This window comes from Carettochelys insculpta, chromosome 3 (genome assembly GCF_033958435.1).
Source record: "Carettochelys insculpta isolate YL-2023 chromosome 3, ASM3395843v1, whole genome shotgun sequence".
Taxonomy (NCBI): domain Eukaryota; kingdom Metazoa; phylum Chordata; order Testudines; family Carettochelyidae; genus Carettochelys; species Carettochelys insculpta.
In genome coordinates this window covers 133,394,816-133,538,994 of record NC_134139.1, presented here as the reverse complement: position 1 = coordinate 133,538,994, position 144,179 = coordinate 133,394,816, and the positions used below count along the sequence as shown (strand labels likewise).

The window sequence follows — 144,179 nt, the reverse complement described above, 5'->3', positions numbered from 1 at the left end:
CCCCTTACTTTGAAGTTAACTTCAAAATAAGGCACAATGCGTGTAGATGCTCCACGCTCTATTTCAAAATAAGCACTAACTTGAAAGTTAACTTCGAAGTTCATTGCTAGTGTCGACGCAGCCTTTCAATCACATTGTTAAACAGCAAATATTGATTTACGTTCAAAACGGAAGCATGTCCTCTGTAGTGGTGGTCGAAGCATGAAGGGACATATGAATGTTTAGCATATCTAAGAAGCAAATGAGTCAGCTAAAACAGTGTCACACAAACATGTTCTCACTTACAGGTGGCAGTGTAAATAAGAAGTGTGCAGCATTACCTACCAGAAATGTAAACAAACTTGTTTGTCTGAGGGATTGGCTGAGCAAGTAGGGCTGAGTGGACTTGTAGGTTCCAAAGTTTCACATTGTTTGTTTTCAATGCTGTTGTGCAAATGATAATTTTACGTTTGTAAATTGTGATTTCTCAATAAAGAGATTGCACTCCAGTATTTGTATGAGGTGAACTGAACAATGTTATTTCTTTACCTTTTTAGTGTGCAAATATTTGTGACCCAAAAGATCCGATGTAAAATGAGCACTGTACACTTTTTATTGTGTCGTAGTTGAAATCAAGGTGTGTGAAAATGTAGACAAAAATCCAAAAATATTTATAATAAATTTAGATTGATAGTCTTATTAATTAACAGGGGGATTAAAACTGTAGTTTATTGCAGCTCCTTTTAAGCTGGTCTGTTTTGTGTTCGTTGCTTCAGTTAACGGAAATTAATTGATTGCCCTAGTTAATACTTTAATCTATTTGGTCCATCTAAACTGATAAAGCATCTCTATGAGATAGGGAAATACTATTATCCCCAGCTTACAGATGAGAAACTGAGAGGCACAGAGAGGCTAAGTGACTTGCTTAAGGTTACACAGAAAATCTGTGATAGAGCTAGGAATTTGAACACAGGTCTTATAAGTCCCCAGTTAGCATCCTAACTACTGAATCATTCTGTTAGATAAGTGTTAAATGTGAAATTCTGGTCTGGGTTCACCTTCAGATTCCAAGCTCAGCATTAAATTATGCATTCATGTGTTGTCCTCCAATAACCAATTTTTTTTTATGTACATGTGGTAGAACACAGAGTGGAGCCTGCTGTCTGCAGCACGCTGCAATTCATTGTTCTTCCCCTTGTCCCCAGCACCACTTTTTAAGATGGAGGACGATCCTGTCCCGTCGCCACACCTCCCAATCTTACCTAGCAATAGCAGCTGCTCCACACAATTCAGATGTGGTTTTGTTCAGGCCTATCTTCTAACTTACTATACACCATCTCATTCGTTCCTCATTCCCATGCTGACTGTGAGGCAGAAGAAAGAAGCCTTGATCTATGTGGGGGATCTGAGGTGATGTACAAAGAAACAGGCAGCATCTCTCACATTCTGTACTGTTCCCCAAAATATCTGAATGATGAAAGCCCCCCACTGTATAGGTGCCACAGGCAGCATCCAGTCGCACTGAAGACTCATATTTCTTCTCCCTTATAATACATTCCAATGGCAGTGTGATGGGGTGGACTAAGCCCCAGTGCCCTCTGTAGGAGGCCAGAGGCCTTGCCACATTCCGTTCCAGCCAGAGGAGCAGACAAGAGGTCCTCCAGGGAGGATAGAGTGGCTGTCTCCTTGGCAGCCAATCAGGGCCCCTGATGGTATGGTTGATGTTAGGTCCTGTGATGATACCGCTGGTGTAGGTATGTGAGCAGAGTTGGCAGTGAGGTTTGTTGCAGCAATTGGTTTAGAGTTAGTGTGTTGTGATCTATAGTTGTTGGTGAGAATTTATTTAAGTTCAGCACGCTGTCTGTAGGCAAGGACAGGCCTGCCTCCCAAGCCTGCCAACCTTAAATTAACATCAACCATACCATCAGAGGCTCCTTTACCTGCACATCTATTAATATAATATATGCCATCATGTGCCAGCAATGCCCCACTACAATTTACATTGGCCAAACTGGACAGTCTCTACATAAAAGAATAAATGGACATAAATCAGGCATCAGGAACAGTAACACACAAAAACCTACAGAAGAACGCTTCAATAGCCCTGGGCACTCAGTAACAGATTTAAAAGTAGCAGTCCTACAACAAAACAATTTCAAAAATAAAATGGAGAGAGAAATCTCTGATCTGCAATTTATTTGCAAATTTGACTGCATCAACCAAGGATTAAACAGAGACTGGGAGTGGATGGCCCCTTACAAAAGCAGTTTCTCTGCTTTGGAAGTTCACACCTCCACATTAGAATACGACAATGGGCCACATCCCCCCGACTGATCTGACTTGTGTTTTTTCTCCTCTCTTGATTTATACTACTAATAATGGGCCTTTTCCACCCTGACTGAACAGATCTGGTCAGCTCTGGCTCTCCCTTTTACTGGAACCCCCCTTTTTAAATACTCCTCTGAAACCCCCTCCCCACATGCATCTGACAAAGTGGGTCTTTGCCCACGAAAGCTTATGCTCCAAAATATCTGTTAATCTGTAAGGTGCCACAGGACTTCTGGTTGTTCTCTAACATACTAGAGGAATGGACAACATCCTGGACAGCGTGAGTCAGATCCCACCCTCCCAACCTGGAAAACAACAGACAGACGGCTGCTCAGGAGTGGGTGGACCCTGTTAAAGGGAAGGAAAGGAGACTTCAGAATGAAAATTCTATGGAAGACGAACAGAAGCTGCCACTGGGGAGAGGGAAGGTTCTGTGCAAAAGTAAGAACAGACAGACTTTCCAACTTCCAACATTTTTACAGATCAGCCTAGTCCTTGTTCACACATGCAGTTTTTGGGAATTAGCACATCACCATTGCTAGATGCCCTCAGCTTAACTGCTATCATGAGACACACAAGCTTTACAAACAAGGTAGGTACTCAGTGTGCTCACATTTGTGGAGGCATGTGTGGTAACTGCATGTGCAAACAGCTGAATAAAACAAAGAGCAAAAATAGCCTCAAGTCTCCTATCCTTTTACTACCATTCCTGGCAGCTGTTGGGAGAGTGCTCTGCATGTGTGTATTTGTAAGTAGCAAAACACACCCCAAAACACACCCCACACCCCATCTACACACCTGTAGATAGTTCTGAGAAATCTGTACCCTATATCCTGGATTTGCAGAGCCAATAAACTTACTGCTCCATGTACAACCCCTTCCCCTACATTTAGTGTGGGACTGTCCCCAGCTAGTGGTGGCTGGGCCTCACAACTCATGATTGATGAGTCTGCTAGAGCCTTGTCTAACAGAGGTGGGTCTTATTTACCACAGGCAGTAGAGGCTCACACTTTTAGAACCAGAGGTCCTAGGTTTAATCCCCACTACTGACAACCCATCCATCAGTGTGGCTTCATGTGCACACTGCAAAGACCATCTTTTGCACTGTTGTTTTCATTGGCTGTTAACAGAAACAAGCCATCAGTTTGAATTTATTTTAAATCTCAGTTTTTAGAGGCATCAAGCCAGCTTTTGTGAGGTGCTCAGTATCCAGAGCTTGAGTTGTGAGCGCTCAGTCCTCCTGAAAAAATAGGCACTAGGATGTCTCAGTGTAAGGATCCAGAGTCAGTGATGACTTTGAAAACAGTGGGCCTTAGTTAGTAGATAAGAGCTATACTCCTACTATCAACACTGGGAGATGTGCTGAGGCTCGAGAGCAGTGCGTGGTTCAATTTTTGTAGCCCTGACTCACAACAATAATTGAAAATAGAAATCATTAGAGAGGAATAAATGAGTTCCACAGCTATGGTGTTGACCAAAGGTGCTTGGTTAAGCACTTGGACGTTGAATGCTTATCTGGAACTGAACTGATTTTTAAACTGATTATTGGCTCAACATTTCAGAAATAGAACAAAAGGAAACAATGGAAGAAAAAGAGTACATATGACAAGTATAGTGCCTTAGGATCTTACAGACAAAGTCATAGCCTCCTCATAACAAGGGAAAGAATCCAACACTACATTTCTTGAAGTACAAGAGCATACGCACAGTACCTGCAGGAAAAGAAACTATTATAAATGTACACATGCTTTTTAGCAATGTGGGCAACAAATGGCAATTTATTAATTCTCTTTGTTTTTGAAAAAAGTTCCTTGCAAGAACATACAACTATTGTAATTAAACAGTCAATTTAAGATTCCAGAAAATTGTTCATTAATAGATTCCAATTTTCTTGAATGTATTCATTTTACTCACTAAGTATGTTTTTAATTAATGCTGGTTCTGTAATGGACTCACAAGCAGTTTGTTCTCAGCATGCAATATGCAACTTTTCAGCTATTTTGTTTGGACACAAGTCTCGTGTTTGTGTTCTCTCTCTGGTGAATTTAACACTCAGGCTATGTCTAGACAACTAGAGAGGTCTGTTGGCAGAAGTTTGTGTCGGAAGATATATTGCAACTAAACTTCTGTTGACAGATTGCAGCCAGACTGCAGAGCAGATCAAAAGAGATCTGCTCCGTCAGAGAGCAGCCAGACTGCACAGCCACTCTACTGGCAAAACAGCCACCAAGAAGCACAGCAGACAGGGCTGTGTGGTGTCCCAGAAGCCTTTTTTGTTGACAGAAGCCCCCGAACATCCAGACTGGTATTTTGTCAATAGATCTTTGTTGACAGCAGCATTCTCCCTCATGTTGAGTAGGGTATGGCTGTTGACAAAACACAGCACTTTTGTGGACCTACGGTCAACAGAAAGCCCTCGGAAATCTGAACGCTTCATGGGTTTTGTCGACAAAACAGCCATTTTGCCAACAAATCCCTCTAATCTAGACATAGCCTCAGAGTAAAGTTGCCAGTGCAAATACAATGTTGATCTTAGACTCCATTTTCCATTAATAACCAACAAAAAAACTGCTTAAAATTCATTGTCAGCCAGTGAACTTATTTCCAACAATATGTGAAGAAACCAAACAAAAAAGGGACAATACAATAAAAATAATGGTTAAGCAAATATTTGTAGCCTTTGTGTGTGTGCCATATTTGCCCACATTTTAGTTGTTATATTCATTTTTGCAGTGCTTGGTATGATATAGATGTGTGTCTGAGGTAGTGCACATAACAGGAAAGTCTGTCCAGGTCAACACATCTGGGTCTAGGTTTGAATGTACTGTTATGCAAGATTAAAGTCTTCAAATGAGATAACCATGATATAAGGCTTTTCATGGAGTCAGTCAACAGTTCCATCCATGACATACTCAGGCATGTATCTTTGCTTTTGCAGTGCCACATAGTTGTCAGTTTAACAACAACGAAGACAGTATCATCCATTCTTTACTCTGTGTGTTAAAAACCTTACAGCAAGAATCAGTCATAAAATAAGCAGATATGAAATTATTGGTCGATTTATACTGTCACTGGCCAGCACATGTTATTGTCCTCTACTAGATGGAATTGGAACTGCTCTACTCTTGGCAATAGGTTCTACACTGCTAACAACTAAAGGACATTCTTTTCCTCATGCAATGGGGAGCTTTTATTTTTGGAGAATCTGAGTTCTACCTGTGCTTTTGCTGTCCAGTTTGAAAGGCAATGGTGTACAGGTCTAACTATATTTTTTTAAAACCCAGAGGAGAGTAATGTTTTTAAATAATAACACTGTTATAGCACCTTCTATCCCAAGAACTCAAAACTCTTATGAATTCAGCGTTAGAACAGCTCTTGTCAGGTAAAGTATTACTGATCGGGAATTTGAGGCACAGAGCACTTGGATGACTTATACAAGATCACAGAATGAGTGAGTGGACTACAGCCTACTTGACATGCAGGAGTCTAGACTAATTACAAGAACTACATTTGATACTTTGCCATACAGTAAAGTGCTTTACTTTTTCCTCAGTGCTCAGTGTTCCACAGAAACAGCCTTTCTTCTCTTCCACTCTATTACAAAAGTTTTAAAACTTCCTTTGCATTGGGGATTATATATATTTTTCTATTTCTAAAGATTGTTTTCCTTTTTTTATTATTCCTACTTATAGGAGCTTATGATGGTTATGTCCCTTTCTCTGAGCTTTTGAGGTTCACTGATTTTTTGTTACACATCTTCTAAGCAAGACTCAGGTTCAACCCAAACAGCTTGTCTGCTCCCTTTTGTATATTTTCTTATGTTATCTGGGAAAAAAAAACTCCTGAGCCTCACACAACAACAACAACAAAAAACAGGCTTTTGTTTTTCATATTTGCTCTTTTTTCCACCCTCAATTACAGCCATTACTGAAAGGGTCTGGATTTGAATGAGTATTGTACTGGTAAAAGCCAGGCAGCAGATCCAGCCATCCAGATTCCATATTACATAGGTTTCTTAGGAAATCAGTGGTTGACAGAAGTCTGACATGTGTACTAATCTGGAGGCATGTTTTAGACAGAGACGTCAAAATTCTCAATATACTGAGGCCAATCTATGAACCTTAGAACTAACCATTTTAAATGTCCTGGGTTTGACTTTTCATCCTAGGGAGGAAGTTCTGACCCTGAGAGTTGTGCAAGCATGGAAGCTGTGCAAATATTTTCCCCACAACCTCCCCTCGTGCCCCGAGTGCTATTCCAGGGATGGTGCTGCTCACTGTCCACACATTATAAGCCGAACTAACGAGAATATGAAGAAAAAGTACTAAACTCATACAGAGAAATGAAAATCAAATCCCCTCTCGCTTCAGCATCAAATTTATATTTCTTGACAAGATAGGAGTTCAGTAGAAGGAAAACGAAATGATTAAAATACAGAAAACAAAAATAGGACCATTTTACATGCCCAAATCATCTACTGCCCTCTCGTGGTAATAACTAAAAATAACTTCAAAAAACTGACTTGCAAAAAACATACTTAACATCACCTAATAAACTATAGAGAGCTGTGTAATATATTCATGTGCACAGTATAATGTCAATATAATAGACTTGTTAGCTGGAATTAAACTTGGATTCTTCCCTGATACAATACAAAAAACACTACAAAATGTTAGATTGGGATTAGTTAGAATACGCAAGCTATTTTTCTAGGCTTTTTTCCCAATGAAGTGGGATTTTACTGTTGAACAGGACTAATGATCTTTTTGTGACTTTTGATCCAATAATATTTTTGCACTTGATTTTTAAGAACATGTGGGAGCCAAGAACATTGGCAAGACATGTCTTCACCTGAAACCAAAGGATGAATATATTTTAAATAATTTCCATAAGCTTGTTTCTCATCAGTTTTATGCTTGTGTTATAAATGGAATTTCTGAGCCCAAACCACATTGCTAAATACTGTACTAGTGCATCCTGCATGGTAGAGATGGTGAGGAATTATCCTCCTAGACTTCAAGGTCCAAAGCGACTACCTAGTCTGAGCTCTTGCTTGTTGCCACAGAATTTCTAGCCCCTGCTGAAATAGACCCCTCGCCACTGGCTGAGTTACGGAAGTACTCAAGTCATGGTTTAAAGATGTCAAGTTACAGAGAATTCACATCTTACAGTAATTTAATCCTGTCAGTGACCATGCGCCATGCTGCACAGAAATGTGTAGCCCCCTCCTCCCCCATCCTGAAGGGTCTCCGCCAAACTGACCAGTGGGGAAATTCCTTTCCAACCCCAAATATGGTGATCAGATAATCCTGATGTGGTCAAGCCCCACCAGGCAGCTAGCTAGAAAAGAATTGTTTTACATCAATAAACTTGTATATAAAGATTTAGAGCTGTCCTCATCTAGTGTCCCATCTGCAACCATTTGGATTTTTACTACTGGCAGTCACCAGATGGGTCACATGACATTGTAGGCAGGCCAATTAAACTGTCTCTTCCTTCAACTTACCAAGCTCAGTCTTGAAGCCAGTTAGGGTTTTTGCTCCCCTTGGAAGGATAAACTATTAATTCACTCCTCTGATGATTAGAAATCCTATTACTTACCAGCTAGATACTGAAGGCCACACAATGGACACCCTAGTAATAGAAAAGGAGGCTTCCCAAATGTGAAAATTAAGTGTCAGATTCTCCAGCCCTGTTCCAGATGTTAAGAGTGCACAAAAAGGGATAGCAGCCATGTGGAATAACTGGGGATTCCTCTTACATCAGTTAAACTCATAATGCTGTAAGGCCGACACAGCCAGCTCTACACACCTTCTCTTCCTGCCCCATTGTACATGCGTTCTTGAGCCGTCCAAGACTTGTCTGGAGCATGCTGAGCTTTGGCACCGCTAGGCCAACAGAATGGTCTCAAAGCTCCTGTTCATGCCATTGCAGTTAAGAGCGGCCTTCAGGTTGCTTCAAACTACAATCAGAGGCTGAGAGACTCCCTCTAATCCATTCAGGTCTTCTTCCAGGTGCAGGACAGCTAGACTTGGGGATTAGGTCCACTTCAGTTTTACAATTCAAAGTAAAACCCTGATGATAATATTTGACTTTAGCAAGATTAGAGCTGGCCAATGTTTCTATCTGTTTTGTTGAAAAATGGCCTTTTACCTAAACTGGGTAATTTTGAGGGGGTGGAAAAGCGAAGGTTGTTTTATGAAATTGGAAAACAGCCAATTTGGGCTTTTCATTTCTTATTTGTTTATGCTTTAATCCTCTCCTTCCTTTTCAGTGGCAAAAAGAAAGGAAAAAGAAAAATGAGGGTGAAAAATTTTAAGACAGAAAAATTTCAAATTGAAAATTTCACATGTTCAAATAAGCCAAACACTGTTCCTTTTTGAAACGTGGTATGAAAGTCACTGCAACATACTGATTTCTGTGTGTGTGTGAATTGATTCTTCATTCAGGTCAAGCAAAATACAATATTGATAAAGGGAGGGCAGAAGAGGAAAGCTTGTTTGAAAGAATGGGACCACCCACATCTCATATCATTTGACCATTAAGACACTGTATCTTCTAGCTTGAGCCCTAGAAAGTGCACAGTCCTCTATTCTAATCCTTGCACTGCTACTGACTCCTTATATGGTATTATGAAAGTCACTAGGAAACAAATGCAATAGATATATCTATAAATGGAGACTATTTACCTGTATCACTGGGATCTTGCAAGGATTTAGTAGCTAATGTTCACAATGGCACTGTGTAGTGAGGAAGTGCACAGGTTTAGATTACAATTGAAAATGGAAGTTCCAAGTCTCAGAGAAGCACACACAAGGTCAGAACTAGAGACCAGCAGAACCAGAGGAGGTTTCGGTTACTCAAGCATTCCTTTCTTCTCATCTTGTGTTCTGTCCATTTGTGTATCGCCCATGTCCTCTAATGTTCATCATGCATGCAAATCTTTCAACAGGGCATTTCCCCTCTGAAGTGGCAAGCATACTGCTATAATCAGGGTTCTATATATACAATTACACTGCTGTAAGATTTGCTTCAGAATACATCTTGCTGCAAATTTATGCTACAGGGTCCCCAACAAGTGAACTTTCCTTTGCCACGATGCTACAGCTAACTTGACAATAACAAGGCTGTTGGTGTGTATATCACTGCCTGTATCTCCAGGTTTACCTATTTCCATATACCCTTGTCTTGTACTGAGATTTTAAGTGGCTTGGGCCAGACACTGTCTCTTTGTATTGTGTTTGTACAATACCTAGCACAATGTGATCCTGGTCTATTACTAGGGTTCCTAGGCACAGTAACAAAAATAGGAAATATAATGGGAGAATTCATCCATTCATATGGACAGAATGTTGCTGCTTTCCTCCATTCATGGGCTACGTCTTCACTACAACGATCCTTTGTAAGAAGTTCTTCTGTAGGAGATCTTCCAAAAAAATCTCCTTTTGCAAGATTGTATCCACATGGAAGAAAAATGGATCGAAAGACCAATCCACTCTTTTGATAGAGAGCACCTATACAGCCCCTGCTCTTTCAAAAGAATGGGCCTGGGATCAAAAAATCCAGTGCCATGAGGACTGCTCTTTCGAAAGAAGGACCCGGAGTGTCTACACATGCTTTTTTTCTAAAGAATCTTTTACAAAAAGATGCTGTTCCTCATCTGAGAGGAGAAGAGGGCCACCAGAAAAAGGGTCGTGTTCTTTTGACTTCAGATTGAAAGAGTATATTTTGCATGTAGACACTTTGTGGGTTTTTTTGAAAAAGGCCCAGTTTTCTGAAAAGACTTGTTAGTGTTGATGCAGCCATGCTGTGTTCCCTCTTCTTTTGACAAAGTTTTCCTTGTTTCAGACACAGATGCAATGCCTGAGAGTGAGAAAATACTATCTATTAATGGTGCCCCAGGAAACTTGGAGGAGGGGCGGGGAGGTGAACCAGGTGGTGGTAGTTAGTGTAGACGTAGCCTCTTAAAACTATAGTGATCTTTTAAAAGAAGTTCTTCTGGAAGATCTCTCCTTCTTTCAAAAGAGCATTTCACACACAAAAAAGTGGATCAAAATATCGATCCGCTCTTCCGATAGAGAGCACCTACACAGGCCCCGTCTTTCAAAAGAACGGGCTAGGGACTGAAAAATTCAGCACCCTGGGGACTGCAATTTCAAAAAATGGGCCCCCAAGGCAGCTAGACACCTTTTTTCCTCCCCAGACGACTCTTTCAGAGAAAGGCACTCTTCCTCATCTGGGAAAGGAAGAGGGCCACCATAAAAAGTGCAACAAGAAGTCTTGTGGTACCTTATAGACTTACAGATCATTTGGAGCATAAGCTTATGCTCCAAATGATCTGTTAGTCTATAAGGTGCCACAAGACTTCTTGTTGTTCTCAAAGCTACAGACTAACGTGGCTACCTCTCTGACACATAAAAAGTGCTGCACTCATTTGATTTCACATCAAAAGAGCACATTTTGTGTGTAGATGCTCCACAGTTTTTTTCAGAAAATGCCTGTTTTTTTGAAAAAAACATGGTCTCTCTGACTGCATCTACACTAACAAGCTATTGGAGCCTGGCCCTTGCTGCTTCTGACCACACCTGACAAAAGGATTACACTTAGCTTCTAAGCTCTGCATTAATGACAGTCATCTGCCACGTCAGCTCTGCATGTTACTGGAGAATTTTAGAGACACTGGGGTGGGTTCAGCTACAGAGCTTCTAAACTCAAACTCACTGCAGTGCTTCTAAACTCAGTGATGTGCCACATATAACTGGGAAATCTGCTTGATATTTATAGGGAAGGATTATGTTTTGTAACTCAACAAAGTGGCATTAGGTCACCAGTAAGAGTGAATGCTGAATATTTGTGGGAATAAGTTAGCTTCTTGTGAATTATCTCCACTAAAAATCAGATATGCCTATTTTCCACATAGCAATTAAGCATAGGGTATTTCATAAGCAAACATGATTCTGGAATTCATTAATGAGAGTATCATGAGAAAGACATGAGAAGTGATTTTTTCCACTCTACCTGCAGTAATTAGGCCTCAATTGGCACCACATTTCAGGAAAGATGTGGAGAAATTGGAGAAGATCCACAGAACAGCAACAAAAATGACTGCACATCCAGAAAGTATGGTCTTCCAAAGGAAGATTGAACAGGTTTGTTTAGTCTGGAAAAGAGAAAACTCAGAGGGGACATAACAGCTTTCAAGTACGTGAAAGAATATTACAAGGAGGAGGGAGAAAAATTATTCTCCCTTAACCTTTGAGGACAGGATACTTAAATTGCAGCAAGGGAGGTTGGACATTAGGGAAAACTCCCTAACTGTCAGGGTTGCTAAACACTGGAGGAAATTGCCTAGGAAGGTTGTGGAATCTCCATCTTTGGAGATATTCAAGAGTAGATTAGATAGACATCTGTCAGGGATGAACTAAATGGCACTTGCTCCTGCCATGAGGGCAGGGGACTGGACTTGGTGACCTCTCGAGGTCCCTTCCAGTTCTAATATTCTGTGATTCTATGATTTACCTCTGCATTTGTTCATAGCTATGTGCTTATGTGAAGGCCACCACCACAAAAGATGGAACCAGGGACCACCAGGGCTACGCGTTTTATGGTTTGAGCTAAACAGCCAAGTTCTTAAGGTCAGTGACAGAGACTCATTCTCTGTGGATCAAACACAGGGGAGTGCATAACACACACCAACTACACATTGTCAGACTAATTACTGATTCTTTCAGCTTTACAAATATGGCTGGCTATATATTTTTTTTGGATATCTTACAGAGGCACCACTCCGCTGGGCAGCCAGCTGAGCAAGTATACAAAAAACACCAAGAAAAAAAGAAAATGAACCAACAGAAGACTGTAAAAAAATGCATTTCACAGAGTGTTAGAATTTAAGGCCAGAAGGGAATGCTCTGATCTAGGCTGACCTGCACAACGTGGACCATAGAATTTCACTCACTAATTACACAATTGACTTAAGGCCAGCCTTGCAATCTGACTGCAAAATAAAATACAACTGTTGGGATTCAAATTCAGAATTGGCCCTTCAATTCTGTTCAGACAGTTCTGCACTGAATCAGTAGGATGCAGAGCTCCACTGGTGGAACATTTTTTTCTGACATAAAAAGCAAACAGTAGTGCTCAAAGACGGTCCCTGACTTTTCTAAAGATCACATGTTATCTACCGTCCCTGGGGGTATTCCTTGCATCAGAAGCTACAGCGTCATCCCACTTTTCCTGCTGTGTTCCAGCAAAGTAATGATGTACACCTTTCAGTAGCATGTGAAATGATCTCCATTATACATAACTTGTGCAGCACGCAGGAGATGCACCACACCTGTGTCCCTGAACAAAATATTAATTGCTAAATGGGGTGCCTCTTCATGCCCACTCCCTGCCTCTCTCATGGCCTGTCCCACACCCGTTCCTCTGCAGGCACCAGTCACTTTTGATCTCCATGTTTCATACATGTCCCTGCCCAATCCTATAGCAGTGCCAAAAGCCTCCTGTTCCTAATCTTTGCAAAGAACTTTGAGATAAAGTGCAAATTATTACAATGATTAATACTTTTCTGATCTGTATCCCTCTTCTCAGTCCACTCCAAAATTAAGGAAAGATTAACTAGTGATCACTTCGTTCATGGCTGAGGTTCTTCCTCTGTTAGTCACTTTTTCAAGCCCATTAGGGTAATACTGGCAGATTGACAATTTTATTCATGTTTTCAAAAAAGTATAAGTCTGCACAGCTTTCTTTAGTGATTTGTCTAAAGGGTTTGATGTTGAGAGCCATTTTTCACTAAATAGGCTTTCAGAGATTGCTGTTCATTCCAAGTGAGTTCCATAATTATTCATTGCTACATAAACCATGCCATCTGATTGTTTTATATCTCAACCAAGTTTTATGAGAGTGTCCCACTAGGGTTTGGTCCCCCCATGTTTTTCCCTCTATAGCCAGAAGCTCCTCACTCCAACCTTTGGCTGATACCACCATTTGGTATTCTGCAAGTTCTCATCTGTTACAAGCTTCAGATGAATTTTACCAACAAGCCAAATATTTCCTGTCTTGCACTTGTTACTCTATGTAGATTAAACAAAAATAGATGCTTGTTTTCAGCAGAAATAACACAGCTGACATTGACTTTCAGGGCTTATCTCGGATAACGACTATTAGTCAGATGGCACCAGAGGAAATCTGTGCATATAAATATTTGCATATCTATCAAAACGCCATGCTCTAACCTTTCAAACATGAATCAGCCTTGTGCAAATGAAAAATTACATCTAAACTGCTAAGGAGTGTCATAAGAGAAGACCCACTGGGTGGATGGGAGCATACGTAGTGGTACAAATTTAAAGATGAGCCAGGCACATTGAGGCCCTTATCTGATCACCAGAGCCACATGCACACTGGGAGCCAAAAATGTTTTGTAGTGAAGGCGACTTTTGTTCATAGGACATCTGACCCATTTGTTCCACAAGTTGGAAGGACTGCAAGTGAATGAGGCAGGCAGCTGGAGGAAGAAAAAGAATTGTCTCATGATTAAGGCAACTGGATTTTCTAGCCCTGCATCTGCTACGGAGTTCTTATGTGACACTGAGCAAGTCATTTAAACCTAATTGTTTACAGATAACTACTAACTGTGTTCCTTGTTGTTCTTGGTGCCTAACTGGATATCCTGGGATCTGATTTGCAGAAGTTCTGAGTGCTCACAGCTGCAGCTATGAAGTCACTACTTACATACTAAGTAGTCTGGAAAAAAAATTAGGTCTTAATCAATGTTCCCTATAAGCTGCATGCCTGCACCACCACACAACATTCTCACCAAATGCTGTGTACTTTATTATTACAGCCCATGCAGGAGGGCATGCACCTCCTCAGTGAGCGTGGGAGGGCAACACCTGGGAGCTGGGCAGGGCTGGAGAATAATGGTGGAGCAGCCTTGGAACAGAAGCGGGGGTGGCAGTCAGAAATGGACAGCTGGCAGTGAACCAGGCTGCCCCAGGCCTGGCCACCCCAGCTTGTGGAAGAGACAACTGTGGGGCACCTCTCCCCTCAGCAAGTAGGCTCAGCGTCAGGAAGCCCCCACCACTTTCCTGCCACGGGACTGGTAGGGCCACAACACAGCCTCCTGTCTCCAATTTTTGCATAACCCTCTCCCCATCCTCCTCCTGCATCTCCCCCAGATACCCTCCACACTTTTACTGGGAAGGAACCAGTGAAAGCAGAGGCTAGAGAATGGCTCCAAAGTGGCCCAGAGTTCAGGGTGGTACAAACAGACCAGAGGACAAGTGGCTGAGCTCCCCAGGTCATGCTTAGCACAGCTGGAACTTGAACCAAGCAGCACCAGCAGCTTCTGGGTCTGCATCAACACGAGGCAGTTGTTTGATTGGCACACATGTGGGAACCTGACCTGGGAACCCGGGGCTCAGGGATGGACCTGGGAAGAGAGTGGGTGACTTCTCTGGACCTAAAGGCCTCAGTCTGATAGTGAGCTACTGGTGCTGTTTACACTCTGCACTTAATTGCACTTCAACGCTGGGCACTGCATTGGTCCCCTTACCCTTCTTTCTTTTTTTTAAAAGCTTGTGTATTTCCTTTAGAGAGACAGCCTAGCTGTCACAAGTACTTTTTAAAAAATGCTGCTATTGTTCAATCAATCCAGGTTATCAAGCCTTCAGCTGCAACACAGTCTGAAAAGGAAATGACTAATCATCTGTTGCGTCTCAAAAAAAGCTGTTATTTTCTGTGTCGATTTTAATGACAACTGTTTTTTTTTAAATCATATAATTAGTTTTTTTTTTAAAGATTAAATTAAAGGGGAAAAAAGAAACTGAAGATGTCCTTTGCTGTATAGCTGGAAGTTTCTACTTGGAAACTAATTAAGGGCAACCTGTAGCAAATCTTTAAGGCTATGTCTACACTAGAAGCATCTCTCGACAGTAATGTCTGTCGAAAAAAACTCTGTCAACAGAGGGCATCTACACTCAAAAGCACATCGACAGAGCAATCCGCTACATCAACAGAGAGCAGCCGGACTGTCCTTCCCTCTCGACAGAATGACTGACTGGAAGCCCTGCAAACACGGCTGTGCAGTGAACCGGAAGCCCTCTCTGTCAACAGAAGTGACTGCCCTGCACTTCTGTGGACAGAACTCTGTTGACAGAAGTGTTATTACTCAAATTTTCAAGGGATTACACTGTCAAGACACATGCAGAGTTCTATCGACAGAAGGCTCTGTGTGTGTGTGTGTGTGTGTGTGGACACTCCGAGTTATGTCAATAGAAGGCCCCTTCTGTCAATAAAACTCTCTAGCGCAGACACAGCCTAAGCATCTAGATAAACAACCTGAACAGCCAAAAAAAGTGGTTTCTTATGAATTTTTGCAAGGAAAGCCTGATATTTTGGGGTTACATATGTTTGATTCTGAATCTTTAAACCTTGTTCAAAGCACTTCCTGAATAAAAGGGCTTGGTGTTAACCTATTTAGCATACAATGAAGGGGCCAACTCCTGCTCCTGTTGCAAAAATTCCATAAACTTTGATATTCGAATTAACTGGCAAATGTTGACCATCAGTTCAATATGTAAAAACAAGCAGTTCTGTGGTACCTAAAAGACAGAACTGCTTGATATTTTGTGAAGCTGCAGACTGACATGGCTACCCTCTGCGTTCAATACGTAGAAATAGCAAACCACTGAGATGATGTAATAATCAACACTGCTTTTCTATAAACTCAATGCAGTTTCACAGGACACTGTTAGAATCAGGTATTTTGCTCCTTTTGAATATAAATGTACTATATTTTTTTTAATATAAGAACACTTTAATAGGAGGCCTGCATGTACTGCTTTTAATACTGAGTAATTTCCTTGTAAACATCTTGTGGGTGACTCACTTTAAGAAAAACTCCAATAGGAATTCCAATTTTCAAAATGCCTACATTGCTCGCAGGTCTCAGGTCTGATGCTTGCACCTGAATATTTTGGTTTTATGTTCCAATTGATTTATTTTATAGTTATATGGTAAAATGAGAAAGAAAGCCATTTTTTATTTGCAGTGGGCTGTAACACTTCTGTACTTTTATGTCTGATTTTGTAAGCAAGTGGTTGTTAAGATCAGGTTCTGGAAATGGGTACAGTGTTCTTCAATGTTTGAGAGACACAGAACCAAAGCACCTGTGTTTCCAGGGTGGGGCAGATGAAATCACACTAAAATCATTTAAAACTATCTAAATCAGTAGTCCTGCAAACAGTTACACAAATGGTTAATATGGCACAGGAGTAACCCCGCAGACAGCAGTGGAATTAATAGCATGCTTAAAGTTAAGCAGATGTGTGCCTGCAGGTTTGGGCCACAAGCATTTTCATGTATTTTGTAAAGTACCCAGCACAAACAGCATGTTCCTGTATATAACCCAGGCCTCTGACAGGTGTGAATAATAAAAACATCCTATATTCACACCAATAAATCCTTATTACATATTATATCATCATACAGCTCCTACACAATAGTCTACCAGGACTGTTACAGTTGCCCGAGAATTTAGAGTGCCTTCTAACATTTCAAAGCACTCAAACTAAATGAAACGTGCTAGGGCTGAGCTTTTAAATCCAAGGGTGGGTGGGGGTGTGTTGCGGGGGCAGTTTAACCCAGAATAGTTCAGCACTTTTTGAAAGAGCAAGTTTGGAAAAAAATATTTTCCCAGTTATATAATGTTCTGTTTTGTGTTTTCTTATTTTTCCCCTCAGAAAGCTCTCTGGCTGTAGAATAAGTTAAAGGAAATGATCCAGGAACTCTGAAGTCTGAGGCCTTTTTCTGCTCCTAAAGCTATCTGGATTAGAAACTACTACAGAAACCAAGAAGGTGGATTTCAAGGGGTTCCAAACCACATTACCCACAGCAGTACATTTCCAGGGGGGGAATTGGAAGATTTCGCTAATCCTGGACTATAGAACACATTTCTGTGGAGAGCTCACCAGGTTCTATTTCCCATTTAATCGTATTACGTTGAAATCCCATTGGGTAACATGAGTATTTGAAAATTTTGTTCTTTTATGATTTAAGGCCTGATCCTGCAAACATTTAAGCATGTGCTTGATTGTAAGCAGATGAGTAATGCCACTGGGTGAAATCCTCGCCCCGCTGAAGTCAATGGCAAAATTCCCATTAACTTCAGCAGAGCCAGGATTTCACTCATTAACTTTAACAGGACTTTCTTGTGCTTCAATGTACAAACATGTTCAAGTATTTGCAGGATCAGGGCTTAAATTATTACTTTAAACTCAGACAGGCAACAACAAGTATCTATATATGGGTCTATAAGTGGATCATTTAAATGCATATCAACTATCAGCGCTTCAAAAGATTCCTCTAGAGCAGGGATTCCCAACCTATGGGTTGGGACCCAAACATGGGTCACCATTAGATTTTCTAACGGTCGCTGACTAAGTGGCTCTGAGCTGCATGTGGCTCTTAAGGAGTCATTTGTGGCTCCTGCTGCTGCTGCCACTCACTCCTCTGACTCCCAGTCCCTGTCCTGGCATGCTGAAATGGAATTCAATTTAATTGGTTTAATGGCTGGCAGGAGGGATCCAGCCATTAAATCAATTAAATTTAGTCCCATTTCAGCACGCCAGGGTAGGGAACTGCCCACACTTCAGGTGGGGGAAGGGAGTAGGAGAGCTGGGGGGAGCTGCATGGAGGAAGGGTGGTGGTGGCAGCTAAACAAAGGAGCAGCAGGGAACAGCAGCGGCACTCATGTGAGTAGATGCGGGGGCTGTGAGGGGTTTAAGTCTGGGGGCAGAAAGGCATTTTGGGGCTGTGAGGGATTTAAGCATGGGGGCAGGAGCGAATCAAGATTTATAAAAAAATATTTCCTGGGGGAGAACTTTCCCCCCACCTCCTCCACAGTTTTGAATTGCCTTGGGTCACAAAGTCTTACTGAATTGTCAAAATGGGTCACGATCTCAAAAAGGTTGGGAACTGTTGCTCTAGCATATATAGTTAGAGCAGGAAGATTTGCAAACTGCAGAGCTATTCTGAATAAAGACATCACAGCAAAGTATTTTATATGCTTTTGTTATCATTTACACATCAATTACATACAGCAGTAAGACCAAATATACAGATTTTCATAAGTATATACACTGATCAACATAGTGCACCATTTAAATTTATGTTACAGTTAAGTGTACAAGTTTATATATGGCTTTGTAAACTAGTAGTAATCACAATGCTAAAATAAATCATGTTTCATGTAGGTTCACTCACAAACAATGGAATGCAGCTGTAGCACTAGATTCCCCAGTTAGCAATGTTTTACTTCCTTACATTGGTAAGCTTTGTACAAGGAATAATCAGTTGTAACCTACTCTCACACCTCCTCCTCTATTTTGTCTGTTACATGGTCGGATCATATACTGTAATCACAAAAATTTGGGGTCCTGCAATTCTGAGTATTCTGAAAATATAAACCTGGGCATTCTAGGAAAGATTAATCAGAATAACAATTTATAAAGGGAGGTGGAGGAACACACACACACACACACACACACCCCTCTGTGAGACTATCACACTCAGTAAAACTGAAAAAGTAAAGGCCAAATCCTGCTTGATTTACTCTAGGGAGCAGTCTGGTGGAAGCAAATTGTTAACGGTGAGAGTTATTACCCATTGGAATAGAGTAAGGAGAGATATGACTTGAAACCATCACTTGAAAGTATTGGGTGAAATGCAGACCTTGGTAACGCTAATCGGACTTTTGTTATTTACTGCCATGAGCCCAGAATTTGACTCTAAGTTAAAATTAAATGGCTTTCTAAAGCATATGTGCTACTTCAACTATACATTGTTGGGCTTGATGTGGACATCATTGCGTGAAATTCTGTGCCTGTGTTACACTGAACAGACTAAATTACAAGCCGGACAAAAGTGGGTTTGACCCTAGAGGTTCAGCACTACAGACAGCACATGAAGCATTTGTCTGCAATAAGATTCCTGTGCTGTAAACACGTGCCTCACTTCTTTTCCCAACACTAACTTCTAAATCTCTACCAATAAGAAGCCCTTTACATTACTGACCACCAAGAAAGGAATGAAAGAGAGGCCCTCTGTGATGATCATAACAAAGAGTCTTCAAAACTGCCAATCCGCAACTGATTAGTTCTGTGCCTCTCTCTCCACTAAGGCAAAGAAATGAAGATGAGACTGAGCAGTCCCCACACATCTACCCACACACGGGTCTGTGAGGTACACAGGAGTAGTGAGTGCCATCAGTGCCTGCTAATTTCATCTGGAACAAAGGAGGATAGGAACTTAGTACATGTAGAACTGTAATGGATCCCTGGACCAGTGAGTCCAGCCCCTACTCTAACAGACAACCCTGTCCATACCCAGAATTGAAGGAACACAATATCTCACAGCATCAGGTTCACAGATAAGCCTACAACTAAACTCCATGTGAGGCGTCTCTACAAAAATCATTTCCAAAAGGCTCCTACCAGGACTAACATGCTTTGATAAACACACCAAACTATCTCCAGAACACACACAGATCTTTGTGAAAAGACAGACCAATAGCATCCTTACTTATCAGTTAACACCTACCAAAAGAAATATCTTCGTTGTCTATTTAACTCTAAAGAACATCTGAAATTTATGGCACTATGAAGCTACTGGAGACTATACACAATCTAACGGGGTCCTTCAAACATCTACAAAGTCAACTGTGTCTACAAGACGTTATGGATGATTAGAGAGTGCTACCTTGGCCTTGCTCAACACTGCAGTCACCAATGTACCCGTGTGTGACTCACTGCTGTAGTATGTACATCTGTTTCTGCCTCACAGACAACGGAGTATGCCACATAATTCCGCATTTAATGAGCATAATTTGATGAATACAAAGCATGTCCATGGGGTACTCATGCCAACTCCTTAGTGTTGTGTTGATCCCCAGCTATTTTTCTACTTACATTCAGAGCAAGTCCAGTATCAAAAAAATCAAAGGATTCAGATTATTTCAATACGTAAGGTCCAAGACCCACTTAAGTCCATCCCTTTCCACAGAATTTCATTTGCTGAGCACCCTGCATGAACCTTTCACATAACATGCTCCCCACTGCCCCCAGGCTACATTTTGTAAGGTTTATTACTTGACAAATAAAATCCTTTTGATGGAAAAGGCAGGAAACTGTCATGGTTACTTGTACACACACTGCTAACAAAAGTAAACTTTTGTCTGGAATGTTGCTATTAAATATTTCAAGCAATATTTTTCAAAGAAGAAATGGATTCAAAGGAGCACTGTCAAAGTTTTAAAGATCGATGTGCATGGCCTATTGTTTTATAATTGGACAGGGATGGTCCTCCAGTTTTTAAACATCACTTGGTTTGTTTTTTATATCTAGGACAACTTTCATGTGATTTTTGTAGGACCTCTATAAACAACAGTGTGTGATACCTTTACTAACTAGTCAGAAGCAGTGAGCTCTGCTGATGTTGTAGATGGTGCTAATGGTTATAAGCAAACCCACTTCAGCACGACAAAGTGCTATACAATGTGAAAGTGCAATTGTTGTTTTACAAGAAACAAGTAAAATATACGAAGCAAGTCACCATTTGTCAAATGGAAAAAGGACCTAAAAATATTTATTCATCGTCTTCAGATGGTTTTTATAAAAACAAACAACATAATTAACAATTGGCCAATGGTATTATTAAAAAACAAAACCAAGGTGGAAATGCTCTGACTTTTAACAAAATAAAAATAAAGAGCTAGATTCTGATTTTACTTAGACTGTATAAATCGGGAGTGACGCCAGAGACATAGTGGAGTTACACTCCCATAAACGAGTGAGAGATCAGAGGTTCAGATTGTCTCTTTCCATTGTAAAAGGTGGGGAAGGAAACACAACATCGTTCTACCCTCTCATTCTATGCAGACCCCATATTGCATAAAGAGCCTTCTACAGAAGCCAGGGAAGGGAGCGTTGGAGCAAAAGAGGCATATACCTGAGCCCTGTTTCTGTAAGAAAGGGGGATAATCCACGTATGGGTGATTCTTCTGTATATGGACTGAGAGGGGAGGGGATAATCTGGGCTACAATCTAATTCAGAGGAACTGATGCTGATAGATTAATGAATACATAATCCAAAATGCTATTCTATTATACTCCATTAGTAAAGAATACTCTGGCTGCCCCAGTTTCAGTGTCTTACATTATAGACATGGAGAGCCACACTTGGTTCCCAGTGCAAAATCTCTTGCACTGTGAGCCAGCCTGGACTGTGACTCCTATGCAGGCATTGCAAGATAGTGACGGTTTTTAGAGTGAGTTGAAGACCCCTAGGCCCACGCCTTGTGTCTCTCTGCAGGGAGTCTTTGGCCCATCCAGAATCCACAGAGATTTTCAGCGGACATCTTCAGCCAAAGAACAAGAGTCACTTGTAATAGTGAGAGAAAGGACATCAAGGGACAGAACAGAGATTAACTGTACAGAACATAGAAGGGGGTAGGGAATGCCCCTTGGGCAGTTTTCAATTCCATATATTTGAGAGCTTTCAATGTCATATATTTCATCAGTCAAAGAGATAAGAATTTTATGGAAGGAAATAGTGAGACAGGCATCAGACACCAATGGGCACTGAGCCCACAGTTATTGATGATGATGATGATGATGATGATGATGATGATGGTGAAGAATGTGAAGGAAATGAACAGAAGCACCGAGGGATCCTGTGGCCCCTCGTTGCTTTTGCAGATCCAGACTAACACGGCTACCTCTCTGATAAGGAAATGAACATTTTCCATTTCTGACAAAATTTTTCAGAATTTCCAAAAAAATTTCCTCAGGGCAGGGAAAGATGTTTTCTCTCACTTTTTAAAAAACCTTTTGCCATTACAAAAAGAAGCACAAATGTAATGTTTCTTTTCTAATTTAATCCCATCCCAAAAAAGATTTGACTCAAAACTATTTTATGTGTTTATTGTGAAAAAGGCATTTGTTTTGGCTAAAGAGGTATTTTCCACTGAAAAAAAGATGTGGACAAAATTTTTTGACCAACACTAGCAGGAAAAGTAGGTGATATGTGCTCTGAACAGGCTAAATTTAGGATAAAAATCTCCTGTCATGCCTCAAAACTATACGTATATTTAACAAACATACAGTTTCTGCAATTTCTTCTACAGTTTAAATCAAAATAATTCCATGAGCAACACAAAAATTACACACTTTTCCAGGGTACCTATGAGGAAGAAAATGTTGCTAACCTCATCCTTTAAAAAACCTGAGTTGCTCCTAAGAAACAAAAGGCATGGCACGTGTTGTAAATACATTCAAAACAACTGAACAACTCACACACAAATCCAAGCAGCAGGAAAATCTCAACTGATGCTGGCAATGGCGTCTGCATTTGCAGTCTCTTTGGGGTCTTACAACTTTTTAATGTTACTTTTCAAAACAAAATGTCTTACTGCACGTCAGTTTCAAGTTAAGCCTTCACTAAAAAATGCCTGATATTCAGAATAAAAACGCAAAAAGTGACTGTTGTGTACCCTTTTTCTTCCAACCTAAATCCCAGTGGGAGACACTTCTATCTTAAGTACACTTCCTCCTTCTCTAGGGACAAAATCTGCCAGTCTCAGAGTAGTAATTTTATGTGGCACTATTGATCTCACATGAACTTGTCGATACAGCAGTCAGACCCAATGATCCAAATATTACCCCGTATTATTAGACCACTTTCAAACCATGAAGGGATATGGGTGTTCTGGGTCTATACTGTTCAAACTGAGGGCACCACAACTGTGACTTAAGTGGGAAAACTTGCATAAATAAGTCTTATTCACATGCATAAGAGTTTTATGATCAGGCTTTTTCTCCCCACTTTGCTTGCCTGCCCTGTAATACAGAATTTTAAGTATACACGATACCCCAAGTATATCATCTAATTCAATCCCCTTCTCCATCCTGTTCCTGCTGTTTTGTGGGATTTCTAATACCTAAAGGCCACCTCCAGCAAGTGTTTATCACAAGACGTGACACAGATTTTTAAAGATTTTGCTTCAGACACCTCTCTCCAAGGTGGCTGTGCAGGGAACCCTGTTAGCATTCCAGTCGTTTGTACTGAAAGACTCCAGAGTGCTTGTATTTTTCACTCTCCCCAGAGATGGTCAAACACCAGTAATCACATCCTCCAACTAGGATTTCATTTGCCATTCTGAGTGTGAATGAGTCTACTGCTGTATCAAAGTATAGAATATTAATATAGGTATATGGGTGTGTTCAGCATGAGCAGTGGGTACAGTTGCTAGCTGGGGAGGCAACTTCCCCAGCCTGTGGTCCTGCCCATAACCCACCCTCCTCCACTCACTGCCCCACCCCTGTTGACTGACTCCCTCTTCTCTCTGCGCACCCTTTCCAGACAAATCCCTGAACCCAAATGTAGCAAATGACATTTGGGGGACAAAACCTCTTCTAAAATTTCTCTCTAAAGAAAATGGAGCCTGTTTTCTACTACATGCTAGATTGTGAAGACTGGCCATGCAGAAGGTACTTAGTTAAAAGTACTAAATTTGGGAATAAAAATGTCAATCACAGAATTTTGTCAGTGATTCATGTGCAAAGACTCCATAATAAGGGCATGTCAGTTGTCCAGCTGAATACAATATTAAATGGTATGGAATGCAAGGACTTTTTTAGACATATGATTTTATAATCTTCAGCCACAAACTAAGGAAATATTTAAAGCAAATTTTAAACTAAGTCTGCTTCTACGCTCGATCCCTCCCATCAGAGGTGGCATGGTTATGAGGAAATTCAAAGCAGGCTAATGAGGCACTAACGGGCATATTCAGTGCCTCACTAGCATAATGGTGGCTGTGTGACTTTCAAAGTGCAGACTTCAAATTGCAGATTGACAGTGAAGATGGGGGCAACTTCAAAATAAGCGTCCCACTTGGACATTCCCTTACTCCGATCTAGTTCTGTGGGAGTAAGGGAATGTCTAAGTGGGACATTTATTTCAAAGCTGCCCCCATCTGCACTGTCAATCTGCAATTCGAAGTTTGTTCCCATGGCTGCCATTATGCTAATGAGGTGCTGAATATGCAGGTTAGTACCTCATTAGCCTGCTTCGAATTGCCTGATTACCATTGCACCTCTGACGGGAGGGATCGAGTGTAGAAGCAGCCTAACGTCCTGTAGACATAGTAATGCACAACTGTTTTTTGTCAGTAAATTCAAGGTTGATGCACGCCTGATAAATAGCTTCATTACCTAGTCAATGGCTCTTTCACAGGTTCAGTGTTATGTTCATAGGACTGGCAAGCTGGAAGGCTTTTCACTTTAAAGTTAACAGATCCACTTCCAGGGAAAAGTCACCAGTCTGCATTGGGAGCCTTCAGGAATGCTCAGAATAGGGAAAGGAAGAGGGGTGTGGTGGCTTACTAAGAACCAGGGGAGTCAATGACTCCCTTTGTCTCTTTTACCTACCCTCCATGGCATGCAGGTAGGCTGGAAGTCAGGAACTGGAAAGAATTCAGACACCTCAGAACTTGATAGACAGGATGCTAATCTCTCAGTGGTCTCAGAGAGGTAGACATGTTAGTCTGCATCTTCGCAAAGAAAAGCAACAGTCCTGCAGCACCTTAAAGACCGGCATTATTATTCATTAGGGCATGATCTTTCATGGGAAAGACCCACTTCTTCAGATTCTGGAGCAGAACTGAGAGGAAAACCGTTTTCTCTCAGTTCTGCTCCAGAATCTGAAGAAGTGGGTCTTTCCCACAAAACCTCATGCCCCAATAAATAAAATTGCTAATCTTTATGGTGCTAGAGCACTGCTTGCTTTATTCTGTCAATGGTGTTACATCAGTCTAATTTCCTTCATTTCAGTGGTTCCTGAATGTGGGATCCAAATTGCACTCCATGAATGGAGAGAGGAAAAGTTAATCCTTTGACTTCTGGTTAGGTTGGGTCCTTTCCCTTTTGTGATGTGGCAGACAGACAGCATAGTCATAGGCAAATTTGCTAGCCTGTGCAACTGGGGAAGATAAAGGTGCCTTATAATTCAGTTAATCTTTTAGCTACGGTTGCTTATTAATGTGACATCTGTTTCCAGCAGAGAAGTCCAGATCTGAAACTCAAGCACCTGACATCAAAAAGTTGAAGAAAACACTGCCTTTGAAAAGCAAATCAACATATAAACAAAAACAAAACAGATATGAACCAATTTCCCCATCACATCAGACGTGTTTGAAGAATAAAGTTGCTTTGTCAAATGGAACTCTTTCAACCAGAAGTCAACTTCTGAATTTCACTTAGATTGAATGATCAGTCAGAGGTTCCAACGGCATCTCTGATCAACCAAGCACATCCACCTTTTTGGTCCCAAGGCTTTACCCCTTGCATCCTATTTTATGCTCAGTTTTCTGGCAAGATTCCTAAATGCTTGAACTGCAGCTTCCTCTTAGTCATCTGCAAGTCAACTATAGCTTACAGCTGTGGACCTTCTGGCTGCTCTCTCCCACACGTGCTTCATACAGTGGGGAGCCCTGCGCTTCCTACTCCTCCCTTTCCCTCCCAGAACTTTTGGAGAACCTGAGCCACCTGATTCACACTTCATCCCCACTCCTCCCCCTCCCTCCCAGAGCTGGAATGCTGCCAACAGCTGATTTATGGCATTCCAGCTCTGGGAGGGAAGGGGAGCAGGGACTGAGAGCGAATCAGGCAATTCATGGCACTCCGAAACTTCTAGGAGGGAGGAGAAGGAGAAGGTAAGTGTGGGGCTCTGGTGCCCCAGTGAGTGAGAGGTGCATAGGGGCAGGGGACGGGCAGAGGGGCCAAAGGCCATAGGTTGAGCCCCAATGACCCATGGGCTATTCCACTGAAGTCAAGGGAGGGTCATTCATTTGTCCTACTTACTATTGGTGGTTGCCTATCCCTGGCTTATATTCTTTTTAAGGATAGTACTCATCTATGAGATTGGAAATATTAGATAAAAGCCTCACTGCATAGGAATGCCGGGCCTATTTTAAGAAACAAATAGAAAACTATGCATCTCACTCTACGCAAGTCATCAGCTGTCTTTATAATAGCTCTTCCCACCTAAACACAAGGAGCAGTCACCATGCTGATTGTGGGTCTCTACATGTGCACTATGACTCTCCTGTTCCAGACTGACAGACAGCTTGGGATTCCTGTAACAGGCATCTTCCTAGCTAGAGGATGTCTTCACAATTAGTGAAAAGATCCCCAGAAAGATGGACTTCTTTTAAAGCTTTAGGAAACTCCTCCATTTATTTTGACTTCGCGGGATTAGGAGAAGTTATAACAAATAACTAACAGCATCCTTAACTGCTTCTTTTGCCCCTAATTGCCAATAATACAAACTACAGAAACAAGATAATTATCATCTGTAATAGTAATAATGTTGCAAAGTGATCCTGTTCATGGAACAACATTTTTCCTGCACCACCAAAGCCATACTTAAAACAGGTTGAGAGACACAGTCAAGGTTCACAGAGCCAAAAATCAGATTTTTTCAAAAATACATTCACAAACACCATGGCATCCTTTAATTCCACATATGCTTTTTCTCTGCAGGAACTCAGTCAGTCAGTCAGTGCCAGCTGTAGACACGTAACTTAAAATTTAAGTGACTCCACTGGGATTCCTCACGTGGGTAAAGAAAAGCAGGTCGACAAGGATTTTCATGATGAGGGTCTAAAACAAGCGTGTATGAGCACCTGTGGCATGAAGGGGGTAAAAAACAGTTCTGCAAAGAAACGTATGTGGATTTCTAGCTATTAATACTACAGGCTGAACCTCTCTAATCCAGCACCCTTGGGACCCGACCGGTGCCAAACAAGAGAATTTGCCATACCACAGGAGGTCAATATTGTCTAGCAGCACTAACAACATTTCCACTGCTTACCGGGCCCTTAGAAGACATTTAGGGGTAAATTACAGCTAAATAACAGCACAGAACCCTGAGAACCAGGCCTGGTGGTCATAAACAAACTTTACAGGACCACTGGAAACTTGGCCATACCCATGAAAAGTGCTAGTCTGGCTAACTAAAATCATGCCCAATTACAGATGTTGCTGGATGAGAAAGTGCTAGACTAGAGAGGTTCAGTCTGTACTTAAAATGGCCAGAGTCCCAGCCTCAGTAGGTTGAAGCAAAGGGGACTTAAATCTGCTTTAATCTGAATATTCATCTGGCATGGAGGAAACCACATGGGGGGACTGGAATAGTCAGTTAGTTCTATAATCCCACCTCCCACCCACCTGGCTTGAGGGAGTGTATACCAGCGCCCAGGGTTCAGCACAGTGTAGATAACATGGCTTGGGGAGAAGGCTGGGTGAGCTGAGTTCTACTCTGGTATTTACTGAGAGGATCTGGTATCTTGACTTTACTTAGCACTGCAATGCAGCTGATTTGGGGGCAGGGCACTCTAGCTGTTTAAGAGGGCCTGACAATACCACACAACAGTTTGCAGCAGGAAGTGGAAAAGAACATTTAACATAATCAAAACTCCCAGGGGAATTTGGATGAGTTGAGTAGATAAACCTGAGATGCGGTTTAGCCAAGAGTCCTTCTAAGCAATCATCTGTGGATTATTAAGTAATGAATACTTCAAAGTGTCCCTTTAACCTAAAAAAGTTATAAAACTGAAAGATTTCAAGTTATTGTACAATATAGGAATTATAAAATGGTGCTTTTTTCATTACTGTATTTTCTTCTCGCCTTTAATAACTGGCCATCAGTGAAAGCACTGGAGACCAGATACCTGCTCCTCTCCTGCACACATTCACACACAGCATACACAACCAGAGTTCAAGAAGCTGTTGAATAAAGCACCCCTGGGCACCTGGTGCAACCATGTAAAAGTATCTGATTAGTTTTGCATGTAACCACAGTGCAACCGCTGCTTACCAAGGAGCGAGAGGGGAAATCCAGTCAAACCTTTTCCCTTTCTGTCAACCTGCTGCTGTCTTCTATGAGAACCTCATCAAAAACCAGCTCCTGTGACCTCTCTGTTGCATCTGTGGTAGGTTTGCATTTATGATTTTGGAATCTGCTTTCATTAGGAGCAATATGAAGGTCTAAAGATCCTGCCAGCCTCTGAACCTCTTGTTTGCCTATTTGTGTTCTAATTGTTTAACCTAGACTCCATCTGAATGGATTTACAAAATGAAATAAGGCTGAAATAGTCCAAATCGGATGTGAAATGCATCAAGCACTGATCTCTTCCACACCGGCAGGAACGTGGGAAAGCTGCACTGGTCCCAAGAAGTGGCATTTCTGACACAAAAGGAAGGTGCTTGGATGCATTACTTGCATTGTGCATGATCTGGGTAGTCGTCCATTTCCACATCAGAATCAAAGAGAGAGTGTCCAGTGTAATCTGTGTCAGGGGTTTGGGAAATACTGTTCTCTGTCCCCTCCTCATCAAATGTTTCTGTCCTTGAATAAAAGCTGAAGTCCTGCAATGGCGTGTGAATCTTGCTAGCTTCACTACTACTGCCTTCAGATTCGTACAAGGTGTTATCATCATCGTGGTGCCACTCTGGCCAGAATTTCCTCCTTATCCTTTCACAGTACATAGCAAGGTTAATCAGCTCACCTGCAACACAGTAAAATAAGCCAGTGTAAATACTCCTAATCATTAATCCTGTGACTATGTTGAGTGTGAAGAAAATTCACAGGAGCTGTCTTAAATGAAATTTTCCTGGCTTGTTTCCAGGGAAGCATTAGAGATCTCTTTCCAAAAGGCAAAGAAACAATCAAACATGGTAATCATACTGTTTACAAGTTCAGTCAAATGTAAAATGGGAAGGGCTGTGACTTAATTAACGTACCTGTGGCTAGCAGAGTCAACATGAAAGGATTAAGTAAGAACATAGCTAAAGAGTTAAGTAATTAGAATTAAATCTTCATGAAGTGGCTCAAAGGAAAAAGATGACTGATTTTATAAATCTGTCACAATAAAACTGTTATGCAATTTGTACAAATCTGACAGACAAAAAGAGAATTAGGCCGTACATAGTCAACGTCCTAATGAAAAAAAATGTAGTGCAGCTTGGAGGAAAATTTTGGTTTAGGACCACAAGATGGCAGTGCTGTTTGCAAGATAAATTTGGCATTCATCACGGTCACACGGGATTTTTAGCACAAGCTTAGGTACTAGGGATGGAAGTGTGGAATGGAAGTATTTTTCTTATGCATGTATGAAGATATTATAAAAACCTCAGTGAAGGACAAAACACAGCAGTGCATCCAGGAAAAACAATTGTGTGCTGTATTTCATAGCATGCAAGAGCTGTCTGGTTGGGGCAGAGGCTGGCAACCAAAACAGCAAGAACCACCAATTTTTTTCAAAACAAAAAGCAGTCAAGTAGCACTTTAAAGACTAGCAAAATGGTTTATTAGGTGAGCTTTCGTGGGACAGACCCACTTCTTCAGACCATAGCCAGACCAGAACAGACTCAATATTTAAGGCACAGAGAACCAAAAACAGTAAGCAAACTTTTGATAGTGTATAGACTAGCACGGCTTCCTCTTTGTTACAATTTTTTTCAATTCAGTAACAAGCTCAATAATTCAAGATCCAAAGCGGATGTGAATATAAGATGGTCCTTTATAAATAACATCAAACCATACTTTTTGTATCTCCTATTTTAAGAACAACACACACACAATGATTTTTAGGCAATACATGTTACTGCAGGACATGCACAAACTTTTTACATATTCTATTTCCTCACTCTTTATGTCTGCGTTTATACCACTGTCTTCCTGACTCTCACTCCCAAACCTTCTCTCTCTCTCTGGAGCATGCTAGGGGGAGTTATCCAACATTTCAAGATCGCGTATTATTTGATATTTAGATATGAGTTGTTCGCTTTTGGATGTTCACTGTTTATTGAAAATAATCTGGATGTGGGTTTTTTTGTGTTTGTTTGTTTGTTTGTTTTTACTCTGCAATTATAGCATCAGGAAACACAAAGAAGTCCTTAAAGATCCGTATGTGACTCCAGAGCCGCGAGTTGCAGACCCCTGGATAAGGGAGAATCAGGTAGAAGAGTATTGTAGGTGACAGGAGTATCCATGTAATTATTTTGGTCGGGGAGCTGAAGTTTCGATCAACATAAGACTAATTCTTGAAATTCATAGGTCCTCCAAAATTTTACCTGAAGTCTTTCAGTCATAGAGGAGAAACTTATACACTCATTCCTTGTTGAATGAGTACTTCATTTACGAGTAGTCGCTTAAACGAGGGACACGCTCATCTTAGTTCACTTTACGAGTGAACTTCCCCCACTCATACGAGCCTTACCCCCACCCCCGTGGATCCAACCCCCTTAGTCTGCCCACCCCACCAGCCCTGCAGCCCCAACCCGCTGCAGCCTGACCCCCTGCTGGCCCCGCAGCCTGACACCCCACTGCTGCCTGCACTCTCTGCGGCCTCACAGCCCCAAACCGCAGCAGCCTAAAGCGCCTTCCGGCCCTGTGGCTAGACCCCCCAGCCACCGCCTGACGCCCCCGCATACGCACAGCCCTAAACTGTGGCATCCAGACCACCTTATCGGCCCCACAGCCTGAACCCCCCTGCCACCTGTGCGCCCTGCAGCCTGAGACCCCTGCTGGCCCCGTGGCTAGACCCCCCCTCCCCCCCCCGCCGTATGTACCCCCTGCGGCCAGACTCTTCTGCAGCTGCCTGTACCCCCCGCGGCTGCCTGTACCCACCTGCAGCCAGACCACTCCATGGCCACCTGTACCCCCCACAGCTCTGCGACAGATCCCCCCACCACCTGTATCTCCCCCGCGGCCAGACCCCCGCTTTGCCTGTGACCCCTGCAGCCAGACCTCCCCCCCCGATGGTCCCACACCACACCAGCCAGACCCCCTTATTGGCCTGCAGCCAGACAGCCAGACCCACCCCCCCACCACCTGACCCCTGCGGCCCCACAGCCCGACCCCACCCCGGCTGGCCGCAAACCACGGCAGCCTGAACCTCCCCGCCTGCCCCGCAACCTGCCACCAGATTTTAACCCTCCCTCCTACTCACAGCCCCAAACTACCCCCAGCCTTTAACCCTCCCCGACCCAAGGTTGACTTACCTTTCAAAAGCAGCACCACCTGCTGCCACTCCTTCCCCCAGTTGGGAGCCCTAGGAACCAATCAGAGACTTTTACATGTAGTTTAATAGGAATTTAGTGTCCCTCTTACAAGTTTCTGCCTATGAGCAGAAAGTTGGGAACCAACTGTGCTTGTAAAGCGAGGGATGAGTGTACCAACGATAATAAATAATACTTCTGACCTCTTATATATAGTGTTTTCCATCAGTAAATCTCAAAGTGCTTCACAAATGCATTTAACATTGAGTTTGATTCTGTTCCTCCAAATGCTATTAAAATATTTAGCCCTTATATAGAACCAGTTTTTTTCCTTTTCTATTAAAAACACCTTCATGCCATGCCCCACCATATGCTGTGCTACTTTTTAAGTACAGTAAACTCTTTCATATCTGGCAGCCCCAGGACTGGAAGGCTGCCAGATATTTAAATATACCAGATAACAAAGTTCATCTCCCCACCCCCCAAGTGCCGGCTCCTGCTCAGCCACTGCCCAGTTACCCTGTTGGTAGGCACGGCGGGGAGCAGCTTGTGGGGGTTGGGCATGGCTGTTTAACCACGCGGGGAGCCACTGCCAGCAGTAAGCTCTGGGTGAGGAGCCACTCTGGGGGCAGCTGCCGCGCGGCTGCTCAGGGAACTGCTGCTGGGTGGCCACTAAGGCAGCCACTTCCAGCAGTGGGCACCGGGCAGGGAGCTGCTCTGGGGCTGCTTCTGCACTGCTCTGAGGGCCACAACTGCTCTGGGAGCCACTGTGGCTGGTAAGCACTGGGTGAGAGAGTGGAGGAGCCAGAGGCCCCCAGGGTAAGACGGGGATGTCTGGGGCTGGCCAGACTGCCAGTTCATTGAGAGTTCCAGTTTATCAAATACCAGACAAAGAACAGTTTACGGTATGCAGTTTTGCTCTGAAAATTGATGATGTTAAATGGTTTGGGGGGTCGGAGGCCTTCATATTTATCAGGTGACTCCAGATCAAATGTGCTCAGCTTACCAATAAAAACGTAGGGAGTTTTTTTTTCTAATTGTTAGTTCTCCAAACTTACCCTGGGATCCAAAAAGGCAAGTTCTTCCTCTTCCTGTATCTGCAGCAGTCATTAAGGGTCTGATTTCAGTGGGACTACTTGCAGAGCATGGTACCATCCAGTATAAACAAGAAAGGCAGAATCTGATTCACAATGATTTCAGCAGTGAACACCTTCCAAGCTTTAATTCATTAATAGAGCAAAGGCCAGATTTATTTAAAACAGAGCGGTGTAGTAAGCTACCAATTACAGCAGTAGGAGCAACTAGTGTGAAGAATTTTACAGGGGAAAATTAGGGTAACTTTGGACAGAAAGACAATGTTACAAAATACATCAAAGGACAAGACACTCTAGCTAAACTTCTAGGCTCATTCTGTCTTTAAATGTCATATGAGCCTGCATGTGTTCTCCTGCATATTATAAGACACCCCTGAAACCTGCCCTATGCCTCTAAGCAGAGAATGCTACCAAAAAGAGATGTACAAATCTCTAAGATTGTCTTACCTTTAATTAGTCTCTCAGGTCTAGTCCCCGGTAATGTCCACATTGCTTGAGCCAGGTGCCCAAAGACAGTGGCATCAAGAGTGGAAAGCTTTGGTCCCATGATGTATTTCTTGTCACCTGTAAATGGTAAAATGGTGAATAGTTATAGACCAGCAGGTGTCTCCCCCAACTATAAATATGGATTGCATCTTTTAACATGTGTCTCACTGAAACAATTTCACTGGCACTCTGTATGCTCCCCAAAAATACCCAGTTATGGAGTCTATGCTTTAGCAACCGCATGTGGGCCAAATTCTGGCTTGGGCCCAGAGAAAGTTCCCAGGGATGCATGCCATTACTGCACTAACAACAAGAAGTCCTGTGGTACCTTACAGACTAACAGATATTTTGGAGCATAAGCTTTCATCAGAAGAGTCTTTGCCCACTAAAGCTTATGCTCCAAAATATGTTAGTCTATAAGTTGCCACAAGACTTCTTGTTGTTTTTGCAGATACAGATGACACTGGCTACCCCTCTGATACTTGTCATTACTGCACTGTAACCCTGTGCAAGCATAGCCACCCACAGGCAGACTCGTCCCTGGGTCCTCTAGAGCTTAGTGCATGTGTCGCTACAGTTTGAGATTAAAAACTACCTCCTCCTCAGTTAAGGCAGTAGAGGAGACTTATTCTTTCTCTCTGAAAGTGGTGTAGGTACCACTACAAGGGACAGTGAACCCACACCTGTGGGTTACACAGGTCAACTGGCTAACTGAGCAATAATATTATAGAACAACCAGCCCTTCCTGCTCCCCTTCTTTCTGCCATCTCTTAATGCACTGAGCAGCAGGATCACAGAAAGCTAGAAATGGAAGGAATCCTAAGAGGTCATCCAGTCCAGTCCCCTGTCCTCATGGCATTCAGAGAATATACACTGAGTCAGTTTTATTGCATTTAGTGATTGAATGTATGACTTCCTCCTTTCAAGAAAAAAAACATCAAAGCTGACCCATGTTGCTGAAGTCCTAATACAGCTTTTTACAACAGTAGCCTCTTCTGCAGGTTCTTTGTTTGAATTTATTCAGCTAGTTCAGTTCGATGACTAAATCAAATGTAAGAAAATAATAGGGAGCTTGAAAATGAGGATTGTTTTCTTCTTCCAATCTGTGAATAAAAACTAGAAGTGAGAGAGCGAGATCTACTAATTCTAAGGCTACATCTATACTACAGACCTTAAGTGTACATGGCACAGCAACACTCCTTCAGCTTCACCCCACAAGGTCTCTTGTGTAGATGCTCTATTCTGATGAGAGTGACTGAGAGCTCTCTTTCTGACACAGTGGGGGAAGGGGCTAATAGCTTCTGCAGGCCCCTGGGCAACGTGGGGTGGGGGCAGCTCCATGTCCTTGGAAGAGGGGAGGCCTCAACCAGAAGTGTAGGGTGGGCCAGCCAGTCCTCACTGCTGCTCAGACTGTGGTGCTGGACCCCTTCCAGCCCTCAGAGCCAGTGGAGTGGTGCTCTGGTGATTATTTAAAGGGCCCAGGGCTACTGCAGGAGCAGGGGTGGCAGCCAGAAACCTGGGGCCCCTTTGAATCATCAGGTCCTGAGGCAACTGCTCTCCTTGATCCCCTTTCGTCATTGGCAGAGGACTGGGCATAATTAAACCACCCCTAAAAAGGTGTTTTTTCACTCCCCTGATGGACAAAAATTTTACCAACAAAAGTGCTGGTGTAGACAAAGCCTAAAGCCTTGAAACAATTAGTTCAATTCAATAACTACAGATAATACTTGCTTTGCACAATTTGATGTACTTGTTTTTTTACATATCCAGCACATTTCAGACTGTACTATTTAACAAATGAAAACTGTTAAATGCTGTTTTTGCACATTGTTAATTTAATACCAATTTCTATTCAAATGCAGCTTGATGCAAGTCATGAGTAGAAATTTCATCATCATCCAGTAAATAAGAAATGCTCCAGTCATCATTTTCTCATATGATAAAGATGCAGAAAATAAGAAACTGCATAAACGTATGTTAAATTATACTATGTCTACACTAGAATATAAAGTCAATTTTAAGGGAGTTAGGCTGATTTTATAATGTACCTGTCTTCACTACAGATTGACTTTTCTACTCCAGCTTTTTCATGAGGAGTACACCAAATCTGAATTTGCAAGGTTGACTGAATGCTAGTGTAGACACAGTGTTATTTAGTTTAATTTTATTGGCCTCCAGAAGTATCCCACAATACCCTCAATCTGTCCATTCTGACCATTGCTTTCACCTCCCCTGTTCTCCAGGTGGGCAGGAAGTTGGAAACAGGAAGCAGGAATTAGCCCAGTCTTTCCAGCTGCCCCCCATGCCACATGGCTGCGGGGTCAAAATGACATGAATCAAATGAACACTGTTAAAGTGAAGCATTTCAACAATACCAAAAGACAACATCTCAATAGCTCCAAATTGAAACTTTTCAGATTTTTATTTCTGCATTTTACATTTATCTGACTTGTGCCAGGCAGGCAATAGAAAGTGGCGCAAAAATGCATTTGGCGGTTTGTTTTCAATGGGAACAGGGAGTAAGGGCAATGTACTCTGGGATGATGACATCAGACACCCACAACCACTTGTGATGCACTTTTCCCCCATAACACACTGGCATAGAACCTCAGAATGCAATAGGTGCATAGGAACTGGGGGATAGGTACCCACAATACACTACTGGCACAGTTAAGCTTAACAAAGGTAATGGGGACACACTATGTCAACTGTCTAAACGTGTGGACACTAACCGCTGACTTTATAAAATCTAGTGGTATAAAGTCAACTTTAATAAATTCAACTTTATTTCTGAGTGTGGACATAGCTTATATAACTGATTAAGTAAATATGCACAGATATACTGCATCCTAATGGTTAACAAAGGAGTACTAAATTTAGTCTAAAGGCTCTATTTAGTTGCAAATTAACATGTTTTAATGGTTAGGGACCAATGAGAATCAACCTTTCTTCAGAAACATAACAAAAATACAAATGTAAAACAAGATTACAGAATAAGCTTTATAAAAATAAAATGTGCCAGTTATTTGAGCTGGGGCTGGCAGCCAGCCCCGCTCCGCCCCCTTCCCCCTCAGCCAGGCAGCAGGCCCTGTGGCAATGGGTCACTGGCCCAGGAGCAGCTGGTTCTGCGGCAGCCTGCCCCAGCTGGAACTCCAGCCCCATGGCAACTGGCCCTGGCCAGACATGTTGGTTAACTAAATGTCCCAGTTAGCCGAGTGCTAGACAACTGGGCTTTTACTGTATTTAAATCAACATTCTCTGGCTACGGGCTAGCATCATCCTTTAAATCAGTTGGTACGTCCAGGGAAGGTTAAAAACTGTTATATTTGCCCATTATCTTGCCAATGGCCTCCTCTCACACAGCTAGCAGTCCTAGTTGGTGGGGTGGGGGAGAGAGACAAATCTCAGATGATCTCTTCAGACATTTAAGGCACAATACCAGACAAGCAAGATGAGAAATGGGGTTCCCAACCTCATACTTCTGACATTTTGTTTTCAGGTCTCTAAAAACAAATGCAAACAAGATGATGGCTATGCCTACAGGCCTGAGGAACGGAGTAATGGGAAATAAGAATATATCCCGTTACACTTCTGCATGAGCTGCTTGGACTCTGGACTGAGGTGTAAGCAGGCACCCCCCGACATGCCATCGTTACAGCACAGCCATGAGGGAAGTCATCACAGAGGCTATAACAACACTGCAAGCTAGAGGGCTATTCGCAATGCGCATACCCATACTCAGACTAGTTCACTGAGATCTAGCGAGGGTGCAAACAGTAGCGCAGCCACAGTAGCAAAAACAGCTGCAGCACACCACAACCATGCCAAGTCCAAACCTGCCTGAACCTGAGGGGAACACATCTGGCATGGCTGCGCCAGGACAATGGGGCCTATTCTACTACAGCTACACTGCAATTTATACTCATTCTGGCTTTCATCCAACTAGCCTAAGTATGCATAAGCAAGCTGGGCATCACACCCCTGGCTGGCCATCTAGATGTGGATTTACTAAGGTTGAACTTCTCTAATCCGGCACTTTCTCATCCAGCAACAACAGTAATCCAGTATGATCTTAATTAGCCAGACGAGCACTTATCCTGGGGGTGACCAAGTTTCCCGTGGTCCCATAAAGTTTGTTTACAGCCACCAGTCCTAGCTGTCAGGGTTCTGTGCTGTTATTCAGCTGTAATTTACCCCTAAATGTCTTCTCATAGCCCAGTATACAGTGGAAGTGTTGGTCACGTGCTAGAAAATACTGACCTCCCACCATCTGGCAAATTCATCCAGCACCAGTCAGGTCTCAAGGGTGCTGCACAAGAGAGATTCAACCTGTCCTGATATAGGACAGCATCAAATTACATTGCAGGCATAACTTCTAGGGCCCTCTGTGGGGTTTAACACTTTTTCAGGACTCCTTGCACTGAGCTGTACCTAACTTCATAATCCCCAAGAGATGGCAAGAAACCTGATTCCTGGTCATCAGACTTTTCTTGAGAAAAACTTTCCTTTTCACTCTTAGATATTCAACAAGAAAAAGAAGCAGGATACTCCACAGGAATTAGAACAAGTGCAGTGACACACCTGCCCCACAAAGGTAATTTAAACTGCAGCTCTCAGAGTGGGCACCTCCCACAATCGCCAATGCACTTTACGGTTGCCCCTGTGCCGACAAGCATGAAGTGTGCTACCTGAGCTGGCCCAAAGCCAGAGCCCCATCTCCCCTCAAATCCCTACTCAAATCCCTACTTGCCAGGATGCCTGTGGTAAACTGTTAGCTTAGAACAACTGGGTGGCCAGTTCCGGTGAATTAAAATCTCCTGTTCATTTGTGACTATAAAAGCAATCGCAGAACCCTACTGAAGTCCCTTTGCCCACCATTGATCTCTCTGTGCTTCAGCGCCACATCTGTAAAAGGGGACTAATGTTATTTCTGTATTTTTCCTGGGGTTTTCTGAGGGTATTTTCACTAGAGACCAGTGCTCAAGAAGTATGATAATGCACCCGTACTAGCTACCCAAGATAAACAGACACTGTAAGAGTATTCGTTACACCCATCCTTCTGATGAAGGGGGCATCTCTGGAGTACTCTGTGTAGAAGCACAACATGTTACTAGTACTGTCTGAAGACTGCAACAGAAAATTCTGATGAGAAAAAATAACTGAAAAAGCTCCTAGCCCACATCTTCATAAACAGATCTCTCTCCGATGCCTTATACCTGTTGAAAATCCAGTCCAGGGGTCAACAACCCCTGGCACGTGTGCCACGAGGGACCCAAGAGCCAATTTTCATTGGCACGTGAGGCACAAGCTCAGCCCAGTCCCCTCGTCGCCCCCTGCAGCCGGGAGCTTGCTCAAAAACATGTTGCCTGCGGATTAACAAAAGACCAGCTAAGGCTATCAACCATCACCTAAATGGTAAAGCTCTGCGTCTTTATTTGTTAATAAGGCTGTTGTCAGTAGGACTATTAAGCCGTGTCTACACGTGCACACTACTTCGAAGTAGCAGCACTAACTTCGAAATAGCGCCCGTCACAGCTACACATGTTGGGCGCTATTTCGATGTTAACATCGACGTTAGGCGGTGAGACGTCGAAGCCGCTAACCCCATGAGGGGATGGGAATAGCACCCTACTTCAAAGTTGAACATCAAAGTAGGGCACGTGTAGCCGATCCGCGTCCCGCAACATCGAAATAGCGGGGTCCGCCATGGCGGCCATCAGCTGAGGGGTTGAGAGACGCTCTCTCTCCAGCCCCTGCGGGGCTCTATGGTCACTGTGTGCAGCAGCCTTAAGCCCAGGGCTTCTGGCTGCTTCTGCGGCAGCTGGGGATCTATGCTGCATGCACAGGGTCTGCAACCAGTTGTCGGCTCTGTGGATCTTGTGCTGTTTAGTGCAACTGTGTCTGGGAGGGGACCTTTAAGGGAGTGGCTTGCTGTTGAGTCTGCCCTGTGACCCTGTCTGCAGCTGTGCCTGGCACCCTTATTTCGATGTGTGCTCCTTTGGCGTGTAGACGTTCCCTCACACCGCTTATTTCGACGTGGTGCTGCGCAACATTGATGTTGAACGTCGACATTGCCAGCCCTGGAGGACGTGTAGACGTTATTCATCGAAATAAGCTACTTCGATGTAGGCTTCACGTGTAGACGTAGCCTTAGTGATTTTAAAAAGCACCACTGGCACTTGGACTGTACATAGAGATTCAAAGGTGAAATTTCAGCATTCTGCCTTGCTGACCCCTGATCTAGTCCTTGGTGTCCAAACTCAAGCATAAACTGCTAGGTTTGCTACTCTGCTGTTTTGCCAGGCCTTCTGGGATATCTTGAAGAAAAAAGGGGCTACATAAATTCCTAGTTCTGCCCTGTTCTATACACTTCCTGACTCTATACTGTTCTGGTCCATTTCAGAATGTGTTGCAATAGGTGAGGAGTAAAACTCAGCTTCAGACCCAGCAAGATAAATATTTCCATCCCTTCAACTCAGAGACTGGGCAGCTGCAAAGTTATTTTTTCATAGAAACTATGTTTGGAGCTAAAACTAAACACTGTTGCTCCTGTGTGAACTGGGCATGGTGCAAAATGGGCTTCAAATTAATGTGATCTGTCACAGTCAAAGTCAACTCAAGATAAGCAACCACTTTGCATTAGGATTTAGGCAGCACTTCAACCCTCATACTACAGCCCTGGGTTTTTCTAATTAAGAACCAAGAACCAACTGTTTCCTCCTGTTGGAAAACCTCACAGGAGGGAGAAGATGGGTGGAGAATCTAGTAGAACTTTTTCTTGAGTTGTTCTGAAAGGGTCAGGCAATTGCATCCCCATGGAACATGCCATAGTGTTAGACTGCACACTTCAGACTTGCCCTCCCCCACCCCCGTTCACACCTCCTAAGGCAGTGGTTCCCAAACTTTTTGGCATCACGCCCCCCTTTTGCTTTTTGAGAAACCCTCTTTTATTTACCGCGGGCCAGCCATCCCAGCCACCTGCCTGAGCCCCTCCCCTCTCCCAAAGCCATGCACGGCCAGCCCCTTATCTAAACACATCCTCCTCCTCCCCTTGTAACCCACACTCACTCACCTTTGCAGGAGACAGCTAGCTCCACATGGGAAGCCATGTCCTAAGGCACCAGCTGGAGACCAGGACCATTTGCATGAGTCCCTATGAATCCACATGGCCAGGAACTCTGGATCCTCAGCACTGCCATCCAACCCCTGCAGTTTCTCCCCCACAATATCCCTTAAAGGGGGATCTCCAGTACAGAATGGACCAAGAGAATGTGAATGCTTTCTACTAGGTGGGATTGGGGGTGGTTGCTGAACCTCCTTTCACGTGGGAGTGTTATAAGCCAAATGTGGGGAGTCTCCTCTGTATTCAAATGCACACACAATCAGAATTTTCCAAAGGAGCCTAAGGGAATCAGGTACCTGCATTTGCCATTGGATTTCCTGGGAGCTTGACACCCACCTCCAATATGCACCTTTAAAAGTCCCAGACCATGTGATTCTGTCAACATATCCACACACTAAGGAACACTCCTGAAGCCCTGCCATTTATCTACCTAGGATCCCATATAGCTCCCAGTGCTATAGCGACTGAATGACACGTGTACCAGCTGAAAAAAATAAGGCCAGATAAGGGCTTGTCTATTGTGACGAGAATCCTTTTGTAAAGACAATGGCCCAGATACAGCCACTCTAGCATTAACTTAGGCACACAAATAAATTGCATTAAAATTGGTGGGAAGCAAGGGACTATTCAACAAGACAAAGAGGGTGGGGCAAATTTGGCCCAGTTATCATAGAATCATAGAATACTAGGACTGGAAGGGACCTCGAGAGGCCATCGAATACAGCCCCCTGCCCCAATGGAAGGGCCAAGTACTGTCTAAACCATCTCTGATAGACATCTATCTAACCTGTTCTTAAATATCTCCAGCGATGGAGATTCCACAACCTCCCTAGGCAATTTATTACACTGTTTGACCACCCTGACAGTTAGGAACTTTTTCCTAAAGTCCAGCCTAAACCTCCCTTGCTGCAGTTTAAGTCCATTGCCTCTTCTTTTATCCTCAGAGGCCAAGGAGAACAAGTTTTCTCCCTCCTCCTTATGACGCCCTTTTAGATACCTGAAAACCGCTATCATGTCTCCCCTCAGTCTTCTCTTTTCCAAACTAAACAAGGCCAATTCCTTCAGCCTTTCTTCATAGGTTACATCTTCTCGACCTTTAATCATTCTTGTCACTCTTTTCTGGATGCTCTCTAATATCTCCACATCTTTCTTGAACTGTGGTGCCCAGAACTGGACAGAATACTTCAGCTGAGGCCTAACAAGCGCAGAGTAGAGCGGAAGAATGACTTCTCATGTCTTGTTCACAACACACCTGTTAATGCATCCAAGAATCATGTTTGCTTTTTTTCCCCAACAGCATCACACTGTTGACTCATATTTAGCTTGTGGTCCACTATAACCCCTAGATCCCTTTCTGCTGTAGTCATTCCTAGACGGTCTCTTCCCATTCTGTATGTGTGAAATTGACTGTTCCTTCCCAAGTGGAGCACTTTGCATTTGTCCTTATTAAACTTCATTCCAGGATGTCAATCATGTATTTTATGTTGCACTTTAAAAACTATATAAATTCGTGTGATGCTGTATGGAATATGAGAGACATTCTGACACCGGGATTATAAAAGTGCAAGGAATCTTAGCAGATATGCCATTGTGCCATATTTCTGGGTGACGCTCCCAGACAGATTGGCATCAACACTGCCTAGCTTCTTCAATGGCCCATCAAGGATCAAGAGCTGTGAAATGAACCCACTGACAGGGGACAAGGACTAAACATTGAGTCACTTTTTTTTTTTGCTCCTTGATAACCATCATCACCATCAACAACAACAACCATGGGCTCAGTGCTCGTTTGTATCTGGTGCCTCTTTCACTATTTCCTTCCATCTTTCACTGTCCAGTGCGGAGTGGCTTAGTTTCCATATATTAGCTCCGTACCAATCTATCCATTCTCTTTGGGGTCTGCCACTCCTATTCAAACAGTCTATTTTGCTGAATACCAGGGTCTTGATTTTTCATTTGTCGTTCATTTTGCAAATTTGCCCAAATAGCTGTAGCTTCCATTGTATAAACTTTTGCAGTAGATTCTTTTTCGGCTGTATCTTCCTATATAATTCCTTGTTGGTGACCTTCTGCATCTGTCCTATTCTCAGAATCTTTCTATAACAACTCCTCTCGAATGCTAATATTCTTCTCTTCGAATCTTTTGTTATCACCCATGTCTCACATCTGTGCAATATGCTGCTCTATATACACGTTTCAAGACGCTCAGCTTTGTTCCTAAGCTAATCACTTTGCTTTTCCAGATCTTATGCACCGCCTTCAAACTTGCTCTTACTTTCACTATTCTAGTTGCTATTTCCTTCTTACAGTCTAGATCATATGTTATGTTGCTTCCTAGATACGTAAACTTCTCTACGTTCTCCAGTTCAATCCCATTTACACTGATCTTCCTTCCTATTTCCTTATCTCCAAATACCATTGTTTTGTTTTAGCTATGTTCATAATCAGCCCATACCATTTCTCTTCCTCGTTTAGCACCTGCACCTTTTTCACTAGCTTCTCCTCGTCTTCCTAATGATAACTATATCATCCACAAACCTCAAGTTGTTAATTCTTATGCCATGCACAGATATCTCTTCTACCTCTTCCTTGATCTTGTCCATTGCTCTGTCGAGATGTGTGATGAAGATACTTGGCGATATTGGATCTCCTTGTCTCATACCTCTACTTGTTCTAAACCAACTTCCCAACTCTCCGTACATTCTTACTGCTGCCTCCACCTTGTCATTGATATCCTTCAACCACCTTATCAGTCTGCTATCCACTCTGTATGACTGACACCACAGAAGTCACTTTCTGATCTATACTATCAAATGCCTGCTGAAAATTGACAAAGCAAGTGTATACATTTGTTCATCAAGCTTTCTCTATCAAGCTAAGTGCCAATATCTGCTGTATGGTACTTCTACGTTTCCCCGCTTGCTCATCTGCTAGATGTTCTTCTATCTGCGATTTTAGTCCCTCCGTCAGTATCACCATCAGCACCTTGCCTAGATGACTCATTAGGGAAATCGTTCTGTAGTTCTTGCACTCCAATGCACTTCCTTTCTTGAATATTGTCACTAGCATGGATCTTTTCATTCCTTAGGTGCCTTCCCTTCTTTTCATGCTATATTACATAGTCGGTGTATTTCCTGAATCATACTTGCTCTGCCATATTTAATCATCTCTCCCATGTTCTTATCATTTCCAGATCTTTTGTTGTTCTTTAGTCATTTCACTGATCTTTCTACTTTCTCCTTTGAAATATCAGTCTCACTCGATGCTCAGCACAGAGATCTCTTTCAGTTCTTCAACCAGTCTCTCTGAGACACTCAGGTCCAATTGTGCTTTGTATAGGTTGGTGCAATATCTCATCCATTGCTGCATAATCTTATCCTTGTTCAGGAACATCTCTTCATTCTCATCTTTGATCACCATCTGCTTCAGCTGCCACTTTCTAGTAATATTTCTGATCATCTTATACACCTCTCTGGTCTTACATTCACCATAATACCTCTCTATATCTTCACACTGCTCCTCTAACCTTTTCACCTTATCCTTTCTGGCCACTTTCCTTATCTCACTGCATTTCATCCTATATTGCTGTTCCACCCTCTCCGAAACATCCCTTCTGATTTTCAACACTCTCTTCTCTTGGACCAACTTCCAGGTCTCTTGTGTAATCCACTTCTTCTTCCACAACAGTCTATTCAATTGCCTCTTCTATCACCATGGCTATCCATTCTCCTGTCTTATCTAGGTCTTTCTCTGTGGCTACTTTCCTAATCTTCTCTTCGAGCACTGGTCTGTATGCATCACTAGACTGTGGTTTGAATCTATATCTGCTCCTTGGAAACTTTGACACTGCTGCACTAAGGTTACCCATCTTTTTCTTATCAAGATTATATCTACCATGTTCTTGGACTTCCCATCACTTGATGATCATATCTACTTCTTACAGTCCTTTTGTTGGAATTTTTTTTAAATAATTGGAGATATGCATCTTGTAGAACTGGAAGGGACCTCTGGAGGTCCTCTCATCCAGTCCAGTCCCCTGCCCTCCTGGCAGGGACAAGCACCATCCCTGATATCTATATGCCCCAATCCCTAAATGGCCTCCTCAAGGATTGAGCTCACAACGCTGGGTTTAGCAGGCTAATGCTCAAACCACTGAACTATCCCTCCCCCACATTGCCGATCACCATCTCATGCTCGGTAGCAAACTCTGGTAGTTTCTCGCCTCATTCGTTTCTTTCTCCATATCCAAACCTTCCCATAACACTCTCCCAACCTTCATTATCTGTTCGAACCTTCACAATCCAATCTCCTCCAATGATCAACATATCTCTCTTTGGTATCTCTTCCAGAGTCTTTGTCAAGTCTTTAAAGAATAGCTCAATCTCTTCCTCCTTACTGTCCAACATGGGTGCATACACCTGAATGACTGAGATGTTGAACAGTTTTTGCTTCGGATCTCGCTACCATCATTCTTGCACTCATTGGTTTGTATCCTAACAATGCGCCTCTAGCTCTTTTGCTAAGAAGGAATCCGACACCTGCCTCATGCTTTGTTTTGTTCCCAGACCAAATGACTTCACAACTGCACATCTCTCCTGATGCCGTCCAACGTATCTCCGCCAGTCCAACTATACTGCATCTGTATCTCTCCATCTCCTTCTGAAGCAGCCCTAATTTTCCAGTTTCCCACAACATTTGGACGTTTCATGTTCCAATGGATTGCATATGTGTTAGCTGTAATATTCTTTCGGCAACCAACTTATCTACCCAACCCCAATCACTTGATTGGTGTTGTGGACCTTGTTTATCCAGGTGACATCCAAGCCAGCATCTTTTGCCAGTTGGTCGTACTGGCATCAGATTTCATTCGTATTGTTGTTTCATGGTCAGAGCATCGTCACTCATCTGACCAACCCTCCTTCTTTATCCAGGCTTGGGACTGACATGGAACCCCCAGAGCCGTCATGAAGGAGTTATAACCAGCATGGGAGATCAGAAACACAGTCTGTGACTGGCTCACGAGCTTAACTTCAGTGTTAACTACCAGTTTGGGGAGTATCCGCTCCCCCTCCTATTGTAGCCTGCCCTGACCTTGGCATTTTCAGTGAGCTCTACCATAGGCATAACGGGTCACACCCTGTTCCTTATTAAATATAGGAATTTCATGCAAACTGACAGAACTGTGTCTCCATGGCACCTTAATGTCAAAATATGCTACACAATTTCCACTACACAAACTCCATAGCTTACTTTAAGTAGATTTCAAAATAGGCTATTTTGGCAGGTGGCACTGTCTAAATGCCACCACATGCTGAAATAACATGCTATTTTGAGGCTTTCCTGTACTCCACATGTGATGGAGGTTTACAGGTATGCCAGAACAGCGTAACCATTAATCTCCAAAACTTTTTCGCAACAACAGGCTCATTGCACAGATACAGGCAGCTATTTTGCAATACGGCAGTATCCCAAAATAGCTTCTGCCATGTAGACATCGCCATATAGTGTCCTAAAAACACTGTGGGCTCTGCTAGCATGCTGTTAAATGGATACTTCAATTAAACAAACAAACAAAAAGTCAATTACCTAGTTTTATGGTCGATTAGATCAAAAATAGAGTTTTCTGACTGGCTCTCCAGATGTCATAATAATGCTAAGCTCTGACTAGCTTTTATTTATAAATTCATTTTGCCTCATTTTTATGTATAAATAAACTTTTACAACAAGATGTTTGACACAGAACTTCCAAGGATTATTGTGCTTCCCAAACAGCTATTCACATTGCTTCTATCTGATGCCTTGTTTATTATTCGACTCAAGATCTGCAATAATAACCTAAGAGAAGTGTCTATAAAGCCTTATTGTTTGATTATGGGTCTGATTTTAATCTTTCTACACTAATATGGACTAGCTCTTAATTAAGCACACTGTGACTATGCATTTGTAAAATGTCTCATTCTCAGCTATATGACAAAGCTGATCACAAAAAGTAAAGCCGTTCCATAACAGAGAACAGCCCAACAGTATTTTGAAACCAGGGGAGGTGAAGTTGGGACACTGCTTTATTTTATTAAACCACAAAAACTGCTAAACAAATTAAAGTAATATTAGGAAAAATAAATCAACCCTAGCAACTTGTTCACAAGCAAAGAATCCAATGATACTCTCCCAAGTCCTCAGCTAGCCACTGAATAGTTCTTTCTCTACTTTCGAATAACTAATTCATTCCCTGAAAGTTTACAGCGTATTAGCTAACCAAAAAAGAGCTGGATTCAAAATGGATAATTCAATCAATTCTAACATATATAATTTACATGTGGCCTGATTTTCAGAAGTGCAGCTGTCTTCAATGACAGTTGCTGGGGTTACACATCTCTGCAAATAAGGCTGAATGGACCTTTACACAGTGGTCCAGCTGCTGGAAGGAATTCAGAATAAGGTAGGTTAGAGATCTCTGTTGACCACTTCATTTTCCAATTACTTGCCAATCTCACAGAAGCCCTAAATGCACATCTACCTAGCTCTCCTCTAAACAGACTCTTTGGAAAGATGTAATATTGCCACTATGACACCTGAGAAGCACCTTTTCCAACTCTGAAGCTGATACAATGTACAATTTAGGCAAATTCCTGAAAGAAAACTGGATCCCTGTTACAGATCACCAAATCAAAGTGGAGAGCAGAATGAATTATTCCTCAGGCGTCTGTGTGTGAAAACACAAACTGTTGTTATGAGGGACTTCAGTTTGGGAGACATATGGTGGCGGGGGGGGGGGGGTCTAACACAACCAGTAGTAAAATATCATTAGTTTCTAAAAGCTATAGAGGATAGTTTTGTTTTTTTTGGGGGGGGGGTAGTTTTAGTTTGTTTGTTGTTTTTTTTTAAATCAAAAGTATTGCATCCTGCACAAGATAACTATTTTGAACTTCTGTATGATAAGTTAATTACTAAAGTTGATAGTTGCCCTAGAAACTAGTGAGGGTAGCCTCATTGCATTCACTATGTGCAAACAGAGGACAGTTCCAATCAGAAATGCACACACAGATGGGAAAGCAGGGGAAAATTATGAGCAAATTAACTGGGGAGCAAATTTAGACTGAAATGTGAATGAACATTGAGAACTCTTTAAGACGGAGTTTAACTGAAGGCCAAAAGCCATACTTTCCAATTAAAGAAAGGACAACTTTGGCTACAAGCTCACCCTAGTTTAGCGGCAAAGTGAAGTCTGCAATTAGAAAAAAAAATAAAAATAAAAATAAAAACAATATACAGTATAACAAATGGGAAAGGGGAAGATAGCATCAATATAAATCAGAAGTTATGAGGTGGCAAAACATTGATCAGGGAAGCTACAAATGACAGAAAATACAGGGCTCGCTAGAAAAATAAAATGGAGGTTAATTATATTAGGAAGAAAAGAAATCCTAGCATTGCTATATGGAAAGGGTAAGATTGTTAATAATGATGCAGAAAGGACAGAAGTGCTTCATAAATATTTTTGTTCTATATTTGTGAAGAAGAATGATATCCTGATATCATATAAAAATAATGAAGGACCATACAGGCCCTTATCAGCTAAGGAGTGGAGCTAGTCAGAAACTCTAACAAAATAACCCTCTTTCAGAATTCGCTTACGCAACAAAATTGAAACTTTTCCACAGACAGTCTAATTTTGCCAGAGTTGAGAATTTGAAAATAGAAGGTAGAAAAAGTGGGAGAAAGTGACCATGAAATCACAGAGTTCATGATTCTAAGAAAGAGTGAAAGGGAGAACAGCAAAATAGGGACAACAGATTTCAGAAAAGCAAATGTTGGTAAAATCGGAGAGCTGGTCCAATGGGAAGCAAAATTAAGAGAAAAAAACTGAAGACAGCTGGCAACTTTTTCAAAAGGGACATTATTAAGCAAGCTATACTGCTGCATAGGAAAGATACAAAATATCGTAAAAGACCAGCTTGGCTTAGCCAGGAGATCTTTCAGGATCTCAAAATCAACAAGGAGTCATATGAAAAGTGGAAATCTGGAGAAATTACAAAAAAGATGAATGTAAGCAAAACAATACATGTAAGCAAAGGCAAGATTAGAAAGGCCAAGGCACAGAAAAAGCTCAAACCAGCTAGGAGACCTAAAGGGTAACATAAAGTCATTCTATAAATATATTAGAAGCAAGAGGAAGACCAAGGACAGGGTAGGCCCACTACTCAGTTAGGAGGGAGAAACATCATCAGGAAATTTGGAAATAGCAGAAATGCTTAATGATGTCTTTGCTTTGGTCTTCACCAAGAAGGCAGATGCAGAAATGCTTAACATGATACATGCTAATGAGAAAGAGGTAGGTTTGGAGGATAAAATACATAAAGGTCAAGTTAAAAAATACTTAGAAAAATTAAATGATGTCTGCAAGTCACCAGGGCCTGAGGAAGTGCATCCTAGAATACCAAAGGAGCTGACAGAGGATGTTTCTGAGCCTTTAGCTATCACCTTTGAAAAGTCCTGGAAGTCAGGAGAGATTCCAGAAGACTGCAAAAGGGCAAACATAGTGCCCATCCATAAAAAGGGATAAAAGAACAACCCAGGAAACTACAAATCAGTCAGTTTTAAACTTCTGTGCTGGGAAAGATAATGGAGCAAACAATTAAGGAGTTAATCTGAAAACATCTGGAAGAAAATAAGGTAACAGCCAGCATGGATTTGTAACAAACAAATCACTCCAGACCAATCTGACAGCTCCTTTTGACAGGATAACAAGTTTTGTGGATAAGGGAGAGGCAGTGGATGTGGTATACCTAGACTTTAGTAAGGCATTTGACAGTCTCGCATGATCTTCTTATCAATAAACTAATTAGATAGGGCCACTATAAGGTGGGTGCATAACTGGTTGGATGAACATTCTCAGAGAGTAGTTATTAATGGTTCACAGTCATGCTGGAAGGTCATAACAACTGTGGTTACGCATGGATCTGTATCTTCCTCAACTATTTAGATATTGGCATAGAGAGTATGTTTATTAAATTTACAGATAATACCAGCTGGTCGGGGTTGCAACTGCTTTGAAGGATAAGCTCATAATTCAAAATGATCTGGACAAACTGAAGAAATGGTCTGAGGTAAACAGGATGAGGACAAATGCAAAGTACTCCACCTAGGAAGAAACAGGTCAGCTTCATACATATAGAAAGGGAAGCAACTGTTTAGTAATGGGTACTGTGGAAAGGGAGTTAGGGGTCATAGTGGACCACAAGCTAAATATGAGTCAACAGTGGGATGCTATTGCAAAAAAAAGAAAACATGATTCTGGGATGCATTAACATGAGTGTTGAGAGCAAGACACGAGAAGTCATTCTTCTGCTCTCTTCAGCACTCATTAGGCCTCAATTAGAGATAACATGACCTATGAGAGAAGGCTGAAAAGAACTGGGTTTGTTCAGTTTAGAAAAGAGAAGACTTAGAGGGGACATGATAGCGGTTTTCAAGTACCTCAAAGAGGGTTACAAGGAGGAGGGAGAAAAATTTTCTCCTTGGCCTCCAAGGATAGGATAAGGAGCAATAGGCTTAAACTACAGCAAGGGAGGTTTAGACATTAGGAAAAGCTTCCTAACTCTCAGGGTGGTTAAACACTGGAATAAGTTACCTAAGGAGGTCGTGGAATCTCCATCACTAGAGATATTTAAGAGCAGGTTAGATAGACACCTACTGGGGATGGTCTAGGTGGTGTTTGATCCTGCCAAGAGGGCAGGGACCTGGACTCGATGATTTCTTGAGGTCCCTTCTAGCTCTAGTGTTCTATGATTCTATGAACTCAGCAGGGAATGAAAACTAAATTTTCCAGTCAGAACTAAACCAAAATGTCACACTGCTTGTCTACACTGGCACAAATCTTTGCCATAGCCATGCTAATGGCCATTTCAAAAATTACTAATGAGGCGCTGAATTGAATATTCAGCGCCTCATTAGCATGTTTCCGGCCCTGGCACTTCAAAAGTGCCACTTTTGAACGCATGCAGCTTGGCGCGGCTACAGGGTGGTGCTTTTGGAAAGGACCCTGCATGTTTCGAAATCCCCTTATTCCCCTCAGCTGAGAGGAATATGGGGATTTTGAACGGTGAGGGGTCCTTTTGAAAAGAACTGCTGTGTAGCCACGCCGAGCCATGCGTGTTCAAAAGTGGCACTTTCAAAGCACCACAGCCGGAAGCGTGCTTATGCTAATGAGGTGCAGAACATTCAATTCAGCGCCTCATTAGTAATCTTCAAAATGGCCACTAGCATGGCTATTTCAAAGATTTGTATCAGTGTAGACATGGCAACAATGTTGCAAAACAGAACTCCTTTAATAAACTCTTCATATGTCAACATTGCTCCAGCAAGATTTCATCCAATACTGCTAGGCGTGAGCTAACTCTGAATCAAGCTTTACCCCTTTAACTTTACCACACAAGTATGAAATGGAGGAAAAATCAAAGCACAGTGGAAAATGATAAAATTATGGAACTGAAATTCTTCTTTTCTGCTATAGAATATATCTCTCCTGTGCTATCAAGCAGTAAGCTGAACAGTATTTTTCAGGGCTGGGGAAGGGAGCACCAATGAGTGGAGTAAACTAATTCTTCTGAAAGAAAAAAAGATGACTAACTTTTAAGGTGGTCTCTAATTTGGTTCAGTGTTGTCTCTAAGGGTGCACCTGCTGCAATGAACAAGTCTTACACTGTCACTGCTCACAATACAAACCCACCTCCCACCAGCAGCTCTACCAGCTCGAATGCCAAGCAAATAATTGCAAACTGTTACTGAACAGCTCGCACAAAGAGTGTAAATGTTAATCAAATTCTCAACTCATCAAAACAACTATAATATCGTCACATAATTTTCAAATAACAGCTTTACAAATATTTGCTGTTAAAATCCCTCGCTAAAATACTGTCCTCAAACACACAAACACGATTCCCAGCAAACGCAACAGGAGATGAATACATGCCCCGGGGGGGGCAGCATTTGACATTATACATGTACCATGGCAGCAAGGAAAAGCGACATCCCCTGGACTCAGATGACAGACATGGAACAATAGTGCCACAATACGCTGTATATAAAGTTTTGAAACTCAATGTAATGTTTTAACAGCTTGGCACAGAGCATTGCCAATAAATCTAATCATGCAAAAAGTGACTTTGCAGAACATACAAGATAATGTGGTGTACATTACCCAAGAGGCCTGCTAGAGACCGCATGTCTTTCTCCATCAGCTTGTATATCTCTTCCTCTGAGAAGCGGCCAATACCATGGCCATACATTTCTCGTTTCACAATTCCTTTGGTTAGGTGGCACAGAATCCACTTCAGCAGGTCACTAAAGGGGCCACTACACGAAAGCATCTTCTGGGTCTCGTGGAGATTGTCCACCCACTGGCAATAAGCTAATGTCCTGGAATGTGGTGGAAACAGGTTACAACTGTGCAGCATGTTGACCCCAAAACACCTCAACAAAGTAGCCCGCAGAAGGGTTTGATGAAGCACTAGCATAACTCCTGAGGCCCTAAGGATTATTGGCCTTATGGAAAACTAACTCTATGATAAAATACACATCTTCTTGTGCATGGGGACTATCTGCCAGAATACTAAATATTGGCCCTTGTTCACAAAGCAGAGCAGTTAGTCATGCAAGTAGTCCTACTGAGATCAGCGAAATACATTGGAGTTAAGTACTGCTTAACAGAAATAAGGGTTACAGATTTGGGCCCTAGATTAGTACAGCAGACAGTTGCTCAAACTGGATCTGGTATAGGTAAAAGACTATGATACATATTTGACAAACCTTTCCTATCTATCTATTCCCTTTGCCTTATGCTCTATTTTTACATTGTCTAAGTGGTGACTTCACGCACTACTGAAGCCTGCCAAATGAATCGCTGTGCTACAATAACATAATTTCTGTAATAGATATTTGGTTCAGAGCCCACCCACCCCCCCAAATTTTATTATGGTTTAAACAGAAAATTAATTAATTTAAGAGATTTATGGTTTCTTGGGTTTGGGGTGTGGTCCCTCTGTTTTACTTTGTGCACTTTTTCCCTCTTATGAAGTAAAGGGTTACAATGAATGAGACATGGTTTCAAATGGGCTTTATTGTATTTCAATCTATATATTTGGTTGAAGGCAAAATGCATTCTCTTAGGAGGAGTCTTTATTCAATTTGCTTTGCTAGACTAAATCTCTGAGTTATCACTTGAATTGGTTAAAGAGGTTAAGGAAAATTGCAATTTTGTGGCTGAAGAAGCTTGTGAGAAAAGGAATAATAAATTTGGAAAATAACAATTATTGTAAATAAAGACTGAACAGCCAAGAACTCCCATTGAATGCAATAGGTGATTATTATCACCACCAACTTCAGTGGGACCAGGGTGTTTTAACAGTTATCCATTGGAGGAGGAGGTAGGAAGAGCATATGCAGCTAGCATGTCTGAGAAATGTAGGCTATTTATGATAATATGTGCTGGATATTCCAAGTAATATCCAGACTGGAAAATATAAAATCAGTTTAAACATTTGTGGATATTTTGGAAGCTGATTGATGGAGATACAACAACCTAGTGGAGTTACTTAGAAAAGTTGAACTAAACACACAATGTAGAAACTATACTAGGATTTCCCAATGAAAGTCACCAGAACTCAGTTACTTCCAGTTCTGAACATATCTTCAATTTATCATTGCACATGGATGAATGGATGACAGTGGATGGGCCATTTGATGATTACCTGTTCTGTTCACTCCCTCTGAGGCATCTGTCACTGGCAACTGTTGGAAGACAGGATACTGAGCTAGATGGACCTTTGGTCTGACACAGTATGGCCGTTCTTACGTACATAGTTCTAAATCTCTGTGATTTCTTTTTTGTACATACTGATCAACTAATGCAAGAAAGAGAACCAGCAAAATCCTTCTGGGCATTCCTATACATTTTCTTTTATATCGTCACAAATTTCTGCCCCTACAGGCAGAAGCAGAGCTCAATATTCCCATGACATTACACCTACATTCTCACTAAGACCAATTTCTACTCTCTTTAGGAAACAGCTCACAGATTCTTCGTTTTACTGACTCTGTAAGGTAAAAGGTCACCAAGCATACATCTTGCTAAGAGTAAAAGGAGGCTATATGTCTTAATAGCCAAGCAAGTTGCAATAAAAGCTCAAGACATACAGTAGTCTCAAAACTGAGCATCCAGGGGCATTTTCAATTAGTCAAATTAAAATTAATTAAATGAATTAGTATCTATATTTAAGTATTCTGAGACCTAATCTACTAAAGCAAGTCAAGTTTTGTAATTTGATATTGATTTAAGTCAATTTTAAAGAAACAAGGTGGGTGCGGTAATATATTTTATGTTTTATTGGGCCAGTTTCTGTTGGCAAAAGAGACAAGTTTCTGAACCATCCAGAACTCTTCTTCAGGTCTGGGAAACATTCTAAGAGTGTCACAGCTAAATACAAGATTGAATACATAACTTAGCATCAGTAATTAGTAAATGTTTTAAAGAACTGTTCAAGATGACCCATTAACACCCTCTACTCATAGGACAAAAAGGGATATTAGTGGGTTATAGATTGTTGCCATGGGCCCTAAATCCAGTGTCTTTATTAAGACCCATGATTTTAAGTATCAAGCAAAGTTATGAACTGCAGCTCCCAGCTTGTCTTGTGAATGCATTGTGCAGGTTTCCTTTGAGGATGAGGACTGAAATGTCAGATACAGAGTGATCACGCCATGAAAAGCATTCAACAACATGGTGCTTTCAGCATTTGCCTGCATGAGTTCATCTGAAAATATTGTGATTGTCTGGTTTCACACATATAGCTGTTATTGGGATACTTAGTGCACTGGATGAGGTACACTATGTGTTGTGATAGGCATGTGCATAGACCTTAAAAGATAGACTGGACAAGGAAGTGATCATTGTAGTAATGGAGCTCTGTCTTCTGGCTTTGCATGTGGTCTTCCAGCAGGATCTGGTGCCACTTTGAGTTGGCATGTCCTGGTCAGTGGGTAGCTTGTTTCTGATTATGAATTAGGAGATCTTGTGGGAGAGGGCTGTTCCAAGGCTGGAAGAGGGGGTTTACGAATGATCTCTTTCAAGGTGGATTCTTATCAAGTATGGGTTGCAGTTGTTTTATGCAGGCCCACCAATGTAGGAGGGGCGGGCAAAGGGGTCTCCCCAGGCCTGTCACTTCAAAGGGGCCTAGAGCTCCAGCTACTGCCGAAGTAGTGGTGGTGTCAGTCAGAGCTCCAGGCCCCTAGGAAACACTACAGAGCGCTGTGTCGCTGCTCTGCACGTAACAATGAGAGAGCATGCAGAGGGGCAGGGCTGACTGCCCTAAGCCCCGCCCCTTCCACCCCTGGACCCATCCCTTCCAGGAACTGAGAGTTGGGCGCCCCCTGACCACCTGGCCCCCAGCCCTGCAGTGGCTGCTGGCTCTGCTGGTTTTACGATACCCCACATGGGTTCCAGTGTGACGTGGTATATGACAGTTTGGGCTGTGTGGTCAACAGAAGCCTTATTTCTATAGTGAAACAGTTTGTTTCAGGGTGTTTGGGTGACCTGTTCCATGATGTGATCTACTTTTCTGGTGGAGCATCATCGTTTGCTCAACGCAGTTTTGCATGTGTTAAAGTATAGCCCAGACTTTCTCTCCAGAGCATACTCAGGGGGCTGACAGACTTTCCAGGCTCTTGGACAAAGTAGAGGGGAACCAGCTCAATGCTTCCAGAAGGGGCAGGACCTCAGGCAGAAGAGGCAAAACTGGGGCAGCCAGCCCACTGCACCGCAGCATAACAGCCCTGCCCCCCCAAACACACACACCCACGTCAGCCCTCAGAGGCACCCAAAGCACTTTGGGCAGCACTCCGGCAGCAATTTAAAGGGCCCGCCACAATAAGAGTGGTGGTGGCCAGGTGCCCTGGGCCATTCTGAATCTTCGAGCCCTAGAGCAGTTGCACCCTTCCTCCCTCTCTACCCCCATCCTGCAACACACACACACTGAGTGGGTGCAGATAAGTGTTCTTGGTCTGTTTGGGATGGTCACTGGATCTATGAAGTTAGATGTGGGAATCCATGAGATTCTTGTATATAGCTGTTCATAAGATTATATTGTTGAAGCTGATCATCATGACCAGGAAGTTGATGCATGCATGGGTGTGTTCCCAAGAGAGCTTAATGGATGGCTGGTGGCTGTTGAAGTGGTTGTATAAGCCTATGAGGAGATTTGTTGTCTGTCCAGAGACTGAAAAATTTAACCATACAGTGATCAAACCAGCAAACAAGGAGTGTGTCATAACAGTCCTCGACCATGATGATTCTGTTAACAAGGCCAATTAACAAACCTCTGCCACCACCTATTACAAGAACTCAAAGACCCCCTCCTCCCACACTCAACACAATTTACCCAGGAATTTATGGATATAATTGAATCCTTCTCAAAAGAAATCCAAGAGAAACTCTACAAAAGGATTCTTTGCAAAACCACCCCAGCACCTTCTTCCTGCTTCCAAAGATACACAAACAAGGGAGCCCAGACAGGCCCTTCATATCTGGCTACAGCACTCTTACTGAAGGAATACTGGGACCCACAGAACCTATCCTCAAACCAATCACCACACAAAGAGCCAGCTACCTCCAGGACACAACCAAATTCCCCCACAACATTAACAACCTCTCTCAGCACACAATATTTGCCACCATGGATGTCATCTCCCTACATACCAAAATCCCGCAAAATGATGGCAAAGCTGCCTGCCTCAAATATTTACAAAATGTTAGATAACCCTCAGATCGCCACCCCAATAACATTGCCAGACCCATCCATTTCATCCTCACTGCTAACAATTTTACAATCAAACAACAAACACTTCATCCAAACCATAAGGATAGCCATGGGTACTAAGACGGCTCTCAGGGGCCACCTGAAGAAGAATTTTGGGACAAGTGCAGCAATGATATGCTTGAGATACTTCAGTGATATTTTTTGGACATGTTACTCAAACTCCCTCATAGCTTTCCACCACTACTTCAACAGCCATGACCCAGTTACTGACTTTCATGTACTGGTTGTAGAGCAGTGCAAAGAACTGGTTGGTCCAGGAAAGGACAAACATGAAATGCATATGGCAGTGTGAATATTAATCCAGTGAAAGAATAGTAGAGGTGGATCCAGATGATCCATTAAGTGTTTAATTTTCATTAATAGCCTCAGATTTGTGCCCAACACTTTCTATGAGTTATTTGGGAGATCAGATGCCCTAAAACTCAAATTTGGGCCTACAAGGAAGATAACTAAAGAGCCAACTATTGCATTTCTTCACACAAGTCCATGATTTTGAGCAGCCAGAAATGTGTATGCCAACAAAATTACAGGCACAAATTTAGAGCCTGGGTTAGGCAACTGAAAATTGGCCCTACTCTTATTACAGTATACTATTGTTACACAAATTGATAAGCTGATGTATCTGTACTTACTACAAATGAGTATTTCATTTATGTCTGCAGTATTATAATAGTGAGCCTTAAAATTAAGCATAATTTCACACTCTTTGTTAGCAAACCCACCTGTTCCACTAAGAAAGACCTCAGCTCACACTGTTGCTCAGGCTTACTATTTCATTGACTCCTAACAGCCTTTTGGGCCAACCATAAGAACTGCCAGAGATAAACAGTGGATGTCCAGAAGACTCATAACAGAGTCATTCAGGAAAATACTCGCAACAACATGTCACTGTGGCTTAAGGCCAGTTCCCCTTCCCCTCCTCCACTCTTCCACTGGGGCATGAATTCCTTTTAAAATTGTCTCTCTGAGCTCCAGCCCTTTAGCACATGCTGAAAGACCATGTATTTCCTCAGGCATTGGGAAAGGGGTGAGTAGGGTCATTAGCCAGTTGTTTATTTGGTTATATGGGTTTGGCATTGTGGGGGTTTTTTTAAGTATTTGTGTGTTCTGTGTACTTTTGAAACCTTACCAGTGCCTCAGATAGACATTCCTTGTACAAATTTTAGGACATAAATGAAATAATCATCTATTGAATAGTAACGGTCCCAGGAAGTAGCATATCTAAACCAAAGACAAAGGTAATTTCTTTAGTCTCAATACATAAATCAGGAGTGAGAGCAGGCAGAGTCAACAGAAGTGGCTAACCAGCAGCACCTCCCTGTCAGAAACTAATTAAGAACTTATGCAAAGCGCAAGGGTGAAAAGGCAGGAAGCAGCGATGGCTCCTTAGCATGTAGAAAGTAGAAAAAACATTAGGGACAGATTCCCCAGCTGGTGTGCATCACTAGTTCTCAATATTCTTCAGTGGAGCTACAACAATAGATGAGGATCAGATCCTTAGCTTTTGTCAAGGTTAAGAAAATAGCTTGAGGTAAAACAAGCACATTCCTGGCATATGTTAACCAACTCCAACCTCAACCCCCTTTCCTAACAGATTATCCCACAGAAAGCAGCTAGGTGACAAACTCCATTCTGAAGAGACAAAAAAGACTTCTCCTGTTTCTTAAAGGTCGCTTGATAATGAGTAGGATATCATATGTCACCCTCCTATTTCTTCGCACTGTGGTGGGATCTCTCAAATTGCACCACTCCTTCATGAATTACTATTCTCCACTGGGGACATTCTCGGGCAAGGTTCTCCCAAGCTTCAACACTGACACTGCACTTTTTCACGTGTGCTTTCAGCATGTCCTTATATTGCTTCTGCTGGCCCCCAATGCACCTCTGTACTTCCTCCAACTCAGAAAACAGAATCTGTTTTGGGAAGCACTGATCAGACATCCAAACTGTGTACCCAGTCCAACAAAGTTGTTGATGAATGATAATGGCTTCAATGCTGGTCACATTTGACTTTTCCAGGATACTTGGGTTCATGCGCCTATCTTCCTAAGAGATATTTAAGATTTTCCTGAGGCAGTGTTGATGATGTGTTCAAGTGCCTTTAAATGATGCTTGTATGTTGTCCAAGTCTCACAAGTGTGACAGCAGCGTTGGGACAAACTGCACAGTATACAAGGAGCTTTTTCTTGGGATAGATGTCCTGGTTCTCAAAGACCCTTTATCTCAGGTGGGCAAAAGCAGAGCTCACATGGCTCAGACAATGCTGGATTTCTGCATCAATGTTGACTTCAGTGAAAAAATGACTTCCAAGGTCTGGGAAGTGCTCTACATTTTCCAGCAGTTCTCTATTGACTTCAGTAGAAGGTACATGAGATTGTCTCATTGGTGTGGGTTGGTGGAGCACCTTGGCATTGTTGGTGTTCAGTGTGAAGCTGAGATTCTTGTATGCTTCAGTGAAGGCACTTAAGATGGTCTGAAGGGCTGCGGGAGAAAGACCAGCAACCATGTTGTCATCTGCATACTGGAGCTTCATGATCGAGGTCGTGGAAGTCTTGCTTTTAGCTGTCAGTCTCCTGAGACGGAAAAGTTCCCTTTCATCGTGCAGACAATCTTCATGCCATCTGGAAGCTGGGCATCAATGAGGTGAAGAGTCATGGAAATGAAGATGCAGAACAGGGATAGGGCAATATTTGACTCCAATTTTGACATGAAAAAGGTCACTTTGGGATCTGTTCGTGCTCAATGCTGTGGCAGTCATGTTGTCATCAAGGATCCTCGAGATGCTAACGAATTTTTTGAGACAGCCGATCTTTGAGAGGATGGTCCACAGGGCACTACAACTGACTGAGTAGAATGCTTTGGTCAGGTTGATGAAACTCATGTATAAGGCCTGGTTTTGTTCATGACTTCTTTTTGCAGTTGCCGGGTGGTGGAGATCATGTCTGTTCTTCCTTGGAATGGTCAGAAGCCACACTAGGATTCTGGGAGAATTTCTTCTCCTGTAGCCCCAACAGCAACCACATGGTCTATGTAGATAACTCAAGCCTAAAATTTCTGAATGCCATGAGAACCTTTGCATGATCCCAGGAGAGCAGACCATATATGTAAAGAAACTAACATATAAATTCTTAGTTTTTGGCTGTTTTCTCTACTGCACCAGAATTTTAAAGGTAACTTTTGTTTCATTTAATTTGAATTAACACTGACTATTTTGGCAAGGCACATATAAACTGAAAGCGTTTTTAAGACAGTTTTAAATCTGACCTCAGCCTAGAAGGTGGATGGCATATCCCTGTTATCATGTAAAGGTGGGACTTGAACCAGGGATTTTCCACATCCTAGGTGAGTACTCTATCCACTAGAATAAAAGTTACAAGAGGCAGCTTCTTCCTTCCCTTGACTTTTTGAGAAGGGATTGCATTTAATAACAAACAGGACTCCCTGATATGAGTCACTAATAGCGATACACACCTCCATACAGCCTAGACTTGGGCACCTATCTCAATGAGGAGAGTGGGGCTTAACACCCATCAGCATCTCCTAGTGGATAACCCACACCTAGTGTGCTGGCTTTTGTGAATCACAGTGTGAAGTGCCTCTCTCTCTTCTCATCCTGTGTCTTAGAGCCTAGGCACCTAACTCAAGTTTAGTGATTCACAGTGTGTTCCTGTGATTTTCTAAGCCCCTAAAAAGGTACGCATCTTAACACCCAGTGTCACAACACCTATGTACTTTCGTGAACCTCAGTGCAACTGCCTTCCACTGCCACTGAAGTCAACAGTTCAGACCCTGAGAAGTGTCAGGCATATGCAACACTCATCGAAGACCACTGGAGTTCCAGGTGCTCAACATCTTTTCTCAGTATTTGGCACAGTGGGAGAAGAACACCACCGCATGGGGCACTCAGCAACACGCAGACTAGGGCCCATATTTTTTTTAAAGAAAGCAAGAATCAGACCTCACACAATGCACTCCATTCATTTATTTGACAAATGTAGCTTAGTTTTCATTATCGATAATACGTTGGCCATATTTTTAATGCAATGAAATCATAATGGGAACCCTCACTCTGCTTTTAAGCACCTTACGGAACCAGCAGTCCCTCTGATGCCACAAGCTGCATCCTACATGAGTCAGGGTTGCTACGCCCACTCTTAAATCTTTGCTGGTGAGTGAGCAGAATCATTTGTGTGTGAGCATAAGCATTAGCAACAAGAGAGCTAGTGAGGATCTGTCACACAGGCTGTCCACATTTGCCCCGAACGTCAAAGGGGGAACAGTAATCAGGCTGATGGGAGATAACTAATAAAGTGCTTCAATGAATATGCAGCACTTCATTAGGCTAATTCTCCCCTGTGGCAACTTCAAAGCATCAAATTTCAAAGCGCCGGCATGACGTACAGCTACAGGCACTTCGAAGTGCCCATGCCACTTCGAAGCACCTTTACTCCTCAAAATGATTCTGCCCGCTCACCAACAAAGATACAAGGAGTTTTGGAGGAGTAAAGGCACTTTGAAATAGCACAGGCACTTCGAAGTGCCTGCAGCTACGCGCATACTGGCACTTCAAAGTTTGACACTTGGAAGTGGCCGCGCGGGAGAATTAGCCTAATGAAGTGCTGCGTATTCACCACAGCACTTCATTAGTAGTCTCCCATCAGCCTGATTGCCATACCCCCTTCAAAGTTCGGGGCAAGTGCAGATATAGCCATAGAGTGGTTTATGAGCTTTTAAATGACATCAAGTCACTTTATAACTAGACAACAAAGAAAGAAATCCTTTGAATTGAACATTAGACCTTACTTCACTCATCCAACAATACTGCAACCCATTATTTATAGTGGAAAAACAAAAATATTCTATTAAATGAAGATGATTGTGCAAAGATAGATAGTTTTTCCAATTAGTTCAAAATATTGCATTCCTGTTACCTATTAATCCTCAAAACTGGATTTTTTTCTCTCTTCCTTTTGACAATCACACATTTATCCAGAGTCCAAACCTCAAATTCAACCTATCATTAACCAGCTCATACCTTCAGTTATTTCTCCTGTGCCACTAAAGTGACAGATATAAAGGACTGCAGTTTTAAACTAGTTTTGGTCCCTTTTCAAAACTTGCAGGAGAACAAAGGGCCTGATTCTGAAATTCGTTTGCGAAGGTTTTACACCTTCCAGTGGTGTTCACTCCTGGTTCACACTGGCACAAGTAAGAACGGAAATGAACACCAATCTTCAAAGGCTGAAAAGGACTGTGGAGTTGACAGCTCGGTTGTGAGTTGTTTGAAAGACACAGCAAGCATTCATTTCCAAACAAAATATGCAGCAGCAGGTTTGATAAGGTCAGAACAGGACTAGATTTAACATGCATGCTTACCAATATAAGTGTTCCTCCACCATTTTTGTCACTGCCCTGGAAACAGCTCTTTCCCGTGGACCAAGGTTTTTATTTAAGTTCACGCCGAGTTTCTCTTCCAAAAAGTCAATAATGAACTCAGTGCCAGATACTTTTTTGTGATTGTATTCAATCCAGGGCATTTTCCCTTGAGGGGAAAGTTTTCCATCAAAATAGTTCTAAGAAAAGAAGCAAGTAAACAAAAACAAATACACACACACAAAAAACACCCTTCAGCTTCAGTTTGATCACATAAAGTTTTCGTTAAAAGGTATCAATACCCAAAGCTTAAAATCAATGCCTTCCATAAAATAACTATCAAACTAGAGAGAGACAACCTTACTCTAAACAGAAATTGAAAATCTATTTCCATCATAAGTAATTCCTAGCCAAAAGAATGTACTCATCATTGGTTTAGAGTTTTTTTTTAAATGCCAGACAACGGGAACAGTTCCTGAAAGGTGTCATGGGAAGCCTTCTATAGCGCAATTCAGTATTTATTTAAGTACAGGCTGCAGGGATAGAAGCACTGGAGCAGAAGAACTGTATAGGGGTAGGTTCAATATTCTGGACAATTTTGCCTCTCAGACAAAACAATAATATTTGGTACTTACACACAGTATAGTGTTGCCAGGCATCTGGTTTTCAACCAGGTTACCCAGTCAAAAAGGGACATCTAGTGACTCTGGTCAGCATCAATGACCAGGTTTTAAAAGTCTGGTCTGGAGTACAGTGTGGCTAAAGCAGGCTCCCTGCCTGACCTGGTTCTGCACAGCTCCTGGAAGCTGTCTCTGAAGCCTCTAGGCACAGGGGTGACCAGGGAGGTTCCACGCACTGCCCCTGCCCTGAGAGCCAGCTCCACAGCTCCCACTGGCTGGGAACCATGGCTATTGGGAGCTGTGAAGAGCAGCGCCTGAGGGCAAGTGCAGTGCACAGAGGCCCCAGGCCACTATTACACCTAGGGGGAGCAGAGACATGCCAGCCACTTCCAGGAGCTGCCTGAGGTAAGCATTACCTGGAGTCTGCCCTCTCACCTTTCCACACCCCAACCCTCTACCCCAGGTCAGAACCCCCAAACCCTAACTTCCTCCCAGAGCCTGCATCCTTCCCCTTCCCATACCCTGCATCTTGCCCCCTCCCATACCCCAACCCTGTATCCAAGCCTTGAACTGCCTCCAACACCTGGACTGCTTCCCAGAACCCAAAGCTCTTGGCCCCCTGCATGGAGCCCCTCTGGCACCCCAAACCCCTCATCATCAGCACCACATTAGATCCTGTGCCCCCAGCCACAGCCATCACCCCTTAGCACCCCCACTCCCTGCCACAGCCCAATGAAAATGAGCTAGTGAGGGTGGTGGATAACTAGTGAGAGAGGGAAGGAGAATGGAGTGAGGCAAAGGTGGAGCTCGGATAATGGGTGGGGTCAGGTTGGGCCTCAGAAAAGGGCCAGGGCAGGGGTGTTCATTTTTCTGCAAACAGAAGGTTGGCAGCCTTCACATGGTAGCATGCTTCATCTTGAAAGCACCTTACAAATCCTAACTAATGGTGTATTTCAGTAGGAGGCAAATGTGGATAATTTGCACACCCACTAATCCCCCTGGAAAGGGGGTGCAATGGGAACAGTAAGGACCTAGATTTAACATCACAATCAGCAGGAGAAGACCCCAATGGCAAGTAGTCCTGCCTTATTCCAGGCCTCCAGTGAGTGTCTGAACCTGTCAACGGAGAGATGGAAAGCATATCTTTGCCTATGAGCCTGACATTTCCTGATTCGAAAACCTCACTTATCTGAAGCCAAGGTCCCTGCAGTCAGACCCACAAGAGCATCTGTGGGAGACTGATTAAAATTAGCAAGGATCTACATGGAAGTATTTATCCCCATTTTACAGACAGGGAAGCCAAAGCAGAGAGATCGAATAGAGAATCAGTCAGGAATAAAATGAAAGAATTCCTGGCTTCCAATCATAGACCACAAGCCTCTTCAGTTGCAAGTTTTCTTGTTCCTAAAAGCACAGGTTTGAACTGCTAAATTCTTGGTTTTTTATTTCCTTTATTTAAAAATAAACTGCCAACAATGTGACCATTTATTGCAATTATGTAGCAAGACTCATAATAACTGGTGTTCTTCTAAGATCCATCTCCCAGAGTTATAGTACAGGTTGAATCTCTCTAATCCAGCACCCTTGGGATATGACCAGTGCCAGACAAGAGAATTTGCCGGACCACGGGAAGTCAATATTGTCTAACAGCATTCCAAGTACTTACACTATTTACTGGGCTCTTAAAAGACATTTAGGGGTAAATTACAGCTAAGTAACAGCACAGAACACTGAAAGCCGGGATTGTTGGCTGGAAAGAAACTTTATAAGAGCATGGGAAACTTGGCCACACCCATGATAAGTAGTCATTCACCTCACTGAAATCATGCCAGATTACAGATGTAGACAGATGAGAGTTCTGAATTAGAGAGATTCAACGTGTCTTACACACTAATCTCATCTTCTATTAAAAACAAAAAAAAGAGTAAATGACTAGCTTTCATGTCTGTGGTGAAAAGCTCAAACATGTGACCCCTAAAAGCTCAAAACAAGTAGCCAAATAAAAAAATTGTCTGTTTGTTTTACTTTATTTTAAAACAGTTACTGGGGGAGGAGCTGTGTCAAACTGTTTAGGCCTCAAAATTTAGCTTCCATAAATTCATTAAGGTATGAGATAAGCAAATCACAACACACTGTGTGGCAAATAACGCTAGTGCCCTCAGCTCAATGGAGAGTCAGCAGGAGATTCTCTTTAGATGGCATTTCACCCTGGCTATGTTCAAAATATGGATGTGATACATCACAAATATGGGTGTCCTTCCCAATCACACCTTCCTTCTGGATCAAACTGGAAGAAATACTGGGGAACATTGCTGGGAACAATGTCTTCTGGTTCTAGCCACTCTTGGATTTCTGTCCAAACACAGATATACTGATAGAGGAATAAACTGATCAGATGTGTCACAACTTGTCTCTAGAAATGCAAGAGTAAGAGAGTGAAGAGCATGTGTCTAGTTGAGTGGTTATCAACTTATTTACCATTGTGGACCACAACCAATACTATGTGTATGGGCCTAGGGATGTCACATGGGCCACAGCTCTGTGCTGATTGGCACACAGGCCTCAAGCTGAGACACCCTGGAACTAGAGTACGAGTGAGGAGAAAAGATGAAAAGTGTTCTGACTCATAGCAGAATAGCTTCAAGTCATCTATTTTTGTAGCCTAAAATATGAACCTTTCCAGTGTCTTTAGTCCAGGCTCTTCCCTTACCAAAAAAGCCTGATAGAATTTAAAAGAAACCGATCAATTCTATAGAACTGTTTTTTTTTCAAAAAACTATTGAAAGATTAATAGACAATCTTATTCCTTCTTTACAATGGTTAAAAAAAACCCTATAGAAAGAATCTCATTCTTATTAAATTAGGATAGGATTTTAAAACTGTTTCCATAGAAACTTACTAAATAGCTATACAGTACTTGTTTAATTGCTATTGAACACTATACAGACTGTTCCATTAGAGGTTTTTCTCCCTTATTGCCAAGAACACTGATACGTTGGGTATTTGTTAGCTTTCATAAATTATATTTTCATGATTTTCTTTATGGCAATAGTTAAAATCAATGTAGCTTGCATTCAGAAAAAGTATGTCTATTTTATATAATATGCATAGGTGTGTAAAGAATTATGTTAACCCAACATTAAGATTATACATTTTAAACTTAGGAAATGCAGAAGTTAAGGTTCCAGAATCAAAACTGACAGACATATTGCATGGGTAAAATCTACTGAATGTAGTTTTAGGGGGCTTTTTTAGGTTTCCTTAGAATTTGATTAAGCAAGAAAATGAATATAAGGCTTCTCTTTGTTATCCTGTGATAGTTAAAGATGCCCTCCATCCCTTAACAAAATCCTACATTGTACAAAATTGAAACAGATATTTTTAGGCCAAAATTCCTTGATATCTTTAAAGCTCCTTCTAATTGTCCTCAAACATTTGTCAAACTCTAACTTAAGAGCCAGTCCAGCTGTAAACAATGGCACATGGTACATTAAAATAATCTTCCCTTTTATACTAACTTTAATTGTAATGTACAATGCAATTTAAAAACCCCATTAAAAGCTCATTTTGTGTACATGGAATTTAAAACCTGAAAGACAAGAAATTCTGGTGTCCCTTTAGAGTGATAGCCAGGAAGAATTAAGCCTATTGTTTGCCATTGCAGCAGTTAGTGTTATGTATCTATTTTTAAGATAAACACTATTTCTTAACAGATCTTACACAAATATACCATTTTGGTTGACTTAATACTTTGTCAAATGTAAAAAATCCATATATTTTGAATATTCTATTTTACCGAAAACCAGTTTTTTCAAAACAACCTTACAGAGAGTAACATCGAAGTTCAATGTCTGGCATAAAAAACAGGCTACATTGTAACTTTGCAAGTTGGAGGGGGTCAGAGTTCAGCTTTATGCAGCTGCACTGTCACTGGAGAAGGTAGAGAATGAACTGCCAATCTGAGGGTCACAATCCCTCCGCTACCACTCCCACCTGAATAAGGGGGAACACATTCCCTTATTCCATTTTTTGAGACAAGCTTACTCCCTTCTCTGCACCCAGAGAGCTCCTGCAGAGGGGTACCAGAGCTCCACCTCATCTACCCACCTCCCTGGCCACTATCTGACACAGGGAGTATAAGACAAACAGTTCCTGCTGTCCCTTCTTCCACCTACTAAGGCCACAGTCACAATCGGAGAAGGACAGAGCTGGAAGTAAGGATGAATTTCATTCTCCCCTCTTCCCTTAAGCAGGCTAACTGAAGGTGAAGAAAGTCTCTTAGTGATTTCTTTACAGGGGTCTGATTTCACACAAGTGCTCTTGTGATGGTACTATAACAGTACCACCAGCAGAGTCATATCAGCCATCTCCAAGAAGGAAAGAGGAACAATATTTACAGACATCAACAGAACAATCAGGACAGCTCAGGATGTCTTAGGAAGAGTACACAATCCATGGCAGGACAGAAGGACTGACAAAGCAGTTATATTCAACAAGCAAACATATCTGATTAACACAGCATGGTGACTTATTGGCAGTGATCAGTAAAAATGGATAAGGAATTCAAGCACCACGGGAATGCTTCAGAAGTCAGGCAGGCCAAGAAACGTCTTCACCACCTCTAGTGGAATTAAAGGAACCACAATCCCGATGGAAGAGAAAGGAAGGGTAGAAATGGGAGATACATTTTGCTTTAAAGATCTATACACTCACAAGGCACAGACATTACATGGGCAGTACCAGCTGCCAATATATATTAAATGCAAGAAATGCTACCAGAATTAATATGTACATGTCACCTTCTGCTTCCCTAGTATATTTATTTGTTGGAGGAGGAGACTGGATAAATTCACCAGATAATTACTCTCCAGTGACCATTAAGATTTGTGCTGCAGGGAGCTGCAAATGAGCCCATTCAAAACTGTACTGTGTACCATAGCCCAGCACACAGGCATTTCTAAGAAGTTCTAAATGTTCCCTGGCAGTTTAATTCCATTTTCTGTAACCAATTTTTCTCTGGGAGTGTGTCTACAATTGGAGCTGAGGGTGTGATTCTCAGCTTGGGAAGACAATCACTAGCACTGTTCCAAAGAGTGGAGTAGAGTGTAGCTGTGGCGGTACAAGCCATGGGAAGGGCAAGCTGCCCTGCCATCTGAGATGGGTATGTGCTCAGACAGCTAATCTCTCCATATGTTCATGATCCCACAGCTACAGTCTATTTTTAGCACTCTGGTTTGATCAGAGCTACCACAGGTATGTCTCCTCCAGGTGAGAATTATGACCCAGCTCAAAGTGTAGCCATATTATTAGGTGCTATCCACAGATGCACTCTAGCACCAAATGCCTTGCAGGATGGTAGAAAGAAAGTCTCTGTTGCTTCCATACAGAACTAATTCTTCAGCTCAAAGGTACAGTGTCAGCCTAGGAGAGAAAAAGAGATCTTCAAAAACACCCAATGCAGGCCTCATTTTCCTCCCACTCAAGTCAGCAGCAAAAATCCTATTATCTCCTACCATGCTTAAAAGAAGGTTCCATCTCACAGGGTCTCCAGAGTGTTAGCGTGATTAATCAATGCAGCTGAAACGTGGTTACGTGGGGCTCATCAGCAAGGGGAGAAAGGGGGTGAAAAAAGAAAAACTGAGAAACAGCTGTGTTATTTTTATGAGTATAATATGTGCCTCTCTGTGCTTGTCAATGATGGGCTGCTTGACAGTGGAGTTTGACTAAAAATGTTGTTCAGGGAACCAAGAAGGAAAAGGTAAAACAGTGACAAGACAGGAGACCTAGAGGAAGCAATGGGAAAGCTGTTTATTGGAGAATACCTCCTACCATATGGGCTGAAAATGTCTTTTTTCTTCCCAAGGCTAAATCTAGGATCAGATGGAGGGTACCAAATATTAGAAAACCCTGGGCCAGTCAGTGGCCAGATACTGCCCAGGAAGTGTCAGTGAGAGCTAGCAAGGAGAAAGAGAGAGTGTGTGTCTGCTGTTCCTTCCAACCAGAGTTGGGGAGTTGTTGGGCTAAGGGGAGCTTACAAAAGTTGGCAAGAAAAGACTAAGAAGCAGGCATAAAGGCCTTTTGTTGTTTGCACCTTTGCTCTAAATTTTTTCTACTTTTGGGAGAAAGCATGAACACAGCTTTGTTTTGAAGATGTGTCTGAGTCACTTTCAGCAACTTGCTGGGCATGAGTCCCCAGAAAGACACATCTGGCCAGGTGCCAATGCAGTTGGGCCTGATGGATTAGTGGTACGGTGGGGAAATGGGGGCCACAGCCAGAGACCCTATTTAGAGTGGTTGAACTACCTGTTTCTACCCAGAATAAGGGGCAGAGAGCCAGGCCTGGCACTTACTGGGTGCATGCAAGAGGTACTAGAAGGGGTCTAAGGCACAGTTTTCCCTGTATCTATGACAAACCACGTCAGGAGATAGCCATGGTTTAACTGGGTCCCTCCAGCACTGCTGATTTTGCAATACTTATGGGGCCAAAAAGAGTACAGTGTTTTAATGCACACTGAAAAACGGAGGCTCTGAAACAAGAAACTTCCTTTTGTTGTGAATAAAAGATTACCTGGGGGGATGGGAAGACAAAAAAAAATCTCTTAATCCTCAAACCCCACAGAACTGTGTACACCTGCAGTCAGATTTCTCTCGTTTCAGCCAAGGGGATTGCTGGACAGCTCCCTGAAGCTACATTTACACAGAACCTGACCCAAGCAGCCTATTCTGAAACACAAGGCAGGTGCCTCTGGGGCCCAATCAATGTTTATTTTAGCAACAAGATCCATCCTTGCCCCCTTCTTGTCAACAGTCTGCCTATGATAAGTTTCTGCCTTTAAACACCGTGCAGTCCCATAGACTTCTACCCCACTGATTAAACGTTAAGCAATTTGGGGTTCACTGTAGCAACTGATTAAAGTTTTAAAAAGTTTATTATGGTTTTCAAGTACCCTCTAGCCCCTCCAGTAACATCTATTCCAGCAGGATCCAGATATACAATCCACAGGAGAGATTCAGGGTATGTTTACACAGCAGTTAAACACCCACAGCTGGTCCAGGTCTGCTGACTTGGGTTTGCAGGGCTCAGACTGCAGAGATATAAAACTGTGATGCAGAGGTTAGGGCTCAGGCTGATATGACCTGGGACCCTGCAAAGAGGAATGGTCTCAGAGCCTGGGCTCCAGCCCACACCCAAATGCCTACAATACAATTTGCCATCCCTACAAGCCCAAGTCAGTTCACATGGGGCAGCCCATGGATGTTTAACGGCTGTGTAGACATACCCTCAAAATGCATGGTGCAACCAACTGAGCGGAATGGAGAAGACTAAGCTGAGACAAGCACAGCATTATGCGTACTTCACATGCCAAGTGGTGGTAGGCAAATAGATATGATCATGCAAAGTCTCTGTGTGGTCGAAGGAAAGAGGATTGTAACACATGCTTCCTTCCAATTGCACGCAAAAATCTGAGTAAGGAGAGGGCAACCTACAGCTGGTTGAGGGTACTGGAGACAACTCTGGCAGATCTGGGGAAGAGGGCAGCACAACATAGTTTCCTGCCAAAAAGGCACCTAGAAGCATGTGTGTGGTTGTCCTCTGAGGATGGACAGTTGTAATAATACCTGTGCTCAGTGCGTGCATGGTGAACTCCCACTGGGTAAGGATTCACTGCCAGGGTACCATAGGTACTGGGATCTACTCTCACGCTATGCAGATGGCAAGTCTGCCAGTTCCCATTCTGAACCACCCCACTTGGTAGTTCCACAGTAAGTGGTCACCACCGGCATTCATTGCACACTGCTGCCAGGACCACTGATGCCTCCTGCCAGACAGACACCTCCGAAGACTGAGAGAGCCCCAATACATACATTCCTAAAAGGGATGTACCTGTGTACATATGTTACTAAATACACCATCTATCATCCAAAATATCATCGACATGCTGGGGATGGGGGGGTGTATCAGATACATGATAAGTAATATGCCTTTAGCCATAGAGTACCAAGACAGTGCACTGGTTTGAGCACTGGCCTTATAAACCCAGCTCTGTAACTTCAACCTTCAGGAGGTGATTTAGGAGTCTGGGGCAAGTTTTTTTTTAAAAAAAAAAGTCTGTCAGGGACGGTGGTTGGTCCTGCCAAGAGGGCCGGGGACTGGATTCAATGATGTCTTGAGGTCTCTTCCAGTTCTATGGGATATGTATGGCATAAGCTGCTTTAATGTTACAATTTTGTCAGCCTCACCTTCCTTCTGCCCCATATTCTGCCTTCCCTGGAGCTATTTTAATCATTCCAAACCTGCTTAACCACCCAATGGCAGAAGCATATATGTTTGTCCCTGCAAACAGCAATTTCATCCCCAAATTGATGAGATGTCCTGTGTGTGCAAAAGCTGCTCCTGCACCTGTGACATGTTAAAAGTGCTCTACCTTGTGAGCTGTGCCAGCTGGAATTAGGAGGTGTATGTCATTGGGCAGCCTGGAAATTCCTCTCTCCTATACAATACTTGTGCTTACTTCTAGTGCTTGGAAATCGTAAAATTATGGACCAGATGTGACTTTCAGAAAAATTCTTTTAAATGCTCTTAAAGGGCAATGTGGTATCTGTGTTATCACTTTTCTTTCCCTCACGTGTCCATACACATGGATTCACAGCAGTAAAGCAGCTTAGTTTTATTGAGGGTGGGCATTTGCAACAATAAAAGTAAAAACACTCTCAGAAACTTTTCCAAAAAAAAATTCTTGTAAGCCACACAGCATAAGCAAAATACTTCCTATAACAGTATTACAGCATAACATAAAAGTGTTACTGGAACCCATCTAAGATGACCACACAAGTTACTCATGCCTCCCCGGCTTGTGAATAATGTAGTCATCCCAAATGTGTGCCAATGAAACAACCATTTATACCACATTGGATCATCATGTCTTCTCCTCATATCTATTAAGCATTCACACAGCTCACTTTAAATTTACACAGTGCATTAAAAACACAGAGTCCCCTGACTCACAGAGAGCTACATGTTATAATATACACGTTTGTCAAACAGGTCTGTTAAAACTGTGACATTGGAGCACGAGCTTACCCAATTGCCTAGTGGCTGGCTCTTGATTCTTCCAGATGGGAGAATCAGAACACATTTTCCAGCCTCCTGTCTCTCAATCCCTGGTCTACTTTGGGATTCTTTCCCTGAAGAAAGACAGCGTCTCAACAGCAACCCATTCCCAATTAAGAAAGGGCTCTGCAAGCAACTCTGTCCTCCTCAGCTAGAAGGGCAGTGTCTGCAATGAAAGGCCAACTCAGAGATTTGTCACTATTCGGCAGGGAGAGAGTAAAACAGATGGTTTCAAAAGGAAAGAAAAAGATTGCAACAATTTTGATCTATTTAACATAGCAGACTTTGGTAGGCCAAATAAAACTAACCAATATTGAATTTTAGAGAAACCCCAGAACATATGGCATTGTATGAACCCCAAACTACTTCAAAAAGTTCAACCTTCCCCACAAATTAAATTTTCAATTGCCACCAAGCAAGGAACTCTGGAATAAAACATGAATGTTTAGACCATCCAGTTTATGCTAGGCCTACCTTAGAAATCATAAACCTAAACTTCACCACAGCAATAAGGGTGTTGCTAGCTATCTACTTAGATGTAGAATTCTCTTCAATAAGATAGATACTTCCATTGCAAAGTTCATGCGGGGCTACAGGTTACCACAGTGTAACGGGAAACAGTACAGTCAAGTTACCTGGTAGGGTAAATCAGCCATCCTTAAATAAGTTTCCATTTTCAAACAAAAAGGAGATAAACTGGGAACGCCATTGTTAGGTCTTGAAAATTGATGCAGTATAATAGCATCTTTGGAATCAACCTCTTGTTCTTTCCTGCCAAAGACAAAACAGAATTAAAAGAAACCCAGACTACAGCATGTGCCATACATCAATATATTAAATGCATCACAGAGAGAGAATGGCTGAGGCAAAATATTTTGTCCTACCTTTAATGGGTTATTGTAATTTTTTATTCATCAAGTTTGAAATCACTAAAAAGCACTCACATTGCAGGGGCAGAGTTCAGGCAGGAAGCTTAGTTAATTCTGTGTTGGCAAGATCTGAAAAAATCTTGCAAACCCGAACTAACAAGGCTAGGCACATACATTAAATAAATAAGCTATGACACCTGAATTTCTCCTGCTTTGTGCCTCCTGTAGTCACCTAAGGCCTGTCTACATGAGGCCTTAGTCCACCACAACTAGTGTGTGAACTTTAATATGAACCATTGTGTTGCATACTAACTGGTATGCACCAAAAGTTCCCTTGTTCATGGTAATACACTTTTTCTGTTTGAAAAGGGACTACATTAACATGCACTAGAGAACTTTTAGTGCATGTCAGGAGGGTCCACACAAGTCAGTTCATATGCAGAACGCTAGTATGCACTAAAGTAACACCCAAGGCAGTGTGGACTAAGGCAGTGGTTCACCACCTTTTTCATTTGTGATTCCCCCCCTAAAAAAAAAAATCACAGGGAGGTAGGGAGGTGCAGGCCCCTTAGATATTTCAAATGGAGGTGCAGACACTTTTGGAAATCTATTGTCTGTTATACGGTTGAATTCTGTTTTCAGTCTAAACTTCACAGACCCACTAGACAAAGTAAATGTAAAATGCCCTGACTTGGCTGTGGTAGGGTTGTGCAGCCACTCTTCAGTTATAAATGACAACACAAGGTACAAGGCAATGGAAAAATCAGGACCTGCAACTCTACTTCCTCCAGTTAAGGGCCTTAAAAACACAGAGGTTGATCCTCTTGAGGAACACAAGCAACTCAAGCCTAATAACACCTCTCTGATCTCCACGTCCAAACTCAGAAATGCCATTCACCTCCACAGTCTGTAAACTTTTCATTGCTCTTGGCCTTCTTCTCCATTCCTGGTTTCACTTCCTGTTGTACACGTGCACTCGCCTCTGCACTTGATTGCCCAAATACATCAGTGCCTTAAGTCCACTCTCCTCAAGTCTTCGTTCCCTCTTGCCTCAGTTATTTCAACTCTCATCTCTATGGTCTCTCAAAATCCTTATTCTGCAAGTTCCCGCATATGCAGAAGATTGCTGCCTCTTTTCTCCCACATACAAATGGCAACGTCACACTTGTCAAACAACTCCACAGCTCTTTGTTCATTTTAGGATCCAGTTCAAAATGCCCCACTCATTATTCTCAGAGCTCACCCTGGACCTGCTCCGATCTACCTCCTGCACTTGCGGGGACAAACTCCTGTTTTAAGTTACACTGTGGTAAACCAAGAGGATTCCAAAGGATTTACACCAGTGTAACCCAGAGCAGAATTTAACCCACGCTCCAGGAGATCGATCAAAGTCATTGAAATAGCATTCCAGTTTTATAACTGTGCAAAACCAAAAGAGTAAGAAGGCCCAATGCCTCTTACCACACACTCCTGTACTTCTGGCACTTGTCTCGGAGTGGCCTCTTGTCTGTGCCTTCACACAAATTCGCAACCGATAGTGTCAGGAGTCTTCTCCTCTAATGCTCCTGCTGTCTCAAGCACTGTTTAATACCCATCCCTCTCATCCGCTCTTCATCTCTGTTGACATCTCACAACATAACTGTTATTTTTTTGCCCAAGCCAACAAATTTCTCTTATCGTAACTGCTTTTGGTTACTGACATTAAGGGAGATTTTCATATGTTAAAGAGAGTGAAGTGCCTAGTAGTTCTTTAAGACTTTAGAAATAACCATCTTCATGAATCCAGGTCATAACTGACTCATGACATGCTATCTTGATACAATTCATTGTGTTGAATAGTTTCAGTCTGAAGCATTTGGAATATATTGTCTATGAAAGATGAAGAGTAAATATAATCTTTATAGCATATCACAGACAGCAGACTGTGCAGTTTTGGTTAGCATGACGCTGATGATTTTAAGCTCTCAAAAACAAGTTCTGAACTGACAACAGAGATGGTGTAGACTGGCCTAAAAGAGCATTAGTTTGTTAACTTTTAAAATTTGGCCAGTAGCAATCGCAATTTGACTGCCAAATTTGACACTTTTTAAAATATCTTATTTTAGATTACTGAATGCATTATAACCTCCCTTTATGTATAGTACATATTGAAACATTAAAATACAGATTAAATATTACTAGTAGCCTGTGCACATGGCACGTAAGAACTGCACTCATAAATCACACCTACATATTTCTCTGGAAATACTTACTTCAAAATATGGCTACATGAAGTAAATTCAGTCTGTAAATCTCCTCTCAGGCTAGAGGCAAGATAATCTATGAAATTTAAATTATAAAAACTCCCCTGAATTCAAGTATGTTCCAAGAACTATGCTGCTGAATGAAAATAAGTGCATGAAGTACATAAGGCAAGCATTTCTCTCAGTGCTACAGTTATAAAAAAGGTTATCAGTGGCAATGTCATCTTTGTTTACCTTATGTTGTGCATGGCAGACCATTTTGCACAGGACCACTTTGATCCTTTATTCCTCTGTAAATGTTGCATCCAGAAATAACTTCTGTATTTTGCCATTGTTTATATTACACAAATGGCTGTCTTGTGCAAGGAATCTCATAGTCATCATCTATGGCCCAATTATGCAGTCCTCACTGAAATCAGTGAGAGGCTTATCTGTGTAAGATATGCAGGCTACAGCCCAGAGTGGTCTGAAATTCATCTATATTCAATTTTTGTGCTGTCTCCACCATACTTCTATGTTATAGGTATATAAAATATCCTGAGATTGAAATAATCAGTGAGAACAAGAGCATACTAGTTATATAGCATCTCAGTTGTGAATATTATATTTCCAAGTACAACCTTGGGAAATCGGTAGTTAAAGCCACCATTTTCTGAAATGACTTACCATCCCTGTAAACAAACTGCAGCACCATATGCAACTGTTTACCTCAGATCTCAGTCTATGACAAACACATCCCTGTATCTACTCCTGCTCTCATGCTCCCAACTGCTCACACCATTTTGAAGCTAGGTATCACAACCAGACACAGTATTACATTGAAAACAACCGCAGCTCCTTCTTATTTTCAAAAGATCTTGCGTAACTGGTCTATGCTGAATCATTTTAAATGTTCATTTTCATATTTGATTTCTGAGCAAAGCAAGAAAAGCACTGACCAGTAGATTTAACTTGGTGCTGTTTTATTCTGCAGAATGGTCTTATTTAAGCATACAGGCATTCGGGGTGAAGATGGTTTAATGCATGAAACTTTATTAAAATGTTTTTGCAAAGTAGCTAGAATGGCAATGTCTAAAACTAACGTGGGCCCAGGGTAAGGTAGTTCTTGTATTAAAGCCCCTTCTGAATCCCTGTCCTTAAAACACAGGCCAGAAGAGTCAGATGATTATAGAAAAGGCCAAAACCATCTTTGAAAAGAGCCCTGTGACTGTGTCCCTGAGTACCTATGATGCCTGGGTTATAAGAATTCTGGATCTACTGGTGTGACACTAATCCCTGCAGATGTGAAGCTCTGAAACGCCCCTTAAACAATCACAGAGAGACTCCCGATTTCTGCCTGGCTCATGGTCATTAGGTCGGTTTCTCAAGGGGTGAAGGTCGAGCCCGAGGCATTTCCACCAGGGTAGCATTGGCTTATCCTTCCTAGTCCCCTTCCAGCTGCTAGTCCAACCCTCCCCGCGCTCGCTCCCGGCCTCTCACCTAATTGCCAGGAGCTCATGGAGCAGATACGCAGCTGCAGCGAGCAGGGCTCCCCCGGTCAGATAAAGGGTTTTCTTCCACCACGACACAGTGCCCAGCCCTGACATGATCCCACCGTACTCCTGCACCGGGAACGCGATGATGTCCCCATAAAAGGCAAAGGGCTCCTCGGATGCCGTGCCCCAGCCGAGGGGGAGGCTCTGATTCCGGCTCAGCTCAACCACGCACGACCTGGACGAGGCAAACCCGAGCCCCCAGTGCATGCTGCGCGCTACCCGCCGCCCCCTTGCCCGCGCCGCCAGCGGGAGCCGGCCACATGGACGGGCGCGGCTCGGGCAGCGGGCTCGGCTCAGCGACAATGGAGCAGCGGCGCTGGGGCCCCCCGGTGAGCGCTGCTGCCGCAGCCGCAGCCGCAGCCTTCTGCAGCTGCCTCTCGCCTTTGTCTCTTCGGCCCGAGGAGGCGGGGTGATGTCATTGCTCCCAGGACAGGCCGATCCCCGGCCCGAAATTCACCCCCACGCCTGTCCCCGGCCTCTCTCTGCCCCTCCTCCGGAAGGCAGCCCGGGTCCCCAGCAGCGATGGCTGGTGAAGGGCAAGGCGCAGCCCGAGCTAAAGGGAGGTGCCGGCATTGGGGGCGGAGCCCGGTTAATGGCGGGGGTGGAAAGAGATTTCCTCTCCCAAGGGAAGCGGCAGTTTTTATTCTGAGCTAATTTCCCTGCCTCCCCCACCCCCCAGGTGGTACACAGTCGTATTACACAGATAGCCCCAGCCACGTCACGGGGCTGGGCTTCAGCTTGAGAAGACAGACATCAACCATTGTGTGTTGCCTTATATCTGGTAAACAAGCCGGCCTGCCCGCTACCCTGCCTTGGGTTGGACGAAAACAGCTGGAAAGACCTTCCAGTTGCGTCCGCCCGCTATAACCGGCAGCAAGGCGAGGAGTTCTTTGTTTGTTTCTGTGGGGGTGTTTAAATTCTTCCCAAGGGGTGTGCTAGACGGGCCTCTACCCTGATGGCATCTCCTGCCGTGGATGAAGAAATGTGTCATTTATAAACATAAAACCCCAGTGGCACCTGGAAGGGAGAGTAAAGTCTCTGCTCTACTGAGGGCCTGCTAGATTTTAGCTCGTGTGGTAGAGCATATGGCTTTAGTCCTTCTGAGGTCACAGGTTCATTCCCTCCTGCTGATGGACCCACCCTTACTCCAAGCTAATTCTGAATGAGATGTGCCAGTGTGCAGTCATAGGAATGACTTCTTTTGTAGGTTCACCTATGTAAGTTCACAGCAAGAGTACATGAAGATTTTGCAGATTCTTTTCAGACAATCATTTTTGTGGTGAAATCCTGGCCCCACTGAATGTTACATATCTTGTGTTTCATGGCTATGGAAGTCCCTAATTTAAAATGTCAGTGGTTACACAACAGCCACAGACTTTTTTGAGGTCTATACAAGCAGTGCTGTTCCTGAATAAGCTACTCCAGAACCGTTTATTCTGAAAAAGTGGAGCTACACACAAAATGCATTTCAAAATAGCGCTCAGCTATTTCAAAGTAGGGTATCCACACACAGTACAGCATATTTCAAAACAGAGCCATAGGATGCTCTATAGCTTATTTCACAATAGGCGCTATTCCCTGTCTATACATTTGATTTTGGGAAGAAGGGGTTTTCGAAATCAGGGTCATTTTGAAAGGCCCCCAGCTACAGGGGCACCGTGGGTTTTGAAAGCAGCAATTTTGAAGCGCACATGGCCATCATTATGCTAATGAGGCACTGTATATCCATGGAGTGCCTCATTAGCATCTGCCAAGTGCCTCATTACCATGCTCCCTCTGAAAGGAGGGGGCAAGTGTGGCCACAGCCTAGAGGTGAGAGAAAAATGAAGAAAAGTGTAAGTCCTGTTCCTAGCAGAGAAAGAGAACTAATATCCAGTTAACATAAAGAAAGCTGAGATGTTTAATGCCTATTTTGCTTCAATCACTGAAAAAGTTCAGAGTGTCCAGATACCCAACACAATTAATGTTATTTTGCTAGAATGCTGTAGGCCAGTGCCTGCACTGTAGCAGATTCTACAGTGTTGAGTACTGCACACAAACATGTATATAAAAATTAAAAGAATAGTATTGCTGCGGGTCCATGCTTAGCACATGGGTTTGAGGTACATTATTTCAGCACTGGAAGTTTTTCACTGGCTGGCAGCCTACTAGAAGACAGATCAATAGTAATGAATAAAGTATGTTTTCCACTAAAATGAAATACAGCAGATCCTACCTTTTGCTGTGGATGTACAAGCACTGTCCTTGCCGCTATGAATTCCCTTCATTGGGTACAATGATATTTAATAAATTTACCGCAATCTATCACTGGCTCAATGTCATTGCTCATATTTGATTAGCAATACAGATTCATGGACTAGTTTGCGTGGGGGGTTTTTTGTTTGTTTGTTTTCTTTTTATTATTTTAAAATGAGGTACACAAAACTTAGGGGCAATCACAATGCCTGGTGAGTGCACATCTTTGTGGACAAATAGGTTACTACACGCATTTGTCTCAGATTAGTAAATGACCAGCCCAAAGCTGTAGTAACAAACAGGGCACTACCAGCCAGCCCTGCAGGTAGAACTTCTAATCTAAACCATGCCCATACAGCATAATCAGATTAAGAAAAAAAGTGATCAAGAAGAAATGTTGATCATCTACATGCATCATGTTCATTCACCATCAAATTAAAGCTGAGGATAGTAGCAAAAGAATAAAAAGAGATAGGTATAGGAGAAGACAAGGATCCCATTTCAGTATATATGTCCCCAGGGCGAGAGTGTTCTTTCAGATTCAGAGAACTTCCAGAAATGGAGGGACAAGAGCAATTGTGCACTGCACCTTCCTGGCAGCCTGAATTCTCAGAGAAATGAAACAGAAGGGCATTGCAGCAGAAGGGCAGGTATTTTTGTGTGGAGCTAGTAAAAGGTGCTTGGACGACAGTTGTCGAAACAGAAACCTTTGCCTTATTTAGGGTTTACATATAGCACAGGCAGTGACAGTGCAGATATTCCCATTCTGATCACATACCAACCTCCACCCCGACCTAGAGGAACCAACTCCAGCTTCAGCCTATATAACTACTTCTCTTCCTGATCCCTTGCGTATATTTCTCTTTAGCAATCAGGCTATTTCGTCCCCAGAATGCTGCTATGGTATTATAGTGGTCAGCTCCCTCTATATATAAAAGTAAAGATCTCCCCTCATTGTCACTGAGTTCATATGGTAGAAACTTCAGAAGTAACATACACCATCCCACAGTGGTGAGGAGACAATTTAGAGCTTCTGAAAAGTGCCAGGCTGACCCTGGAAAATAAGGCCTTCTGGGGACATGAACAGGTACAGCACAGACCCAGCAGTGCACGTTTTCCTATTTATTTATCAGTGGTCATGTCTACACTTACAAAACACTTTGAAATGGCCATGCTAATGGCCAGATGGAATAATACTAATGAGGCGCTGAAATGAGTATTCAGTGCCTCATTAGCATGCCGCCTTCCACAGAACTTCAAAAGTGCCCTGTTTCACTCGCCCACAGCTCATCTACCCAGGGGTCCTTTTGGAAAGGACCCCACAGACTTCAGATGACAAGAATAAGGGGATTTCAAAGTCTGTGGGGTCCCTTCCAAAAGAACTTGCCTATTGACGAGCCGCGCAAGGGAAATGCGGCACTTTCAAAGAGCCCCCACTGGCGGCATGCTAATGAGGCACTGAATATTCATTTCAGCACCTCATTAGTATTCTTCCATTTGGCCATTAGCATGGCCATTTCAAAGCTTTTCGTAAGTGTAGATGTAGCCAGTATGTCTCTACCCCGCCCTGGAAGGACTACCCTTGGCAAGGAGAAAAGAGTTCAGCCATCATACCTATTTGATCCTTGGCTTCTCTGATGAGATTACCAACCACAGTGATGATCAGTGCCAGATGGTGGGTTTTGTGGATTGAACATGATTCCACTGAGGAATGGACTGAGACTACCAAACACGTTTCAAAGAAATACACTGCGTCAGTGAGCAGAGCCCTAGCTTGGAACTTGGCAGAAAGTTCTTGTGTGACTTTGGGCAAGTTATTCAGTCTCTTTGTGCCACTTCCATCTCCCAAAAGAGTGTTGTGAGGAAAAATACATTAAATAGTATGAGATTCTCAATCACTACGGCGATGGGAGCCATCTAATTTCTCACAATAAATCAATGTGGCCACATGCAAACATTTCTTTTAATACCTGTTAACTAGTCTTTCAGAGATTTTTAAAATATACATACATACTCAGATAACTTTGATACCTTCATATACATTGATATTTCTGATGCATGAATCTAAACTTTCTCAGAGCCTTTGTTATTAAGGAAAATTACCAACACTCTTTCCCATACCAGCACACAGCTTAACCCAGAAGTCTGCAACCTGTGGCTCTTTAAGAACTTCTTTGGGGCTCCCAGCACTACAATAGCAAAGTAAATAAAAAACACTCCTGATTGTTTTCAAAAAACAGCAAAGGTCTAAAAGCCCAACAATGAACAACTCATATCTAAATAACAAATGATACATGATCTCAAAACTTTGGACAGCTCCCCCATTAATATGTGCAGTGGGATATATTACTGTACCTGTGTATTGATTGTGTTGCTAATAAAATCTTGCTTTTGAAAAGGAAAAGGAAGCTTGTGGCAAAGGAAGTTGTGCAGGGCGACACAAGAAGAAAACAAATTAAACATGAAGTAAAATTGGCTTAATTACAGTGGGTTCGGGAATGAAGTCAGGAGGATAGTAGTACAAACACACATGTAAAGTGTGAGGAAATAGAATATGTAAAAAGTTTTCGAACATCCTGCAGTGAACACGTATTGCATTCTAAATCATGGTGTGTTTGCTGTTCTTAAAATGGGGGTTACAAAAAGTATGGTTTGACCTTATTTATTAAGGACCATTTTGTATTTACATGCATTGCAGCTCTTAAATTATTGAGCTTTAACCACATTTTTTTTTTAAAAAATGGCTCTTCTTGCTATTTTGGTTGCTGACCCCAGCTTAGCCAGATCTATAGTTGAGAAACTGTTTTTGGTGTTTCACCTTCTAGAGGTCCAAGAAATGTCTTGAGAAATTCAATTCTTCTAAAGCACACACAGGCGCTGTGATTACTTCTACTATCTGAAGCATCTTCCTTCCATTGAAAGGGAACTTGAAACAGAAAAAGGAGGGTGCATTTCATTCAGACCAAAAACTTCTAAAAGAATCGCTATGTCCAATATGGTGCAGTTTAACCAGTATTTTGGAGGGTTTTAGTCACTACACTGATGAACTATATATATTTATTATTTTTATTATTAATTGTACGTGTTAGATGACTTTATGTGACCATTTCTAAGTTGTTGGTTTCAGTACTACATAATCTAAAATGTTTTAGTTAAATAGTATCACTCTGAATTGCATGTAAGATGGTCACTGCAAGAAGTGGTCTGGAAAGTTTCTTGCACAGTTGAACACAAACAACATGGAGTCAAGATCGGCAATAACATTTACTACACAGAGCTTCACATGTTCAAGGCACTTAATAACAAATTAAGCACTCTTCACAGCAGTGTTCTGAGGTGTTATCTGTCCTGCTTTGGAGATGGGGAACCTAAATTAGTATGATGGACATGACTTGACAAAGGCCATAAAGCGAGCCAGTGACAGAGGCAGGATTAGCATTCATGGCCATCTGACTGCCAAACACTGTCCTTCAGCAGAGCAAAAAGCTGTAGTTAAGGCACTGGACTAAGACTCAAGAGATGTGAACTATATTCTTGGATCAGCTACAGGTGAAAAGGCACTTGACTATGCCTCAGGTCCTTATCTGTAAAATGGGAATGAAAATGATAGTGGATATTACATAAACTCATGAATTTATGTCAATGGCTAAGACGCTGTGGGTAATAAGGTCACAGAAATGCCAACACATTTTTACAACATTTTTTTCTGTCACTACGAAACCCTCCGGTACTTTTTAGCTTACCCAAGCCTTTCTAGCTTGGCCCCAATGCCTCACTCTGAGACAGCACTGGGACTAGAAAAGTCAGCCAGAGCTAGGAAACCTCCGATAACATAAAATAATCTTAGAATGCCTTTTCCAAACCAGGATATTCAAAAAGATCTCACAAAATGGGAAAGTCAACTCTGAAAGCTGGCAGTTAGGAAAACAAACCTCTCTCTATGTGTAAACTGAACACATTTTATAAAAAGAAAAGTGGGGACACATGATCATGGACACATGCAACAGTATTTTAGTTACAGACTCACATTTAGTTACAGACTCACATTTCACAGCAGAAAAGCATCTTATCAAGTAATCCTCCATCAGGCCTGTGGAGTAGGTGAAGGATTGTCCCACTCCACAGAATGTAGGTTCTATGAGAGATTGCAAACTAACTGCCAGCCTGATAACTATGGTTTCATGCTAGAGAAGAGACTGTTTAAACTCTGACAATTTTACTTAAATATGGAGGACCTGATAACAGATTCCATTTCTAGAGGGCGTGGAAGATGAACATTGAGGGATGAGATTCTCAAGTGTAGTGCCACAGCTGAACCAGGCTGCAGCTAATGTAACTAGCTGCGTAAGGCAAATAGCAGCGGCACAGAGGCAAAGCAGGAGCTGCTATGTCACTACCCTTCCCTTCCCTGAGTTGGTGCATCTGGAACAGAAGGTGGGAAAGAAGATTTTGGCGTTTTATAAATTATTTAAAACAAAGACACAAGTTTCTGAACAGCGCACTTGGGTAGTTTTAAATTAAAAGTGGTTTAAACTCTTCTACTTACACACAGTACATTACATTTTTAAAAGTGACTGCAAACTGAACTCAGCAGCAAACCATTACTTGCCAAAGTCCTGCTGAATCCTGTGTTTTCTTAGTAGGACTGTAAAAAGCCATCATACATAACATCCCCTTCACAAATATGGATAGAATAATCTGAAGGTTTGAAATTATTTTCTCATGAAATCTTGTCTCCAAAAGCTTTGTCTATCTTCATGATACATGATTCCCGAGGGGAAAAAAGCAATTATTCTCCCGATAGTCCACACTGAAACCCACTGGCAAAATACCTTAACTACCATCTACATGAACAGCGGACTTGTTGTAAACAATTTTATTACACCCAGGTATGCAAATCTTCTTTCAACTTCCTGCTGCTTCCCTACCACCATGCCTCAGACAGTTGTACTGCCACTAGCTTCACCCCGGTGCTGCTCCTTATCTGATTCCAAGGGTGACTCATTTGAGCTTGACTGTTCTTGTACCGTAGATTTTATGGCATGCACTGCATAGTTAATGTTTTTGCTTTCAGTCCAACTCCAGGACCCCAACAAGGGGTTGTACAACATTCCATTCACTGTCTTGACTAAAAAGCCATCTATAAAAGAAGGAGGAAAAAGATGGTGATCCTCAGACATTCTAAGTCAATGAAACATCAAGCTGTAAAAATTAGCAAGTTCTAAATATGCATTCTTCCACTGGGTTCTACAGCAACAGTACCAAGACATCAGAAGCATATTTGTAGTTGGTCAAGCTTTGCAGATTCAGGTCATCCCACTTCAAAACGGATAAAAGATGCTGGAAACATGAATGAAGAGGCAGGAAGAATATGGATCAAGAAATTAGTGTAAATAAAGAGCAATTTTACGCTCCCTTCTTAATATTGCTTGCGTTCACCATACAATGCTGCATTATTCCACAAAGATATAAGCTAAAAGACTGAATTTTGTTACTACAGTATGTTGCTTACCAAAGATCTCAAAAACCATGAGGTGCTTGGTGGCACAAGTTTTTCTGTCCCACGCCCCCCTCCTTTTTTTTTTTTTTAATTGTGTGTGGAGAAGGAATGGCTCAGGGAAAAACCCAACACCTCTGAAATCATTCTTTTAGGAAAGCAATCAAACTGGGATCAGTGGTGTGACTATCATGGTGGCTTGTTCAAAATACTCTGCCTCTCCCTCCCTCTCTCAGGTTGTATTGGAATGTCTGTGGTCAGCTCTCAACTTCAGACAGTTTTGAAATGAAATGCTTTAATAAATGCAATGCTAATGAAAGATACTGACTGACAGCCAGGGAGGCAAGAGTCCTGGGTTCATACTGCAGCAGCAGTGCTGCTTATGGACAATGGCTCATCAAGTGTCTCCACTTTGACTGTGGGGACTCACTATAAGAAATGAGACACTATTCTCTATAAGAAGAGCTCAAGAATGTGTAGTGTGAAGCTTGGCTATCCAAAAGGGGGGCAGCTGTGACAGTGGTTCTGTTTTGGTAATCTCAGTATGCTGCAAGTCAAACTGAGACCGTCAACTCTCCACACTCAGTGGAAAAGCCAGTATGTGGTAATGATTTTTAGCCACACTTGACCTACACCATGTCTGTGCTGATAAGAGGAGAACAGAGCTCTTCACTTCAAGGTTACCAATTATCTTAGCTATCTACTCCTGCCTGTTCCCATTATAACCAGTCAGACCTGAGTCACCCCCATCATTCTGTTTGACACTTACTTGATTCTAGCAGGCACTCTAGCTCTTCAGGGGAAACAAACTTCTCCCAGTCATGAGTACCTTCTGGTACAATGCCCATTATTCTCTCTGCAACTAAAATCCCCAAGATGTAGGATAACTGTGTTTTGTTGATTGTAGTAATGAATAATGAGCCTTCAGGCTAATAAAAATATTAAAATAATACTCAAATATCAGTATATTTAATGGACAATCTTCAAATGAAAACATCAACAATTAATCAATTTTGAATTTTAGGTACAAAAGTGGTCCATTCAGAAGCCATGGGCTGCTACATTAAAGCTACCTTCACTGGCTACATCTACATGGCCCTGGTCTTCAGCCTCACTGCCGGCAGAGCTATGCTAATCAGGTTTCTGGAAACTGCAAATCATGTGGCTAATTAGCACAGCTGCACAATACCTTGCTCTCAACAGAGGGTGGTGCTGGCAGTAAACGTTGTGTGGATGTGCCTCTGCCAGCTAACCACCCTGTGTCACCAGTCTCTTATCCCCAACTTCTTTCGGGAATAACGAACTGGCGACAGAGGGAGTTTAGCCGGCAGAAGCACATCCACATGGCATGTAGACTAAGGTGGAGATGGACGTAGGAGATACATGTGTTGAGAGTCTCTGAGTTAGACTAAGAGGGGTAAAAAGCAAAGGTGATGTCCTGCTAGGCGTCTACTACAGGCCGCCTAGCCAGGTGGAAGAGGTGGATGAGGCTTTTTTTAAACAACTAACAAAATCAAGCAGGGCCCCAGATTTGGTGGTGATGGGGGACTTCAACTATCCAGATATACGTTGGGAAACTAATACAGCGGGGCACAGACTATCCAGTAAGTTCTTGGATTGTAATGGAGACAATTTTTAATTCCAAAAGGTTAAAAAAGCTAAGGGGGAGAAGCTGTTTTAGATTTGATTTTAACAAATAGGGAGGAATTGGTAGAGAACTTGAAGGTGAAAGGCAGCTTGGGTGAAAGTGATCATGAAATCATAGAGTTCACAATTCTAAGGAAGGGTAGAACAGAAAACAGCAAAATAGAGATAATGGATTTCAGGAGTGCAGATTTTGGTAACTCAGAGAGCTGGTAGGTAAGGTCCCATGGGAAGCAAAACTGAGGGGAAAAACGCCTGAGGAGAGTTGGCAGTTTTTCAAAGGGACATTATTACGGGCCCAAAAGCAAGCTATCCCACTGTGTAGAAAAGATAGAAAATATGGAAAAAGACCACCTTGGCTTGACCAGGAGATCTTGCATGATCTCAAAATAAAAAAGGAATTGTATAAAAATGGAAACAAGGAAAAATTACAAAGGATGAATATAGGCAAACAACACAAGAATGCAGGAGAAAGATTAGAAAGGCTAAGGCACAAAATGAGCTCAAACTATCTACAGGCATAAAGGGAAACAAGAAGGCTTTTTATAAATACATTAGAAACAAGAGGAAGACCAGGGACAGGGTAGGGCCATTGCTCAGTGAGGAGGGAGAAACAGTAACAGGGAACTTGGAAATGGCATAGATGCTTAATGACTTCTTTGTTTCGGTCTTCACTGAGAAGTCTGATGAAGGAATGCCCAACATAGTGAATGCTAGTGGGAAAGGGGTAGGGTTAGAAGCTGAAATAAAAAAAAAGAACAAGTTAAAAATTACTTAGGAAAATTACATGTCTGCAGGTCACCAGGGCCTGATGAAATGCACCCTAGAATACTCCAGGAGCTGATAGAGGAGGTATCTGAGCCTTTATCTATCATCTTTGGAAAATCATGGGAGACAGGAGAGATTCCAGAAGACTGGAAAAGGGCAAATATAGTGCCCATCTATAAAAAGGGGAATAAGAATAACCTAGGAAACTACAGGCCAGTCAGCTTAACTTCAGTGCCAGGAAAGATAATGGAGCAGGTAATTAAAGAAATCATCTGCAAGCACTTGGAAGGTGGTAAGGTAATAGGAAACAGCCAGCATGGGTTTGTAAAGAATAAATCTTGTCAAACTAATCTGATAGCTTTCTTTAATAGGATAACAAGCCTTGTGGATAGGGGAGAAGCGGTAGATGTGGTCTACCTAGACTTCAGTAAAGCATTTGATACGGTCTCTCATGATATTCTTATCACAAAACTAGGCAAATACAATTTAGATGAGGCTATTATAAGGTGGGTGCATAACTGGCTGGATAACCATACCCAGAGGGTAGTTCTTAATGGTTCTCAATCCTGCTGGGAAAGTATAATGAGTGGGGTTCCGCAGGGGTCTATGTTAGGACCGGTTCTGTTCAATGTCTTCATCAATGATTTAGATATTGGCATAGAAAGTACGCTTATTAAGTTTGCAGATGATACCAAGCTGGGAGAAGCTGCAACTGCTTTGAAGGATAGGGTCATAATTCAAAATGATCTGGATAAATGGTCTAAAGTAAACAGGATGAAGTTTAATAAGGACAAATGCAAAGTGCTCCACTTGGGAAGGAACAATCAATCAGTTTCACACATACAGAATGGGGAGAGACTGTCTAGGAACGACTACAGCAGAAAGGGATCTAGGGATTATAGTGGACCACAAGATAAATATGAGTCAACAGATGCTGTTGCAAAAAAAGCAAACATGATTCTGGGATGCATTAACAGGTGTGTTGTGAACAAGACACGAGAAGTCATTCTTCTGCTCTGCTCTGCGCTTGTTAGGCCTCAGCTGAAGTATTCTGTCCAGTTCTGGGCACCACAGTTCAAAAAAGATGTGGAGAAACTAAAGAGGGTCCAGAAAAGAGCAACAAGAATGATTAAAGGTCTAGAGAATGTGACCTATGAAAAAAGGTTGAAAGAATGGGGCTTGTTTAGTTTGGAAAAGAGAAGATTGAGGGGAGACATGATAGTGGTTTTCAGGTATCTAAAAGGGCGTCATAAGGAGGAAGGAGAGAACTTCTTCTTCTTGGCCTCTGAGGATAGAATAAGAAGCAATGGGCTTAAACTGCAGCAAGGGAGGTTTAGGTTGGACATCAGGAAAAAGTTCCTAACTGTCAGGGCGGTCAAACAGTGGAATAAATTGCCAAGGGAGGTTGTGGAATCTCCATCGCTGGAGATATTTAAGAACAGGTTAGATAGATGTCTATCAAGGATGGTTTAGATAGTACTTGGTCCTGCCATTGGGGGAGGGGGCTGACTCGATGGCCTCTCGAGGTCCCTTTCAGTCCTAGTGTTCTATGATTCTATGTTTATCGCCAGCACCACCCTCTGCCAACAGTGAGGTCTCAAGCAGCAATGCTAATTAGCCACCCAATTACACAAACTGGAAGCCGGCAGTAGGGCTGAAGACCACGGCCATGTAGACGTAGCCTCTGTAACACATACTAATGTTTCAAGGCAAGTGCAGGTGACAGAAAAATCAGGATGTGATGTTCTTGGAGAGACAACTTTTTCAGTGGTGCAACTCAACATTTAACCAACAGTCCATATCTTCAAGATTTTGGCTTATGAAAAAAGAACAATCTGCACTAATGGAAGATAATGCCTAATTAAATTATATAATACAACATGCAAATAATGCCCAAGCAGATGAATTACAAGTTGAGGAATATGCATAGTAAACACAAGAAAGCAGACATAATTTTTAAACTTAATCTTTAAATTAAACATACACACTTATCAATGGCAAAAGCAAGCAGATTAACACGGCCTATTTCTAGCTTTGACTGCTCACAACACCACACACAAAAATCCATAGGAGCAAAAAAAGCCTATGGACATTTCTCCTATAGCCAATAGGATCAGTGGGGCACTTGCTAACAGAAGTGCTTTTTTCCTTAGGGGACTTTTCTGGGCAGTCAAACAGATAGTGTGAGTCAATCAGGGCTCACTTTTTGAGGGGGAGGGGGCTGTCTTTTGGGCCACCATGAAGTGATCTATGTCATGACTAGGCACCTTCCTATTTCAAACAGTACATATTCCATATCACTGTAAAAATTAGCATATTACTAAACTTACATTGAAAGGTTCATCCTTAAAGACCTAAAGAAAGTTTACAAACTGTAGAGAAAGACTACTTTACCCACAGAAACAAGCCATCTCCGAAGCAGAACACAGCAGCTGTTTAACCACTGCAACACTGTTACTCTACACAGCAGTTTTGTACAAGAAGTGAAGACTTAACTTATCCCCTTGAAACTACAAGAGTTATTTAGGTAGGTAGACTAATTCCCCATGCTGGAATTAGGCCACAGCACAAAGTCCATCAGCACATCTTCAAAATGTACAGCAGTATAAACTGCAAAATATGAGACACTATTGCACAATTAATATACTTGTGGATAAAATTTTGTTCTTCTCCCTATGTCCTAATGTAAACATTTTCAAGAAACAGCAGAGCTCCTGTGCATTGTTAGAAAAAGAATAATTTCTCATATCCCTATAAGACAGAACAGAGTGATGATTCCTACTTATATAAACTATGCCCCCTGTGCAACTAGTTGGAAAAGGAAGTGATTAATGAAGAGTCCCAGTTTACACGCTGGAGCTACTGTCACCCTCTACTAACCGGAATTAAGAGCAGTAGACGAAATAAAACAAATCCTGGGAGCATCTAAATGTAAACATGGCACTCTGGGAATACATCTGACTTTTAATGCTGAGTTGGACTGAGATGCCGTGAGTCAGACATTAAACTGCAGACAGTCAGTGAACAGTTAATTTGCATTTGTAGACATCAACACAGCTATTCAAACTTCCTCCATAAGTGGAAAATCAGGCTACAAAAACTCTCCATTAGGTTTTGACATTGTATTTCCTTATACATGATCTAATGGGAATCATGGCACTCCTGCAATGTTAGGTGATAATATCACTGAGGCCTCTGGGTGTGTGCTGACTAACTTTTTAGCTAAAGTTTTATTAAAGAAGACACAAACATTGTTACAATTAAACACTTACTTTTACCACTTGATAGCAGTACTTGATAAATGTTTCTAGGTCAGCCACATGCTCCACTACTTCAGAAGCAACAAGTACATCAAAGGTTTCTGTAGTATCTTCTGAGATTTCTTCCAGTGAGCAGGATTTGTACTGTATTCTCTTGGCTAGAACAGGATCAAATGACTTGTGGTGTTCTGCTGTTTTAATGTTGTCCTCAAGAGGATCAATTCCAGTAACTGAAGCTCCTAGTCTACCTAGAGGCTAATAATACACATCTTTATTTTTAGGCAGCATATAAACAATCTGTGCATTAAACTCTATGTAAACCAACAATTTAATGTCAAAATTACTGAAAAATCCTGCAGTGGGCATAGAACAGTGAGACAAATAACTCAGAAGAGTGGCCTTTGATTCTGCAGCATGTTTTTAAGTTTACTAAAAAGTACAAAATAATTTTTAAACAATGTAAAAGGCAATATCTTCAAAAAGAAGAGAGTGATTATTTTACACATATGTTTTTAAAATAATTGCTCCTTCCTCACTTTGCCCTGAGTACAGATTTTCTCCACTGCAATGATTGTACAGACACCCAATTTCCCTCTTGGATGTTTAACCTACACTTACGATTTATCCTTTCCTCCAGAACTAGCTGAATGCTGAATCCAAATCTTTATAATGGCTCTTCTATACAATAATCTATGATACCTGCTCAATGCTAAAAACTGAACACTCATGTTGACGTCTCTTGAAACTGGATCACTTCATGCAACACAACCAACTTCATGTTACTGGAACCCTAAAAGTTATTAAGCTTGTGAAAATTACAAGCCCCACAGGGTTTGTCAGCAGAATGAGAGAGCTTTGTCCATAGTTATTCAACCTGAGGAACTTGAATTTGAACCAGTCAGTAAAAACTTAACTAGATGGACACATACACTCAATAAATGTACCCTTAAGCACCCACCTGCAAATTTTCTAATGCTTGTGTATAATTTTAAACCATTCAAAAATTTTATTAAATAGAAACCATTTGTTTTATTTTTTAAAAAATCTAAAGATATGACTTTTCAATGCAGACTAAGTGCATACCAAGTAGCTTTCACTGTAGCTGATTTGTATACATCTTTCCTTTGGTGGATGGGGATGGGAGAGAGGCAAAGCACGAATTGCTTTGTAAGAGGATAAAGATATACCTTTTTTCACTCTCTCAATGCTAAAAAGGATTTACCTATCAGCTACCAAAAACAAGGGGGGGTAAACCTCCCTTGTGCAGAGACCCAAGGTGAGTGTCTGTGCCACATCTCTGAGCATAAAAGCTTCAAAAGCCACCTTTGTATTTTCCTGATCTTCAGCTGCTCTGGAACTGGAAGGGTCCCCAGTGTCACTTAGACACCATGGGGGGCAGCCTAGGGCAGCCTTATACGTCACATCTCCAACAAAAAACATCATCTGTGTGTTACACTCTCACCCTCAACACAGCCTCAAGCTTGCGAGGTGGTTCTCATGAACACCCCTTACAGCTTCCCCTGCTCCAAGGCAATCCTTCTCCTTCCAGTTACAGGCTTTTAGGGCCCCTTTCCACTGCCCCAGTACTATCAGGTGGTGTCAAGAGACATGACAGAGGTAAGCAATTTGCCCAATATGGAAAAGCTAAGCCCAAATATGACTATTTCAGAAGCAACAAGCATGTGAAAACAGATTATAATGAAAAACACTCTTCTTCATTAACAAGAGAGGTCATGACAAAAAGTGATCTTCTACCAACCCCAGCACTCCCTAAAAAAGTTATTTCACAATGACTTTCCAAAGGAATGCTAGCAAAGATCCGACACTATTTTGCTCTTTGTGACGTTTGAATAATCTGTTGGTTAACCTTAAGGTTTTAGCATCTCTCCCTCTTTTCTTGATGAAGCACAGTTGTTTTCAACAAAGCATTACATTTTTAGACCAAATACTGAATGTGGTTTGTTGAAGGCACTGCACACCAAAACATACATTCATTAATGCGCCAATACCGCAGAAAATGGCCAGGAGCTCCTCCTCATTTGAGATTTTAGAATTAAATGAATAGATCACGTTTCAAAATCTACATAAGATCCTTAGCTAGGGAGACAGGAATAATAAATGGGTTTTCTTACTTCACTTAGCAATCCACCACCACAGCCAACATCTAGAATCTTTATACCAGACAGAGGGCTTCCCAGCTGATGATCACTACTCATATTCAATAGAGTATCTCTGAAACAAAGTGTACATAAATAAGCACAAAGATACAAAATGGTTTAACTGAAAGATTTCTTTAAAATTTGTCCTAAATATCTATAATGGTTCAACATGTTGTTTTATATTTTTAGATGTGTGCTTAGAAATAACATTAAACAGCAATAGTATTTCCAAAACTGTACCTAATAAATGGCACTCTAATATCATTCAAAGAATGAAGGACAGAATATTCTCCTTGTTCATCCCACCACCTATGTGCCAACAACTGGAATTTTTTCATCTCTTCTGAATCCACTGTTGTACGTGAAGTGCTGTACAGCCTCTTCATAGTACTCCTACACAATGAAAGTCAAAACAGCACATCATAAACATGTATACCTGGCACCAAAACATGTGACTGAGACAATAAGTTGGGTTAAGAAGAGAAAAAAATATTTCCTTTGGTGGGAGGAGGGACAAATCCAGAGAAAGCACTTTTTATTCATGTTATTGTCAAGAAATCCTGTCAGAAAAGCCTCTGACAGGGTTTTGACACGCCCCCAGCCTCTGGTGTATTGCAGGGTCTCCTTGGTGACAGGTCATGCTTGATACATCAACAAAGCACAAAGTTTTACCTCGGAAATGTCTTCAGAAAGTGATTTTAACTTAAAATCAATACATAGCCATCCATTTAATCAGAGGGGGTAACTTTAGGCGGTAAAGCAACAGCCTATGAATATTAATGAACTGTAACTGCCACCTATGACCATAAAAGGAAAACTTCTGAAAAGGTCTGAAGTCTCTGGACCTGTTGGGGTAGTTCTCTATCAAGTCCACACCTAGCCCCCAGACTCATGAATAATTCATGAGCTGGGTGTATAAAAGAAGGCTGCTCACCACAGAAGGGGCCCTTCGGGAAGGTCCTGTCTTTTGACCTGGACCAGTCCCTTTCGGTAGCCCTTTGGGTGAAGCAGCTGAACATCACTGGACAGACAAGCGGCACTGAGGGGACCTGAATTGTCACACCAGGTGTCATCTGCAGCTTGCAGCCATACCATCACAGCGAAGTCCAGCAGTGGCGGCGGCAGACTACATCACCTGACACCGCTCCCCGGCAGGGGCCGACCAGGCCAGGGCTGGCCCTCGCTCCAAAGAGACCTTTTGAACGGACTGGACAACTCATCAACTAAGCAGCTGTGAGCTGAGGCTACAAAAGAAAGGCTGCTCCACCTGCTGTATCCTTCTAATATTGACTCTTTTCTTTCCCTTTACTCCTATTCAGTTGCTGATATTATTGTTAACTATTGTTAATTGTTATTGTTGTTATTGTTAAGTATTAGGTATAGCATTATTAGTAGAAGCTTATTGTTTAGTGTCTCTTGAAGACTTTTTATTGCTGTTAACTTAGTGCAGTTATATATACTTACATATTCGTTATAAGTCACTATTGATGTCAGGGATTAGCAACCCCTGGGCCGAACACTTATAAATAAGAGGTGTTAGGAAGCACCAGCTTTGCCCCCCTTTTGGTAAAAGCAGGGGATAGCAGGGCCCCCAAGCATATCATACTTGAATACAGTATTATATCTCATTTTTGGGTCCCTGGGGAGTAGCGCCCCCAGTGGACTTAATTGACAGCAGGGATTGTTTAGTTTAACTACACCCTGATGGTCTTCAATACCTCTGTAAATAAGACATGGGAATGGCAATCGGATTCATCTTTTGTGTAAGTAAATGTAAATAACTGGATTAAATGTGATCAAAAGGTTTCTTTGGTGAACACACAATAAACTTCCACTTTGTTTTTGTAACAGTTAATTACTCTCAGCCTCCATTTTCTCTGGGCCATACGGGGAACTGCAGGGACCTAACACCAGGGGATGCCCTCTAAGGAACTTTACTAGCTACTGCTGACACCGGTGTTTCTTTTAATCTGACCATCGTGCTAAATTGCCTTTGAGTCTTTCTAATTCAATTAGACATTGTGTTTTATTTTTAAAGCAAATTGTTGTTTATTAAAAGAGGGAAACCCACAAGCGGTCGTTACACCACAGACCTAGAGCCATTGTTAGGGCCTAGGTCTGAGAGAGTTTGGCATTTTTGGTCGGCTCTCGCTGCTCACGCAGCACCCTCGTCTTGCGGTTGCTTGCCATATTGGGCATCTCGGCAGCGGCTGAGACAGTTATCTCACTTCCTAGACTCTAAACTCTCTCTTTTTGACTTAATTAATAGCATTTAACTTAACAATGTATTACTAATAATTCTGAGCTTCAAATTATTGAATTAGAGGAGTGGCAGTGTTAGTCTATATCAGCAAAAACAATGCAAAGGCCTGTGGCACCTTACAGACCAGCAGATTTTTGGAGCATAAGGTTTCATGGGCAAAGACCCACTTCGTCAGATGCATGTACACAATTGAATGTACATAAAGTTGGTGATTTTTAACTCACCAACTTTTTCTGTACAGTAACAATAAAAAAAACAAAAGTTATCTGAAAGATCAAAATTGATTTTTTCAGATCATGATCCAGTTGTCATCACACATCATTATGCTCATTTTTATATTGTAAAAGATAATGTAATGAAAAATTGTATTAGCTACTGTACTTACATGTGGCTTTTCCTTTCAGTAAGACAGATCAACCTTGTACTGCTGGATGTCAACTTCATTTTCCAACTGTAATCTTCTCTGAAACCAGTGGGGCTTCCCTGAAAAGCCTGACCATAGTGCTCACCTGCATATATAACACAAGCAGTGCAATGGAAATCAATCAGCTTTATGGTCATCCAGAGATAACAAATCTGCTCATCAAAATGGTTTAAAATGCTATGCAATGGTAATAGGCTTTTAATGAAGAAATTAAAGTTAGACTGCAGGAGCTAATCAATGTATTTACCTTTTCCCTGCATAAGTTGTTTTCTCACAAAGAAGTTTTGAGACAGAAGCCAGTTCAGTGTTTTCTTTTTGTTTTTTTTTACAGAGACTTATTAAAAGAATATGCGAACAAACAAAAAGCTAAGTAAACGTGTCACTAATTTACTTCTGATTTCCCTACAGTAATCAAATATGCTATAATCCAACAATCAAATTAAGTTCTGCAGGCTCCATGGGGCAAATGGCAGACACCAAAAAAGCTGAGGCGCTATGGGAATTTTTGGGGAAAAAATGTGCAGAAATAATGCGATGTAGAAAGTAGCATGGTTGGAACTTGACCCCTCATTCCCTGGACAATTTGCTACTGTCCCACAAAGCACTGCAAAAGTGTCCTCAACAAGCATGGTACCAGACTACAAAGCACAGTGGGATACTTACCAAGGATACACTGCATTTCACACTATTATATCTACCCAGAGACTCTTGGCAAGCATGCACTGCATCAATACAAGTAACTGAGCATCCACATGCCGCAGTGAATTACACATTTTGGTGGCTGTACAGAGACGTAAATGGCACTCACCAAACTTTGTACAGAAGGCCCCAATACTGGAAACACTCAGACATATACTTAACTTTACTGCTCCAAATAACCTCACTGACTTATACATATCTTATCTCACAGAACTGGAAGGGACCTTCAGAGGTCATTGAGTCCAGCCCCCTGCACTCACAGCAGGACCTATCAACATCCCTCACAGATTTTCTTTTAAATCTAACCTGCCCCAGACCCTTGAAAGGCCCCCTTAAGGGCTGAACTAACAACCCTGGGTTTCCAAGACCAATACTCTAACCACTGAGCTGTCCCTCCCTCAGACAGTCAGTGAGTCCAATCCTGTGCCCTCACAGCAGGACCTAGCATGACTGTTTTTTGTATCTAACCTGTCCCAGACCATTGAAAGGCCCCCTCTAGGACTGAGCTCACAACACCAATGCACTAACGACTGAGCTATCCCCAGGGACTTGTTGATATATTGGGCCTTTAGTTTAGGACTATTTAAATTTTTATATATATATATATATATATATATATATATATATATATATATATATATATATATATACACACTGCCTAGCACACAGGACTCTGAGCCCTGATATATTTGAGGGAGGAGAGAGAGATACACACATGTGGGACAAAGGATAAAAACAGAGAGAGCCAAGATGGCTTGGCTAAAGCCCTGGTCTGATGTTAGCCAGGATAAATGCTATCTTAGTCTTAGTTTCAGAGAACTATCCACAGTGACTCCAGGATCTCTCTCTTGGGTGGTAACAGCTAAATTAGACCTCATCATTTTATCTGTATCATTAGATTTAGGCACAGCGATTTCACTTCACTGCGTTCTTCTGGGAGCCCCAGCCTATACTGATCACAGCTGCTTCTCTTTAGTACTCCATCTGCTCTGAAGATAGAATTCAACCTTTCCTGGCTATAGGAACTTACCTTTGGAAAAAGTCATCCAGGCCCATCCTTTTAAGGGGGCCCAGATCTCTGGCTGCCACTGCTATTTCAGCTGTGGCCAGAGCTCCACGCCTCTTTGAAGCGCCAGTAGCATCACCCTGCCCAGCTCTGGGGTGGTCCAGCACAACGGTCTGGGTGGCGATAAGAGCAATTGTCCTTGGCCCTGCCCCTTTTGCTCTTGGCCCCTCCCTTCTGGGACACAGAGCTGGGCCCCCCTCCCTCTCTACCCCAGGGCCTGGGGTTACTGTTGGCCCTGGTCTCTAGTTTAGAGCATCCCCATGAAAACACACACAAGGGGAGCAACCAGGGACTCCTGCTGTTATCTGGGGAATATCTGAGGCCAGTTTGATCATAAATGATATCATAAGCAGTCCTAAACAACAAGAAGCCCTGTAGCACCTTATAGACTAACATATTTTTTTTTAGAGCATAAACTTTCATGGGCAAAGACCTGCTTCATCAGATGCATGCATCTTTGTCAGATGCCAGTCTTGACTTTTCAGCTGGGGAGAAAAGACCCATCCAGGAGCTTTCTGTACAGACCAGAATTTCTGAAGATGCACACATCGTGAACCTTTCCCGACCATCCCATGTTGACCTTTGTGACCTACCCCTGCTTGCAACACCATTGAAAAGAATCCCTTTCTGTGTATAAACTCAGAGGCCGGGTGGTCTGAAGCTAGGATGGGGATGTGCATGCCATTTATTGCTCCACTGCAGTTAAAAAAACCCCACGGCAGCAAAGCCATCCACTATGGCCTCTAAATCTCCCAGGGTCACAGTGTTCCTCAGGAGACACTGATAGATTGCACTGGCTACAGGCACCACCATAGCACCCAAGCATAGATCTGCCTACCCTGAACTTATTTGCCACTGAATGGTGACTGTTGGGCGCTGCAAACTTCCACAGAGTGCTTGCCACTCGCTTGTGAACCATTAAAGATCATCTCATTCTTGTACTGCTGCACTTCCGGTAGGGAGCCAGCCAATCACAAAGCTCCATAAAAGTGGACTTGTGCACGCAAAAGTTCTGCACCCATTCCAGGAATGGGTCATTCCAGGAATCCAAAACCAGCGTGTGCTGGTTTCACAAGTCCGAAAACACTGTTGCATTGTCAGCAATGCATCCAGGGAAACCAGCATTTCTAAGTTCCTGGTCTGCAGTTGAGCAATTTCTTCTCCAACATCTTTATTATCATCCTCAACCACCATCTCAGCCCATGGCCTTCATCATCGAAAGATAAACTGTGCAACCTTCCAGAAAGTTGCTGTAACAGCCTGTGCGACAACCTGAAGCATTCAAGAATCCATGCTTGCACTAGCACTGTGCCTTGACCTCCCATTCATTTTCACGCAGTTAATGGGTGCTCTGAATTCTTGGAGAGTGTTTTGTATTCTGGGATAGTGACACCAAACACCCACAAGCAACTACGGTAACTTTCTGACCCCCATAACCCATTTGTACAAAACCCACAGAATGCAATAGGGCTAAGGCACTGTAGCGTAGGTACCCACAATGCACAGCTCATGCAGTCGAATCTGGATAAGGCAATGGAGATGCAGTAAGTCAACATGGAGAAATGGAAAGTCAATTTTCCAGAACATTTGTGGACAATTAACTTCAAGTTTGTAAGATTGAGGTTAAAAAGTCAAATTTATTAAAACAAAAGAAAACAAAACAAAACAAAGATTTCATTTCGCAATGTACACATAGCCAGAATCTGAAAGGCCTAGATCAGCTGTTTTCATTGGTAAGCTCCTTACTCTGAAAGATGACTATTGCCAGGAAAGGTTGAATTTTAGCTTCAGACCACACAGGAAGTGCTAAAGAGAAGAAGCTGTGATCTGCGAAGGCTGGGATTCCCAGAAAAATGCAGTTAAGTAAAATCACTATGTCTGTATCTAACCATACAGATAAAATGATGAGGCCTAATTTAGCTGTTACCACTCAAGAGAGAGATCTTGGAGTCACTGTTGATAGTTCTCTGAAAACATCCACTCATGCTGCATATACACCACCCCCACCCCACCCCCACTTTCTAGAAGGGGCATGGTAATGAGTGGAGCGGAAGATGAAAATGAGGCACAAATTAAAGTATCTCACACCTTATTTGCATATTTCCATGAAATTTTGCTTCCAAAAGATCCCCTTCTGGAAGCAAAAGCTGCCATTTAGACAGGGTTTCTTCAGAAGGAAATGGGGGTCCTTCCAAGGGAAATCCCCCTTCCAGAAGACCCTTCTTCCGCAAATAATGCATGGGAATGGGATCACTCCATCTCTGAAAAGATGTATTGGAAAGGGACAACAAAAATGAGTAGTTGTATGGAACTGTTTCCCTCTGAGGAGAGGCTACAAAGACTGGGACTTTGCCCCTTGGCAAGAAGAGGCCTAAGGGGGTTACGCCAGAAGTCTATAACTGGGGGTGCAAAATGGGGGGTGTCGTGAAATTTCAGAAGAGGGCATAGCACCTTCAGCTGCTGGGTCTTAGGCCCGTTCATTTCATTAAAAGGTTGAAATATGTCACTGTTTTTATGGCTGTGTATTCACATTTACATATTGATCAATAAGGTTTTTACATTCTACCTATGGTAGAGATAGACTGATATAGCTTGAATTCAGCAAAGCTTTTGATACAGCCTCCCACAACATTCTTGCCCATAAATTAAGGAAGTAAGGATTGGATACAGGGACTATAAGATGGCCAGAAAGCTGGCTTGACAGTCGAGCTCAACGGGTAGTGGTCAGTGGCTCAATCTCTGGATGGCGGTCTGTTTCACGTGGAGTGCCCCAAGGCGCAGTTCTGGGGGTGGTGTTGTTCAACACCTTTATTAATAACCTGGATGAGGGACTGGATTGCACCCTCAGCAAGTATGCAGATGACACTAAGCTAGGGGGAAAGGCAGATACAGTGGAGGATACAGACAGGATACAGAGGGACCTGAATAAGTTGAAAGATTAGGCCAGAAGAAATCTGATGCAGTTCAACAAGAAGTGTACTGTACTGCACTTAGGACTGAAGAATCCCAAGCATTGTTATTGGCTGGGGATAGACTGGCTAAGCAGCAGTACAGCAGAAAGGGACCTAGGGGTTATGGTAGATGAAAGGCTGGATGTAAGTCAACAATGTGCCCTTGTAGCCAAGAAGGCTAACAACATATTGTGGTGCATTAGTAGGAGCATGTCGAGCAGATCTAGAGAAGTTGTTATTCCTCTCTATTTGGCATTGGTGAGGCCAGTATAGAAAGGATGTGGATGTGCTGGAGCAGGTTCAGCAGAGGGCAACAAAAATAATTAAGGGGCTGGAGCACAAGAGCTATGAGGAGAGGCTGAGAGATAGGGGCTTATTTAGTTTACAGAACAGAAGACTTTGGGGCAATTTAATAGCAGCCTTCAACTTCCTGAAGGGGAGCTTTAAAGAGGATGGAGAGAGACTATTCTCAGCGGTGACAGACGGCAGAACAATGGTCTGAAGTTGCACAGGGAGAGGTGTAGGTTGAATATTAGGAAAAACTACTTCACCAGGAGGGTGGTGAAGCACTGGAATACGCTGCTTAGAGAGGTGGTGGAATCTCTGTCCCAAGAGGTCTTTAAGTCTCAGCTTGACAAAGTCCTGGCTGGGAAGACTTAGTGGGGGTTAATCCGGCTTTGGGCAGAGGGCTGGACTCGATGACCTCCGGAGCTCCCTTCCAGCCCTAGGGGTCTCTGATTTTCTGACGCACACTGAAAGGGTTGGGGGGTGTTTTTGTTTGGTTGGCTTCTTCCATGTGAACATAACCGAAATGGCCATGGGTCTGGATTACATTAGACAGGTTGCTGGGGGGTGGGGTGCTAAATGCTGCGACACAAAGCGGGGCCTGATGTAAAAGTTCGCTCCGGGGCTACAACATCAGCAGGGGTGTGGAGAAAGGAAGGACGTGCCTGCACTCTGGGGCGGATGGCGGAGACGGCTGCGCCCTGCACCTCCGCAGGGCAGGCGGCGGGGGACGCACGTCCCGCCCGGGATACGCCTAGCCCAGGCGCGGGCAGGCCCCGCAGGAAACACGCCGGGCCAGCGGGAGCCGCCCCATTTGGCTCTGGCCTGGCACGGAAGATACTCACCGGCCGCTGCCCCCAGCCGCCTTCCGGGCGCAGCCACTCCGCTGCTCCGGCCCCCGTGGCCCACTAGGGCCCGGGCCGCTCTGCTCAGCCCGCCGCAGCCCCACATCGCCCAGGCCCAGCTCCGCCCCTGGCGGGACCCGCCCCCCGCCGCCGCACAGCACAGCGGCCGCGCAGTTCCGGAGTGAGCAGCGGCTCCCGGGAGCCGTGGGCTGCGCGGCAGGAGGCGCGGCGGACACAGCCCCCAGCCTGCCCCCGGATGCGACGGGGATCGCCGCGAGCATCGCGCGGGAAAGGGGAGCCGCAGCGGGGAGGGTCGCGCTTCTGCCGCCCCGACCTTATTTCGGGCCAGAGGGCGGAGGGTCCCTCCTTGACCTCGCTGTTACTTCGAGTCGTTGCTTGCCCTTGTAAGACTTACTTCAAGGGGCCACAGTCCTGTCCGGGTCTCCCCTTTCCTCCATCCTGCTCTCGGGGCGGCTCAACACAAGCTTGCAAGCAATTCATTTAAGCCCAGTTACACAGTAACGTAATTAAACCAGTGAAAACACTCGTGTAAACGCCTAGATGACTTTCAGCCTGCTTATATCACTGATACCTGTATATCGCGTGTCCTCTTTGGAGAGCAGGACCAATGCCTACCGTGGACCTGCTCAGAGCCATTGAACCAAACTGGAAACCCTCTCTGTGACAGAAACCGCTGCAAGCCAGAGAGTGCTGCAGCCCCTAGTGCCAGCAGCTGTGGCATTAACCTAACATCCCAAGTCAGAGATCTGCTCTCTAGGACTTTTTTGTGGCGCCCAAGGCTATAATTGCAAAGTTAAAAAAGCCCTCCTGATTATTTTTGATAAACAATGAATTTCTAAAAGCCCAATGTACAACTCATAGCTAAATAGCAAATGATATGTGATTTTGAAACACTAGTTAACTCACCCTTAATATGTGCAGTGCATTGTGGGATACGACACTTTCTGTGTTTTGATCATCTTGCTAATAAAGTCGATTCTGAAAAAGGAAAAGGATGCTTGTGGCATTCCCACTGTGAAGGGCAACACATTTTAAGAGAGAAAATTTAAATTAAATGTGAACTAAAACTGACATAATTAAATTGGGTTCAGGACTGAAAGTCAGGAAGATAGTGGTAAAAACACACATGTAAAGCGTGAGGAAATATGTAAAGTTTGAGACCGGCCTTCAGCAAACATATATCATGTTACAAATCATTGTAGGTGCCCAGTTTTTAAAGCCAGGGTTACAAAATATAGTTTGACATTAATTATTAAGGACGTCTCATTCACATGCATTACTGCTCTTGAATTATTGAGTTTCTTATGAAATGAGGAAAAAATGGCACTTTTTGCTATTTTGGTTGCTGACTCCTGTCCCTGATGAATCCAACTGCAGAAAGTACTGCAGGATCTCTGTGCCAGAAACTTCAGGAAAGGTCCTTGCTCAGTTTTCCTCTACAAAGAGTTTTGGTGTGAGCTCAGAATTCCACTTCTCAAATGTAGGCCACCTGATGTGGGCCTTTTTGCAGCCACAGCCTGTTTCCTTGGATGAGAAGCAAAGGCTGGAGCCTGGCCCCCCACCAGGTTGTCCCACCACCCAATTGCTGGAGGGGCATGCAGCCTGTGAGCTCTCTACCTTCCCAGAGGCAGTGAGGTTGATTGTCAGCCTTGGAGTGGCATACAGAGGGCTCTGGTGACAGGGGCATGGCAACAGACTCCAGCCCTAGGATCACTCATCCCCTCTCATCACCTCCTAGCCTTAACCTCCTGCAGCCCCAGAATTTATGCAAAGTGAGGCATTGGCCACCATTGCTGCCTCTCCCCTGGCTCACCAGACCTTCCCTATTGCTTATAACCCTCCCTGCCTTTTCCAGCCCTGGAGTTTCCACCACAGCAGCAAGCTTGGTCCCTAGTCACAGGGCTTCAGGATTAGCCCCTAGATCCCAGCTGTGTGGTGGCAAGTGGTAACCCCAAGCTCACCCCTCCACCCAATCACCCCTGCTCCTTGCTGTTACTCGACTCTCCCACCTCTCCCTTCCCTCTTTGACACTGCTGCCTTCCTATCCAGCTCCATCCAGGGCTTAATTTGTCCCAGGGCTAAGTAAGGCTACCATGAACAAAGACAGTTACCTGTTCTGTAACTGGTGTTCTTCAAGGTGTGTTGCTCATGTTCATTCCAAGTTGGGTGTGCACAGGCACACACCCAGTTGCCAGAAGCTTTTTGCTCCAGCCAGCAACCATAGGGTCAGTGCAGCACCCCCTGGAGTGGTGCCAATATGGTGAGCAATATATGCAACGACGAACCGACCCACCTCCCCCCACCCCCCCACTCAGTTCCTTCTTATTCCTACTCCGACAGTAGGGAAGGCATGAGGGTTTTGGAATGGACATGAGCAACACATCTCGAAGAACATCAGTTACAGAACAGGTAAGTGTCTTCTTCAGGTGACTGCTCGTGTCCATTCCAAGTTGGGTGAATACGAGCCAATGCCTAGGAGGTGGGACTGAAGCCCTGAACATTCTGCAGGACAGCCCTGCCTACCACAGCATCTTCTTCTGTGTAGTGCATCAAAGCATAGTGTGCTGTAAACGTATGAACTGAGGACCAGGTGGCAGCCCCACAGATGTCCTGGATAGGCACCTGCACCAAATGCACCACAGACAACACCTGTGCTCTTGTGGAATGTGCCCTAACTGGAGGGGGAGGAACCCCCACGAGCTTGTAACACTCCTTGATGTACTTCAGTATCCAGGAGGAAATCCACAGGGAGGAGACTGGAAGGCCCTTCATCCTATCAGCAACTGCCACAAAGAGTTGCTACATTCTCCTAAAAGGCCTAGTCCTATCCATATGGAAGGCCAGCACTCTTCTACCATCCAAGGTATGCAAACGTTGCTCCCTCGGGGAGGCATGGGGCTTTGGGTAAAATACTGGTAAGGAAATGTCTTGGTTAACATGAAACGCAGAGACCACCTTACGTAAAAACATGGGGTGAGGTTTCAGTCTAATCTTATCCTTTTGAAACACTCCCCCTGGAAGACCTCAGTGTACCCCCAAGGGTACATGTACCCCTGGTTGAGAAACACTGTCTTAGGCCACCAAAAATTTTCATAAGAACTCTTTGTTTAACCAGCTAGAGGTACCACTGACATTATATTTGCCACTCACCAGCTGTGGGAAAAATATAAAGAAGATCACTGATATCTGACATTCATAGACCTTACAAAAGCTTTTATTCCATCAACAGGGAAGTCCTGTGGAAAATGTTTCTGTAGTATGGATGCCCACGGACATTTGCTACCATTCTTCACCATGACATGCAAGATGAGATCCTTTGTAATGGATCTAATATGGCACCTATTAAGGTTAAGACAGGCATTAAGCAGGGCTATGTTATTACCCCCAATGCTCTTGTCCATCTCCATAGCTGTAATGCTTTATTCGATTACTGATAAGATATCAGCACCAGTTGCAGCTTATCTATTGAATGGATGATAAGCTGTTCAAGCAACACAGCTTCCTTTGTAGAACCAAAATGTCACGAGCCTTAATCTCTGAGCTTCAGGATGCTGACGACACTGCAGGGGCAATATATTTGAGATTCACTGCAAAATGCTCTTCTCCCAACCAGGTTCTAGCATTTCCCAAACTCAAGACCTGGGAAGGATAATCATGCATCTTAAAGTGCAGGGGAAGGGGTGAGAAGTAGTACTCACCAACTTCTTGAAGAGCTGTCAATGCACTTGTAGCATAGTGCCTGCAATCAATTGCTTCAGACTTTGTTATTAGTCTGCTTTAATAAAGATTGCTGCCTCCCTGTAGGTTGAGTCTATTGAAACCCCTACTTCTGTAGGGGTTTCTGAAACTCCTTTCACTATCCACCTACCCAACACAGGAGCTTCTCCATACTGCCTAGTCTGCCAGACTTCATTAGTTGTCTTGGCTCATGGGGGAGAGGATGTGGGTACCTGGGTTGGGGGAGCACCCACCTAGGCTCTGTGGGGAAGTGCAGATATTTGGGGGGGCTGCAATTAGGCTCTAGGGGAAAGGGAGTTTGGGGGTACTGACTGGGGACACCATGGCTGGGCTCAGGGTCGGGGTGGATTGGTGCAGAGAAATAACAACTGGGTTGTCATAAGTGTTTCTTTAAGTCTACTCCTGGGAGAAATGTTGTGTGAATGTTGTTACAGGCATACCTGCTGACAAACATTTTTAAAGAAAATAATTGAAACTGGTATGATTACATAGTGTGATTTTGACAAAATCTGCAGAATTTTTCAATAATGTGCACAGAATGCCCCTATGACTAATAACTGCTAAGGGGCCTCTGGTCACACAGAAGTTTGTCCTGGTGATAAAGACACATCTTTGGTACTTCTGTATTCCTAGAGTTAAACTCATAACGCTCAGCAGGACCAATAAGCTAGTAATCTGTAAGAATAAAGGGGTAAATCCTTTGACTAGGCCATGCATGTGAAGGATTCCAAGGCAGAGCAGTGAAGGAATCTCGGCTCAAAGATAGAAAGGAAGCAATTCATGCTGATCTACAAGGCTTCTCAGGACTCACAATTCTGAACCTTATGCTTGAAGAGAATTAAAATATTTGTGTATCACACTATCAATTAGCTTGAATAAATTGAGGAATAAGAAGGCAAAAAGATTTGGAAAGCAAGGGCTAGCCCTTCTTTTTCACAACAGCTCATTTAAGATGCATAGCCTATAACTACCCCATGAACATATTGGTACAGCCTTTATGAAATAAGGACCAGTGCTTATGTTGTCATTCTTTTTTAAATGTTTATTTGCTGCATTAAAATGTTTAATTACAAAAAGTACAACAGTGAAAATTTTCACTTGAGTAAGAGAAATATATACAGGTTGAACACTGAGAGCCAGAACTTGTAACTATAAACAAACTTTATGGGACCATGGAAAACTTAGCTACACCCATGATAAGTGGATATCCAGCTAACTAAAATCATGATAATGGATGTTGCAGGATGTGTGCCAAATTAGAGTGGTTCAACCTGTATAGGATGGTCTTTCCACTTCTGTATGCTAGAGTTTTAAATACGACACAGCTAGTAAATGGCAGCCTTGATCAAAAAAGTCTACTGTAGGTTACAATATACACTCATCCCTTGCTATACGAACATAACTAATTCCCAACTTTCTGCTTGTAGGCAAAAACTCGTAAGAGGGACACTAAATTCCCATTAAAATACATGTAAAAGCCTCTGATTCATTCCAACTGCTCATAACTCAGTGGAGTGGCAGCATGTGGCACTGCTTTTGAAAGGTAAGTGAACTTTGGGCTTGGGGGCTGGGGAGAGTTAAAGGCTGGGGGCAATTTTGGGGCCATGAGCAGGAGGGAAGGTTAAAACCTAGTGGCAGGTTGGGTCCACGGGGCAGGCGTGGGGGTTAAGGCTGTGGTGGGTTGGGTCCATGGGGAGGAGGGTTAAGGCTGCTGCAGATTGGATCTGTGGCATGGGGGCTAAGGCCACGGCAAGTTAGGTCTGTGAGGCCAGGGGGGTTCCAGGCTGCAACGGGTTGGGGCTGTGGGGCAGGCATCAGGGTTCAGGCTGCAGCAGGTTGGGTCTGCGGGACCACTGGGGGGGGTGTCAAGCTGTGGTGGATTGGATGTGCAGGGCCAGCGGGGTTTCAGGCTGCGGTGGGTTGGGTCTGCAGGGTGTTCAGGCAGTGGCAGGTTGATGTGCAGGGCCAGTGGGGGTTTAGGGTACTGTGGGTTGGGTCTGCGGGGCCAACAGGGTTTCAGGCTGCAGCGGGTTGAATTTAGCGGGAAGGGATCACTTTTGTCTAGTGATCAAAGGTAGGTCTGTGGGTCCCTTGTTTTAGTGAGTGCTCATAAGTAAAGTACTCCTGAATGAGGGATGAGTGTAGTATAATTCCTGACAACAGGAAGATACTAAGCCATAGATCAGAAAGCACCATACATATATACCTGTAACATTAGTAATGTGCTGTGTTTGAGTATACCTGACTGATTCATCCATCCACATCCAGTTTGAGTTTTCAGACTACAGTTTGGGTCCCAACTGTTCCCCACTCTTCTTTGGAAATTCACAGACTGTGTGTGCTGTTGTACTTATATTTCACACTTACGTGGCCTGGGCTGTTACTATAGCATTCAGGCCTACCTATTTGCATGAGATAGAATTTGGGTTTTGTTTGCCCATTTATGACATTCTCACTAAGGTATGAATAAGGACACAGTGGGTACGTCTACACTTGCATTCCACTTTCAAAAGATGTATGCAAATAAGGTGAACTGAAAATGCAAATGAGGTATAAATCTGCATAAATGGCACCTCATTTGCATACTCTAATTTTAAAAGATCTTCTTTCAAAAGAAAGCCAGTGTAGATGCTGCTCTTAAGAAAGTAAACCCATCTTTGAAAGAATCCTCCTTCCTAAAGGGAAGATTATTATTTACTTCTTAACACTTAACTGGTTTATACATTTGCACTCGGATGACTTCAGTGCTATTACCTGAAAGATTATTGTTTTCTTCTTAACGAAGATGGGTTTACTTGGAAGGATTCTTTCGAAGATGGGTTTACTTTTGAAAGAGCAGCGTATACACTGGCTTTCTTCTTTCGAAAGATCTTTTGAAATTGGAATATGCACGAGACACAAAATACACAAATTTACACCTCATTTGCATCTTCTATTTACCTCATTTGCACGACTCTTTTGAAAGAGGAATGCAAGTCTAGACGCACCCAGAGGCCGTGTCTACACTAGCCCAAAACTTTGAAATGGCCACGCTGCTGTTAGGAATAAGGGGATTTTGAAGTTTGCAGGGTCCTTTCAAAAAGGAGCCCTGTCTGGATGAGCCGCGTGGCAGCGAGCTGTGTCAATTTCGAAGTGAATATGTATTTCAGCGCTTCACAAGTAAACTTCATCATGGCATTTCGAAGTTTCGGGCTAGAGTAGACATAGCCAGAGTGTTGGATTGGCCCACAATGAGATAGGGTTTTATAGCACAATCAGAAAAGATAAGGATAAGTGCTAGGTGTTGCTAACTTGGGTGAGAGTCTAATGTATGACAACCTTGATTCCTTTTTCAACACAAGATCAAGCAAGCAGTCAAAAGGGGTAAGGCAATAAGGAACACTAAACAGGCCAAAGAAAAGGTGACCCTTGCCAAAATCCCTCCCATGGTATACAAAAAGAGGTGGCACCAAAGCCCTCAGCCTCACAGGTCTCCAAAATGGAATATGACCAGAAATTAAAAGGATGGGTGCTGGAGCATGCACTACAGGTCTAACTGAGCTGGTTAAGGAAGAGGTGGGGTGTGAGGAAGACATGCTATGGGATATGCTTGCTTGATTTACCTCAACAAGCATCTCATTGCCCACACTTCAGACTCTGGTCTTCTGGTGTTTGAAAGAGAGGGTGAAGGGGAAGTCCCAGGAGGGAGAATACTATTTTATTTCTCATTAGTAGATAAGATCCCCCAGCCTTTGTCTGTGAACTTGTTTTTGAAGAAGCGTCGTAATATTTCCTCAGTACACTTAAAAAAGGTGTTTTCTTCTCCCAATGCACAAATCTTTTAAAAATTATTTTAATCTGTGTCTGTTTAGAAAAGGTAGAATTACTTTTACGCGTCTAAGTGAACAGAACAATATTCAAATTTAGAGTTCTCTATTTATACAATCCTTCCATTATATACGTACACACACAGTTGTTTAAGATCACATCTCCTAAATGTATGAAATTATACCTGACATTCTTAGTTACCCTTTCCATTCAAAAATAAGAGAACTCTATCTTATCACATATTAAGTTTAATGTATGTGAATGTCAATATAACAAAATTAATGTCAATGTACTGCTAGTAACAGGTGTTATGTATATGCTATTTAGCAAGACCGATGGAATTGTTAAATACAACAGTATGTTGTCTTTATTTGCATAATCACTACCAGTATCAGTGCAGCTGTGTCAAATAATATAAATTTCCATCATTCTATGATGTGACAGAATTCCAGTTTTTGGTAGAGTACACAAACCTGTCGTGTTTTCTTAAACTGAATAGATAATATATGATCTGGACTGAAATGCAGTGCATCATGGAAGTCTTTTTCCTCGGTAGTGTATCAAACTTAATTGCAGTTGATTGAAAAGAATTCACACATTTACAAATGTCTAAACTGTCAAGCTAACCAACTCATAAAACGTTCACCTCTGAAGTAAGTCTGAGAGCACTATCCATTATTTTATATTCCAACCATTGTTAATAATGTATTACAAATTTTCTTTTTTGCTGACTAATGATTAGCCTATTCTATGTATAGAACTTAATTCTTTTATATCTGTTATTAATTCTAGTGGTTGTTGATTTATAAAACTGTTGTGACAAACATGCTTTTATTCACTGCTCATTAACTTAAAACGTATAGTTCTGTGGGGTATTTTTGTTTGTTTTTAACCTTTGTGGAAGTACAACAAGGCATTTATATTTGCCTTAATTTATAAATAAAACCTTTGCAAAGATCTGATGTAACTGAATCCTACTTTTAATTAAATGGATTACTTTTTTCAGGGAGACATGCTTTGCAAGTTTAGTTTGTAATTATTGTATTTTTTTTCCTTACAAGAAATAACTCTCAGTTTTTACTTATGACATTTTTGAAAATTTCAGATTCACAAGTATCCCACCACAACTTGGAGGGACAGCCTTTTCCAAAAATCAAGGGGTGGGGAACCTATGGCCCGTGGGCCAGATCTGGCCCATGAGGCATGGGTCTCACCCCCTCCCACATACACAGCAGTGCAAGCCAATTATAGCGCACCAGGCTACACAGAGGGCACCATGGCTGGATCACCAGCTGCCCCCTGTGAGGGAGTGCGGTGGAGGAAGCCCTGAGCCCCACGGGCCCAATCAAAGCAAGCCACAAGCTGCACATAACCTGTAGTCTCTGCCTGGCAGAGGGAGAAAGCAGCTCCAAATACTGCAGGGAAGCATTCTCTGCAGACACCACCCTCCCATTCCCTTGCCATTGGCTGACAATCATGGCCAATGGAAGCAGTGAGGAGCGGTGTTTGTAAGGAGATCTTTCCTGCAGTGCGCAGAACCACATAAAGACACCTCCACCCCTGCCCCTCTCAGTAGCTGTGCCAGGTAAGCAATCCCCATCCTCTTTTAAATGAAGGAAGTAAAGACATAGTCTTCTTTCACTAAAGACTACTATAGTGCTAAAAACCAAGAAATAGGTTGTGATCCAACCTAACATTAACTGAAGTAGTTATAACTCTCATACTTCCAAAACATGGCCATTTTTAATGGTTACTACAGAACTGGTATGTGTTCATGTGCAAACTACAGTTTTATCTAGTCTTTCAGTTTTCCAGTGCATGATGTATGTTTTCAGTAAAATATCCTTATTCAGAAATTCAGTCTTGCTCTTGCGAAAAACCTAATTGTCTAGAACATGCTTTTAAACACAAAATAGAAATTACTGATTGATAATATAGTTCCAAAGCTGAACATTTCATGGCACACGTGATCAGTTACTTGCACATATACCTACTGGGGCTTGGCTGCACTTAGCATATCTCAGAGGACAGAGTGATCCATCTTTTACACAAACAGCATGTTACTTGATAGTCCAAGACAGAAGCATAAAATGTTAGACATTTTTATCTAAAGAATAAAAACTAGAAGTGTATTCCTTTTATTCCCCCAGCCAACTGACTGATCCCAATAAATCCATGGGCAATCCCCTACCCTCCCTCCAAAAAAACAAAACTTACATATTTCAACAAATGATAGTGATTAATTTTTTTCCAGAGTACTTTTAAAATTTGTTATACAAAAACCAGCTGCCTTTTTTAAAAAGAGATTTTCTATATTATAACACATAAAATTAAGGTGCAAGAATTTTAAACAAAAATTAACTAAAGACCTTTATTGACATCACAGTACATTCAATAGTAATTTTAAGAACATACAGCTGAAAGAGAATGGCATGTTTTATAGTCTTATTAAGCACTACTATTTTTGAAAAAAATGCAATACAAAGAAATCCTATTTTAACTCAGCAGCATTTGGAAAAAAATACACCTATTTACAGTTTAAAAAAGGAATCTGGTTTCACCTACACAGCCACAATGTGCCTCTATAATGAGACAAGCCCTTAAAACTCATGGAATTTTTTAATGTCATATCACTGGTGCCACACTGTTCCTCAGTGTTTACGACGAGGAGGGGTGGTTGACCTGAAAAATAAAGGGAAAGCAGAAAAAGTTAATGGGGCAAAGACACTCCCCCCCAAACCACACATAATTTAGGCTTAATAATTAGTAATTTTAAGAGACTTTCCAAAATTATTTTTGCCCCAGACAATTACAATACCAAATTTTATTTAAAGTATACTTTATATGTTGTACACAAGAAGACAAACAGTAAAACAAAAAAATAATAATCAGACAAAATACTTAAAAAGTATACTACCTTGATCGTGACTTAGACTTGTGTTTGCGGCTTGCCTTCTTACCAGACCTGTGAGATTTCTCCATGGACTGTGACCGACTATGCTTTGATTTCTTAGCCTTCTTTTCTTTGCTGCTTCCTGGCGATTCAGAACTGCTCCTTACACTAGATTCAGAGCCTGAATGTTTTTTACTATCTTTGGTAAAACTTTTCTTGCTTTCCTGTCTAGAATCCTGTCTTAAAATTTTAGCAGACATTGAATTGCTGCGAGACAGAGTTCTTTCACTATCTCTTTTTCTCTTTAACCTACTGTCATCATGATTGCCAGACTTACTGTCTTTTTCTTCTTTTCTTTGCTTCTCTTTTCTTTTCTCCTGGTCTCTCTCCCGTTCTCTATTCTTCTTCCTATCTTTATCTATGCTCCTACTTCGTTCCTTTTTCCTCTCTGGATCTTTACCATCACCCTTGTGCTTGTGCCTATTTCCACTAACATTTCTATGCTGGTCATCACTTTTACGCCTATCTCGACTCCTGCTGCGACTAGCACGACTAGCTCTTCTGTCCCTTGAGTGACTACTGCTTCTACGCCTCTCCCAACTTCTTTCCTGGGAAGGACTACGATTTTTCCGCCTCTCCCCTCTTTCTATGCTCATATTTCTGCTAGATCTCCTCCTTTCCCTTATCTTTTCCCTACTTCTACTCCTCTCTCTCCTATTCCTATGAGAATAACTCCTACTTCTACTGCGTCTAATTTTATGTGATGGAGATCTACTGTGACTACGTCTCTTCTTCCTTTTAGGAGAGGAAGACTGTGAAGAACTGCGGCTACTACCTGAGCTTGTACTGTATGATGTACTGGACACACTACTGCTGCTACTACTGCTTCTACTATTGCTGCTAGTAGTACCACTACTAGTACTTCTTGACCTACTCCTTCCTGTTCTCTCTTTTTCTTTAACCTCTTTTTTGGGGTCCATATCTGGTGCAGTTTCACCTGGAGATCTCTTCTTTTCATTAAACACATCATCCTCTGTTTCCTTTGCTTCCTGTGGTGCCAAGTTGCTATTTTGCTCTCTGTTGATGAATTCATTCATCTCTTTAGCAATTCTTTCATTTTGTAGTTTTTCTTCTGGAAAAGCATATAAGAACCGCATAAGTAACGCCAAATAATGGGGTACAGATACATGAAAAGAAAGCAAACGTTTTGTCATTTTTGGCTAAGGAACAAGTTCCCAGACCATCCTAATTATTTTAACAAAACAATTCACTTGCCACTCCTGAATACACCATCACTTAAAAGTTCGCAAATGATTTTTAACCAAAAAAACAAAAAAAAAATCCCCCAACACCTCCTTCCAACCCTCTCATTTGACATACAGAATTTAGTTCAAAAGCCTGTACTGGCAGAAGGTGCACTGGATGACAATTTTTCCAGCTAATTTTACAACACTATAAATTTAGGAGTTACCAAAAAGGAGGTTTTAGAAATTTTTAAAAGGCAAAGGAGATATTTTGAACCTTTTCTGATTTTTTTTTAATACAACTCAAGCATGAATTTTGGCAAGGTATTAATACCTATTTTATGTTCATATTTTGACTGTATCTGAACTTGGTGCATATGAGTAAAAGAAACCACTGTTTTCAGAATGCCAAAATAATTTCAAACCAATATATACCGAAGGTGTGTTAACTTCTCAACCCTACAGATCACACTTCTAGAAAAGAACAGTGGAGATTCTATATCACTCATCATTCAATACTGGGCTCTTTGCTGAGACTCACTGGCAATGTTGTGGAGGGAGAGGAGATATGGTTCTCGACTTGAGAACACTTTGTGAGCATATACTTCTCCCAAAGTTCCTTGTGCAATACAATCCTTGTAAAATTCATTTCCATCTGCCCACCTTAAAGACACTGTAGAAAAGGCTACAGATGGATATGCTAAAAAAGGAATTAATTTTACTCTAAATCAGGACTGAAATATTAAAGGAATTTACTTTTGAAAACTCTTTGTAGAGCTCTTCACGTACACAAACCTTGTGTCCACAGCTGATCTGTGAAAATGGTCTGTGGACATCCACATGCATAAGTGGATAGCTCAGTGGTTTGAGCATTGTCCTGCTAAACCCCAGGTTGTGAGTTCAGTCCCTGAGGGGGCCATTTAGAGATCTGGGGCTGGTGACAAAGATGGTAATAGATCCTACTGTGAGGGTAGGGGACTAGACTCAATGACCTTAAAAGGTCCCTTCCTGTTCTGTAAGATAGATATAGCCATGTATACAAAATGGGTAGCCGTGGGTTTGCAGGGTTCTAGCTGTTGTAATTTGTTCTTTTAAAACTGAAAAATAAATGAAACGGAATATTTATCATGGATTTTACAAGCAGGAAAGATAAAAAAGGGAAACAGAACAAGTCTCTGCAAAGTATCTCAAACATTCTTGAGCAAAACTTTAGAGTTAAGTTTTACCCAGAAAATCTGTATCACCACCCCTCACATATTCCATTAAGATGTAAAAAGTAGGCACGTGCATGTTTTTACAGCAGAAACACATTTAAGTGACTTACCTTCTAACTGTTTTTCTAGTAATAGTTGCTGTTCTCTCTCTTTTCTCCAAAATGCTTCCTGTTTTTGCCTGATTCTGTGTCGCAATTCCTCATCATCAGTATCAGATGATTCAGAGCCTCTGTCACTCCTCTCATCTTCACTGTCTCCTGATCCATAACCACCCAGTCCACCTGCGTGCATAAAGCCCAGTCTATCACGAGGAAAGATTAAGCCTTGTTCTTAATATTTCTGTTTGGCAAAGAGGAGAGTACACTGCCCTTCTTTCACTTTCTCTTCTCTGAAGAAGTCATTTAGGATGAGGGAAGTGCCAAAGCTGGTTGACTGGAGAGTTCAAGGCCCCCATTTCTGCACTGATGCTTAATATCGTGTTTTACTCCTTGTGGACCAGTTTGTCTATTTCTCAGCAAGCAACCATTGTAAATCAGGGCACTTGTCTCATTGCACGGAAGGACTGAAAAAGCTCCATACAGAGCCAGTAACAATGCCTTCCTTCCCATGTATCAGCAAGCGCACAGAGCACCGAAAGAGCAATAAAATGCCTTGGACCCTGTCCCTGAAGACATCTCTGCAATGACTTCGGCAGCCTTCAGTTGTCCAGGGCTTAGAATGCCTGAATGTCAACTTTTCTACTGTGGTTTAGAAAATACTGTACTTCAGAATGTACAGAGATGACTAGAAATGGACTTCCCTCACCCACCAAAAGAAAAGATCTGAGTTTATTCTGGACTGATACAAAGTAAACTTAAACATCTGACAAAGAAGAATTTTACTTTCTTTCCATTTGAAGTTCTCTTAAATCTTTATTGCAATTAGTGTAAAACCATCTGAACAATTGGAAAAGAGAACATCTCACCTCATATAAAGGAATTCAAAGTTCACAGTATCATATAATCAGCATGTAATCACTGACATTTTATTTTAGCATTGCTACTGGACTATGGTAAGATGACAATTTTGGAAAAGAGCTTTTCCTACTACATCATCTAAGAATGCAATTCTACCTTTCGCATCTTGTACATTTTCAAAATGATCACAGATTTGGGCGTTCTTCATATAATGAAAGTACAAATCTATTCTAAATATTTTAATAGGTTTATTTTGCAAACCAGAGCTTTATATTTGATCAACTATGTTGTCATCTGTTATCCACAGTAACAAAGGCTGGATCAAAATGGGAGCAATGCATAAAAATAATCATCTTCCTTCAGAAAGACTGTAGTTTGCTTCTGGAACAATTCACAACCTGTCCTACTAAGATCAGCTATCAAGTAAACTATCCAGCCAAAAAGTACATGCGACTTCTTATGCCTTTACCTAGTTTAGAAACTTAGGCAAGATTCTGATACTCTACTCCTATGATTAGTTTTTTATCTCACAAATTATCTCACTGAAATGTGGGATGATTTGTAGCATAACATCCTATTTCATCTGAGTAAAGGTAGCAGAATGACCCATAATAATTATGGTAATTACATTCTAGTTTCAAAACAATCTCTGGAAATACAAGAAAAGAGTGATCTCCCCAGTAAGCCCCTCTCAAAAATAAGGAAAATACTTACCGAGTCCAGTGAGGGAAGCCAGTGCACTGGACTGTGCCAGCTGTTTTGCAGGAGCTTTGTATCACATCAACAACAGGAACAACATGTTAACACAAATAGCCACGATTTCATAGTCATGAGATTCTATGGTATTGTTAAATCTACTACTATTGCTGTTTTTTGGAGGGAGAGAAGAAACATTAAAAACGTATCATCCATTTACAACCAGCCCTAGATTTTCTCACCGAGTAAAGTTTCACATTATAAATGTGAGTTAATAGTCACTTGCAGATCACAAATCTGTGTCATAGATCCATTTCCAAGTTACAGCATCTGCATATATATTTCAAATACCTTTATTTACATATTTAATTCTACTCAATTATATAAAAACATCACCTGCAATGGTATATAGAGTAGCTTGTTAACAGTGAAAGAAAATGGGCTACGTGAGGATTCAGATTTGTCTCAATATCTAACCAACTACAAGTCTGAGGTAAAAGGACAGCAGTAACAAATAGATATCTACTCTGCAAAAGGCATTAACAAAGAGATACCATTCTAACTAAAGAAATGACTTATATGAAATAAATGGAATAACTGAAACAATTCACAATACACTGCACAGGACAACAGTATATGATTATTGGATTTGAGCTCTAGCAAGTCAGATGCATTATATTTTGATTGCTCTTGGGAACAGTTGCTATGGAATAAAATATTCTAAAATCATGCAAATACAGAATATTCATTGCACTAAAAAAAACATACCTTTAGTTGCTTTACGATGTACATCTTTGGCTACATAATAAATTTCTTCATTTGTAACATCTAAAAGAATCTCTGTCAGCAGCAGCTTGGTCAACAACATCTGAAGAGAGTAATTTTAAGCAAAGGAGGAAAAGTATTGGAACCAAATTCTATATTGTTACACACACCTAGGCCCACTGTTTTGCATGGGTGTAACAACATAATTTAGCTCCTGTCATTTTTTCTACACGAGATCAATTAAAATTAGGATTCTTACATTGTTTTGAAATCAAGTCCAACTGAACAAAAATCTGAACAGTTTGTTCTCTCACAGTGCATTTCAAATAGAGAAGCAGGGCATGAAATCCCACAGATTGCATGATTACTTAATTAAAATAACGTGCATGCATAAGACTTCACAGACTTAGGACATTAAACAACAAGATTTCAGTTTTACAGCGTTCAGAGAGAGACAGAAAAAACAAGTTACCTGCAATTTTTTTTTTAAATATGCAGGAGACAGACTCTCCAATGGGCATATTTCTGGATAAATTCATAATTAAACCTGGGCATACTGGGAACCAGGCCCACCCTCTCTCACTGTGCAAGGCCACAAGATATTGCACTTCAAATATTAACAATTTTTGATAGGAAAGTTGATGCTGGCCCAAGACATTATCTTGCCACTCTTGGACTTCAAGAAGCTGTATTTTAGCAAAATGTTGATTTTCAGGGGGTTGGAATATTAGAATTATTCGTGGAGGAAGATCAGTGAGTTGGACAAAAATGCATGATAAATAAGTGTACTGTGTTGCTCTACTATTTATCATATAGCTACTAACTTCACATATTGGGTTAGTGTATAATGTTACACTTATACATATACAAGTATATACAAGTATATTCTCCCCTACGTGGAAATGCTATGCAAAGAGACACATGATTCCATATATAATCCTGTTCAATGTATAAAACAGATTGCAAAATGTACTTAACATATTAGGTACAGAAAAGCACAAAGGCTCCTCTATGCCAAAAAGCAGAACCATATGTATAGATGAACACATTTTTGAGAGAACTATGTTATTTATACCATTTGATACTCCTTTTCTTCTTCTGTCATTTCTGGTTCACTTTGCTCCTCTTGAGGAGCAGGAGAGGGACTCCTACTGACTTTTCCAACACTTGTAGCTTCTGTGTTTTCAATGTCTTCTTCCTCATCACTGTCCTGTAAGAAGAAAAATGAATATTTCAAGAAAAATTCATAATGAAAGTACAGCAGTTTCTATTTATGGTAATCAACAGATATTGATATAGAACATTTCAGAGTGAAGCAAAACAGCTCTCCCCTTCCCACCATACAAGCCCTTGGAACCTACAGTCCAACCACGAATTACCCATTGATCCTCAGATGGACCATCAAACCAGTATCTGCAGAGGACAGAGGAAAAAATCAAATATTCAGCATAAGGGACAGTTCAAATAGGAGAGGCAGACCCCACAGAGAACGGGTAGATGATACAATAGATTGGTGTGGAGCTAGTCTACAGAAATTAAACCACTCCACAGTGGACATGGAAAGATGGAAGGAAATGGTGAGAGAGAGATCCGACACTGATGGGCACTGAGTCCATGGTTGCTGGTCACGATGATGAATGGAGACACTTGGTCCTAAGGAATAGGATTTATGCAGATTGCATGGATTGGAGGAATATGACTGCATGAACTGGAAAGAGGCTCTTTAGCCAACAACCCTCGGGCTACATCTACACAACAGCCCTACTCTGAAATAAGCTGTTCTGGAATAGCTATTCCAAAACAGGCAATTTGAAATAGGGCTGCTACACACAGAGACTACATCAACATTAGTGTTTTTTTCAAAAAAGCTGAGGTTCTTTTGAAAAATCCAATAGAGTGTCTACACACAAGATGTGTTCTTTCAGTATTAAATTGAATGTGGCAATTTTTCTTGCATCCCTCCTCTGCTCCCAGGATGAGGAAGAGTGCCGTGTTCCGAAAGATTCTTCCAGGGAAAAAAATGTGCATGGATGCCCCAGGGGCCCTTTTTTCCCCGAAAGAGCAGTCCCCCATAGCACTGGATTTTTTGATTCATGGCATTTTGTGGCCTGTTCTTTCAAAAGAGTGACCAGGGTGTGGCCACTCTCTACAAAAAGAGTAGATTGATTTTTCGATCCGCTTTTTTGTGTGTGGTCCCAATCTTCTGAAAGAATTTTTTTCGGAAGAGATCTTCCAAAAGAACGTCTTTTGAAAGACCTCTATAGCATAGACACAGCCAAAATGTATTTCAAAACACCACTCAGCTATTTTGAAATACACAGTCTACACATATAGCACCTATTTTGAAATAGGTGCTGTTAAGACAGCGCATAACGCTTATTTTTAAGTAGGTGTTATTCCTCCTGCAATGAAGTTTACTGATTTTGAAATTTATTTTGAAATAGTGTATGCGTAGTGTAGACAACAGCAAGTTATTTCAAAATAACAGCTGTTATCTCGAAATAACTTGGCTGTGTGGCTGTAGCCGAGGATATCTGTCAGACACGGTAGCTGCCCAAGGAGCAAAATGTACAGCTCTCAACTGCTCGGTCTTTTCAGTTTACAAATGGAGAGAAATGTTTAGACTTTTTCAGAGAATATCCAAGTAAGAAGTGAATGCTTCTACTTACAAATTTACTTTTCTGAGGTAACCGTGGGCCATCTCCTTCTTCAGCTTCGTTTGCTTTCTTTTCCTTTTTAGACATCTGAGAACGTTGCTGTTCCATTCTCTCCTTCTCTAGCTTTTTCTGTTTTTCTCGCTCCATCTTCTCCAGACCCTCACGAATCCAGGCAGGAAGGGTTCTACGTTTCACAGCATCTGCATGCCAGAGATTTATAGTTTTATCAGAAGGAAACATGCATCATATTTATTCTTTTCTCACTCAATAATAATAATAGCAGCAATTTGTTTTCTAAAGCAATTACAGATTTAAAATTTTATGTTTCTTTTTACAGTGAAACCCATCTCTGAAATCACATTTTTGGGTTTCTCTCATTACAAGGTGTTTAACATGTACCAATCTGTGGAGGCTCCTGCTTCACAGGCATCGCGATGGGTGAACGCTGACGGTCTCTGAACGAGGGCCTTTCCCTTCGGTTCTGGGGAGGCGCTGAAGGTGCTGGAGGACCTGGTGGCCCTGGTGGTCCTGGCTGCCAATAAGGTGGATGAAATCCACCTTGAGGTGGACCAAAAGCAGCCCCATGCTGAAAGAGTAATGCAGTTCATTTTTCTTCACATTTAATACAATGACCTCTAAATTTACTCCTTGGGCTCCACATAGCATATGTGCACGCACGTGTGTTTCAGTGGAACAACAGAAATCCATGCAAATTGAAATCATGGCTTTCTACCCTACCTGTTTTCTAAGTCGTTTTCATTTAAAAAGTCACTATTATTTATTTAGAACTCTGGGTTTTGAAAACAGAGTTTAGAATGTATAACAATGATGAATCTGAATAGGCTGCAGACAATGCTTTCATAGCCTGTCAAAACTATAGTCTAATTCCCTACCAACTATCAACAGAATACTCAGTTAAAACTGGGGCCACAAAGTACACCCTGATAGCCAAAGTAGCCTGATGTGTGGACCTGTAATCATGCTTTCCCTCTTACTATAACTTGAGGACAAACGGTGAAAAAGCTGCAAATTTTTGTTGCTCATTGCTGGACTTCACATGCAAATTCCACTCATCCATCCATCAAGGATGTTACAAATAAAAAGATATATTAGGGCCAATCAAAATAATGCATACATTAATATGCATGTTTGATGTAGTGCTTACATTCCTATTAAGTTGCCATGTGATTCAGAGTTGCAGAGTTGTGGCACAGATGAGTAAATGTTATAGTTGGAGCCTAAGAAAAGCCATCATATCTATTTAAAAGGATTGTGTATAGGTATAAGTTGCAAGCATCAAATATTTTATGATGGGATTTATATAACTCAAAATTACTGAACCCGCCAATTTTCAGGATGATTAAACCTCGAAGCAGGAAACCAGGATTAAAACAGATTTTAATTGTGTTTTGCATGTGTACTTATTTTCTCTTAAAAAGGTTGATTTTCATTGGTTGGTAACAATTAAAACGTGTTGATTTGCAACTACATGTATTATCTACACTAAATCTGATACTCTTTGTTAACCAAAGGACATATTATCTCTATGTACATTTCTTTAAGCAATTATACAGCTTAACATATATTTGTTTACTTTTTCATTATGCTTGAAATTATGTTTATTACGTGGATGATGCATTTCCTACCTATTAGGTCCATTTTAGGTGTGAGTTGCATCAAGCTCTATTTGCATGTAAATCAGAATTCGATTAAGATGCACAAAACCCAGAATTTTTGTTTTTCATTAGTTAACTAAAACTTCCTTAAATGAGCTAGATACATAAAAAAAGTTTGCTAGAACACGTTCTGCATTTTAAACTGATTATTAAGAAAAGAAATATATTTGGCCATGGCAAATGCTAATAGGGAGTGCCACAGTAAATAAAAACAATAATTATCTGTATTAATAAATTGAACTGATCGTTGCTGAAAACAAAAAACCAGTTCTGTATCACTTTAAAGACTAACAAAGTAATTCATTAATTGATGAGCTTTTGTGGGACAGACCCTCTTCAGATCTAGAAGACTGTTACTGGTTATCATGGCCTTCAAGATTTTAGAACTTGCAGATTTCATTCTCTCACACACTTTGAATAAAACTAGTCCTTGATCTCTCTGAATAATCTGAAATAAAGAAAACATCTGCTTCTGATGTCAAAAGCTGACTGAACTTGAACAAACTCTGGTTCTGGGTGCTTAGTCAATGTCTTCCGTCAGCTCAGTAATGTGACTTCCGTTAAAACTTGGGGAGAAAACCTGTACTGATTAATATTTTAAATTCAATTTAAACGTTAATATTCATAAGATGTTTAGGACTTCACACAGATTGTCTTAATCTGAAATTTAATTTTTAAATAGGTTTATTTTAAAAGAGAAATATCTTTGTTTTGCTTTCCTTTTAAATCAAATTTTTAACCACTGGGGTTTTATGATATTTTTTGATTATCCAAATAACTGAGACATTTAGCACTTCCACTGTAATTTTAAAGATACTAGCATTTACTGCATCATCTGCTACAAACTGGACCTTCAGTGCCATTTTTAAAGGATTCTGAGAAATTTTCATTACAGCTCTTAGTAACAGCAAACAGAAGACTTTTACACCCTGAAGTATTTGAAAGTGGGTGGTTTGCCTCCTATATCTAACATTAGGGTTGCTAGTTTTGGTTGGATGTATTCCTGGTGGGTTCAATGCATGACACAATGATTGATCTTTAATTAAAGATTAATTCCTAGAGACTCCAGACTAATCATGCAGTGCTGGCAACCATAACAATGACGCCTGACGCTACAATTTAAAAGTAGAGAAATTAGGATAGAAAACAAAGAAATTCTTACACCTTTTGTCAGTCTTCCTCCTCACAGATTTCTATTGTCTGTAAATATGAGGTAGATGTTCCAAAAGGTAGTGTGTGTTTACAATTTCTTTTAATAGGTTTGAGCATATAACACCACTGACAATTGGGCAAAAAAACTAGAGTAAATTCTGTGGATATAGAGACTTGAACAATACCTCTCACTGTAATATTAATACTAAAAAAAGCCTATTATATAGATATACTCACTATACATAACTATTTGCAAGAGTAAAGAAAAAAATTGGATATGACTTCTTTTAAAATATAATTGTTTATTCATAGACTTAAAGAAGATAGAGATGGAAAAGATCAAGTGGATCATCCAGTCTATCTCGCTGCAAACGCAGGGCTTTTCCCTACAGTACATTTTCTAATATATTTAGATATATTATTTTCTGAACTTTATTTAATGCTCTCTTCCTTTACATAACTTTGTCATGTTAATTATATACTGGAAAACATGGAGTCATTTTAACCTTGCACATAACAACCATTTAACATTATTTATGCCGGAAAAAAAAACTTGTTTGGCCTCAGATCTGAAAATTCTAAAGTCTTCTTCTGTACGCATAACATATTTTGCATAGTGTTAAAATGTATCTTAGCTGCTAAGATTTAACAGCTAACAGACTTGTTGTTGTTCGCAGAACTGTAGAAAAAGAGTCGCCGCTAGATATTCTTAGAGGAACACTTCCACAGAAGGGACTCTGCACGTCTACAATAGTAAAGCAACAAATATGTTTCACCTGATAGTCAAACTGGTTCACTGGCCCCATTGCAAAGTTATCGGGTGGTCCCCCAAAGTTGTGATTGTTCTGGTTAAATATATGCCTGTTGTCAGAGGCAAATTCCCCACTATCCTGACTGTTACTGTCTTCAGATGGAGGAACAATTTCCATTGGACCTGGAGCTGGAGGCATCCACTGTTGATCTGGAGGTGGATGTGGAGGTTGGTGAGGCATTCCCCATTCTGTTCAGGATTTAGAATAAAATTCAGTATGATATTAACCGTGATACTTAGACAAACAATAAACATTCTCAACCTATCAATCATATGAAATGCCAAAAAACAAGACTTTCAGCTTTTCTCAAAGTCATGTAGGTATAAACTGACATATATTCATAGATTAGGGTTATGAGCAGCCATTATACCCATCTAGTCAGATATCCCTGAATTAATTCCTGCCTCAAATCCAAAAAATGTGGTTATACTATAGCATGCACTTCTTTTAGAAAGTCACCCAATTTTGATTTAAAAATCTACAGCAACAGAGAATCCACCACGACCTTAGGCAAATTTTCCTAGTCTGAATTTGTCTAGTTTCAACTTCTCGCAATGGGACCTAATTACGTTTTCGTCTGCTAAACAGCCCCCTAAAATCAAATTTCTGTTTCCAACATACATACCTACCAAGTCACCTCTCCACCTACTCTTTGGTATGTTAAACAGACGAATATCAGTCTGTAACTATCACCGTCTGAAATTCTTTAATCATTCTCATGACTTTTCTCTGAATCGTCTCCAGTTTGCAATACACTTCTGAAGTATGAACTCCAGAACTGGGCCTTTATTTCAATGGTGATTGGGTCAATACCAAACACAAAGGTAATCAACCTCTTTAATCAAGATTCCTATAGTATTTATGCATCTTTAAGAATGCAGTGGCCCTATACTGCACTGCAAGCTCATGTTCAGCTGATGATCCATCATACAACATGCCTTTTTCACAATTTCTACTTCCAAGGATAAACTCCCCCATCCTATCACTATGGTTTATATTCTTCATCTAGATATATGACTTTACATTTGGCTATAGTGAAATGTATACTGCTTGCTTGCATCTAGCTTACTCAGAGTCAGATTACCAATGGAAAAATTTACTATTCCACCAATCTTTGTGTGTTCTTCAAATGTCATCAGTAATCAGTAATGATTTTTTCCTGATCACTGACAGAAATATTAAATAGTGCAAAAATCCCTTTAGAGACCATTAGCAATACAGCCACTCAATAAGGATTTGACATTTGTATCTCAAGTTCTGTAAGTTCACTACACGATGCAGAAAATTAATCAGAACAAAATTACAAACAAACAAAGAAATCACCCCCACAACAGAAAACCTGTGGCAGCACAGAACTTGAATACCAGGGTGCCTGTAATACTAAAGTGCCTGTAAGACACATCTTTGTAATGTGAATCTGCTTGGGGTAATTTGGCCAGCCAATCCTGAAGACTGCCCTACTTACTACAGCTCACCTGGTTGCACTCTGGAAAGAAACGCTGCTTAGAGTCTCTGCACACATGCATACTGCAGCCATGCTTCCCTGGATATTTTGTATTCCAATTCACTGACTTAACCACAAAACCAGGCCTCTTCCTCTTTTACTGTACACTATGGCTACAGTTACATTAGCAAGTTCTGGCGGCAAAACCCCGGTTTTGTCAACAGAACTCATGGAGCATGCACACACAAAATGCCTGTATCTGGACACAACACAGCACGTTTGCTGGCAGTGTTCTACCTCAAAGCTTTGAGGCTTAACGCTGCTGTCGACAGACTCTCTTGACAAAAAAAGCTGTGTGGATGCTTGGGCAGAAGAGGGGCTTCTCTCAACAGACAGGGCATCCAAAACAACGGGCACTCCTGTCTGCTGTTTTTCCAGGTGCCTGTTTTCTCAAGGGAATGGCTAGGCAGTCTGGCTGCTTTGTTGGCAGAGGTGAGCGCTCTCCCAACTGGCTTTTGTGTGAGGCTGCATTCTGTCAACAGATGTTTTGTCGGGAAAACTCTCCTGACAGTGTCTTCTGCTGACAGAGTGCTGTAGTGTAACCTCAGCCTATGTAACTTCTACCTTTCAAAGCTTACCTTCTACTCCATTTTGTTAAGCACAGATATACACCACAAATTATGGTTCGGGATAGTCTATTTAAATTAAAGTTTCCATCTAATTCACATAGGCACATTTGTTAGTATACTAATGGAACTTATCTTTCAAACACAACTCAGTGCAAATTTTGGGATGATCTCTCCTCCTCCCTCGCACTTGTAAAATCAAATACAATTGACACTGGACCAATAAAACTATCTATGGGTTTAGAAACTAATTTCCTGACAAATTTCACATCACCGTTACGTTCTGCAGGTGTGATATCTCAGTATTTTAAAAAAATGCAAAAGAAAATGTTTGCAAAATAATTCTTAGGGGTAAAGCTGCTATTCTACTATTTTTATGCTTAAAAATCAGTGCTATTTTTAAATGAAACTTTCAGAACAAACAATTCCCTTGATAGGAATAAATATGTATGTTTCAGCTAGGAATTCAATTTTGATAAAATTATATGAATTGAAAGTAACTCATTTTATTTTAAAATGGTCACTTAATCTTAACTATTGGTGTTCCATGTGTGGTGCTTATAAATGGGTAGGGTAAGACCCAAAGAGAGCAGATAGCCTTAAAAAAACAACATACGTGCAACAGACGTATATTTCACAAAGAGATGTCCAATCATTTCTGGTCTCAAAGCTTTTATGCATTGAAAGACCACCACAGCAAGCATCTACCAGCTAAGTGCTAGACAGAACTTATTCCATAACCTCTCAAAATCTTTGCACAAAACAGACACTCTCTTCCTCAGAAGCACATTGTACCCTTCAGTGTTCCAGGTCCTACCAACATGGAAATAAGAAGGGAAACAAGTAACTGAATTCCATGGGGGAGAAAACTGAACACGTGCTCCCCCTCCTGTATTAAAATTCAAACACCAAAGCTAACAAAAACTGCTATATACACACACTAACTGGTGCCTATGAAAATTTTAGATTACTACTCGATAATGGAGTAAAATATTCATGATTGTGCACCTTACCATCCCTGAACCAGCTATTTGTTGAGTATAGACATAACACTGTCAGAAATGAGTGGATGAAATGCAGTAGGGAGGGTGACAAGCACAGAAAACAGAGAAACATGGCGTAATATAATACATATTCATAAACACCAAATAAAGAATTAAAATATGGGAGGAAATGGGGAGGGGAAAAAAAAACCCAAAAACCAAACAAACCTGGCTGCCACATTCTGTTGAAGTTGGGATCCCCCTGAAAATTATTATGGTTATTTGGACCAGACTCTATTCCAGAAATATCCTGTCCATTTGGCATCATTCCTTGTTGTTCCACCACATTCTGCTGCCCTGAGGCTTCCCGTTGGGCAATCCATGCCTGAGCTAATGCAGCCCAATCAATCTGACCTAAAACAAGTTCAGAATATGTTACCATTTCAGTATGAAACTTCCAAAATACAGTTCTACTGGTGAGCTATACCTATATTCCCTACAGCAGTGTCTCCCAAAGTGTGGTACGCATACCTCCGGTGGTCTGCGAAAGGATTTCAAAGGGTAAACAGTAAGAAATAAAATTACCGAAATTCAGAAGATAAGCACTGGGGGGAAGCGGTCTGATCTCTTGATGTGAATGAAGAATACAAAATCAAATTTTAAAAAAGGTGGTAACGCTGTAAATTCTATACTTAGTGAAGTTTAGTTTAAGAAAGATGTATGGGTAGAGAATATATTTTGTAGTGTGTTAAAATGATCTTTTATTTTCTCATAATGGTCTTGACTTCCCTAGTCCTTTTCCATTCCCTTTCCTTTTCTGCTCCTCACTTTTGCCTTGTCCACTCTCCCATAATGGTTTCTTAACTACTGTCTGTTCTGCTTTGAGACTGGACTCACGACTATTTGATTCCAAAATGTTTCTCCTACAATCCCTCCTTGCATTAAAGGAAGAGACCAGCAAAGGAACTGGAAACAACTGGAAGTTTAACAAGATAGAGTAGACAACAGGTATAATACACTTCTAAAAGTCTTCAAAGTGAGTAACTATACATTAATTACTCCTGATTTAAGTGATCTATGTTCGGATGTGTATAAACAAGAGCATAGAGTTCCATTTGCTAGTCATCTAGTTTAAATGCACAATTTTCATTTTCATGTTTACTGAAATACACAATTTTCACTTTGATGTATTTATTGTCACAAACTGTATTATTATTCTTATTTCATGTCTTATTTATAGAGAACATAATTTGAGTTTAATCCTAAAAATGTTCTGCATCCATATGTATTTTGAGTACTTCCAATCTTCCACAATTCCCATTTTTAAGTTTTAGTCCTGCAGAACACAAAGAAGAGTTACACTCATCCCTCGCTATATGAGCACAATTGGTTCCCAAATTTCTGCTCATAGGCAAAAACTCATAAGAGCGACACTAAATTCCCATTCACATACATGTAAAAGTCTTCAGTTGGTTCTAACTGCTTGTAACTTGACATGAACCAGTTGAGTTTAGGTACTTTTCTAATGTATTTGAAAAGTTTGGCACCAGAAATAGGATGTAGTATATGTATGTAGAGCAGGGATTCCCAACCTATGGGTTCCATTAAGATTTGTTAAAGGTCGCCAGCTGGGCAGTTCCCAGCTGCATGTGGCTGTTCAAGAAGTCATTTGCAGTTTCTTAACACTACTGCCTCAGGCAGATATCTATCAACAGAGACAGCTGCTGGAGACGGCAGCTATTTCTATCACTAGGAATAGCTATTACCTTATGCTTAGGTGCTGAAATCTTAACCCTTGAGTTAACTGGTTTTAGACTGTTACATGCTGGGAGCAGGAGGGCTGGGGGAGCTGTCCACCCTAGCACCCCCTGTGAAGAGGCTATGTGAGGGAAGAGGAGTGTCTAAGGCTGGGGGAGGTTTGGGGCTGCATGGGGGGTGTGGTTTGTAAGCCTAGGGGCAGTTTGGGGCTGCAGAGAGAGTCCAAGACTGGGGCTGCTGGGGGATGTAAGACTGGAGGCAGTGTGGGACTGCAGGGGGAGTCTAGTTTGGGGCTGCTGAGGGGTTCTAAAGTCTGGGGGCGGTTTGGGGCTGCTGTGGGAGGTGTTAAGGCTGGGGGCACTCTGAGACCGTAGAGGGCAGGGTGTGTTAAAACATGGCCAAGGGTGAGGGGTGTGGGGCAGGTGGGTAGGACTAATACAGTAAATCCTTGAGTTACCCGGGGGTTGTTCCTGCAACCCCTGCATAACTCGGATTTTCCTGTCAGGGGAGGGGAGCCAGGAACCACCAGGGCTGGTCAGTTTCCTGGCTCCCAGAGAGGCAGTAACTGGGACTAGGGGCAGGCTGGGTCCAGACTCCCCATGGCTTGCGCGGCCGGGAAACTGATCAGCTTCATGTTCCTGCCATTGCAGGGGAGGGAACCAAGCTAAGAGCCTTCTCCCTCTCTTCCCCCAGCCTCAGGGCTGTCAGACAAACACATGTCTGAGGGAAGGGGGAGAATGCTTTAGCCTCAGGGCTGCAGGTCTCCCTGCCCCCCACCTTCCCCCAGGCCAGGGCCCCTGCAACTGGCTCATATAACCAAGGGAAGTTCACTTATCTAGTGAACATAGGTGGGTATGTGTGCATCCCTCATTTTAGCAAATATTCGTAAGTACAGTGCTCGTTAAACGAGGGATGAGTGTACTTTTAAAAATCACAGAGTACCTTGCATCTGAAAAGCACTTTATAAATATTAATGAATTTAATGTCAATATTTAAGTAAGGCATCTGTAAGTTTTCATATTTTACATAAACAAAAGTACAGGCAAGTTCAGGGACTTGCTTGTGGTAAATGTCAGGTCTCCTGGTCTCTAGTACTCTGCATTTACCACAAGGCCATCTTTCCTCTCCCCTGTATCCCCGGTGTTATGCAATTTATCTTTACAATACTGGGGAAATAATCTGTTTGGGGCTATTAAACTTCTGGTGGATTACCACAGACCCAACCACGTATAAAGATACTGTCATAATAAGTATTAGACATCATAAAGGGCTTGGCTACACTTAAGCAGAGTAAAGATGTGTTCTCAAATGCAAGATTTATCATTAGTTAGCTTGGCCAAAAAATCAAGGACAAATATAGCAGAATAACTGTTGGGAGTAGATTATAGTCTGTCAATATTTTATGTGCTCAAGACAAATCAATGTACTTACTTGTGATGTGTATATTAAAAATCAATAGATTAAAAAACAAACAAAAAACCCAGTGTAAGCACCACTGTGACTAAGGACTTGTTTACACTTACTGGTAGAATTGATGCTCTGGAAATCAATCTCTTGGGAGCTGATTTAGCGGGCGTAGTAGGGATGTGCTAAATCAACTGCTGCTCATGCTCCCATCAACCCTGAAACTTCACAGGGTCGCAAGGAGTAAAGAAAGTTGATGGGTGAGTTTCTCCAGTCAATACCCAGCAGTGGGGATGCCAGGATATGTCGAACCAACTTGCATTGACTCCACATAGCTGGAGAGGCGTAACTTAGTTTGACGCTGGCCTGTATAATAGATCTGCCCTAAGAATTCTGTTGATCTATTTGTTCACAAGAACATCAGAAATACAATTTCCCAGTGGCTGGTATTAGAAAGGAGTAACCAAAATCATGCTATAATCCAAGGACAAAAATTCAGATCACAAAAAAAAACAATTAAAATTGTATTTTGCTAGCACAAATCTTATTATTCACTTACTTGGATCTTGCTGATGCTGGAAGGACTGCATCCACTGTTGCTGGTTCAAAGGCCATTGCTGCCAAGGCTGTCCACCTTGATCCCACATCTTTAGTTCTTTATATAGTCTATAGTCAATAAAAAGTGATTTTACGTTTGAAATTAACATATTTGAACCCACCGGACTATTGCACAGAGACATTTAACTCTTGAAAACCAGGCCGACAAAGCAACAGTAGTTTAGTATTTTTAGCTGGAGGAAAATGTTAACTGTTCAAAACCTCACCTTGAAAGGTATTAAAACAGCTGTGGACTGTTTATGCTCAACAGCACTGTACGAGTTCGGATAAACCAATATTCTTTACCAAAAGTGTTCATGAAGAATTTAATAAATTACAAAATGATATGGTATGAAGTTTCTTAATATAGAGTTACATGACAGTGGTCTACAAACATTTTAAAAAAAGTAAAAATTAATTTACAATTTCACATTTAAGAAGTTATTTTTATAACTAAACACATACTAGCCAACTGACAAACTTCCATATTCTTTTTGAAAAAAAAAAGGTTTTATTATGTAGACAGCATATCTTGTGGATAAAAGGTATTTCTTTATACATCCTACAAGCAATGCTGCTATCAATTTAGGATATACCTACACCAAATAGCATGCAGGCAGAACACAAGTCACTAGCATTTTGATCTGTAACTAAGATCCCCACTATTAGTTGAAAGATGGAAAAAGTTACATGTCATCGACACAATCCATACCTGATTTGCCAGTTAAGAAAGGAAAGAGAGGTTGGAGGCCTGTGTCCCCACAATATTGTACTTTGCATACAGCTGAACCAAACACTCATCGACACAAGCTAGATAGGATGGGTTTTGTTTTGTGCTTAAGTGGTGATGGATATTGGACAAGCATGGCAGAGAGTTAAGACCATGCGTTAAAGACAGAGACACAATATACAGGAAAGGGTAGAGACAGTACAGAAAGGAACAGTGGAGTGGACTGGAAAGAAAAAAGGGAAGACATTCAGCACAGCTTCCTATATTCCCCCACACTTTTGCCACTGAAAAACTGTCATGGCTCTATATATAGATGTAAAAGAAATCCAATTTGGGAATAATTCGAAGAAATTCATTCCCTGGGCAAAACAGGAAAGCGTGTCAAGTGTAAGGTGTGCAAGGAGATGCAGGACTTAGTTGCTTGGATGACACATCATATGGAAAACTGCTTAATGAGAGAAAACTAGGTGGATAAAGATGCAGATATGTTTAAGCAGATCATCTGATAGGTAATGTCACTTGTCAATACATCATTCTCTAAGGTTCTCTCTCTATCTTTTAATGTAAGTGTGATTTTACAAGTAAGTTCCCAAGCTGTTTGCTATTCTGGATGTTGTTTAAAAAAAAGTTCATTTTAGCTAATCCATATGGCTTGTTTAATTAGGTTTAGAATATATCACTCAAGTATACAGTACAGAAAGGTGCAGTTGCCACTATGTTTATATTACATTATTTTATATTACATAATGCATGCACTTTTTATGGAACACCATGGCAACAGACCATAATGGTGATGCCGTAAATCTATTCCCTATTTACTTCAGCATAATTCAGCTTTTCTAAGGGACCACCACTTTACATATGTTCTCTCAAAAAACAGGAGTGCCAGTGAGTCCAATTATCAAAGGGGTAGCCATGTTAGTCTATACCCACAAAAACAACAAGAAGTCCTGTGGCACCTTACAGAGTAACAGATTTATTGGAGCATTAACTTTCATGGGCAAAGACCCACTTCATTGTTTTCGTGAGTTCAATGGGACTCACTCCAAAATTAAGTGCACTCGAAGGCAGTGGTTCCCAACGTTTTCACTAGTATGGATACCCAATCACTCCCCCCAAAACCATTCATAGACCCGCAGATATTCCCCCAAACTATTTATGGACATGCACCTAAATCAATTCCAGTCACTATGTACGCTTCATTGAATGAAAAAGGAAACCACAATATAGATTCTGGAGAGCAATTAACATTATTGGACGATAACTAATTTAAAATAATTTAATTGATTGTAATGTTGAAATTTAAAACTTATTTTCTATTATAATTTTTATTTTTTTTTTTTATTTTTTTCACAGACCCTCTCCAATACCTTTCTCCATGGATCCACAAACCCCAGGTTGGGAACCAGTGCTATAAGCAGAGAGATTTAGCTTTTCTGGTAATGTGATTTAACTCAATGATTTTTTTTTTTGGTGATTTAAGTCAATTCACCCTGATTTAATACTATCTTCCCCTTTAAACATATTCTGAGAGGATTCTCCCTCTTGGGTCTCAACTTCCTACCATGAGCCCAATCTCATACAGCAGGCTCATCCCCCCCCCCCCCCAAAAAAAAAAAAGAAAATTATGTAATTTGTAATTTTGCTTCACAAAAGATAATCTCACGCCAATTTAATTCTAGTAAGATGATGCTCTCCAATCTTCAGAATGAGACTTTAGTCACAGGCCTGGTCTACTCGAAAGAGTTAGTTTGACATAAAGCAGCTTCTGTTGACCTAATCATGTAAGTGTCTAGAGTGGAACTCCCTCCAATGTAAGTCACCTTCTAGCTTAACCTACTTAACTTCACCTCCATGGGAGACACAGCATAGGTAAAGTAAGTTAGGACGACACACGGTCAGTACAGACAACACATTGCTTATATCGCCCGCTGGCTGACAATCCAGAACTCTGTCACCAGGGTAGACAGACCTGAGACCTGCTGCCTCCTCCCTGTGAGGGATGTGGAGCAGAGGAGGGAAGAGAAGAGCCACTGCCCACGTTCTCTTCCCCCGTCCTCAGTTCCTCACTGGGAGACAGCCAGGTTTGAGCTCTTCTTACACGTGCCTCACCCCCCACCGGAAACAGCTGTGGGGCTCCCATATGTCATCCCAGAAAACTGGGCTCATAACAAGAGCCTCAACCTTCATCTCAGGGCTGACATCCCAAAATATGAACCTGTTGTGGTACTCACAGCAGGCGCTCTTGCCTTATTCTCATGGGCTGAAATGCCCCTCTGTGAGCCACACATGCGCGTGCAGGTATATCCCCTACTACATTGCACAACCAAAGAGGAAATGAGAAATATCAGCAGCCTTGAAACTGACAGGAACGTTCATTTCACTGCTGATACGCTCTCTGCTGTAAAACTGAGCTCTAGCACAGCTCAGAGCCCAGGCACTCAGCTCTAGATTTTTAGAATAGCTCCTAGACTCCAGCTGTTAATTTGTAAAGTAGCCACCTCACATGGACAATCTGGACTGAAAAAGACCTCAGTTTTCTCTGAGGGGGATCGTTTCTACCCTGGGGATGATTCTGCACAACTGGAGAAATGACCCCTGCAAAATCCTTTTGCTTCCTTGCAGAAAATGGTTTTGTGGGGATGCAAAGTGAAGCTGCATCAGCTAGTGCTCACTTACCCATCCTGGCAGCTGGGGAAAGGTAAATCACTGGGGAGGAGAGTCTGGGGATGTCCTAGATAAACCAGGAACATCAGTCTCAGAGGGGCAGGGTACGGAAGGATGGAGTTCTCCCTTCCTCCCTCTTCCCTGAATGGAACAGCCAGGGCTGTGTTAGATCAAGCCCCAGAAACCTCCCCTAGTTGCAGGAAGCTCTGCACTTTAGGATGTGTCTGTTTGGGGCAGAGGGTGAGGCTCCATGGGCTCAAGACTCTGCAGTGAGGTGAGGTGAGGTGAGGGTCAGTGCACAGGGGTCCAAGTGTCAAAATAACACAAAATCAGTAACAGTATATTATTTCTGTAATTTATTTGAAAATTCTTGTCAGCAAATAACTGAAATGGTGGGATTATATTGTTATTTTGACAAATAAAATACACACTATCTTTAGAACAGTGTGTACAGAATATTTTATACACACACACACACACGTGTATATATATATATATATATATATATATATATATATATATATATATATGAGAATGACAGAATTTCAGTCCAGATCCTCTGTGTTGGGGTGGCTGCAGCAGAAATTCACCACTGGGAGACTATGGTCCTCAAGCCAGAATGGCTGGCCATGGGAGGATCTGGCGCAAAGGCCCAGTATTTTATAAGACCTGCCAATTCTGTGAAGCTGAAATATTTTAAGTTTCAAAGCTAGTAGTTAGTTAATTTGAAGCTGTTTTGTACCCATAACAGGCCATAAAGAATACCCAAACTTCATGGTGAAGAATAAAACCAGGACATGAAGACAGAGTTATTTTGTCTGCATATTCCTAAACAACATAAAATACACTGTTCTTGTGTTTTCCCATCATGATCCCCAATCAGTGTTCTTAAAAATAAATTTAAAAAATTGTTCTCAAAGAACTGATGAGTGTCTTTCCACATAAGAATACTGGAGAAAGACAGAGTCAAAGTTACAGAGACATGGGAAAAACATCTAGGAAATTAAGGTGCTAGGTGATGAGCTGATTCAAAACTGCATTACTAAGGTTAGTCAGATGCCTGTTAGGAACTCGGGCATACAAAAGATAAATGGTTAGGATCTTGTTTTGCTTGTATTTTCATATACTAACTGTAGGTAGAGCTCATCCGGATTGTATTTGGACAGATCCAAATCCACTTCTCACTAATGAAAAACCATAATGACAGTCAATAAAAGTTGTGGGAGGTACAAAAAGGTTTTTCCCTCACAAAGAGAAATGGTGGAACCCCTTTGAGAAAGAGAAAAGAAAAAAAAATGCGAGGGAAAATAAAATTCAGCATATAAACAGATTCTGGGAGCTTGAAGATGCTGAACATCCCACTGGCTGGCTGTATTCAAGTATTAACCAAGACACCTCCTCTCAAATAGAATGCTATTTCAGAGTGTCACTCAGGAAATGGGAAGAGGGCATGATTCTGATCTCATCAATACATACAATTTAAAAGGCATAACTGGGCATGAAAGGTTCAAGAAGAACTTGAATTTAGTATTTGCCTACCTGGAACAGGAAACCACCACACACAAACACAATATTGCAGTACAGTGCAGTACTCTCTCTCCTCCAGTGAACTCCATAATCAAGCATGATTTTAGTTAGCCAGATGACCACTTATCATGGGTGAGGCCAAGTTTCCAATGCTCCCGTAAAGTTTGTTTACAGACACCAATCCTGGCTGTCAGTGTTCTGTGGTGTTATTTAGCTGTGATTTACCCCCAAATGTTTCCTAAGAGTCCTGTTAGCAGCGGAAGTGTTGGTAACGTGCTAGAAAATACTGACCTCCCATCACCTGGCAAATTCTCTCATCCAGCAGCAGTCAGGTCCCCGAGGGTGCCAGATGAGAGAAGTTCAACCTGTAGTTTTATTTCTGGCTATTTCACCTAACAGTGATATTTGCAGTCTATCTTTTGTATTTCCTTGCTCTAGCATGCCAGGAATAAAAAAAATACCATTTTATCCGAGCGCAAAGAATCATCTTATCCCCCATGTTTTAAAAAGTGGAAGTCCAATCCTAGTGAGGTAAATAAGAAGGAACAGAAACAATGCCAAATTAAGTGTAAAAATGTAATAAGAAAAGCCAAAAAAGATTTTGAGGAGCCACGAGCCAAATACTCAAAGAGTAATAGGAAGTGGGGTCCCTAGATGATCGAGATATGAAAGGAGCAATCAAGGATGATAAAGGATTGCAGAGTGACTAAATGATTTCTTTGCTTCAGTCTTCACAGCTGAGGATGTCAGGGACATTCCCAAACCTGCACCTACTTTGTGGGTGATGAATATGAGGAACTGTCCTGGATTGAAGTGTCATTAGAGGAGGTTTTGGAACAAATAGAAAAACTTTACAGTAACAAATCACCGGGACCAGATGGCATTCACCCAAGGGTTCTGAAAGAACTCAAATGTGAAACTGTGAAATTAACTGTAATTTGTAACCTATCCTTTAAATTAGCTTCTGTACCCAACGATTGGAAGACAGCCAACATAAAGCCAATATTTAAAAGGGGCTCTAGAGGCAACCCTGGCAATTACAGACCAGTAACTGTAATGTCAGTGTTCGGGCAAGTCAGTCAAAACAATAGTAAAGAACAAAACTGTCCGACACGTGGAAGAACATAATTTGTTGGGCAAAAGTCAACATGGTTTCTGTAAAGGGAAATCACGTCTTACTAGTCTATAGAATTCTTTGAAGGGGTTAAACATGCAGACAAGGGGGATCCAGGAGATACAGTATACTTAGATTTCCAGAAAGCCTTTCAAAAAGCCCCTAACGAAAGGGTCTTGTGTAAATTACGTTGTCATGGGATAAGAGGAAGATCCTTTCATAGACTGAGAACTGGTTAAAAGACAGGAAACAAAGGGTAGGAATAAATGGCAAATTTTCTGAGCAGAGAAGGGTAACAAGTGGTGTTCCCCCAGGGGCAGTCCTAGGACCAATCCTATTCAACTTATTCATAAATGATCTAGAGAAAGGGGTAAGTAGTGAAGTGGTAAAGTTTGCAGATGGTACTAAACTGTTCAAAATAGTCAAGATGAAAGCAGACTGTGAAGAACTTCAAAAAGATCTCACCAAACTGACTGACTGGGCAATAAAATGGCAAATGAAATTTAATGTGGATAAGTGTAAAATAATACACACTGGAAAAAATAACCCCAAGTATGAATTCAATATGATGGGGGCTAATATAGCTACAACTAATCGGGAAAGAGATCTTCAGGTTATCGTGGATAGTTCTCTGAAAACATTCACACAGTGTGCAGCAGCAGTCAAAAGAGCAAATAGGATGTTATGAATTATTTAAAAAGGGGCAGAAAATAAGGCAAAGATGATTTTACTGCCCCTTTATAAAACTATGATTCGCCCACATCTTGAATACTGTGTACAGATGTGGTCTCCTCACCGGAAAAAAGGTATTTTTGCATCGTTCAGAAAAAGGCAACTAAAACAATTATGGATTTGGAACAGTCCCATATGAGGAGAGGTTAAAGAAACTGGGACTTTTCAGTTTAGAAAAGAGGAACCTGATGGGGGATATGATAGAGGTACATAAAATCATGAGCGGTGTGGAGAGGGTGAATAAACAAAAGTTATTTACTTGTTCCCATAACATAAGAACTAGAGGACACTAAATGAAATTAATGGGTAGCAGGTTTAAAACTAATAAAAGAAAGTTATTTTTCATACCGCGCACAGTCAACCTGTGGAACTCCTTGCCAGAGGAGACTGTGAAGGCTAGGACTATAAAAGACGAGGTTAGGTCCATAAAAGGCTGTTAAGCCAGGGCGTAGGAATGGTGTCCCTAGCCTCTGTTTGTCAGAGGCTGGAGATGGATGGCACAAGACAAATTGCTTGATCATTGTCTTCAGTCCACCCTCTCTGGGGCACCTGGCACTCGCCACTGTCAGCAGACAGGATGATGGGCTAGATAGACCTTTGGTCTGACCCAGTAATGGCCATTCTTATGTCCATGTCAGACCCGAAGACTGGAACCTATTACAAATCTATTAACAATCTAGTTACCAAAGGGGGAGCAAGAATCTAATTCTGTTTTCTTGCTATACACACAGCTACGTAAAAGAAAGGTACCTAATGAACTCAGATTACCTTTTTTCCAGAAGTGTATATTTATATGTATACACATATAAATACACATACATATAAATACAGTGTATATCTGTTATGCACAGCTTACCAATTAATAGGCTGTCACAAAATATAAATATATTATATATATATATATATATATAAATAATCTTGTGACATTCTCTGTAATGCTACTTCTGTAATACTGTGTGTTACTCTTTAAAATACTAGCCTAAACGTCCCACTCTGGTACAGCAGTGTTGTGACATTCCACCCACATACTAATATTGAAGCAGACACCCTTAAGAGAAACAACATTTTGTAGGACCTACTGTAGAACATGTAATGGCATATTCAGGTTCTTCCTGTGGTCCAATTATCCCCCAACAGACTTATGGCACAAAATCCAATTAGCATAATTTGAAAAGATACCGGTGCGTATACCCCAAAATGGCATCATGCTCTCTTTAGCCAAAGTCAAAAACAATGTGCATGATATCCTATATATAAATTTCCTAATTTGCATAAAACATGCATTTGTTCTGTTTGTCCACCCCCGGTGCCCCTACAATAGAATATTTTCTTGTAGATTTGTAATGTGCCCCCAAATATGCTATATACCTCAATAATAACAGATAAAACCACCAGTTTCCCTTACTTCATCTGGAGGGAAAAAAATGACCATTAAATATTCTAATATATTTTGCAGTCTTTAATATAAAAATGTTGCAAAGTGAGTTTGGACTGACTTATTTGAACTATCTTGGGTGTTATTCTGTTTCACTGAACCCATTTTTAATTGGCCAAATCAAAGAGAGTTAGCATATGGTACTGTTTGTAAGTTCTTGAAGTTATTTAATGCCCGGTTACTGTGAGATCTGCCTTTCGCTTACAATGGATGTATCAGAAAAGAATTATTTGTTTCAAATGCTGACTTCTGGCAGAATACAATCATTTTTGTTTTTCATAAGTCAAGAGCAAAAACTAATGCATTTTTATCTCACAGTTACTTATCAGTATGGCATTTACTGTTATGCTTAACTGTATTATGGAATTAGGTTTTAATATTTAAAATCTACTTTGACCATTCTTCTCAATGTGCTTTTGTCAAAACATGGATATAGGCCTTCCAAATATGTACTAAAGATTCAAAAAGAAGGCCAAATAAAAGTGGTACATGTGACTTTTTTAATACCTACAAGTCTTCAAAAACAAGCAATTTCTGACACAGATTTATATTACTGCCAACTGGAATGAAGCAAGCTGAAGAGAGGTAAATTTAACTGTAAAATAATTAAAAGCACCTGTACTGAAAGACTAATCAGAGGGGAAGAGACTTTAGTCTTCTTTTATTTCAAATTTACACTTGTATAATGAACTGAGCCAAAGGGAATTTTAAAAAACACCATAGCCAAAAAAGTGGGCAACTACACTGTCTTATATGCAAGTTTCTGATGCTTGGAAAGATCCAAGCTACCACATCCTGCCATATGTTAGTCTTCACCTGTTTGTGATCATGTAACCTCACAAATCTGTGATTAATGTAAGACACATACCAAATCTGTTTTAAAACTACCTTTATACATAATATTACATTGATATAACAGTTGCTGCTACCGGACTTATATTTACATGCAACAATTATTTTAAAAATCACAGTCAAAATTCTACTAAATTTAGAAATCGTTCATGAAAAAACTGATGGGTACACAAAGAAATGAAATCAAGTCACCCCAACTTACAGGACTAGCATTGAATTTTTCAACTGATTGGCTAATATGTTGTGTCTCTGAACAGTACTATGAGCTTACATTGGACTATAACATCCTTCTTGAAGGGACTCTTGCAATTTATTCATTTCTCAGGTCAATAAAACCCAGCAAAAGACCCCACTGCAAAGTGTAACTTGTTGTCAATGCCAAACGTCTGAATCCATACCTGATTTGCCAGTTAAGAAAGGAGAGAGAGGTTGGAGGCCTGTGTCCCCACAATATTGTACTTTGCATACAGCTGAACCAAACCAAAGGCCTAACCTGCTTGAGACTCCCTTTCCTGGAGGGATTCATTTTAAAGCAAGAACGTGCTAGACTCGTCCGCATCCTGAGGAGAAAGGTCTTATTGTGTGTTCCAGAGCTGTAACAGAGGAGCTTATATTCCCCCAAATTAGACTGTTAGGAGTTTTAGATAGAAGAGGTGTTACATAATTAATGGTCCTAACATCATGACCTTATTTACAGCAAGTAGTATTTACTGTAAACCCTTATAATGAGGTGTTATAAGAAAGCACATATAAACTACAGAATAAATGTGAAAAATAGCATTACATTCCCAGACATGATAAAACTGTACAAGTTGGAGGTACATATAGGGATGTGGGGCATGGGTGGGAGTTTAGGAAAGATGCTAAAGGTGGGGCATAGGATGTTCAGTATGCCAGATCCAGGATATGCTCTCATAGGGTGACTCCATGTACCTGCTGTTCCTGTCATGCCTCCATCTCTGCCAACGCAACTCTGCGTGCTGCCTCTGCTCATACACAGAAATCGGAGAGGGATGGGAACAGCACACAGAGCTGCCTGGACACATTTTTGCCAGGAACAGCAGGTATGGGGAGCCCATGCAACGTGAACGTCCCCCAGATCTGGCACGGCAAACAACTTACAGGCTTGGGGCACTGGGAGTGTGCTATATAAAAATAAGACAGGCAACATAAAAATAATGGGTCACTAAAAGAAGTGTATTATGTCAAAAATGTCCATTACATAAGGCTTTACTGCACTCATATAAGCAGACCCACTCGGGGCAAATTCATGTGTAAGTATGAGACTCTCAACAGGAGTAAAGACTGAAACTTTGAGCTCTGATTAGGAAGGTGTTTAGAAATGTCCCAACTCTGCTGAGCAGTTCAACTAATTATACGTATTTTGTAAATGATAACATTGGTAATGCTGTTCCTTAGCCTCTCAGTAGAATGATCCTTGGACATGTATGTTGCATTGTGTCTAAATTTCATATAAACTTTTACAAAACTCTAATTGTATTGCAAAAAAAAAAAAAAAGAGTCCTACATATTCACATGCTGATAATTAGTGCACAGAATCAGCATGTTGAATACTAACAGAGAGAAAGCCGTGCTAGTCTATATACTATCAAAACAAAAAAGCAGTCCAGAAGCACTTTAAAGACTAACAGAATAATTTATTAAGTGATGAGCTTTCATTGGACCGACCCACTTCCTCAGATCACAGCCATACCAGAACAGACTCAATATTTAAGGCACAGAAAACCAAAAATAGTAATCAAGGTGACAAAACAGAAAAATATTATCAAGGTGAGCAAATCAGAGTAGAGGAGCAGAAGGGGCATGGGGAGTCAAGAATTAGATTAAGCCCCGTGTGCAAACAACCCCTATAATGACCTAAAAAAATTGCCATCCCTGTTCAAACCACGTGTTAATGTGTCAAAGTTAAATATAAAAGAGAGTTCAGCAGCCTCTGTTTCCAAAGTAGTGTGAAAGTTCCTCCTCAGTAAGATCCAAACCTTCAGGTCATTAACAGAATGGCCCACTCCATTAAAATGCTGGATGACCAGTTTGTGGATCAGGAGTGTTTTTATGTCTGTTTTGTGCCCATTAACTCTTTGTCTAAGAGAGTTTGAAGTCTGTCCAATATACAAAGCCTCTGGGCATTGTTGGCACATGATGGCATACATGATGTTAGCTGATGAACATGAGAATGTGCCCGTGATTCTGTGAATAACCTGGTTAGGTCTAGAGATGGTATCTCAGCATGGAGTCTGTTGCCAACAAGTATTACATTGTTAACAGCAGAAGAATCTTTAAGTTCAAAGAAAAGATGTTTCCGTGTTTTTCCATCACATGGACCATGAACCGATCCCTGTTGCCATTCACTACCTTGCCTAAGCTACAAACCCTATAGCACAAGTGCCTAAACACAGAGCACTTCAGGCAGATACAAATCCAACAAGTAAGCAGGATGCCTCAGCTGGGATTCAGAAGCCATTTAATGGCACTGTGACAGGTGAAGTCCCAAAAGCTAAGCAGCCCTGGGCATGAGAGATACGTCTCCCCCTCCCAGCGGGACCAGAGGCACATGGCAGAGACCTCAACAAAGAGCTTCTCTTCCCGCTCCAGCAGCAGCGTGGGCCACACGCTCCAAGCCAACAGGTTCTGCCCGGGCCGGCCACTCGCGCATGCGCATTACGGGATAACGAGACCGGGCTCCATCCCTCGAGTAGCCCACCAAAAGCGCAGCGCATGCGCGCCGCCAGAAAGGGGGACCCTCGGCTGTACCCCAGCTGCCCCGCGCGGCGCATGCGCAAGAGCCAACCGCCACAGGGGTGGGGGATGCTTTCCCTCATCAGGAAAGTAAACCTGCCCCCGGGACGGAGGGAGCCTCGCCCGGCCCTCCCCTCCCTCTCACACAGCGAGCAGCTCGGACAACAGCGCCGAGCGCCTGCCAGCCCCGTCCCCCTCGGCTCCGAGGAGCAGCAGTGCCAGGCGCTGCAGTCCCTGGTCGCCACTTTGAGCGTTGCCCGCCCCGCTACTTACGCGCACCCCCTCTTTCCCCCCGCCGGTCACAAGCGGCGCCGCTTCGTCTCCGCTACCGCCGATTCCTACCCCTTTACTCCTCGTCTTCACGAACAAGACAACATGGCGCCGGCTGGCGTTCACCCGGTAGTGAAAAGTGCGTCACTGGGCGGCTGACCCCTTGCGGAGCAGAGCGAACGCTCTCGGCCGCCATCTTTAATGTGGGCAATAGATTTGCCGGCGACGCCTCAGCAACGGTCCTCTTTCCTGAGGGGACGCGCGCTGCAGGCATCTTTCGCAAGGACAAGAGCCAAGCTTCCGCGGCCGCCATCTTTAGCGAGGGCGGCTGCCCAGCTCTCACTGAACCGCTTCGGTCGGGGAAGTCCCTGCGGCTTCAGCAGCCACTACGGCTACAGCGCGGCGCCGCTGGGCCCCGGGAGGTACCTCGGGCTCAGATAGGCCGCGGCGGTCTGCCGCCAACCTTCCGAGTCTCACCCTCCCCCGCTCCCGCACGCTGCTTTCCCGCCCGTCAGGGCGCCCCCCCATGGCTGCTGGCTGGGGTACGGGTGGCGAGCAGCACCCCCGGCTTGCCGTGGTTGCCAGCGTATCCAGCTTTTCCAGTGGCTCTCAGCAGCGCCCAATCCGCATTGACATCGCTCACAGTCCAGCTCCCCGCACTGCCACGACGCACGCCCTGCTCCTGGCAACTCTCCACACCGTGACTGACACCGTATGCTCCTCCACAGCAGCCAAACTGCTGCTCTCCCAGCAGCCCCTTCAACCCTCCCTGCTACAACACAGCCCTTACCCTGCCACAAAGTGTACCAGCCCCTCTCCCCTAACCCTCATCCACTCCAAGCCAACCTTCCTTCTACTCCATACCAGCCCCTCTTCCTCACCTGTACTTACAGACCCCTCTCCTGACGCACACCTCACAGAGCTGGAAGGGACCTCAGGAGGTCAAGTCCAGTCCCCTGCACTCCAGGCAGGACCAGTCACCATCCCCCTGCCTTTATTTATTTATTTGCTCCCCCCATCCCTAAATGGCCCCCTCAATGATTGAACTCACAACCCTGGGTTTAGCAGACCAATGCTCACCACAATTCACTGTTCTCTACATACACATTCCCACCCCATCCATATACTTTTCTGCAGAAACACATTTGTCTCATTCCACTCTCTCCCCAGACCTCTTGCTACATCCTGTACTCTTCTCTACACAGGAACACATCCCTACACCCATTCACCACAACTCTCTCTCTCTCTCATGCTCACACACACACACACACACTAAATGCCCACTCACTCTTGTCACAACCCATTCAGTGGTTTAAGCATTGGTCTGCTAAACCCAGGGTTGTGAGCTCAGTCTTTGAGGAGGCCATTTAGGGATCTGGGGCAAAAAGATTTTTTTTAAAAAAATCCCTGAGGGATGGGGCTTGGTCCTGCCAAGAGGGCAGGGAACTGGACTCAATGACCTCCTAAGGTCCCTTCCAGTTCTGTAAGATGTGTGTGTGATGTGTATCTCCATAGCTAATCTTTTGTCACAACCTCTACCTTTCCTCTTATCCCCTCCACTGTATCTTACTGATGAACTGACCAGTTTCAAGATAAAGTATGTACAGAAATGAGGGATCTAAATTTTCTGTTATTCTGTGAAGCTGTAGGTTGTGATAAGTCCTGTTCTTCTCCAGCAGTGCAACATTAGAAGCCAAATACAACATGGAGAATGCACAGAAGGAATGACATACCTGTACTTCCTGGCAAACTTTTTTTTGTCACATATTCCTGCATTGAACTATAACATTGTTACAGTTAACAACGAAATATGGTAACAAGTACATTAACTGATGACCATCCTTCAGGGGGCTATTGAGAGGAGCTCTTACCCTGACCAGAGGCCTGCAGGGCATGCTTTTGTTCCTACCTTACCCCACTGCCTGTGGGGCCTATCATAAAACTGTAAGAGAGGTTGAGGCTTAAAGGATTTCCTCTGTAGGGCTGGTGTATGGATACTCAGTGATTTGAGGGTTGCCTGTGAGTCCTTAGGATTTTGCAGCCTGGAATCAGTTCTGCCATCAAATAGTCAAAGGTAAGGTCTTGTATTCTGGACTTCAGTTGGGAGTCCAGAGACTTGCAACTGTGAGCTGAGCACCATGATGATGGCACAAACCATGGTTCTTCCACAGAATTGGCTGAGTCCAAACTATCCTCACCTTGCTTTCCTCTAGAACCACCGTGAATTCCTGGCTGGCCTCAAATGGAAACGGTTCTTGGAAACTGGAGAGCAAGTTCCAGGAATTATACATGTAGTAGCTCAGGACTACCTACTAGTTCTAGATTCAAAGCTGGATGCCCCAGTTGCGTATACTTGGGAACCCACTACTCCTCCTGTCCATGTTCATCCACTCACTGCTACGTGCACCTCCCACATCCTGGTAAAACACCCTCCCTGCCCTGGGGGTGCCAACTTTCCTGAATAGGATGGTTCAGACCCATTGCAGCAGTTGGCAATCTCATCCCCCACAGCCTTGCCTGTCCCCAGTGGAGTAATGACTCCCCCAACAGGGTGAGGGGGTGCTGATGCCAGGCTGTGTAGGGCACCAGCACTGCTAGGGATGACCCTGAAATGACAGGTGCAGTCACACACCCCAGTCTGAAGTAATAATAACTCAAAATACATAGTTTTCAGTATCCACACTATAAAACTTGTTCCAGCATCATTGGAAGCACATCTCCTTTTAGGCTGCTCAGCCATATGCTGATTCTTTTGGGTTTCAAAATGCATCAGTTGCAACCTCATGATACAACACAAAGGGTAAGATAGGTGGAAAAAGACGGCAGAATAAGTTTTGACAAAACAAAAAAACAGTCATGCAGCACTTTAAAGACTAACAAAATTATTACGTGATGAGCTTTCATGGGACAGACCCACTTCTTAAGATCTGGAAATTCTGGTGAAAGTAAACTGGCACAATGAGAATTTAAAAGAAAGATAGAAAGAACAAAATGATAAATGTAAGCATCCCTTCGAAAGGGCAAAAATCAAAAGAGGGCAGTTGAAAGTACAACTTTTGAAAGGGAACGACTGCACATTACAAGCAGATCAACCCGTCAATCCGCCCTCTCAAAGGGCCACTGCATTCTTTCGAAAAGGTGTGTCCACACAGCTCCAAGCACTCTCTTGAAAGAAGGGGGCAGGAAATGCTGAGGACAGAGTCCCATGGACAACAAGCCCTTCCAGGGCTGCAGGCAGCCACTTCCTTTAAAGGTCCCTCCCTCCACTCTGAATGAGCTGAGTGCTGCTCAGCTGTCACCAGCCAAGCTGAGACCACTTGTGCCCAAGGATGGAGTCCCAGCAGCAGCTCCTGGATGAGAACACCCTCATCCTGGAGACCCTACTGGCCATGCTCTGCACTGTCACTGCAGCTGCCCCCAAGCTACTTGGGTGGCTGAGCAGACCCTTTAAGGCCATGGGGGACCTCCTGCCCAGGACACCGCTGGTACCCCCGTCTGGGTACCCTGACTGGTAGAAGCACCTGGTGCTGGGGGAGTGGGATGATGATTGATGGCCCAGAAACTTCTGCATGTCCAGGCAGATCTTTGATGACATCTGCCATTGGCTTGCCCCTGCACTCCAGCACCAGTACACCTGCATGTGGCCCACTCTCACCCTGGAGAAGTGGGTTGCAATCACCATCTGGAAGTTGGCCATCCCGGACTCCTACTCCTCCTTGGAACACCAGTTCAAGGTGGGCAAGGCCACCGTTGGGGCTGTACTTATGAAGGTAAGCCAGGCCTGAGTCACATGCCC

The 144,179-nt window shown here is 42.1% G+C and overlaps 3 protein-coding genes across 7 annotated transcripts; all 3 read right to left on the bottom strand.

Moving 5' to 3' along the window:
• Positions 1-27,916: 27,916 nt before the first annotated feature.
• Positions 27,917-76,225, bottom strand: FAXC (failed axon connections homolog, metaxin like GST domain containing). The gene is made up of 6 exons (XM_074988841.1): positions 75,705-76,225; positions 71,749-71,884; positions 61,385-61,581; positions 51,337-51,554; positions 32,975-33,091; positions 27,917-28,939 (listed from the first exon to the last, which is right to left on the bottom strand). The coding sequence occupies exons 1-6, from the start codon at positions 75,965-75,967 to the stop codon at positions 28,647-28,649; spliced, it is 1,224 nt and encodes a 407-aa protein (XP_074844942.1). The 5' UTR covers positions 75,968-76,225; the 3' UTR covers positions 27,917-28,646.
• A 3,715-nt stretch (positions 76,226-79,940) lies between these two features.
• Positions 79,941-99,981, bottom strand: COQ3 (coenzyme Q3, methyltransferase). The gene is made up of 7 exons (XM_074990845.1): positions 99,857-99,981; positions 93,972-94,095; positions 91,564-91,716; positions 91,297-91,396; positions 89,177-89,419; positions 84,262-84,421; positions 79,941-83,135 (listed from the first exon to the last, which is right to left on the bottom strand). Exons 1-7 carry the CDS (start codon positions 99,960-99,962, stop codon positions 82,933-82,935), a joined length of 1,089 nt encoding a protein of 362 aa, XP_074846946.1. The 5' UTR covers positions 99,963-99,981; the 3' UTR covers positions 79,941-82,932.
• Positions 99,982-106,545: 6,564 nt separating this feature from the next.
• Positions 106,546-140,503, bottom strand: PNISR (PNN interacting serine and arginine rich protein). 5 transcript variants are annotated; one of them, XM_074990840.1, is made up of 12 exons: positions 140,387-140,503; positions 128,262-128,368; positions 124,769-124,954; positions 121,452-121,675; positions 118,247-118,433; positions 117,860-118,047; positions 116,266-116,400; positions 115,194-115,293; positions 114,444-114,497; positions 112,884-113,054; positions 110,340-111,447; positions 106,546-110,104 (listed from the first exon to the last, which is right to left on the bottom strand). In XM_074990840.1, the coding sequence occupies exons 2-12, from the start codon at positions 128,347-128,349 to the stop codon at positions 110,074-110,076; spliced, it is 2,472 nt and encodes an 823-aa protein (XP_074846941.1). In that variant the 5' UTR covers positions 128,350-128,368; positions 140,387-140,503; the 3' UTR covers positions 106,546-110,073. The 5 variants fall into 5 exon arrangements, 4 of the variants coding, with proteins under 4 accessions (XP_074846941.1, XP_074846942.1, XP_074846943.1 ...); XM_074990841.1 differs by having other exon boundaries at positions 140,456-140,479; XR_012645079.1 differs by lacking the exons at positions 106,546-110,104; positions 110,340-111,447 and having other exon boundaries at positions 114,444-114,595.
• Positions 140,504-144,179: the final 3,676 nt, after the last annotated feature.

Bases quoted from the DNA above. Each gene is read 5' to 3' on its own strand.
- FAXC (XM_074988841.1), bottom strand. From the start codon at position 75,967: ATGCACTGGGGGCTCGGGTTTGCCTCGTCCAGGTCGTGCGTGGTTGAG. The intron at 71,885-75,704 runs GTGAGAGGCCGG...TGTCTTTGGCAG, and splicing joins CATGAGCTCCTGGCAATTAG to GAAAGAACAAGAGGTTGATT. The intron at 61,582-71,748 runs GTAACTTGACTG...TTCTTTTCTTAG, and splicing joins TGGCTGATTTACCCTACCAG to AACTATTTTGATGGAAAACT.
- COQ3 (XM_074990845.1), bottom strand. From the start codon at position 99,962: ATGTGGGGCTGCGGCGGGCTGAGCAGAGCGGCCCGGGCCCTAGTGGGC. The intron at 84,422-89,176 runs GTAAGTGTTTAA...TATTTTTATTAG, and splicing joins ACTGCTATCAAGTGGTAAAA to CCTGAAGGCTCATTATTCAT. The intron at 83,136-84,261 runs GTAAGTGTCAAA...CTTCTTTTATAG, and splicing joins AGAGTGCCTGCTAGAATCAA to ATGGCTTTTTAGTCAAGACA.
- PNISR (XM_074990840.1), bottom strand. From the start codon at position 128,349: ATGTGGGATCAAGGTGGACAGCCTTGGCAGCAATGGCCTTTGAACCAG. The intron at 121,676-124,768 runs GTTTGTTTGGTT...AATCCTGAACAG, and splicing joins CAACAGAATGTGGCAGCCAG to AATGGGGAATGCCTCACCAA. The intron at 110,105-110,339 runs GTAGTATACTTT...TTTATTTTTCAG, and splicing joins AAGTCTAAGTCACGATCAAG to GTCAACCACCCCTCCTCGTC.